This window comes from Eleutherodactylus coqui, chromosome 2 (genome assembly GCF_035609145.1).
Source record: "Eleutherodactylus coqui strain aEleCoq1 chromosome 2, aEleCoq1.hap1, whole genome shotgun sequence".
Classification (NCBI taxonomy): domain Eukaryota; kingdom Metazoa; phylum Chordata; class Amphibia; order Anura; family Eleutherodactylidae; genus Eleutherodactylus; species Eleutherodactylus coqui.
The window spans coordinates 286,390,377-286,525,158 of record NC_089838.1 but is presented as its reverse complement, the minus strand read 5'-3'; the positions used below and the strand labels follow the sequence as shown (position 1 = coordinate 286,525,158).

At 44.5% G+C, this 134,782-nt stretch overlaps 3 protein-coding genes across 3 annotated transcripts; 1 reads left to right on the top strand and 2 right to left on the bottom strand.

The window, feature by feature from the left end:
* The first annotated feature begins 35,978 nt into the window (after positions 1-35,978).
* AEBP1 (AE binding protein 1) lies at positions 35,979-87,553 on the top strand. Its single transcript, XM_066593162.1, has 22 exons — positions 35,979-36,377; positions 40,373-40,695; positions 43,475-44,104; positions 45,122-45,181; positions 46,035-46,100; positions 47,846-47,929; positions 61,172-61,246; positions 68,674-68,745; positions 69,961-70,017; positions 71,346-71,411; positions 71,520-71,629; positions 71,848-71,987; positions 73,832-73,916; positions 76,593-76,737; positions 77,135-77,223; positions 79,482-79,605; positions 79,723-79,919; positions 81,557-81,736; positions 81,817-82,210; positions 82,399-82,538; positions 83,553-83,652; positions 86,254-87,553. Exons 2-22 carry the CDS (start codon positions 40,419-40,421, stop codon positions 86,796-86,798), a joined length of 3,636 nt encoding a protein of 1,211 aa, XP_066449259.1. The 5' UTR covers positions 35,979-36,377; positions 40,373-40,418; the 3' UTR covers positions 86,799-87,553.
* A 43-nt stretch (positions 87,554-87,596) lies between these two features.
* On the bottom strand, positions 87,597-117,424 carry POLD2 (DNA polymerase delta 2, accessory subunit). The gene is made up of 11 exons (XM_066593163.1): positions 117,351-117,424; positions 114,274-114,502; positions 113,031-113,152; positions 107,388-107,511; positions 106,568-106,682; positions 100,555-100,753; positions 99,090-99,170; positions 94,362-94,519; positions 94,161-94,288; positions 91,620-91,721; positions 87,597-90,924 (listed from the first exon to the last, which is right to left on the bottom strand). Exons 2-11 carry the CDS (start codon positions 114,491-114,493, stop codon positions 90,782-90,784), a joined length of 1,392 nt encoding a protein of 463 aa, XP_066449260.1. The 5' UTR covers positions 114,494-114,502; positions 117,351-117,424; the 3' UTR covers positions 87,597-90,781.
* A 7,117-nt stretch (positions 117,425-124,541) lies between these two features.
* MYL7 (myosin light chain 7) lies at positions 124,542-130,734 on the bottom strand. Its single transcript, XM_066590016.1, has 6 exons — positions 130,624-130,734; positions 128,416-128,491; positions 127,675-127,779; positions 125,593-125,671; positions 125,280-125,328; positions 124,542-124,732 (listed from the first exon to the last, which is right to left on the bottom strand). Exons 1-6 carry the CDS (start codon positions 130,657-130,659, stop codon positions 124,628-124,630), a joined length of 450 nt encoding a protein of 149 aa, XP_066446113.1. The 5' UTR covers positions 130,660-130,734; the 3' UTR covers positions 124,542-124,627.
* Positions 130,735-134,782: the final 4,048 nt, after the last annotated feature.

Sequence of the window (134,782 nt, the reverse complement as noted above, 5' to 3'; positions counted from 1 at the left end):
GAAAATAACCGATTCACTTCAATGGGTTCATTCACACTTGCAACTTTGCACTTAGTCCGAGTTTGAAAATTGCTACATGTCCCATTCTGCTCTGGTTCCCAAATGAGAGTAGGACATGTAATGTGCAGTGCCTTGCAAATGGATGCGGTGGCCTGCTCATGAATGGGATATCCTGCACATGGACGGGGTGCCCTGCACATGGATGCGGTGCCCTGCACATGGATGGGCGTCCTGCACATGGATGGGGCGCCCTGCACATGGATGGGGCGCCCTGCACATGGATGGGGTGCCCTGCACATGGATGCGGTGCCCTGCACATGGATGGGGTGTCCTGCACATGGACGGGGTGCCCTGCACATGGATGCGGTGCCCTGCACATGGATGGGCATCCTGCACATGGATGGGGTGCCCTGCACATGGATGGGGTGTCCTGCACATGGATGGGGTGCCCTGCACATGGATGGGGCGCCCTGCACATGGATGGGGCGCCCTGCACATGGATGGGATGCCCGGCACATGGACGGGGTGTCCTGCACATGGATGGGGTGCCCTCCACAAGCAATATAGGCATAAAGAGTTAAATTACAAGTTGAGCTCTTCTTCATCTAAACAACTAAGATGGAAGCATTCTTATACCAAATTGCGACTTTATTATAGACTCTGGACCTTTCACAACCAGAGCTTCCTGGGATGGAAATTAGCCCCGTGACCCCCGAGTGCACATAAAATCAAGTGACAAGCTTTCTGTGGATCAGTTTCAGTGTGAATCCATATTACAATGGAAAATCCAGCAACCTTAGCATCTTCCAAAGAGGCCTGACCATCTGTTCTACACTAGTCAGGGCCAGGATTTCATACGCTGTCAACTTGTGGGTTTTCTCGTGCAGTGGTGTAGAAAGTATGCAGAGAATGGCATGATCAAGGAAACCATCCAGCAAAAGGGGATCCTGTGGACATAGACAACTTGTCGATGAAAGGGGTCAGAGGAGGAGGTCAAGAATTGTGCCGATGAACAACAGTGCACTGTCAAGGGATTTGCTCCAACTAACAAGTCTGGACGCATGGATGGGCTATAACAGCGGACCACCAATTCGAGCACGATTACTGTGAAAGAGAAACAGTAGGCAAAGGAGTGCAAAATTTGGATCACTGAGCATCGCCTGATTAGAGGAATCCAGATTTCTGTTGTACATGCTAAGGGGAGGTCAGAATGTGGCGCAAACAGCATGAAGCGATGGACCCTTCCTGTCGGGTGTCAAAAATTCAGGCTGGTGGAGGTGGAGTAATGGGGAGGGAAGGTTTTCTTGCTTCACCCTGGGTCCTCTGATACACGTGGATTTGAAGGCAAATGGAAATCCAACGTGCTACTCTATGGGGTCTCAAAGGAAGTGGCCATTCAGTGCAGATAACTTTGCTCCATTACTAATTTACTGTTATACTAGTATCGTGAATAGATAAATCCCAGATACTCTCTACAGACCATCCTTATATTACACACTTATATGGTCACGTCCTAAAAGAGAGCTTTATCATAAATGTATTCCATTTGTAGTCGCTGATTAGGTGAAGTGGAATCATCTGACCAGCGCCTCGCACTAACTGCAGGCCGCCAGGATACACTGATAGCACCAAGATTTTGGAGGTGAGGAGGGCCACTGTTCTCTTCTGAAGTCAGCTGCAGATACCGATGGTGCGGATTTTGAATATGCAAAAGCTATGGAATTTTCCCGTCCCCATGGAATGTATTCTCAAGCCCCAATCTGCCCGCTACTTTAGGATGTGCTACCAGGTCTACCAGGCTTCACTACTTGCAAATATGATGTTGCTTGTCATTTTCTTCGGTTGACTTTCTTTTGACCAGAGGTGCACAACATGCGGCCCAGGGGCCATATACAGCCCACAATGCAATTCTGTGCAGGCCTAATTATCTGGACACAGAAACATCTATGTGTGGCTGCTCACATGTAGTTTCCATGTTGGGGTGAAGAGGAGTGGCGCAGAGCAACAGGAATGAACAAGTACTGTGTAGCCATGTCTGAGTCCCCTATATATTAGGACAAGTACTAAGGGTGTACTGTGTAGCCATGTCTGAGTCCCCTATATATCAGGGCAAGTACTAAGGGTGCCCTGTGTAGCCATGTCTGAGTCCCCTATATATCAGGGCAAGTATTCAGGGTGCACTGTGTAGCCATGTCTGGGTCCCCTATATATTAGGACAAGTACTAAGGGTGCACTGTGTAGCCATGTCTGGGTCCCCTATATATTAGGACAAGTACTAAGGGTGCACTGTGTAGCCATGTCTGGTCCCCTATATATTAGGACAAGTACTAAGGGTGCACTGTGTAGCCATGTCTGGGTCCCCTATATCAGTGATGGCAAACCTTTTAGAGACTGCGTGCCCAAACTGCAACCCAAAACCCACTCATTTATCGCAAAGTGCCAACACGTCAGGGGGCGGGGCTTATCACGACGTATGATTTTACCTCCGTCGTTCTAAAAAGGTCAGGACTGTTTCAAAATAGACAGCGTGCAGACTTTGACTGCTTTTTGGATGTGAAAATGCAGCAGAATTTGCCACGGATATTTCCGCTGAGGACATTCTGCAGCATTTCCACCAAATAAAAACATACCCCAGCGGTAATAGTGACACCCCCCCCCCCACACACACAGCGGTAACAGTAACCCCCACACAGTGGCCCCAGCGGTAATAGTGACCCTCCCCAGTGGTAATAATGACCCTCCACCGCCGTAATAGTGATCCCCCACAGCGGTAATCGTGACCCCCCCACAGTGGCCCCAGTGGTAATAGTGACCCCCCCACAGTGGCCCCAGCGGTAATAACGACCCCCCCACAATGGCCCCAGTGGTAATAGGGACATCCCACAGCGGCCCCCAGTAGTAATAGTGACCTCCCACAGCGGCCCCAGTGGTAATAGTGACCCCCCCACAGTGGCCCCAGCGGTAATAATGACCCCCCACAATGGCCCCAGCGGTAATAACGACCCCCCCACAATGGCCCCAGTGGTAATAGGGACATCCCACAGCGGCCCCCAGTAGTAATAGTGACCTCCCACAGCGGCCCCAGTGGTAATAGTGACATCCCACAGCGGCCCCCAGTAGTAATAGTGACCTCCCACAGCGGCCCCAGTAGTAATAGTGACACCCCACAGTGGCCCCCAGTAGTAATAGTGACACCCCACAGTGGCCCCCAGTAGTAATAGTGACACCCCTCAGACCCATATACTTACCCCTTTCTCCTCCTTGTGGAAGCGTCGCTGCTCCTCTGCTTGGAGCTACTAGCTGATCCCAGGTGCACACTGTGCCGTCAGTGTGCTGCCGGACGCCTCCTCCCCCGCTCTTGCGGAACCTAAGAGGAGACATCAGGGGAGGGGGAGGAGGGTCCCGGCTGCACATTGACGTCATAGTATGCGCCGAAATCAGCGCCGCTAGCAGCGCATTGAGTGAATACCGGTAGGGGAGCTGCAGCCCCTGACGGCATTCACCAACATGGTAAGTGGCCGACGGCAGCGTGTGCCAGCAGGGAGAGCTCTACGTGCCGCCTCTGGCACGCTTGCCATAGGTTCGCCACCACTGCCCTATATATTAGGACAAGTACTAAGGGTGCACTGTGTAGTCATGTCTGGATCTCCTATGTATTAGGACAAGTACTAAGGGTGCACTGTGTAGCCGATGAGGGAAAAGGTGACCAGGGGCGTAACTATAGATGATGCAGGTAATGTGGTTACACCCGGGCCCAGGAGCCTTGGGAGGCCCATAAGGCTTCTCTTCTCCATATAGGGAGCCCAGTACTATGAATAAAGCATTATACCGTAGTTGGGGGCCCCGTTCCAGATTTTGCATTGGGGCCCAGGAGCTTCAAGTTACGCCTCTGAAGGTGACCCTCATTCTTCCAATAGAAAGAATGTAATGTTTATAAAAGAGGGAGCGCTCACTGTTCAAAAGACCATAGATGGTATTGCATTAGAGACAAATGCAATAATAGTTGAAAGTGTAGATCTTGAAGTCCAGGAGGTAGGTACCCAATTCATGCAGATATGAAATAGCTGCAGAGCGACTTGAGATGACCCCCAAACATATACATGATGGGGAGGATGTATATAGAAGAAAAGAAAAAAAGAATTCTCAGCGCTCAAGAAAAGGGTGCCAGTTAATGCAATTACTTGATGAAGGCCTGATGTATTAACTGGCCGAAACGTGTCTACTTATACCTCCAATAAATACGTGGAACCGATTGCCTAGACTGCAGAATTTTGCTCTATGTTTGCTGGGATTGGAGGCGTCTGTGCACAGACGCCTCCGTGAAGTAAGTTCAATAATCATTGCCATTTCTCATAATTGCATTAACTGGCACCCTTTTCTTGAGCGCTGAGAATTCTTTTTTTCTTTTCTTCTAAATAGAAAAAATGTGAAACTTGCTTTTATTTATTATGGCATATATTTAGGATATCCAATAAATGTCTCAGACGGGAATATTCTAGTGGCCCTTGGAAGTGGTTCAGTATGGCAATGTGGCCCTCAGACCACAAACTGTTGTGCACCCCTGCTTTAGACAAACTAAGTCTAGAAAACAACAAGTTACAGTAGATGGAGCCGGGCCTTTCCTCTGTATGTGGTTGGCACGCTGGTGAGACATTACCTCTAGGTTCTACGCTGCAGGGCGGGCGAGTAAATAGGATCTTTTATTAAATTCTTGAATAGCAGGAAGCGTCAGCATGTAGAGCGGCCAGACGCTGGCACCAGTCTGGTATCACGGCACAGCTTAATCCTATTACCATTATTGGCCTTTGTGAACAACATAGGAATGTCATTTCCAAGGGATCTGCAATGATGAACATCACAACTGTGCCTGACACTGGCATTAGTAGGAAACTCCAGAATCCACTGATTGACCTTACAGAAGAGTGTGGAGATACAATGGAACAGACCAGCTGAATGGTGCCTTGGCTGCAAATCAAACCTGAATCCTCAAAAGGAATCCTGGTAAACCGAAGACCAACAGGGCTCCAATTTGGCAGGTATCCATTCAGTTCCGGCATTCTGTGCCGGAGAGAAAAGCACAGTCTACCACAGAATACTGGAGATGAGTGGAAACCTGCCAAAATGGAAAGCTGCTGGTCTCTGTTTCAGCAGTTTTAAAATAATGGCTGAGATAGGCTACATTCAGGGGTTCCGTTATCAGGGACTTAAGCAAACACCTTGACGGGACCTATGGACTGAGACAGAAACGTGATGTAAATGGAACACAATAGTCCAGAGCTGCAATCATAATTCTGCTGGTTGATGCTGGAAACAGTCGACAAGTTTGTCATTAGATACACCCATAGCATCTGATCAGAGGAGCTCCTATAATACAGTAGTCAAGTTAAAAGGGTTTTCCAGATATTTACTATTTATGACCTATCCTCTGGGTAAGTCATCAACATTTAATCGGTGGAGGTCAGCTGCTCGGGATCCCCCCAATCAGCTGATCCTCTGGCCACTGTCAGTCATCGTAGCAGTGGTCAGAGACAGAAGTGTAATACAAAGAAGGGTGATCTCCCTGAGGAGAAAGGACAGCGTTTCTGACCCCGTCCCAGGCCTCTCACTAGCAAGGCCAGACTCCTACTGTACACTGATGAAGGGCAAATACCCTGAAACAGCTGTCTGTGCATGGAGTCTGGCTTTGCTTTTAATTCCCAGTCATTGCTACAAGACTTGTATAAAGAGTCTAACTTGGCTTGAAGGAATGCTGCCTTCCAATAGGTGGCGCTGTGGAGGTATTATTCCATCTCCCTTATTTAAAGAAAGAATTCGCTCACATTGAAACAATGGGAGGGATGCCTTCTATTACACTTCCTGCACTGAGGAACCAGAAGTGTAATGGAAGGCATCGCTCCCTTTGATTTCAATGGGAGTGAAGACTTTGTACTACACTTCCGTCTCTGACCACCGATGAGGGCATCCGGCTCCACTACACTGACAGCGAGTGGAGAATCAGTTTAGTGGCAGGGATCATGAACAGAGGACTCATGGTGATCAACTATTGATGACCTATCCTGAACATAGGTCATTGATGCCAGGAATATCCCTTTAAGTGTCCCTGCATCAGATCACTGTTGGAGCATCTTTTACCATAGCAGAACTTTGCATTTTGCTTATTCCTCTGTTGTTCCTCCTGGAAATGTGTGATAACTACGTATTACCATTCCCCTAGCCCACAGGCTGTTTCCCTTCATAGTATGACACTGGCAGTACCGTATCAGACTGTATAGGGATATATATAGTAAAATAGTCACAAATATAGTTTTTACCTGAAGCTTGTCCAAATACTGATATACAATGCAAACTAATACTTCCACACAATGCAAGCACGATACAGACATTAAGCATACACATATAGGGACAAACACTGAATTTAAAGCGGACGGTTCCAAGCGCATTGGTACACACAATGCGAGAGTTAAAGGATGCGGTTTAAGGCAGGAAAATATACCTATAAGTTAAAGGGGTGTCCAGGGTTAGACAGACATGCCTGCTTTCTTTAAAAAACAGCATCACCCTTGTTCCTAGGTTGTCTGTGGTATTGCAGCTCAGCTCTATTGAAGTGAATGAGACTAACATGCAATACCACACCTAACCTATGGACAGGCATGGTGCTGTTTTTGGAAGAAAGCAGCTATGTTTTTCTAATCCTGGACAATCCCTTTAACTCTAGTTGCTTTCTATAGATCCAAAATTGTATACAGGGGTCTGGTTCCAATTCCTCTATTTCCCTCTGCAAAGCCATACAGTTACATGATAAAAGTATTTTTGTCTGCAGCCACCACTAGGGGGCGATGACTGCATTGGAAAATGTACAGCACCCATTGAACTCAATAAATTCATATGCAGTGAGGGCTCGCTAGTGGTAGCAGAAAGAATATATTTAAATATTTTATTTAAAGGGAAGACGGGTGATGTATTTTTTATACTCCCCTACTCCCGCGATCCAGTGATATCTCCCTCTGAAGTCAGAAAATCGGATTTTCTCCTATACAGTCTATAGGGGAGCGCAGTCACGGGACTCTGAAAAGAGACAGATTTTTGTGCCGTGCGCTGAATTCAGAGGAGGACACCGCTGGATCATCCGAGCAGGCAAGTATTAAAACAACACATCACCCAACTCCCTGTCACGTCCCTTAATAATTTATAACGTGACAGGTTCCCTTTAAAGAGTAACTGCACTTTTTAAAAATATACAGAATGGGTTATTCAACGTATTTTTGCAATAGGTTTCATTTCAGATTTGCAGCTAGGTGTGTGCATCTGTGCTGCAGATGGCTTCTCTCTTTCACAGTGCATGTTCCTTGCTAGACCGGATGGACTGTCAGGGCCTCAGTGCATTGGGTTGTGACATACAATACTGTACATCTGATGCATTGAGCGCCTGATAGTGCATCGGGTCTGGAAGGGAACAGGCACTGTGAAGGGGAAAAGTCATCTACAGCACAGAACAGCTTCTCCTTACACAGCGCCAAGGTAAGGTGGCAGGAGTGGACAGGACAGTAATAAAACCAGCCTAAGGGACAGACAGATCATAGTGGCACAGGAGGATTAAAAATACAAAGTAGACATTTATCAATACCCTGTTGTATAAAAATAGCCAAGCCTACACTAGAGAGAACAGTGCAGGCACAGCTGGAGCTCCCTGTTCCACTATGCAGTTAGTTGCCAGTGTATTTCTCAGCCCCATCTTCACCTAGCTATATAATTGAAGAGGGGTTTTCGAAGAAAAATGTACAGAATAGACTGATAAAATATAGTGCAGAAAATGCTTAGAATCGCTTATTCTGTACATTTAAAAAGTGCAGTTACTATTTAAAATGTTCAGAGGGGGTTTCCAGGTTCTTGGAGCCCCCTCTAAGTGTATCTTTGAAATAATACCACCATACATTGCGTAAATAATATGAAGGGTTGGTCTAATGCAGTGAAGGGGTCAGTAGTACATTTAGTCTATTCCCTGGTGGTCTAGGGCATTAAAGGGGTCAGTAGTAAATTTGGTATATTCCCTGGTGGTCGAGGGCATTGAAGGGGGCAGCAGTAAATTTGGTATATTCCCTGGTGGTCTAGGGGAGTGGAGTTGAAACTGAATGAGGTTAGGCTTTGTCGGGCTGATCATCCTCTCTTGCACTAATGGTATAGACAGGTACAGAGCAGGAGACAGAGGACTTTGCCACAATGATGTAACAATCATACAGTTATGGGCTTGCTCTTTTCTCGTTTTTGTTCTCCATTCTGCTGTTCCATCAGAGGGGCAGCAAAATGAAAAAAATGTTCCAATTTACTTCCCATTGATTATAATATGATTTCCATGCGATTCTGTTTGTGTTGTCCGTTTAATGGATCGAGCAAGGAAGTCAGAACTGATCGGCTAAAGACTGATATAAACGGAACAAGATGGAAATAAACTGATAGAAGTGATCCGTTCATGACAGATCTATCTACTGGATCCGTAAAAAACCCAGGTAAAGTATGGTTTCTCACTGGTGTGAATGAGCCCTATGTCTGCTATCAGTCAGCATTTGCTCTGCCTGGAACTAAGAGTAGATAGGAATGGTTTTCTGCTCCATTCTCAGGGCGCTCCTGGGGGTCTTGTCCAGCAGGTCCCCCTAAAGGACCAGGGCAGCTGCCCAATTTGCAGCATCCTAAGGACGCCAGTGGTTGCTCCGCCATGCTCCTACGGCTGGCTTCGTGCGATGCACATGATTACCAGTTATGTAATCTTGTCGGTTCATGAAGATTTCACTCCAGGATTGTTTGTGACTTTTCAGTCTTCCAGGAACATGACTGCGTTGCGCTTCCATCTGGCTCCAGAACAATTGCCTGTGATGAGGCCTCATCCTTGTGCCTGTTCTGGTGGCAGTGCTGTTTCCAGTCCATTAGGCTCTCCGGGTGAGTCTGGGGCTCAGACGCTGCCCCGGGACCCTGCGTGTAGTAATCGCCCCCCTCCTCTCCAGCTCCGAGCAGAGCCGCTGACTCAGGCTTGGCACCAGCACCCCATCAGGAAACGAGCGGAGGAGACGGGGAGAGGGAGAGAGCAACAAAGGGGAAGTGAGGGAGGAGAGAGGGCGATGGAGAGACCCCACAGATCCCAAAATCACAAGGATGAGACGCTGCTGAAGCCGAGGGTGGGAAGGTGTGAAATTAGACCCTAAAAGGAAATTTCTCAATTTACGGGTTTATATAGGGTGAGCAGCGGATGCCGTTCTAAGGGTGCTTCTATATGGAACCATTACCGTTCCAAAAACCGTTCAAACGAGCGCAAGTGAATGATAATCGTTCAGTCTAAACGCGAACCACGACCAAACAATAATCTTTATGCAGGCAAAAAAATCTATAATTCGCTCATTCACTTATCGTTCAGTTTAAACAAAATCTCATCTTTTTTCATGTGATTTTTGAGCGTCAGCGCTGCTTTTTCCCGCAAAAACATCGCGATTTTCTTGCGCGTTTTTTTTGCATGATTTTCTTGCGAAAAAGACAATCGTATTTTGTACTGTTAAAAACACATCGCACAAAAATTGCAATAAAACGAAGGTCCATAGGGAAATACGGGCGATCAAAAAGAGCAAAACGTGGAAAAATAGGATATGCCGCGATTGTTTTTTCACGCAACATCGTGTAAGTGAAAACATCTTTAATGTGAAGCAAACCATTGAAAAGCATGGGTTTCAGAATTCTGCGTTTTCATGCGCTCTCGCATCACGCAATTTTATCGCCCGAGGGAAACCGGCCTTATACAGCGAATGTGAAAGACTGAATCATTCTGAACGATTCTTGTTTGAACGAGCCAACGATGTATCTGCTGTATAAACAGGCCGCACGAGAGTCAATGAGTTAGCGGTGATGTCATTCGCTCGCTCAAACGATAAATCGGCCCATCTAAAAGGACCCCAACACACTGCTGGTACCACTAATGAATGGCTTCCAATGAGAACTGAATACATTTAGCTCTGCTTTCCTTCACCCGGTGCAATGAATCAGTTTGCTGTGCTGATCCTAATAAATGGCAGCGCTGAGGGCAGTGACTGGCTGTAGTAGTCCATGTAAATGATGACCGCTTCATGACCGCTGTAGGGGTTTTCGGGGACCAAAGCAGGGTCAGGACTGGCATGGCCGAAGCGTCTGAACACTTCTAGGGTGAGTATAATTTGTTTTTTCTTTGTTTTACACCATTATCTGGCTTTTTTTTTATCCCCGTTTATTGCAAATGTGTAAATGCTTATAATGAATGAAATACTAACGACTGTGGGTTTCCCCTTATAGAGGCCCATTGCCTTAAGTATTCAGTATGTGCTTAGTGTGCACACATTATGCCATTGCTGTAATGGAAAACAGCTCTTCATGCACAGACTTACAGCTGAGCTTGTGCTGTGCCATACAATGGAGGGGCAAGATCAACCAGTGCCACTCTTTGACTTCCATACTGCTTAACAGGGCATATTCAACAGGGGCAGTGCCAGCCTTAAGTTAAATGGCACCCTATAAGGAATTTTCTTATGCCACCCCACCATTACTATATATATATATATATATATATATATATGTATATATATATATATATATATATATATTGCACTGATAGACAGTCTCCTTGTATTCTACTTGTGCATAAAACAGAAAGTAAGCAGCTCTGTGAATAAATACTGTACCAGAACCAAGCTGATAACATAAATACAACACCATAACCAAGCTCAGTACATAAATACAGCACCAGAACCAAGCTCAGTACATAAATACAGCACCAGAACCAAGCTCAGTACATAAATACAGCACCTAACCAAGCTGATAACATAAATACAGCACCAGAACCAAGCTCAGTACATAAATACAGCACCATAACCAAGCTCTGTACATAAATACAGCAAAAACCATTGTCAGTACATAGATACTGTATTTATGTTATCAGCTTGGTTCTGGTATTGTATCTATGCACTGAGAATGATTTGTGCTGCATTTATGTTATGAGCTTGGTTCTGGTATTGTATCAGAACTAAGCAAATGTGTTACTGGGACACGGATGAGCTGACAACTGCACCTCAGAACATCAGTGGGGAGGAGACAAAGCCAGGAGGAGGAGGATTCATGTAGCTCCATGAGATGCTGCCAAACATAGGAAGATCATCTGGCTGGGCGGTGCTAAGAGTGGTGATTGACCCCAGCCAACTTCTGTCAGGTGCCCCCCCTCCACAAACTGGTGGCCGGTGTATGGGTCACACGTAGCTAAAGCCGGCCATGCTTATAAGTGACTGCTGCAAATGTAGCAGATCAGAAATGTAACTGACTTGTAGCAAAGATGGCATCTTATGGCAGTGCGTTGTTCAAAGTCACCGAGCATTTCAGCAAGACCCATACTAATGCCAATGTCTGTCTATGCAGATTACATGGCTGTGTGCCTGATTTTATGCACCCGCTTGCAGTGGGAGTGGCAGAAAGACCTGCACTCAATAATTAGTAGGGGGCTGACATATTTTTGGACTAAATACATAATTTACTGATATATTTTTAATTCTAGGTAGAAAACCTCAGCGTGTGTTAAAGGGGCCTGCGTGACTGTGCTGAATACAATTTCCCAACAGCCAAGAGGAGAATGATGTCAATGGGCGTTTTATGGTCTGGGGTTACATTAGCATGAAGCAGATACTATTGTGATTAATATGTGTTTACCAAAATCCTCATTTCTTTCAGCATTCCACGAGTCGAATTGTAAATCCAGTTCCACATTCCACAAGTCTAATGACTAAATATAACAAAATGTAACCTTGCAAAAGCTTGTGCAAAATTCTCTCAACACGTGTCATTTGTAGTACTGCTGGCCGAGTCGTAGAACTTGAAGCTCTTCGGCCCCATTGCAACATCTGTAAACACCCCCCCCCCCCCAATTTACTATGTGGCATTTATAAAACAGGTATCTTCTTATGCAGAAAAGGGGCTTTTGGACCCCCTCAGGACCAGAACCTGGGTGCAACTGCTACCGGGGTTTCCCCAAAAATAAGCCCTACCCTGTTGGTTTTTGGGGGGGGGTGCTTAAAACATAAGCCCTCCCCCGAAAATAAGTCCTAACTACACTACATGTAAAAAAAAAAAAAGAAAAAATACTCACCTAGCAGCAGGCATTCGGGTCCCTCGCGCTGGGCTGTGGCGCTGCTACAGGTTTCCGTGTCCTCCTGCATGCCGACAGAGCAGTTCTTCCTAGTATCGGGGCCTGAATACCCTGCTTCCAGCAAGCTAATGCTCTAATTGGTTAATCGAGTGCCCCGTCGGGGACTAACCACTACATAACCATTGGTGGGGACTAACCACTACATACCAGGAACACCCCACAAGACCTGCAGATTGGAGATGCTCTGACTCAATCGTCTAGTCACCACAACTGGTCCTTGTCAAAGTTACTCAGATACTTACAGTTGACCAATTTTCCTGCTTCCAAAACATCAACTTCAAGAACTTCAAAAACTATCTGACAGTGAGTGTGATCAATGAGTGGAACAAGTTACCACGGGAGGTGGTCAGTTCTCCTTCAATGGAAGTGTTCAAACAAAGGCTGGACAGACATCTGTCTGGGATGATTTAGTGAATCCTGCACTGAGCAGGGGGTTAGACCTGATGACCCTGGAGGTTCCTTTCAACTCTACCATTCTATGAACTGACCGATCACTTGTTGCCTAATATATCCACCCCTGATAGGAGCCATTGTATTTAGATAATTAGTATTATTCACTTTACCTGTTAATGTTATGGCTGATCAGTGTAGGTTGTCAAAAAAGTTGCCAGAGCTAAAACATATAAGATCTATGAATCTCTGGAATTCTATGCTGTATACCCATACTACCTGAATATGTTCCAGCTATATGTCTGGTTTAAAGTGGCTCACTCAGTTGTCTTGATATATGGTCCATATTGACTCGTGATCCTTCATGAAAGTGGCCTGCTGAAAAGATAAAAGACACTGAGATGTAAAGCTTCGCCTCCGTTAATAAATTTGCGCTATTTAATAAGATTAATATTTTTTTTAAATCCAGGCTGAAATCTTCCAGGCGTAAAGATGATGTCAAAATATCCAAGTGTACGATGAGGTTTTACATCTGCTGGATGTGGGGGAGGGGATGGTATAGACTGCATAGTGCAGTAAAAAGCCTATGGAGCTGAACACCAGTGTAACTCCCCCCGTGTTACAATAAGAGGGGTCCTAGAAACGAGGCATGAGAAGTTATTTGGCAGGTCCTCCCGCAGGGGAGCTGCTGTTCTATGGTGATTTTAGTCCCAGAATAGTATTTTTACAGGCTCACACGACCTGAGAGTTTAGCGCACGAGCGTGCGGCGAGTACGCCATGACATGAGTACTTACTGTGTGCTGACAATCCCCATGCACTATCTTGGTGTGTATATGTAATACGCGCCAAGGTAGAGCATGCTATGATTTTTCTTTTGTGCGAGTAATACGTGCGTGAAAAAAACACTGGTGTGAGTGACCAAATACAAATCAGTGGGCTATTGGCATTGCTACGCGCAATAATAATATGCCCGTGTGAGAAAGACTTTAATATCTCAAAAATATATGTACGCAGCGTCCCATAGGGAGACCCCTATGACAAGGCAGTTCAAACGTAGTAAAGATTATTTTCTTGCAGTACCTCCACCCCGACTTTGAGATGCCACCCCGATCTGACTATTAAAGGGGTTGTCCCGCGCCGAAACGTTTTTTTTTTTTTTAACCCCCCCCCCCCCCCCGTTCGGCGCGAGACAACCCCGATGCAGGGGTTAAAAAAACAAACCGCTCAGCGCTTACCTGAATCCCGGCGGTCCGGCGTCTTCATACTTACCTGCTGAAGATGGCCGCTGGGGTCTGCTCCCTCCGTGGACCGCAGCTCTTCTGTGCGGTCCATTGCCGATTCCAGCCTCCTGATTGGCTGGAATCGGCACGTGACGGGGCGGAGCTACACGGAGTCGGCATTCTGCACGAGCGGCTCCATTGAAGAGAGCAGAAGACCCGGACTGCGCAAGCGCGGCTAATTTGGCCATCGGAGGGCGAAAATTAGTCGGCTCCATGGGAACGAGGACGCCAGCAACGGAGCAGGTAAGTATAAAACTTTTTATAACTTCTGTATGGCTCATAATTAATGCACAATGTACATTACAAAGTGCATTATTATGGCCATACAGAAGTGTATAACCCCCCTTGCTGCCGCGGGACAACGCCTTTAAGGGTGTACCTCCACGCTGTGATCCTGGCTCTGGAGTTACGCGTAGGAAACTTAGACAGAGAGGTGGTGACTCTGCACTGGCCTTGTCAGAAGAAGTAGTTACTAACAACTGCTCTCTCACTATTGGGAGCTCACTCCACTCACATCCAGAATACAGACATCATGGGAAATCTCTCCACTTCTTCCCGCTTCACCACAAGTAGGCTGAAGGTGCCTCCATATGGCTCTGTGCTTTAGACTCTCTCAACTCCAGAAGATGGACTCATTTTCTTCTCTCAATCACTCTTATTTATACCTTCTCTCATACCACATGACATGTCAAACTGATACATTTACATGCAGCCTTGGATTTTATTGAAGTTAGCCCTTCTAGCGCTGCAGCTGTGCAACACACACCGCAAAACCTGTCTTGTCATTTCCACAGTGCATCAACAAAGGACAAACATGTAGGACATTTATGGAGGGGGCCAGGATGATGTACTGGGCCGCTATATATATATATATATATATTTTTTTTTGTTTGTTTGTTTGTTTTTTTCCTTTCATTGCCATGTATCCTGTTTCCCTGAAAATAAGACCTACCCCAAAAATCAGCCCTAGCATGATTTTTCAGGATTTTTGGTAGCTATTTGTTTTAACCCCTTCTCACAGCATGCCTTACCTTTACGGTAAAAGAAGGAAGCACTTCCCCACAGGCTTAGGAGCTGTGGCATTATCCTCATGCATCAGCTGTAGCTTACAGATAACCCCAGCTATCCTCAGATGTTGCTGTAGTACAACAAACATACATGATGTGATATATTACTTAGGCCGCCTGCAGACGAGCGGGTCGGATCCGGCAGCGAGAAATCTCGCCGCGCGATCCGACCCCAGAGCCTGCAGGGACGAGCGCGTACTCACCCGCGCCTGGCGGCCCCGGCTCTTTGATGTGCTGGCTGCCGCGCAGCCGGAGCCGGCGGCCAGGTGAGTGCGTGCCCCGCAGAAAATTAGAACATGCCGCGGTTTGTTTGCCGCGCGAGATTTCGCGCGGCCAAACCGCGGCCGTCTGCATAGGAGTGCGTATTGTAATGCACTCCTATGCAGACTTTCAGCGGCGGAAATCCCGCGGCGGGATTTCCGCTCGTCTGCAGGCGGCCATACTGTATCCTTGTGCATGGAATAGAGTAGTCTGCAGTGCTATTCCATACTGACACCTACTAGCCTGTCTAAACGGACACTCTCTTGGCATATGCCTGTGGGGGACCCATTGTGCAGGAGTATTAAGAGATGAACCACATGTTGCTGCAAGTTATCATAATCCTTGCTTGGCAGCTGAAAAGCGATACAGGCAATTAAACTTGTCTCCATCTTTTCCAGATTCCTCTGAGAGCAGCACAAGATAGGGACAGTCCCACTGATTACAGCGATATATCTGCTGTGTAGCTGTGCAGTATGAGTAGCAGCCAGACACAGAGGACTACAGGAAGTAGTCCTTGATATTCATGAGCTGAAGCTAGCCTTGCCCACCCCACTCTCCAGTCACTGATTGACAGCTCTCTATGTACAGCAATTGGCAGACAGTAGTCAATGGCTAACAGGAGGACAGGGTGGGTGTGGCTACCTGCAGCTCATAAATATCAAGGACTACTTCCTGTAGTCCTCTATGCATGTGATGCTACTGATAAAATGTAAGTTTCTACCAACATAATAGATCTGAAGAAGCATATATACACATACACAAAGGCACAGACATGGTGTGATTAATTTGCACTTAAAACAATACCTGAACAGGATAAGTAGAGGAATAATTAGTCCACTGATAAGGATGTGAAAGTTTTATGGTCTCTAAGGCCGCCTGCACACGAGGTCGGATTCCACATGCCCGGCCTGTGACCCCTGCATACCTGTCCGGATCCTTCCTATCTGTACTGTGGATGTGCTGGCCAGTGCACATGCACAGTACAGATAATGCCGCGCATTGCTAGGAGATGACGCAGATGATGATTGGAGAGGGCCGCAGGTCAGACGGCTTCTACTGACTTCATTGGAGGACGTCCACACGGAATCTGCCTTCAAATAGCGCATGCTGTAATTTTTTTCCGGAAGATTGATTTCTGCTCATGGGCAGGAAAAACCACTTTGCATGCTCTCCGGCCATGTGCAGGCGGCATAAATTGGTGTTAGGGGGTCACCATGCCTGTGTGTTATCTCTGCTCCAGATTTCTCATATTCTCCTTTCTAGCATGAAGCCTTTTGAAATGTTATGCCTGGGTTGAGATTGTCAAAGACAGTTAGTAACATGTTTTCATCAAACGGATGAGTTTACTAAAGGTTTCATGGTAGGGCTACATACAGCTGGTTGGTCTTTGCATCATATATAGTGTTAGAAACTCAACTGGATGCCATAACTGTGGGTCAAATCTGGAGACAAAAAATGTGCATCGCTATAGTGGGACTGGAGAGTGAGACGAACATCACAACGCACACAATCCGCAGCTGGCGACATTCTATCGAATGTAGGGACAGATTTGGATGCTCCAATATCGATGATAAAAATTTCTCCGATTGTCTGCGGCAGGTTTGTGTTCAATCCATTTGTTGTGAAGACTGCCCCTCACACCGCACCATTGTTGTGAACGCTTGTAGTGGTGTCACTCCAGAGCTACCCAGCATGGTGAATGTCAAAGTGTAGTGTCCAATGACATGGAGATTCTGTCTTGGCAAAGGCGATGGCTGAGTGAGGGTCTTAAGGTGACGGGACAGTCAAAGCTGATCCTTCTGCCTTTTTGGCGCTACACACAGCTCTTCAATGTGTAGCCATGCTTCTGGGTGCCAGCAGCGTGAGCAGCCAATCACCTCTCATACACATCAGGGAAACACTGACTGAATGCCATTATATTGATGAGTTGCTGCAACCCATTGCACTACCATATCTTCAGGGCGCGCCCAATGCCATTTTGCAGCAGGGTAATGCACGGCCCCATACAGCAAACATAAACAGGAATGCTTTGTAGCGTGTCCAGGTGATTGCTTGGCCCAGATATCTATCCAATCCAGAATCTGTGGGACATGATTGGACATCAATTGAACGCTCTCCAAGATGCCCTTAACGAAGATGAAATGTGGACTATGGTCAATACCACATGGTCAGCACTATCCCAGGACGGTATTCCAGCACTCATTGAATAGATACAGCGGGTTCACAAAGTCTTCAGACCTTTTCAATTTCTATTATGCTGTGGCCTTGGGCAAATTTTAAAAAAATCACATTTCTCCATCATTCTGCACTCAACACCCCATAATGACAAAGGGAAAACAAAATTTAGAAATCTTTGTAAATTTTTTAAAATTAAAATTCAACAATTTCCATTGACATAAACATTCACACCCTGTATTCAGTACTTAGTTGAACCACCTTTAGCAGCAATTATAGCCTCCAGTCTTCTTGGGTCTGATGCCGGAAGGTTTACACACCTGGATTTGGGGATTTTCTGCCATGCTTCTCTGTTTATTCTCTCAAGCTCTGTCAGGTTGGATGGGGGCCGTCTGTAGACAGCCAGTTTCAGGTTTCCCTAGAGAAGTTTTATTGGGTTCCAGTCAGGGCTCTGGCTGGGCCACTCAAGGACATTCACAGAGTTGTCCCTAAGCCCCTCCTGTGTTGATTGGCTGTGTGCTTAGGGTCATTGTCTTGTTGGAAGCTGAACCTTCTGCCCAGTCTGAGGTCCATTGCGCTCTGGATCAGGTCTTCATTAAGAATATCTCTGTACTTTGCTCCATTCAGCTTTTCATCAACCCTGACCGGTCTCCCTGTCCCAGCCGCTGAAAAACACCCCACAGCATGATGTTGCCACCAACATGCTTCACTGTAGAGATGGTGTTGGGCAGGTGATAAGCAGTGCCTGGTTTCCGCCAGACATAACACTTTTTGAGGTCAAAAAGTTCAACCTTGGTTTCATCAGACCCGAGAATCTTGTTTCTCTGAGAGGTGTTTTTTCTGCAGACTCCAGGTAGGCTTTCATGTGTCTTTTACTGAGGACAGTTTTCTTTATGGCCACTCTGCTATAAAGCCCAGATTGGTGGAGCTCGGCAGTGATGGTTGACCTTCTGAAGGTTTCTTCCATCTGCACACAGAATCTTTGGAGCTCAGCCAGAGACCATTGGTTTCCTGGTTACCCCTTTTACCAAGGACCTTCACCCCCAATTACTTAGTTTGGTGGGTCAACTAGCTCTAGGAAGAGTCCTGGTTGCTCCAAACTTCTTCCTTTTAAGAATTATGGAGACCACTGTACTCTTGGGAATTTTGAATGCAGCAAGAATTTTTTGTAGCTTTCTCCAGATCTGTACCTCCACACAATCCTGTCTGTGAGCTCTACAAGCAGTCCTTTCCACTTCATGACTTGGTTTTGGCTCTGATATGCATTGTGAGCTGTGAGACCTTATGTACATAGGGATTAGAGATGAGCGAGCGTACTCGGATAAGCGGTACTCGCTCGAGTAATTGGCTTTATCCGAGTACCGCTGTGCTCGGGCTAAAGATTCGGGTGCCGGCACGGAGCGGGGAGCTGCAGGGGAGAGCGGGGAGGAACGGAGGTAAGATCTTTCTCTCCCTCTCTCCCGCCCGCTCTCCCCTGCTCCCCGCTGCGACTCACCTGTCAGCCGCAGCGGCACCCGAATCTTTAGCCCCGAGCACAGCGATACTCGGATAAAGCCAATTACTCGAGCGAGTACCACTTATCCGAGTACGCTCGCTCATCTCTAATAGGGATGTGTCTTTTAAAATTATGTCCAATCAGCTGAATTTACCACAGGTGACTCAAATCAAGATGTAGAAACATCTCAAAGATAATCAAGAGAAATGGAAGGGCCCCCAAAGCTACATTTCAAGTGTCACACCAAAGGGTCTGAATGCAAAATGTTTGTTTTTCATTTTTACAAAATGTACAAAGATTTCTAACATTCTGTTGTCACTTTGTCATTATGGGGTATTGAGAGCAGAATAATGGAGAAAACATGATTTTTTAAAAATTTGCACAAGGCTGCAACATAACAAAATGTAAAAAATGGGAAAGGGTCTGGAGACTTTCCGGACTCACTGTAGATAAAGTATCCAGTTTTAGTTGTTATAGTGCTCTTTTTTTTCTTCTTTACTACTTTATATATGTTGAGGATTGACCTCTATCTGAGCTTTGCTATAACTCCCCAATGTGGCACAGAGTGCTTAGGCAGCAAAAATGCAGTCCTAAGCTCTCGCTCACGACCTGAAGGTTGTGAGTTCAATCCCCACATTGGTTCAGGTAGCCGGCTCAAGGTTGACTCAGCCTTCCATCCTTTCAAGGCCGGTAAAATGAGTACCCAGCTTGGTAGGGGGGTAATACATAAAAAGTACTTGAAAGTGCTGAATAAGGTGGTGTGGGAGATATCCTATATGTATTTTCTGTATTTTTGTCAACTGTGAATATACTGTATTTTGTCTATAATGGTTTAAACCTCTAAGGGAAGAAACATCACCCCCCCCCCCCCTTCCACAAGAATTTAAGGAGCAGTGCCTATTGTCCCAAGAACTGGTAAAACCAGTTCTAACTGGCCAAACCTTTTTAGGTGTTCTTGGACAGCAGAGAGGAGAAACACAGGATGTTCTTCTCACGAGGACATATTCAAGAATGAACTGAGCGTGCTCACTGAAGTTCCTCCCAGATGGATGACACCACAAGCTACCTCACAAATACCTCCCTCTTAGAAGAACCAATCAGCACGCTAAATAATTGTAACTGTATACTTCCTGGGTGGAAACTTATTTAAGTTTCAACGCGCGCAGAATAAAGACAGACTCTTTTGGGAACACATGATGTAGGCCGTGTGGTCTTTGAAAGGCTCTCCAGGCCTGTACACATATTATCTTAATTTGTTAGCGCACACATGATGTAGGCCGTGTGGTCTTTGAAAGGCTCTCCAGGCCTGTACACATATTATCTTAATTTGGAAACGCACAGTATATCGAGATAGCGAAATTTGCGCTAACAAATTTGGAGGCACTGCTGAGATAATGAAGATACAGAGATATGAAGATATTTCATCGTTATCCGGACACAAGGGGACTTCGAAGCAGAGACGGACAGATAATGAGCTCAAACAAGGTAATAAGTTATTCTTGTACCTGTCCCATCTCTCCCTCTCTGCTATGATCCGCCCCGGGCCGGGTGAGTTGAAATATGATAAGTCTGTATCAAAAGAACAATCAAGTAGATATACTGTGTGGTTTTTATGTTGTCTGTGAAGAAAATGTCCTGAGTGAAAGAAGGTGTGAGCTATGGGGGTTTATATTCTCTGTAGAAGTGAATGGTGTGAACAGACTGTGCAGGTTAATAAGGAACAAAGAAAGTGCAGTATAACTTGTTAAAAGAAAGCAAAAAGGAAAGTTGATATAAGCAAAATTAGCTCAAGGGTTAAAAACAGTAGAGTGTCCATGCGGTCAGAGTTTCCATTGTGCAACATGTGGCTGAAGAGGTCTCCCTTTGTTATGTGGGGGGAGGGGTGCACATGGAATGCTTGCATTTGCCATGTCTGCATACATCAACTCAAGGGAATTTGGGCTTGGAGTAAAGATGTGGGCTAGCCAGAGATTCTGCTCCGATTATGGTAGGCCAAGCAGGCTGTTGAGGTTCCACAATGTGGTGCCAAAAGTGCAGATCTGTGCCATGAGGTGCTGGAGTAGAGAATCTCAATTAATTAAGGATTTTTCCAATTACGACAAGATGGGCAGGGGTGAAATTGTAAGTGCTTATTAAAAGATAAGCCAGACCTGTGTCGTGAGTTGTGGGAAAAATCGAAATATGACTCGCAAGCAAATTCAGTGAGATGATGTTTGTAAACATAACTGGACACACAAAAATGGGTGAAGGAAAAAGCAAGTCAATGAGTTAAGGAAAAGGGAGAAGGTTTAACAATGAACGGTGAAAATGGCTGCTATCTGGAGTGGTGAATATAAGCATGCGGGTGGAAATGGGCATAAGTTGTATTATGTTTGTCATTGGATAGCCTATTCTGAACAAAATATGTAAAAACCGCGGTACATAAGAGTTTTTCTTATATATATACTTTGTTCAATATGGGAAGTTCTATGTACAGTAAATACAATCCCAGTTTCTACTTCACATGAGATACTTAGTCTGTGTACGAGTGAAAACCCCAGTGAGTGTGAATTTGTGTGTATAAATGAAGGGCCCGTATGAGAGTTAGATTGTGTTATATGGTATATACTGTTCGGAGGCTAGAAATGAAATGAGGCAAGAAAGACCAAACGCTGAGCCAGACCACAGGGGGTGGAGCTAGGTGATGTAAGGAGATGGGAGGGAAGAACAATAGAAAGAGGTCTTGCTCCACCCTCAACACAGACCAGCCTAGGAGAGAAGTGTGTCCCCATTTAAGTGGATGTTGGTATATATATGTATATTTTGGTAATGTATAGAGGGGAGGTCACTCTTAGACTCCATGTAAGTCTCTCACTTGAACAAATGTAGGTGACCAAAGGAGGGGCATCTAATTTATTCCTGAGGGTAGTTGTGTGAGATAATAGTCCAGGGTTACCACAGTATATTATATATATATATATATATATATATATATATATATATATATATATATATATATATATATAGGTTCTTGGAGTATGTGGAGAATTTAAAAATATTGAGTCGTGTTATTTTGAATATCATTGAATTAAGATACTAAAATGAGATAATTGTGTACTTGAAACACCTGATAAGTACTTTAGTCAAATTAATAACAAAAGTTCTATTTTAGAGTGTATCTCATTTTCAATTAACAACAGTATTTAACATGAAGATAGTTACATTTGAAAAATAAGAAAATTTTGAATGACAGAATTTGAGTATATCCCAAATGGTATCAGGGATACTAGTCCCTTAGTAAACCAGTAGTTAACCATCATTGGTGCAGTTGTCATGGTTGCAGATTGTAATAACAATATTTCCTCTCCTGTTTGCAGTATGTTTTAGTGCAGGTACCGGAGATGGTGTGGGGCCCCTTAACGTGATGCTCCCTCAAGGGATAATAAAATACTGTATAGAGTGCAAAATAAACATCTTTCAGCTTCCAGACTATCTATGTATGAGACTGCCCTGCTAGCACCCTCACATATTCCAATCCAGTGGGGTATAGTTCCAAATGCCGTTTCATGTCTTTTACTGAATTCAGAAGGTTGAGAGGAGGGGCAGCAGGTGCAGACCATGACATTAAATAGCAGGCACATGATAATGATTGTCGGAAGATTAATGAAAAGAGAAACTAGGGGTCCTAACAATAATGTTGTAACTGCCATGATTAATGTAAATCTTGAGTTTTACCCATAGATGATTCCAAATATCGGTGAAATGGACAAGTAAAACAGGCTATGCAGTGGTAACCGACAGAAAGAGGTAATTATACAAAAACCACTCTTTCCCTCCTGAGAGACTCAGTTACTCAGGAAATAGAGGTGATGGCGCTCACTGAAATATGTAAGCTGGCTGCAGGTAAGGCTGTTTGTGTCTGCACCGACTTAAGGTACACATTGGGAATCGTACACGATTTCACATCTTATGGGGCACAGTGGAAGTTTCATGGGGTCCTCGAGTAAGCCAATCCAGAACGCAGAAGCAGTGTCTTTTGTTCTACAAGGTTTTAGCTCTTTCCGCACAGGTGACTTATCATCAGAGTCCAGGCTTATGCCACAGAGACAACCACTGAGGCTGGAAAGAACCAGAGAGCAGGCACCGCAGCAGCCTGACTTCCATAGAATGAGGTAACGGCTGGTAACCTGCTTGCACCTGAAATAGGTGTAGATATTTCTCTGTTGCTTGAATTACAGGAACAGGCCTCAAAAGAAGAAAAAGGAGGAGTGGAAAAGCGAACGGAATGCTACTGGGGTCTGGCAGAAAGGTAAATGCCTGTGCCTCCCCTGCACGCTGTACTCCATGATGTCACATCTGATCCCTGAGCTAACCCATTCATCCAAGGAGGTAATGTGTGGTATGGTGTCTTCTGCTTGGCTTACCCCAGGGTTCAACACTGCTGCAATAGGGTTTGTACAGGGATGCATAATATGCGCCCGTTACAATCCAGGCCAATTGGTCAAGGTACCTTCTCGGTGCGAGCCAGACTATCTGTATCAGTGACTGCAGGATGATAGCATACAGCTACCACAGGTAGGTGTTTAGAGTTGTTGGTTTGCATAGACCTCTTTTCATGTTATTTGGAGGCATGGCTTGATTGAAAAAATAAAAAAAAAAAAAAAAATAATAATTTTTAACACGCCAAAAATATGACCTAAAAATATGTTTTATGAAAGTAATTTTGAATATTTAGGTACACCAGAAGTCATAGTAAATAATAAAGGTAAACATTTTATTAGTCATCTACTTGGTTAGAACCACGCCTAAATATAAGACTAAGTTGAGGCCCTCTGAAGGTTTTGTTTGGTAATGCTGCTGTAATAGGCCTACGCTTATTCCAGGCCAAAAAGGAGGGTCTCACCTCCCATGTGAGTGCCTTATATCAGGAGTTATATCATCTGTCACTCATAAATGTGTATTCTCCGTGTTTCCAGATCAAAATGCAAAGAATTCTTTCAAGTGCTGTTAACCACTACGATCACAGTGAAACTTGAAAAAAGCTAATTTGGGTTCATGTCAGACATTGAATAAAGATTATCAAGGAAGGAGACAAATGTGGCCCATAATCCTTTGTTATATGTAGGACCCCTGCGGTCATTGGGCTGTCATTTCTCTTCTTCCTCATAAGGGATGTGGTAAATACATAACTACTGATGAAGAGGATTATGACAAATCTAGGAATATTGCGTTGTGGTGCAAATATAATTGCCTATTTGTAGCCCTCCATTTTGTCCTTCATCCTCCATTTTGTATTTTCTTTTATTCTCCATTTTGTATCTTACATACGAATAGCTATGAACATTCATGTGGCCTTCAACCCTGTTTGGTGTAGGAAGCTTTGATGTAACTGTGAAATGTGACAGAACAATGCTAACTTCATTAACTACAGTTCCATTTGTATAGGTTTGTTTGAACTCTGTCCATATACATTGTATGGCCACGAATCTATTGTCTTGTTAATCCTGTGATACCATCAGCATTGTCTAGGGAATTGAGTTGTTGATTCTGAACCTTTGATCAATGAAACTGGCTCCTTCAGATGGTGGGGGTCTCAGACTGATAACATCTTGGTTTACAAAGCTTGGGTATGACTAAGCAAGTTTTAGTGTATAAAATAGTACAAAAATGTTAACAGATACAATAAGGTAGCAGTAAGTGTACCAATGTTTCAGCCATATTGTGTAATCAGACCAATGTTAACATGTAACAAACAATATAACCTGAGATCACATTTGGAAAGCCAGTCACATTCAACATGTTGTATGTCATTTAAACTATGAACAAGGTGGCTTATGCAGAAAACGTGAAATAAAGATCAATCTTTCAGGAGCCATCTACCTAGAATACCGTTGGGAAACTGTAACGTGTTGTGAGGTATTTTCCTTATCCTGGATATCACCCAGCAGTAGGCAGGAAAAAGGAAGGTGACAGCTAGGGTCCCCTGTAGGCGGTAGGGAAAGGCCCGAGAACACAAATAGGAAGGAAAAACCATCCAGGAGAATGAAAATACGCACAACAAAGGAGGGAATTGTGGGAGATATCCTATATGTATTTTCTGTATTTTTGTCAACTGTGAATATACTGTATTTTGTCTATAATGGTTTAAACCTCTAAGGGAAGAAACATCACCCCCCCCCCCCCTTCCACAAGAATTTAAGGAGCAGTGCCTATTGTCCCAAGAACTGGTAAAACCAGTTCTAACTGGCCAAACCTTTTTAGGTGTTCTTGGACAGCAGAGAGGAGAAACACAGGATGTTCTTCTCACGAGGACATATTCAAGAATGAACTGAGCGTGCTCACTGAAGTTCCTCCCAGATGGATGACACCACAAGCTACCTCACAAATACCTCCCTCTTAGAAGAACCAATCAGCACGCTAAATAATTGTAACTGTATACTTCCTGGGTGGAAACTTATTTAAGTTTCAACGCGCGCAGAATAAAGACAGACTCTTTTGGGAACACATGATGTAGGCCGTGTGGTCTTTGAAAGGCTCTCCAGGCCTGTACACATATTATCTTAATTTGGAAACGCACAGTATATCGAGATAGCGAAATTTGCGCTAACAGTGGCACTATAAAAAAAACAAGATTTTTTTTAATGTACTCCTCCACCGCAGTCATACCTGAATGTGCATCTGAGTTAACAAATGGATTTATGCCGTATAGACCATTACACATATAAAGGTCTGTAGGAATAGTGGTATTTGAGAGCCATAGGCTGATGATTTATTTCACGGCTAGGATGTGTCATGGAAATACCACATGGCTTTAGTTAAACATGTGTATCCTATTTTTCCACTGAAGTCACCTGGTACTGTGTTTATGTCCTGAACATTCAGGATTTTTCTCAAGAACTTTGTCAAGAGATCACAGGAATGTCTGCCTTGACATCACTGGCTGCGGAATCTGGGTGGGAGAGGGGCTCTGCCTGGATATCTACAGCATGTCAGTGAAATAATATACGGGGCTGTTATACTGTATATTTAGTGGTATAAGGTATTACTTGTACAATACATCCACCATGGTTGCAAAATGGATATAAAATATGTATTGTGAAAGGTAGACATTGCATACAGTGGGCTGAGCTGAGAAGGTGTAATGGTGACTATTAACAGAAGTACTATATTACTGGTATGCATTAATGCCATGTACAATCTGAGATATGTCAGAATGGTGGCCATTAGTGGTGCACCCAATGATTACCAGCTGTATTCAGCTAACCAAACCATACAGAAAAGAAGCCATGGGCGTACCTATCAGTGGGGAGACCAAAACTATTGTTTTCGCTGACCTGGTAGAAGGGTCCTTGGCAGTGGTATACATAGAAAAAAGGGGGCCTCATAGAAAAGATCAAAAAAGGGCCCTCCATTATTGTGCCAGGGTTTGCCGCCCAGAATACGAGTTCTGGATCCTTCTTTCCACCTCCTCTGATCAAGCTAATTACTCACCCCTTGTTTTGTAGGAACGCACTTCCTCCAGTGACGAAATGAGGTCAACCAGGATTGATCAGTGGCCCTATAGCAGCTGTATGGTCTATCTCCTTGATACACTCTCTTGGTTATTGGGCCTCCTGTCTTGGATGTGACTATAACCTCTGCATCGTCTATAGCTATACCACTGGTCAGGCTATTTAGCTGCCACGGAGTCCATAAAAAGGGAAACCAGCTCAAAAAGGCTTTACTCTATCAAAATGGTCTGTATAAACCTGTGCTAGAAGCCAAATACTTGTTTTGGTCTCTTCCATGAAACTTTAAAAAGTGTTTTTTGCCTTCTTGAGTGCCATTATTATTAGATAGCATTACCACTGATGAGAATACTGTACTGGATCCACAGCATGGATACCAAATGTGGGGTCAGCGTTCAACAAATCAGTCTTCCCTTACAGCCCTAGTTTCACTGAAATTAAAGGTGTTTTCCATGGCCTCTTCTCAGGCCAGTGACATTACATTCATTTGTCATGTTGTCTATGTGCATTACTTTTCAAGAAAATGCAAGTAAAGACGCCACAAAAAAAGTAGCATTTTTCCTAAAAACACTTGTGTGTCAAAACACACTTAAGGGGTTTTTCACTTTCTGTTAGAATTTTCTTCAATCATTAGCTGATCATAGGATGTGCCGCTGCTAGGACTGCCAGGAATCAGTGGGAAAATTGTCAGCATGTGCTTAATTTTTCTGCAACACAACCACAGGGGAGAGGGAGCGATGGGCTTTCATTGCCGAATGTGCTGGGTCCTCTAAAGTGAACCAGTCTCTGTAGCCACTCTCCACTCTTAGTAAGAGATAAGAGTCCTAAATGAGAGACCCCCTCTATAAATTTAGAATTCTCCTTTACTACATATCATCTATTGGTTCTCTTTCAAGATCAAATACAGTAATGGGGTAGAGATATATCAGAAATTCATAAAACATAACCTTTAATAGGAATGCGTTAAAATAAAAGATCCATACAGTACATCGATTGGCTAAATCAAACTACCATAAAGCAAATCGAAGTCAAGATCCACAAAATCCAGTCCCATAAACATATGCTAATGAATCACCAACCTGAAAAGGTGACTCCATTTGAGGTTTGACTCTAGATAAATTACCCTGGGGAACCCTTACCAAAATACTAAAGAAAAAGTGCATATACTAAAGTACACTCCGAAGTATTACACCCACCTAAATAGATGGGCTTATCAGGGGACAGTCATTTATGGTAATGAGAAAGTACCTGTGGGCATCAGACATGGGCATAAATAACCCTGGAGCATCTTCAGTTTGGCAGTGCTGTCAGAGTGGTTACCCCATAGCCTGACAATAGGGTCTTCTAGTATTTAGGGTATGATAGAGTCAGTGTACCACTTTTTCTATCATTGGTTACATATCCCTTTAATTTATAGCCCTATACTAACTTCCTACAGCTATTTATGGATGGATGTGAATATCGGAACCAACATGACTACTATGGTGGTATGCGGCTTACCATGAGACCACTTACTGTACAGTAAGATCATTCCATTCACTTCTTTTCCCTAGTGACATGTGCCATGACTAGAAGCCGTTTCATCTTTCCACATATTATGTACTATTATGGTGATTCATCAGCATATGTTTCTGGGATTACTTTTTGAAGGTCTTGACTTCAATTTGTTTTACGGCAATTTAATTTATCCAGTTGATGTACTATATGGGTATTTTATTGTAATGCATTCCTATTAAAGCTTATATTTTATGTTAAAGTAATCCCTTAATTTAAGTGATACTGAAGGGGTATTGTAGCCTTATCAATCAAGTATGTCTAATTATATATAGACGATACATCGGAGAAAAGTGCCAGAAAAACACTTAAGTGATGTTTCCAAGCTCTACTGTTGTGTCAAAGCAAGAGGTTTTATATTGTGGCATCCCCCACAGTCAACAATTCAAAGTTCACAGCATGTGTGATACTTCTCTCTTAGTAAAACATTACAAAGGTCAATTATGACAAAGCTGCATGCTCAGTGTCTAGGACCTTGTTAGTAAAATTAAACTACAATACATCTTTTACGCACATACTTCTTGCTATGCACGTGGCACAAATATTATGCACATGACACTACTGCATAAAATATAATTCAGTACGTTTGCAATAGAATTCAATACTTTCAGATTTCACATATCTATAAAAGATCTTTACCACATTACTATATTTGATCGTATTACATGGTGAAATCCATAATAGAGGCTGCATCTTATCTAGAATGGCCACTTCCATGTCTTGAGGAGCTAAAAATTTGATTTCACATTCTAAACTTTTGCTAATGGTGTAAACATAGAGCATTGTGCAATTCAGCAAAAGATAGTCATGTATGAAATATCTCTGTCCTGCTCCCGGGGCCTTTGGCCTTCTCTGTTCCATCACGAGGTCTCATCTCGTTCCAATGTGTTTATCATTTTGTGCTCAGCCAAGATAAATCTCCTCATGTTGTCCATATTGTAGCTGATAGGCTTCAGAAGATGTTTTTAAGCAGTGGCCAGATGGGTATGACAAAATCTTCAAGATGTCCTACAGCGTTTAACTCTATCATCTCCACTTCTGATATTTCTGATGAATGCAATGGATGGTACACTTCCTATTTCTGAGCTGAAAGATAGGGTTAATAGCAAGATACAGTGCAGACCTGGTAGAAGACATTAACAGCAAAATGCTGTAAGGAGGGTAATCTGCAGACTTGAGAAGAAGGGGTTAGAAAAGAATTGTTCTGCTGTGTTATAATAGTTAGGGCCAATTCACACTTCCATGCATGCGTTTTGCCCAAGAGTGGGTCAAGAGGGGTGTCTTCTCTCCTTAGGGAGAGCACCCAGAAAGTATGTGGAGACACCTAGGTGGTGAGTGGGTTGGAGATTCTCACACGTCCATGTGCCGCCTGAGCCCCATGAGCAGTAGACTTGCATTTCCTACTCTCGTTCACAATATACAAGCAAGAATGGGACTGTGGGTCCATGAAAAAAAAAATTGCATGTGTGAAAAAACTCATTGTGTAGCCAACTGCAAACATGGACTGCACACAGTCAATATGCGCCCTTAGTGCCTAGACTAGAAAGGATTAACGGCAAGTTGCTCTGCAGATATGTAGGAATTGATAATATTGAAGTGATCTGTAGACAGACACTGCTAAAGATCAAATGTTGTCAAAAAGCATGAGATCGTCTTCAGAGCTGGAAGACAGGGCAAATGGCAAGATATTATGCAGAGTAAAGCTGGCCATATACATTAGATCAAAGTGAGCTGAACCTGCTGATTTCGGCGGGATTGGCTCACAATTAGAGATGAGCGAACTTACTCTTTTAGGGCTATTTCGCAATCGAGCATTGCTTTTTTCCGAGTAACTGCCTACTCGGGCGAAAAGATTTGGGGGGTGCCAGGGGTGAGTGGGGGGTTGCAGAGGGGAGTGGGGGGGGGGGGGGGAGAGAGAGAGCTCCCCCCTGTTACCCCCCGCTCCACCACGCCGCCCCCCGAATCTTTTCCCCCCAGTAGGCAGTTACTCGAAAAAAGCGATGCTCGATTGCGAAATAGCCCTAAACGAGTACGTTCGCTCATCTCTACTCACAATCTGATGTGCTTGTGGGTCTACCAACAGCTGCACATGCTGGGAGAGATAAGCATTGGGTATGTTGGATTATGACTTGCCCAGAGGGACACAGGTTCTTCTAGGAGGCAAAATGTATAAGAGCAGCTCCCACTCTGGTGGACTCAAGCGACCTATTTAATACACAGACAGCCATTTAATGTCTGGCCCCAGCAAAATCAGCTGATCATGCACATTATATCAATTTTGGTCGATATTGCCAATCTCAGCAGGACCAGCCAACCATTTAATGTGTTTGGAATGTCCTGACTAGTGACGAATGAACATTTCAAAAGTTCAGTTTGGCCGGTTCACTGAATTTGGGCAAAAAGTTTGGCCCAGTCCAAATTAGTTTGAACCGAAATGGAACTTTACTAGAGATGAGCGAGCATACTCGCTAAGGGCAATTGCTCGAGCGAGCATTGCCCTTAGTGAGTACCTGCCCGCTCGAGAGAAAAGGTTCGAGTGCCGGCGCGGGTGACAGGTGAGTTGCGGCAGTGACCAGGGGGGGCAGAGAAGGGGGGGGGGGGGGAGAGGGAGAGAGAGAGATCTCCCCTCCATTCCTCCCCGCTCTCCCCCGCCGCTCCCTGCCCGCCGCCGGCAGCCGAACCTTTTCTCTCGAGCGAGCAGGTACTCGCTAAGGGCAATGCTCGCTCGGGCAATTGCCCTTAGCGAGTATGCTTGCTCATCACTAAACTTTACCTATAACCATAAAACTGGTGTATGACACTGTCTAAGAGCCATAAAAGCCTTGAATAATACTCCTCGGTCACAAAGGAGTGTTTCTAAGTACTTGTGTTTCCTTCTTCTCCTTTTTAAAAGAAGGAAGAAGAAGATTTTTACTGGGTTTGCCTGAGATGAACCCCCTAAGGTTCAGGGTTTGCTCTAATCTGAACTTTTAGTAAAGTTCAACCCAAAGCAGAGTTTGACTGTTTCCATTTGTTCAACACTAGTCCAAACTTTTCCCCCGATGGCAGATGTCTGGGGAAAGAAGAGTCAGGACTGCTGCATTTCACCCTGCCCAATCCTTTTGTTTCCAAGAGCGATAAACTGCTGTCAGAGGTATCTGATAGAACCTTATTCCCATCTTCCCATTGAGAATATAGGTGGTCGAACAAAAGAGTGTTTTTACTGAAAGTTATCTGAAGGGAATGGCCAGCACTAGAGCCAGTGAAGAAGAGCTGTGATGAAGACATACTATGCAGAGCTAGCACAAAGGGTTAATGACACGATCCTCAATGAAGAATGTGCAGTTGTGAAAGACATCAGAAGTCATTTACCATAATGGCTTTCAACACGGATGAAGAATTACTGTCTTGATATGTGACTGGAGTAATAATCTGCAGACCTTTAGGAAATGTCGCAACATGAATTAGGCTGAAGCGTCCTATTGGATAGTAATAAAGCATCGCCAGGTGCCGCCGTGTACTCTACAATATGACTGACTGAAGGTTATGCTTTCCTATTATTAGGCTGCTTTCACACCTGCGTTGGGGTCCATTCAGGGTTTCCATCTCTCTGCTCCGTTTTTGGAGACGAGAAACTGAAATAAAACGGAAAAAAATTTGTTCTGTTTTTTCACCATTGATTTCCATGGGGTTTCAAAGAAACAGAAAGCAAACAGAAAGGCTTCCATATGCGTCCATTTCATCAGATTTCCGTCTTTTTTTTACATGGAAAAGTAACGCTACAGACTGCGGTATGTACCCATCCAAAAAAATGGAATCCTAACAGAATCGAAAGCAAACGAAAGTCTTTCCGTTTTTTTTTTTAAAGCTCATTAAAATCAATGTCGAAACGTTTTTGTTCCATTTTATTTCAGTGTCTCGCGTTCAAAAATGGAGCAGAAAGACGGAAACGCGGGTGTGAAAGCTGCCTGTTCTCTGTGGACGGCTCCGGCTTACTCTGGGCTCTCAAGAGTCCTTCTGTTTGCTGTTTACAGGACTGTGCCTAATTAAAATTACAAGAGCTTATATCCAGTGCCAGCAAAATAATGCCCCCAACAGCACATTTCCTGTCTCCTGACCCTCTGCCTGTGGAATGGAGGCCTCCCACACTGCTTGCACACACTTGGTTATTATAATACAGCCTCAGCAGACATATGGAAGATCACACAATGTTCTGCCTGACAGGGGAGAACATCAAAGCTGTGGAGCGTCAGCTTGTGGCTCCTGCTTCTCACTTACCGCTGGGAAGTCCGGGCCCCTGCTGCTGTGTGAAGCAAGTGCATCTGTAAATAGTAGTGGATGACAATGTAGCAACCTCCATTCTACAGGATACAAGATGTGATACGGGAACGCATGGAGGCTCTAGTACCCTGTTGGGATGCCTCTAGCTTGGATACAAGATGTGATATGGGTGGGCATGGAGGCTCTAGTACCCTGTTGTACCGCCTCTAGCTTGGATACAAGATGTGATACGGGTGGGCATGGAGGCTCTAGTGCCCTGTTGTACCGCCTCTAGCTTGGATACAAGATGTGATATGGGTGGGCATGGAGGCTCTAGTACCCTGTTGGGATGCCTCTAGCTTGGATACAAGATGTGATACCGGTGGGCATGGAGGCTCTAGTGCCCTGTTGGGATACCTCTAGCTTGGATACAAGATGTGATACGGGTGGGCATGGAGGCTCTAGTGCCCTGTTGGGATACCTCTAGCTTGGATACAAGATGTGATACGGGTGGGCATGGAGGCTCTAGTGCCCTGTTGGGATACCTCTAGCTTGGATACAAGATGTGATACGGGTGGGCATGGAGGCTCTAGTACCCTATTGGGCCGCCTCTAGCTTGGATGTAAGATGTGATATGGGAAGGCATGGAGGCTCTAGTACCCTGTTGGGCTGCCTCTAGCTTGGATACAAGATGTGATATGGACAGGCATGGAGGCATACAGATTCCCTTCGGTATCCTGCGGCATATCTGTCCACATTTGCTATAACTGAGCCTCTAAATAGAGTATGAACCCCACAACAAAAAAATCAACAAAGGACCTCCCCTCTCCTCTGGTACATACTGCAACCCCCCTACCAGCAGCAGTATGGAACGACACATTTTACATGACTCCTATCCTTTTCATTACTTGGAGAGAAGGATGTCATCAGGAGCGTAGACGATGCAGAGGTAGACGTCACATCTGGACCCTGATGCTTGAAGAGGCCCAAAAGAAGAAATTAGTATTATAAATGGTACATAGTAGGTAATTGCCCTGATACAGATTTGCATTGCAGCCCAAATTATGCCTTGGGACACCATGAACCTAATTTGCTCTTGTAGAGAGGGAGCAAGTTCAAAGTTCTGATGGGAGTTCCTCCTAAACTCCCCATACACATGCAGGCTTGGTGCAGCCGAGTGTACATGTGGTCTTAATAGGGAGAGCAGAAAAAGCCGCTGCCAGACACCTCTGGAATTCGTTACATAGTAGCAGAATTTGTAAGACTGAAAAGTGACATATGTCCATCTAGTTCAGCCTATTATCCTGCAACATTCATCCAGAGGAAGGCAAAAACCCCAATGAGGTAGAAGCCACTTTTCCTCATATCAGGTAAAAAAAAAATCAATTTTTTAGTGAGTTCACCATCAACTCTTTAGGCAGACAGTTCCATAGCCTCACTGCTCTTACAGTAAGGAACCCCCTTCTATGTCAGTATAGAAACCTTCCTTCCTCTAGACGTAGAGGGCGCCCCCTTGTTACTGTCGCAGTCCTGGGTATAAATAGATGATGGGAGAGATCTCTGTATTGTCCCCTGATATAGTTATACATAGTTATTAGGTCGCCACTCAGACGTCTTTCTTCTAAACGAAACAATCCCAATTTTAATAACCTCTCTGGGTATTGTAGTCCGCCCAATCCATTTATTACTTAAGTTTCCCTCCTTTATACCCGCTCAAGCTCTGATATGAGTACCGGTGCCCAAAACTGTCCACAATATTCCATGTGTGGTCTGAAGAAGCCACCAGTTCCGACAGTGAAACGTGTTACCTGTGCCAATACTCAAAAAGCTGGTATACTTACCTCCTTGTCTTCCAAGGTTCCAATGTAGTGTGCATTGCAATCCTCCTGGAGAGTTGTGGATCAGTGTTAATTGCTTCATTAATACAGTTCACAGCCTCATCGGGTGAGCAGCATTTTACATAAGTTCCACCACAGGACAGAAATACACATGAGGCTCTTTTCCTTGTTTTTTCTATTAGTAAATTCAGTATAATACTACTTTACATCAGGAACTACCCTGACACAATCAGCTGTTTGCCAGGAGTCTCACAGCAACCAGCTTTTATATTAAAGGGGATGTCCAAGATGAGACAACCCCTTTAAATGCTAAAATTCTGCTTGATGGCAACCACCGAGGAGCCATACGACATATGGGTGTATTTCATTAAATTCAATCGTAAATCTATATGCAGTGCTCCCCTTAGTGGTGGCAACCAGGATTTTATCCTTTTAAGTAATGCTCAAGTCGGGGGATCAATTTTCACAAATAGCTATTTGCAATTCGGATATTTTATTTCTAGGAAAATCAGAAATCATAGTATTCTGGCCTAATTTATGGGACATAGAGGGAAGCAGCAGTTTTAAGTCAACAAATGGGCTTTCATCCCATACTCAGACCACTAAAGTGGGAGCTACACTTTGCAACAGCTCATTGGTTCATAGAATGGGTCCCAAATGAAGGACTTTCTACCCGCACTCTATGATATTGGACATGAATCGAAATGTCTCCTTTGGATTGAATGCTATAACCTTATGAAATATGACATGGAAAAGGACTTGGGCAATGGGCATATTAGTGGATTGCAAGCTCAACCGTAGAGTGCTAACACTCTAATACAGTCTATTAAACTGGACAATCACTCACAATGTTTCTTTTGTGTAAACTCGGATCCCTGCATCACTATCTCAGTCCATCACCAGTGGCACAAGCACTAGAAGTTCGCCAAACAGTACAAGTCCCTTCAGCATAGCGCCTTTCTATGCAACAGGCCTGTTGATCACTAATTGCGCTCGTAATGGTGTGCACATCTACTTTTCGGTTTAAGGCTAGCCTCACTAACAGTTTGTCGTGTGGAAGTCATACCTTCTACTAGTTCAGGATTGCCTGGAGTCAGGAGCATGGCTCTACCACAGTTCTTCTTGGTCCTTGTCATAGTCCAGCTGCCTCCTCCAGCTTGGAGGTATGTAGCATAGCTACTCCTCTCTTGTGGCTCCAGACAGTGAGTGCATCAGGTTTCTCTCTGTCTCATGCCCTGTTATCCTGGTGCACCTCCCCTCATCAGCAGTTTCTTCTCTTCTTCCCAGTGCCCACACACAGCTCTCCAGAAGCGGCTCAGGTCACTGACATAGTCCATAAGTTGTGTTTTGCCAAAGTTTGGTGCAACTTTTTCGTGCATGCGGGGAATTTGGCGCGATTTATGGCGCATTTTACAGTCCATCACCATAGCAGCATTTTAACCCTTTAGGGTGAGTCCTTTAGAATGAACCACTGGGCACTAATGATTTCAGGACCAAACCACTGGAGGAATGAGCAGATTTTGCCAGGTCTGAATTATTATGCAAAACATCTCATCTTACTACTGATTTAATCAATTCCGTACATGCGAGTGTAAATGAACAGCAGAAAGTTAAAAATGGCTAAAGTAACAAAGTAATGCACACAGTAATACACAGTAATTGCCAACTTTCTGCTTATTTGATTTTGCCAGGTTCAGATTTCACTTTTGATGATTTTATGTGAATCATTAGGTGAATTGATTCTCATATCCAAATCAATAGGCTAGAAGATATGCAAATTTGTGAATAGGCAAGTTCATCTCTTGCTTGCCAATCTATATATATATTAAGAAAGCCACTTTTAGAAGGAGGAGCTAATACATATCCTAATTTCATTCTCAGCAAATGTAACCGTATGTCTCGCACTCTTCTAACTTTCTCCGTCACTTCTTCCTGTCCATTCCACTTTTCATGCTTCTTATTTTCCTTCTCTGTCTTGCAGGAGCATTGATTTGTGGTGCTGGGAGGGTTAAGGATTTTTCAAGGGAAGGCAGGGTGGAGAGGGGCTGGATTCAATTTCCTACCAGCAGATGTCAGGTACAGACGGAGAGGGTCAGAGGAATTGGAATAACAGCACAAAGAATTTGGATAAAAGAACATTCTTTGAACATTGTCTTCTAAAGCCACCAGCAGAGTCCATCATGTCTTCTTGTCCCTGAACTCCGATGGGTCTGGATAACCTCTTTGCCTTTCATCATCAGACTCTGTTGGTCATATAGTACCTAGAAGCCCTAGTGCAGAGGAATAGTATAATACTCCTTCTAACGGTGGTGGTACCTGAAGTGGGGCTTCTGGCCAGAGATCATCTCCTCCTTCACATCCTGAGGGATCACGAGATCCTCAATAGAGGTAGGTGGAGCATTCAGTCAACAGGTAACCCAACTGAGGTGCTACATGGTGATCATGGAGTGTAAGTGAGACTTATATCTTCTAAGTGTCACTTTTCTGAGGAGTAGTCCCTACTTTTGTCCCAAACCCTCTTTGCTCCTGAAATGCCCTGATCAATGGATTTGCATTAGTAGGTTCATTAAACCTCATATTGACTCCCAACCTGTATACTTTCTCAGGGTTTAATGATGTTTTATTCTGGTAAGTTTTGGATATTAAGCTCATTTCTACGGTTATATGTGTAAACTAAGGACTGATTGAAGTGCAAAGACCTGCATGAAAATGGTGACTATTTGAAAATGAACCTTAAAGAGGTTGCCTGATTTAGAAAGACTCATTTTCAACTATCCTATTCAGAAGTTTTAGATACTAAACCAAGACCCGGACATATTAGCTAGAGTAGAAAGTGGTTGCAAAGAGCATCTCTCATACTGGAGTAGCCAACATGTTTATACATTACACTGACATCCCATTAATTTCAGTTGTCGCTGTGCAATACTTCATTTCTCCTCTGGTGGAGCTGCAGGGAAACTGAACACTTGTTGATCCCTCATAGATTACAACTGATCATTATGATCAGCTTATTCTCTAAGATTTCTCATAATAAAAAGTGATTGCCCAAAGTTAACAATCTTTTTATGTTTAATATGTTTTTATTAAGACTTTTGTAGAAATTCTTTACATAATAAACAATCTTTTTAATTCTTACCACATGTGTAAAACAGTTTCTGCTTTTTTTGTATAAAAAGTAGGAATGGACCACAAAAGTAGAAAAAAAGATGAACCATTGTTTTTTCTCCTTTCAGACTTTGAGGTCCATTTTGAGCTTAAAAACAAAATCCTGGTTTGGGTCGAACTTTGCTAAAAGTTTAGTTCAGCATGAAAATGAACCTCAAGCAGTTCGTCTCAACCGAATCCACTAAAATTATTATTCCTTCTTCTCCTCCTCCTTTTTCATTTTTATATAAAGGTGATTATTAATATGAAGAGGAAACTCACACAAACTAAACTGCTTGGTCAGATTTGAACTTAGGACTCCGGCACTGCAGAGCAACAGTGGTAACCACTGAGTCACAGTGCTTCTTCTTCCTCCTCCTCCTCCTGAAGGAAGAAGAGGAGGAAAGGAAGGCGGAGGACTGCTTTTATGGCTCATACCCGACAGTGTTCTACACCACTTTTGGGGGTATTGATTAAGTTCTGGTTTGGTTTGAATTAACCTTTTACAGGCTTTTTTTTTTCTTTTTACAGAAAGTGGTCCAATTTTTTTTTTTCAAAAGTGGTAAAATTTAGGCCACTAAAAAAATGGAAAAGTAATGATTCCATTTGGGAACATTGGCATGTTGAAGGACTGAACTGAACCTTTTACTGAATTTTGGCAAACCGGTTGAACCAAACTTTTCAAAAGTTCTCTCAACACTACCAGTGAATCTGGACTAAGGGTCCCTTTTTGACCATCCAAAAATGTTGGAGGCTATGTGTACACAGGCAGTTCTAGTGTATTCATTATACACAGTAGCATCTAACTCTAAAGCCAGAGAAATAATTGTAAGACTACATACCTGACACTTAATTATCAACTGTGATCATGTAGTGACAGACCAATCCAAAGACTGGACAGTGTTTTTGGGCTCCCAAAAAGTAGTACTCTTCTCTCCGTAAGAGAAACCAAGTAATCTTGTAGATATGATACTCTTCAATGCCTATTTGATGTTATAGCCTTAAGAAGAACCCTGCGTAGGTTGGAAAGCTCGCTGTAACATCATGTATTAAAAGGTATCATACCTACAAGATTACTTGGTTTCTCTTACTGAGAACAATCTCATTTTGCTCTACTGGCTAACATGGTACCAAACCTTTTTCGTTTTACTCTTCTCTTCTTCATCCCCCTTGTGCATACCTGACTATAGAATGAAGCAAGAGGGCAGACATTTGTTAGTGACGTCACCAGATGCTCTCACCACTTAGTTCATTTAAAGGGGTTTTCCGTAGAAATGCTATTGATGACCTATCCTCAGGTTAGGTCATCAATAGTTGATCGGCCGTGGTCCACTGTTTGGGACCCCAACCGATCAGCTGTACGGGCGAATGCTGTCAGTGCCTCAATAACAGAGATCGGAGCTGAAGCAGCGAAATCCTCTGCTGAGGTCATATGAAATTCTGCCATGTATTCGTCTATGCAGCCCTCTTCAAGGAGCAGATGGTGTGATAATGACTTTACATGCTGCTATTAGGCAGCAGAATAATCTGTGTTATTCACATTATCTAGTGGTTTTCCATCACTCTGGTTTGCTCAGAGATCTCAACCCATAGTGGAAAGTTAAATTGTCTCTCCATAAGTAACAAATACAGTTTATTGAAGTGACCGTGTTGTGCATTCATAATCTGAAAAGTATTATAGCACCAAGAGCAGAACTCGGGGGCCATAGCAACAGGCGCTAGGGTCCTCCTTAAATGCCCAGTATTACGTGCCATAGTGCTTTTTAATAAGACTTGAGCTCTGTTGCAGTACCAGACTTAGCATATTGGTCAGGTGTGGTGCTATATAGAAGATAAAGTTTCAGGTACTGCTGCTGTATAACTATAGCCGGTCTTAGCTATGTACAAACCAGTGTTTTAGAGTGCTGGCCATCTGTTTGTAAGGGATCACCAGGTCGATGTAGACTGGAGGTAATTGCAGGTCCGCCTGGCCAGATGATCTTCTTCCTCCATGCAGCAGCAATTTATACAGCTACAAAAGTAACCCCTGCAACCCAAACACTATTCTGCTACTGCATTTATATTATGATCTTGGTTCTGGGTCTGTATTTATGCTATGAGCTTGGTTCTGGTATTGTATCTATGTACAGAGGATGGTTTCTGCTGTGTTTATGTTATGAGCTTGTTTTTGGTGCTGTTTTTATGTACTGAGCTGGGTTCCGGTGTTGTATTTATGATCTTGGTTCTGGGTCTGTATTTATGCTATGAGCTTGGTTCTGGTATTGTATCTATGTACAGAGGATGGTTTCTGCTGTGTTTATGTTATGAGCTTGTTTTTGGTGCTGTTTTTATGTACTGAGCTGGGTTCCGGTGTTGTATTTATGTTCAGAGCTTGGTTTTGGTGCTTGTATATTTGTAATGAGCTCAGTTTTAGTGCTGTATTTATGTTATCAGCTTGGTTCTGGTACAGTATTTATTCACTGAGTTGTTCTGGTGTAGATATTCTGCTATCCTGCTGCTTTCTGTAGAAGTAGAATACAAGTAAAGTGTCTATCAATGCAATATATATAGTATTTTCTTATGACAAGGGGGGAGTGTAAAAAAAATTCCGCATGGTGCCATCTATCCTTATGTCAGCACTGCGTATAGCTAGCACTAAAGCCTCTTTATTTCAAGTATTGGAAGATTGACCTTCAGTCAGATCCCAATGTTGAGACCTTGATGCCATATTTTAGTGATATGCCATTAATGTCAGTGATGGAAAATCTGTTTAGATTTCAATTGCTGGAGAGGAAATGATACAATACTTGACACCCACAGAAGTCGATGGATATCCATGCAAAACATATACGACAGGTTCCCCAGAGCAGAGCATGGGCTGAAAATACTCTGCAGGCTTTACTTTAGTTGACATTAATGCACACCAGCCAACAAGATGTTTTTATGGAGGTCTTGGCATTTTAACCCTTTCCAATCCAATTTTGGATTCTGGGTTTTTCTCTAGGCTTTCTCTTTTTCCTGTTACACAAAGGTGCCATCTACTGGCTAAAGCCAGTGTATGGGGGCCAGAGAGATTCCGACAGCGAAGTCGCTGGCAAGAGATGGTAAGAATACCCTGTCGAGCGTCTTCTGACATTGGAGCTGTACAAGCTTCAATCAGAATGTAGGAAGACGTCAGGCAGTGGATTGGAAAGGGTTAGGTTGATCACAACTCAAGACATCACAATTCAAAAATCTAATTTAACTTTTTTCTTTTTTAGGATTCCTTCCTGTTTTCATACTGTTGTTGTCTCCTGGAAGAGAGGGATGTGGAAAAGCGGAGCAACCTTAGTGTTTCTGTCACTGCTCCTACCACTACTGCCCTCTTCAGGCCAGGCACAGACAGTTCTCACCGATGATGAAATTGAAGAGTTCCTGGAAGGATTCCTCAAAGAGCTGGTCCCTGAGGAAGATGACGAAGAAAACGCAGAACCAAGAAGAGAGGAAGATGAGGGTGGGGTAGGAACCAGTAGAGGTGGAGAGTTCGAGGAAGAAGAACAGACTCACATAGGAAAAAAGTCAAAAGCACCCAAAGAAAATGGAGGTGAGGGGCAAGAGTTCATGGAACACTTACACATCTATTTGTACATTAACCCATGAAATGTCTTGCTCATGACATATGCCTGAATATATTAGGGACCTTACTGTGTAGAAGTGGCTGCGTGACCAAGGCTTAAAATATTAGGAAGAGATGAACTATTAATAAAATCACCAAAAAATTCTTGGACAGTTCCTTCTCTTCGTGAAGATATGAATGAGCCTGCAACTAATTATCTACATGTGGGCTTACAGAGCTGGAAGCATACAATCTCCTACAGATGGGGATTATTAGTTTTATCCTATTCTCCTTCAATCTATGTGTTGTCTAATACTCTTTCATTAAAAAACGTCTTATAGAGGTAATACAATTACAATTTTATGGTTATGCAATAGTTGTAAGATATGGGCCTCCAACTGTGTTAGATAGAGGTTCTAGATCCATCAACTTTATGTAGGTGCTCAGTACTAATTACATTGGATTGCAATTTCTGTTGAAGCATTCAGATATTTGTTGGGTTCAATGTTATGGGATTAATCTCGTTTTACTGTACTACACCAATGAAGAGAAGACATTGCTTACAACTTGAGAGTAATCCTGCATCTGGGATAAAGCTCCATACCAAGCCACCAATGGGCACATTCAGTATACCTCATGTACATGGCTGGACTGTAGCTCAGTTCTACATGAAGCTGTACCAGGACTTCCATAGAAGTCCAAGTAACTGTCTGTGCTTTCAATTTTATATGTTGGCATAGGGAGTTTTTTTCTGTATCTACTGTACACTACCTATCAATTGGACACCGGAGCAAGAAACAAAAGTAATATTTATTACATATGTTAAGACTTAGTGGGGCTACTTTAGCCCTAATAACATCGGATATTCTCCGTGGCATACTTTCTACTAATGTCTGATACACTTCAGCTGGTATTTCCCTCCATTCATCCTGCAAAGGTCTGGCAAGTTCTCTCAAAGAAGATGGAGGCAGGTCATATTTCCCTTCCTGATGTTTCAGTTCATCCCAAAGATGTTCAGTAGGGTTTATGTTGGGACTCTGTGCAGCCAATCCAATCATGGAATATCCATATCCTCACACTAACGTTGCATTTGAGACAAGGCGCGGTGTCCTGTTGAAGTATTGTGGACCATTTATGAGTCAATGGATCATTTTATGTCATTTATGACATTTTGAGTATTGTCACATTGTCGGCAGCACATTGTCTAGAATGTCAAGATACACCTCCGTGTTCATGGTTCTTGCCACTACAACCAACTGTCTGAGACCATGCCACATTACCCATCCCCAGGCCATAATGGAACCTCCACCGTACTTAACTATACACTCATGCAAAAAGTGTTCCCCAGGCATCATTCACACACAGGTATTCCATCTGATTTATAGATGGAGCAGCATGATTCGTCACTCCATAGAACGTTCTAACATTGCTCAACTATCCAGTGACGACACTCCTTGCACCACTGAAGATGGACTGATGCATCTTCTTTGACAAAATGAGCCAGACATTTGCTGCATGAATGGAGGGTAATACCAGCTGAAGTGTATCAGATGTTAGTAGAAAGTATACCATGGAGAGTATCCAATGTCATTAGAGCCAAAGGAGCTCCACTAAGTATTAACATATGGAAATAACTACTACTTTTGAATCCTGCTTTTGGTAAAATAGTGTATGTCTCCTCTACAGGCATTGCTTCTAACATAGAATATCTCCATGCATATGGTACCCATCTTAGGCAGCTGTTCAGCCTCTGACCACTGCCATACAGGTTCTGTGCACATGGCTCTGCTGTGTGCATGATATATAGTGGAGGAAGTGACAGGCATCTAAAAGATGTTTCCTATTATTGTAAGGCTAGAACAAGATGATCACTTCTTTGATGTGAAGCCCAATGTGAAAGTTCATCTCAGCTTCTTGTATGATGTTATTTTATGCTATATTTGGAATGCCTGGTGGCGTTTTCTACTTTCTCTCTGTACTGTATTGATGTTTAATATGATGAATTACAATTTTTATGTAAATTGTATTTAAATGATTTGTCCTACTAAAAGAAGTTATCCCCTATCCACAGCATAGAGGATAACTAGCTAATTGGTGGTGCTCTGACCTCTGGGACCCCATCAATCACAAGAATGGGAGTTCCAAAGGTCCCCAACTAATGGAACAGAGGTTTAAGCATGGGCGCTGACACTCCATTCATTTCAGTGGGACTTCCAGAGATAGCTCATTTCAAGCACTTGGCTATCTCAGGCATTAATGGAGCAGTGGTGTTCATACCGAGTTGGTGCTCCATTCATTCGGTGATCTTCAAGATTGTCCTTTCTCATGATCGGTGGGGATCCCAGTGGTCAGAACCTCTTGGTAGGGCAACCTCACTGATCAGCTGACCATCCCTCATCCTGTGGCAGGAAAACCCCTTTATTTCAAATGGTACACACTTTTATGACAGTCAAAATTATTTTTTAGTACACAGAGGTGGTGGAAGCACATCATATATGCAATGCTATCATGTATTTGTGGCCTATACCTTAAATTACACACTTGGTAGACATTGGGGTCATAAACACAATCAACATGCTCCACGCTCTACACACATTAGAGTTCCAAGGATGGCTCACTATAACTCTGATATAGCACATCCAAATCTCCATTTTTCTAAGAAATTATCAATAGTCCTCCTGTTACAAGCTGATCAAGACTATGAACATTTGGAGTGCTCTCTATAATCATTCCAGAATTTGATTATATATTTTTTTTCTTACCACAGAATCAGCTGGGAAGGCTAAAGAAAAAACAAAGAAAGAAAAGAAATCCCCGGCCCCAAAACCCACGAAAAAACCCAAAGAGAAGGCATCTAAAAAGGAAAAACTTCCAAAACCAACCAAGAAGCCTAAAGAACCTAAAGAAAACAAGCCAAAACCAACCAAAAAACCCAAGCCACCCAAACCCACAAAGAAGGCACCAAGTAAGAAACAAGACCGACGTCCAGATGAAGAAGAGGACAGGAACAAGAAAGTCAAAGAAGAAGAGAGATACACAAAACCCAAAGTTCCTGAAGAAGAAGAAAGCTATAGAACGCCGATTACAGGAGAGGAAGAACGATACAGAAGACCGCAAAATCCTGATGAAGATATATATGGCAATAGAAGACCTCATATTACAGATCGAGAAGAAGAGAAATATAAACGACCTAAAGTCACTGGGGATTATAATGAGGAAATACACAGAAGACCCTACATCATAGAGGGAGAAGAGGAAGGGAGGTTAAACAGACCTGTAGGCCCAGAGGACTATGATGAGGAGAGATTCAAAGAACCAGACGTTACAATAGAAAGGGACAGGTATAGAAGACCACAAGTGACAAAAGAAGTAGAAGATCCTTATAGGACACCTGACGGTACTTCTCATTATTCTTGTCCATTTTACATGATGCTTTTATGATCTTTCTAGATAAAAGAAAAAAATGCAAAAACATAACAATTACCAAACAAGGGACTGATAGAGGCATACATTCAACTTCCTGAGGCACAATACAAAATCTGTAAAAGGGTCCATGCCTTTCAATTGCCATTCATAATATTGCTATATCCTAATGTGGCAGATGACCCTTTGAGTTACCCTCCAGTTTCAGCACATAATTCTGTACAGGGATCAGAAGGGGTATATTGCCTATTGATGATCTTCTCGGCAGTCTCTCTGTTACGCCGTTCCAGGTGGCCAAGATTGCACATTATGCATTGGCAGTGTTTGAAGTACCAATGCTCTATACCTGCTCAGTGATTGGCCACTACTGCTCACGTGATCAGCGGTGGCCAATAAAAAAGTGGTGCAGTAGATAGAAAATGGTGGTGGCCATCCTGGACCCCAAAACAACACCTTGAACCGGGGGAATAGAGGGACAACTGATAATATCATCTTATATATTCCCTTCCAATCCAGGAACAAAATTTTGTCCCGAAACCATAGGGTTGCTCTCATTCAAGTAGAGGCTTGTCCAGCTCAACTTCACATATGTGAATTATTAATCAGGATGGTAATCAACAAGCCAGTCAGGGAGTTCTATCCAACCATATCATGCAGAGGATTATGGTTGTTGCATAGGCCACGTGGCTGCAGAAAAACTAGAGATGCCTGGATTAAATGTTGGAGAACAGGCAGGAAATGTCTCATTTCTCAGCTGCAATGAACATTCAAAACTATAGGCCTTGTGCGCCAAGTGCTGTATTACTAGTATATATGATTTACTGCCAGGATATTATGTAGAAAATATAGACTGCTCGTTTCCTTAGATACATACTTACCAAAAAAATTTATACAAACAGACAACATACCATATACCATAAGGTGCAGATACAACTTTGTAGATATGATGGAAGATATGATGCTTTCGACTATATGACATTTTGTATCCCAGGAGAATATGGAGAACACCATCCTGAACCTGAGGAGCCTGATAGAAGAAGACCGAGGCCTGGTGAGTGACACGTTCTCTTACCTCCATCATATACTCTACTGGTCTTGATTTATTCTTAGAATACATTTTATGTTTATGTTGCAGGACAGGAGCCTATAGACAGACAGCTGATGCATTAAAGGGGTTTTCCAGGATTAAACTATTGATGACCTATCCCCAAGATAGGTCATCAATAGTTGATTGACAGGGGTCTCAAGCGGCCGATCCCCACCAATCAAGCTCAGTTCCATTCAAGTGAATGGGACTGGGCTGCAATACCAGGTACAGCCACTGTACAATGTACAGTGCTGTACTTAGTATGAATAGAAATGACAGAGGCACTCACCTGAGCGCTGCTGTCACTTTAGTCAGCTGATCAGCGGGGATCCCATGCGGTGGAACCCCACTACTCAACTATTGATGACCTGAGGATAGGTCATCAATAGTTTAGTGCCGAAAAAACCCTTTAATATATCTCTCAGCAATTAGCTGAAAAATGACACCTCAACATAAGATTTTGGAGGAGGAGTGTCTTATGGTGCCACATCTACATTTGTTACCCAGTACCCACTGTAATCAGCTATCTTCAGCAGTCCCATACAGATTAATAGGGTGGTAGTCTACATGGATGACTGCAATTCCATTCAAACAGGGGGCTCAATACCCCTGGTCTTGTGATTGTTGAAGGTCCCAGTGGTGGGACCCCAGCGATCAGACACTTATTACCTATCCTGTGGATTGGTAAAAAATTGCTACGCTGGTATGACCCCTTTTAAAGCCCTAATGTTCACCATCATGTTACCCATCAAAATGGAGACAGTTATGTAAATGCAATCATTTAAAATACATATTTGATCTCTTATATTCCTATCAGGTGTGGAAGAAGAGCCTCCAACTGAAGACTACAATGAGCACCTGGAGAGGGAGGACTATGATGACTGTATGGCACCATCATTTTACCCTTTTTGTGCTTTGTTCTTTCATTCTGTCCATCATCTTTCCATTATGCCTGTCCCCATCCTCAGCTTTCTTAAGACCCTTTTAGACACAACGATTTTCGCTCAAAAATCGTTCAAAGCCATCATTGTGTCTAACTGCACTGGCATCCTGCAGTTTTTGTTAAGCCGTCGCTGAACTTTCAGCATGCTGAAAGATCAGCGATCAGTTATCAGGAATTTACAGCAGGATACAGCTAATACTATTGTTTCAGCTGTATCCCGCTCCCTGAAGACAGGTGGGGTATGAAGAACACAGCGGTCCAGCTGTGTTCTTCATCCCCCGCTCGGCTGTATAATAGCCGGGCAATCAGAGCAGGGAACAGCTGGATACAGAAGACAAGCGGGGCCACCCTGCTTATCTTCTGCATCCTCCGCTCGTAGCGCTCGGCTGAATAACAGTCGGGCGCTCCGAGCAGAGAACAGCTGGATACAGAAGACAAGCAGGGCCACCCTGCTTATCTTCTGCATCCTCCACTCGTAGCGCTTGGCTGTATAGCAGCCGGGCGCTCCAAGCAGAGAACAGCTGGGTGCAGAAGACAAGCGGCCCCGCTTGTCTTCTGCATCCCCCGCTCGGAGCGCAAGGTGATCGCTCAACGTTTGAGTGATCACCTTGCGCTGTAAAAAGAAAACCACAACGATTATCGCTCAAAACTCGTTTAAAAGATTTTTTGAGCGATAATTGTTGTGTCTAAGCCGGGCTTTACAGTTGCAATCAATTTTTTTTTCAGCCCTCATTGCAAATTAGGTTTAGTGACTTTGCTATCTTTCTGCGTCCTTTTCCTTGTTTGTACAAGACAATGATCTATTCTCTGATCTTTTTTGACCACAGGATGACTGTCAGGTGCAGATGCCCAACAGGTCCTGCTAGCGATGATTGCTCCTGTACTTATACACAGGAACGATCATCACTAGTGAATGGAGGCTGAATGGGCTTCTTCCGGCCACCAGCCTCCATTCACAGTAAACAGGCAGTCAATGAACAAGATGAACAACTACCTGGTTACAACGGGCGATCGTCATTCAGTTTTTACGCATGCAGAAACTGAACAACAGACGAATTTATCATTCCTCGTTCAGTCGTGTATGTATTTAGACTGAACAATAAAAGATCAGATTCTCGCTGATCACAGGAATCTGAATGATTTCTCGTCTTGTGTAAAAGGGCCCTTAGCCACATTTCTTTCCTACAGTCAAACGTCACAGTCAACAAAGCCCTAGCTGGTCCAGGTATTTGATGTGTTTTATCTCAAGCACATCTGATGCAAGTATTAAAACCCTTGATTAGTTGCACCAGGTGTGCTCCAGACAACACCTGTTTGCAAATAGGTGCTTTTATGGGTGATTCTCTTCTGGGAGTTGTGTAAAAGGGAATTTAAAAGAGATATCCAGACATCTAACTAATTCTAAGACTGTGGTAGGCATTTAAAGTGGCATCTTGTATTGTATTATATTAGTTGTGTTGAGCTATTTACATTGTTGTTTGATTTGGAATTTTTTTGCAAACAGCTGAAAGTTAGTAAATTTGGCAAATAAACTGAAGTTGCAATTGGGGACTGAATAATTATGATTGCAGCTGTATGTTTGTCTATGTGTATCTATTTCTAGAGTTTTTTTTCATGTGTTAAATTATTTTTGAATACTTGTTTTTTGCTTCCTTCACAAAGAAATATCTTTTATTCCCATGTAGATGGGCATAGCAGACGTAATGGGAAGTCTCCAAAAGTACCACAGCGCCCAGAGCGCCCAGTAGTCTACGAGAAGCCTGCACCAAGTAAGAATCTTTAAATGATGTTGTAAGAAAAACCTAGCAGAGTTGTTCATTCTCTTCACTCATGTACCACAGATATCTGATATAACTGAATGTTTACACCAATGGAGACCCCACTCTAGCACAACACATGATAAGGCAATATTTACCTATTGTTTCATATGCAACTCAGTGACTTAACATAAAGGCTGACGTTCCAGAATATTGACTTTAGCCATCTATGGTAATCCTAAAGTGAGACCAGTAGAGATGAGCGAGCGTACTCGTCCGAGCTTGATACTCGTTCGAGTATTAGGGTGTTCGAAATGCTCGTTACTCGAGACGAGTACCACGCGATGTTCGAGTTACTTTCATTTTCTTCCCTGAGAAATTTGTGCGCTTTTCTGGACAATAGAAAGACAGGGAAGGCATTACAACTTCCTCCTGTGATGTTCCAGCCCTATACCACCCCCCTGCAGTGAGTGGCTGGCGAGATCAGGTGTCACCCGAGTATTAAAATCTGCCCGCCCGCGGCTCGCCACAGATGCATTCTGACAGAGATCAGGGACAGTGCTGCTGATGCCGGAGCTGCTATAGGGAGAGCGTTAGGAGTTATTTTAGGCTTCAAGAACCCCAACGGTCCTTCTTAGGCCATAGTCAGAAATCGCAGATCGCACCTATCTGCGATCTGCGATTCCTGTTCTCTTCTCTATATGCGCTCAATGGGGCCGGCAGCAGCAGCGCCGACCCCATTGAGAACATATAGAAGACAAATCATTCTTCTCTGCCACAGCTGTAACAGCTGTGGCAGAGAAGAACGATGTTTGCCCATTGAATTCAATGGAGCCGGCAATACAGCAGGTTCCACTGAAAGCAATGGGCTGCCGGCGTGCGCGGGATGAATTGTCGGGAAGGGCTTAAATATAGAAGCCCTTCCCTGCAATTCATCTAGAAATGTGTTAAAATAAAAAAAATATATATACTTACCTTGTCCCGGCAGACGGAGTTCAGCGCGGCCGGCAGTGGGTGTGAAGGGGGTGTGAGTCAGACCTGCCCCTGATTGGCTCAGGCTGAGCCGCGCACGTCGGCAGCCCATTGCTTTCAGTGGAACCGGCTATAAGCATGTAACCCAGGAGAAGTGGCAGCGGAGTGTCATGCAGGCAGTGATTGTGCTTTGTTGGAGGTAGTGTGGTGCTTAGCTAAGGTATGCATTGCTAATGAGGGTTTTTTCGAAGTAAAAATTGTTGGGAGGGGGGGGCCCACTCTTGCCGCTATTGTGGCTTAATAGTGGGACCTGGGAACTTGAGATGCAGCCCAACATGTAGCCCCTCGCCTGCCCTATCCGTTGCTGTGTCGTTCCCATCACTTTCTTGAATTGCCCAGATTTTCACAAATGAAAACCTTAGCGAGCATCGGCGATATACAAAAATGCTCGGGTTGCCCATTGACTTCAATGGGGTTCGTTACTCGAAACAAACCCTCGAGCATTGCGATAATTTCGTCCCGAGTAACGAGCACCCGAGCATTTTGGAGCTCGCTCATCTCTAGAGACCAGTCATCTCCTAAAAATCAATTTAGTCGAAGTCAGTCCTAGACATCCCATTTTTTGGACCATATGGGAAGGAGATTGGAGATACTGTGATGATCAGGACACTCATTACTATATAAGGAGCGTTTTGAAATCTTGTTAATCTTTTTAGAAGGTTTATTGCTGATCCTAAACTTGTGGTGAATCCATATTATAACTTATGGTGCCAGGGTCTCAATCTATAGGAAGAGGAGAACTACTACCCATTTTTAAAAAATGGAGTCCCTCTTTTCTGTATTTGGTATTGCAGCACTTTTCCCCCATCTCACCCAACCCCACTACTAGACTTATCAATCATAGTTAATGGCTCCATAGGTTCCCCAGTCCCACAAGTGGCTCCTGTCCTGCACTCTTACGCCCCTATAATCTACCCTCAACTTTGCTGCTGAGCTAATCTACCTCTCCCCTCATTACACTTCTGTCTCTACCCTTTGCCTATCCCTTCATTGACTACACATCACACAGAGAATCCAGTAGGACATTTAAGAAGGCTTAAGCCAGTTTTGCCAGTGGGACTAAGACAGCACACAGACCAGCATACAGACCACACAGACCAGTGTCCGTGTGCTGTCTGATATAAGCTGCACCCAAGAATCTCAGGCACAATTTACATACATCTGTGTAAATAAACCCTAACCCTGCTACCAAGCACACTAACATATGAGCACCTTTCATCCTCACCTATCATCTTGTTTCCCCTTTCCAGGATCCTCTCTTCCTCTGTATCAATTTGTCACTCATTTAGCTTATATGTATTGTATTTGTCTCTTATTTTATGTAGCATACTTTAACCCATTTTCACATATGTACAAATGGATCAGAGCTGCAATACCAGACACAGCCCATGGAAAAGAGTGGCGCGGTTCCTAAAGTAATACACCCTTTCTCCTAATATCATAACCCTATTAAGGTAGTAGTGCCAATGTACTTAGTTAGAAGGGAATTTAAAAGGGTTATGCAGAAAGTGGCCTACAGTATATGCTGGGGTCAAGGTGGAACAGCTGCTCCGCCCCCTGTGCAATGACCGATACTCGTAATTGCAAGCATAGCTCTCATTGAAATCAATGAGAGTTGCACTTGTAATTGCAGGCTGGGGTCCCATTGATTTCAATGAGAGCTGCAGTGGAATTATGAGCGCCGGCGACTACACAGGGGTTGGAGCAGCGCTTTCGCTCCGACTTAGAAGTATCCCGGTGGGCGCTGCCTGGGAAACCACTTTGATACTTAATCTTTTATAATATAATAGAGGAACTTTTCATTCTGCAGATGCTCCTGGGAATTTGAACATGCCAAAGGAAGCATTGTGTTAGTCCCCTTTTATACGGAACGATTATCGTTCAAAAAATGGTTGGATTGTGTAAATTCGAATGATAACACAGGTCTGCAAAAAACATTTTTTTAAAAGCTGTTTTGGTTATTCCACCTAATCTTTATATTTTTCGGTACGCTGAATCCGAAAATCACCTTCGTTTTGTCATAGGACATCATGTTTCCTGACAATTCAGTTATCTATGTTAAATAAGGCAATACCTCAAAATGAATGAAATTAGACTTAGAAAATTAATTTTTAATGACAAATTTTACATGAAAATCATTTTTGAACTGAACTGAGCCACTAAAACGCACTAAAATAGTTTCTTCTTCCCTGTGAGGCTCCTCTTGGTACATTTATGCTTGTGAGTAGCATCTGGCATGTCTCTCTGAAGCATCCAGCAGTAGTCTGCCATCATTGTGATGCTCCATTTTCCCTGATATCTTCTCCCCATCTCTTTAATGTCCCGGTGGAATCGTTCACCTTGTTCTTCACTCACAAATTATCAGGGAAGTTGTCAAGGGGGGATTGGAGGAAATGCACTTTCAAACTCATCAGACAACCTAAAGCTTGAAATGCTTTCAGCATTCGGCCGCCGATCTTTTTCAAGTCCGGAGCTTTCTTATTGCCTAAAATTTTATCTACGACCTCTTTAAATGGATGCCACCCTTCATTTTGAGAATCTGTCATGGTATTGACAAACCCTTGATCAGCTATAAGCCTACTAATGTCTGGTCTGACGAACACTCCTTCCTTCAATTTTGCCTCTGAGAGGCCTGGAAACTTGGTGACCAAATATTTAAAGCAGCAGCAGCAGCAGAGAGCCGGCGTCACTGGCAGCGGCGGCAGACACTGAGCGGGGCAGGCACTGAGCGAAACTGAGTGAGCTGTCAGCGGGCACAGCAGCAGAGAGCCGGCGTCACTAGCAGCGGCAGCAGACACTGAGCGGGAGAGCGAGCTGTCAGCGGCCACAGCAGCAGAGAGCCGGCGTCACTGGCAGTGGCAGCAGACACTGAGCGGGGCAGTCACTGAGCGAAACTGAGTGAGCTGTCAGCGGCCACAGCAGCAGAGAGCCGGCGTCACTAGCAGTGGCAGCAGACACTAAGCGGGGCAGGCACTGAGCTGGAGAGCGAGCTGTCAGCGGCCACAGCAGCAGAGAGCCGGCGTCACTGGCAGTGGCAGCAGACACTGAGTGGGAGAGTGAGCTGTCTGTGGCCACAGCCGCAGAGAGCCGGCATCACTGGCAGTGGTGGCAGACACTGAGTGGGGGAGCGAGCTGTCAGCAGCCACAGCAGCAGAGAGCCAGCGTCTGGGAAAGAGCTGAGAGGTGGCACAGACATGTCTGCGGAGGGAGCTGTGAGGGAGCAGATGGCCAGGGGAGATGCTCTGCGGCTTCGGAAGTCACAGCACAAGGGCTTCGCCAGGGGAGATAGGAGGGCACATCCTCACAGTAAAGGGATTCCAAGAGCGGCTGCAGCATCACACTGTCAGCGCAGGTGCTGCCTAGCGGTTCGCAATGGGGAGAAGGAAGGAGGATGGCTGCTCTGGGGAGAGTGATTGCTGCGGCGTACAAGGACCTTGCTCATGGCAGCCAATCAGCTCCTGGGGGCTTCACCACCCTGTCAAGCACCCTGTATCTCGTCTCCACCCGTACTTCTGGTGGCATCAAGATACAATAATACCACAGGTGAGAACCAAGAAAAAAAACTGAATCAAGCCCGTGCATGTCAGAGCCTGTGCAGTCAGCTTGCAGCATGTTGATACTGGTTTCCATTAGGTCACTCTGGAAGTTCTTTTCTCTGAAAGTTATGTTTTTTTGGCATTGTATATCTTAAATGCACTGATGTGAATTAATTAATAGTAATTTAGACATTAAATTTAGTTAAAAACCCTAAGATAAAAAAAATACCAAAAATTGAGAAAAATTTGCTAAATTTGAAGAGAATTTTGCATTTTGTGGTAAATCGTCTAGGATTTTTTTCAATTTTTTTTGTTTTCAGCACACCAAAATACATGGAAATTAGTTGAAAATAATCAAACAGCTTTTTAGTCGCAGATCTGTGTAATCGTTCAGTGTAAGCAGGGCCAACAATTGAACGAAAAACAAGAATCAGTTCCCTTTTCTCGGTCGTGTGAAGCCCAAAGGCTGACTAGTTACAGCTATAGATAAGGTATTTGAAGGACGTTACAGAACATTGAGCAAGCAGCGGAGAAGCAGCTAAATATCTCCAGCTCTACCAGCGTGCCAGACTAATGGGGATGTAATCTCAGTAATAAACGAGAGTTTCGCCGATGACCGGAGTATTCCATCCTCAGTGCCAAAAAAATCCTCCAGCTTGTAATGAGCAAAGATTTTTCCAATGCAAAACTGCAGCATCAACAGCAATGTAATCAACGCTGCAGTGGGGAAGAGACTGGAGATATGTGACTGTGTGAGCACGCAAAGTTTAAGAAGACCCACCAGCATTTCTGTTTTACAGAAATGGGGGCGCTCCGGACTACACAACCAGACTGCTGTTATAGGGGGCGCTGCAGACTACACAACCAGACTGCTATTATAGGGGGCGCTCCAGACTACACAACCAGACTGCTGTTATAGGGGGCGCTGCAGACTACACAACCAGACTGCTGTTATAGGGGGCGCTCCAGACTGCACAACCAGACTGCTGTTATAGGGGGAACTCCAGACTACGCAACCAGACTGCTGTTATAGGGGGAGGGCCAGGCTATAGAACCAGACTGCTGTTATAGAAGAGGTCCAAACTACACAACCAGACTGCTGTTATATGGGGAGGCTCTAGACTACACAACGAGACTGCTGTTATAGGGGGCTCTGCAGACTACACAATCAGACTGCTGTTATATCGGATGCTACAGACTACACATCCAGACTGCTGTTATAGGGGGCGCTCCAGACTACACAACCAGACTGCTGTTATAGGGGAAGCTCCAGACTACACAACCAGACTACTGTTATAGGGGAGGTTCAGACTACTCAACCAGACTGCTCTTATAGGGGGCGCTCCAGACTACACATCCAGACTGCTGTTATAGGGGGCGCTCCAGACTACACAACCAGACTGCTGTTATAGGGGAAGCTCCAGACTACACAACCAGACTACTGTTATAGGGGAGGTTCAGACTACTCAACCAGACTGCTCTTATAGGGGGGTGCTCCAGACTACACAACCAGACTGCTATTATAGGGGACTCTCCAGACTACACACCCAGACTGCTGTTATAGGGGGCTCTCCAGACTACACACCCAGACTGCTATTACAGGGGGCGCTCCTGACTACATAACCAGACTGCTGTTATAGGGGGCACTCCAGACTACACACCCAGACTGCTGTTATAGGGGGCGCTGCAGACTACACAACCAGACTGCTGTTATAGGGGGCACTCCAGACTACACACCCAGACTGCTGTTACAGGGAGCACTCCTGACTACATAACCAGCCAACAATTATAGGAGAGATCCAGACTAAACAAACTGTTGTTATAGGGGGCACTCCAGACTACACACCGAGACTGCTCTTATAGGGGCCACTGCAGACTACACAACCAGACTCCTGTTGTAGGGGGCGCTCCTGACTACACAACCAGACAACAGTTATAGGAGAGATCCAGACTAAACAACCAAAACGTTGTTATAGGGGGCACTCCAGACTTCATAACCAAAGTACTGCTATGGGGTGGGGGGGGGGGGGGGGACGCTGATGACTACACAGCCAGACTGCTGTTATAGGGGAGGTCCAGACTACACAACTAGACTGCTGTCATAGGGGGCGCTCCAGACTACACACCGAGACTTCTCTTATAGGGGCCGCTGCAGACTACACAACCAGACTCCTGTTGTAGGGGGCACTCCAGACTACTCATCCAGACTGCTGTTATAGGGGGCGCTCCTGACTACACAACCAGACAACAGTTATAGGAGAGATCCAGACTAAACAACCAAAACGTTGTTATAGGGGGCACTCCAGACTTCAAAACCAAAGTACTGCTATAGGGGGCGCTGCTGACTACACAGCCAGACTGCTGTTATAGGGAGCGCTGCTGACTACACAGCCAGACTGCTGTTATAGGGGAGGTCCAGACTACACAACAAGACGTCTGTTATTGGGGAAGTCCAGACTACACAACCAGACGGCTGTTATACGAGGAGCTCCAGACTACACAACCAGACTGCTGTTATAGGGGGCGCTCCAGACTACACAACCAAAGTACTGCTATAGGGGGCGCTCCAGACTACACAGCCAGACTGCTGTTATAGGAGACGTCCAGACTACTGTTATAGGGCGCGCTCCAGACTACACAACCAGACTGCTGTTATAGGGGGCGTTCCAGACTACACAACCAGACTGCTGTTATAGGGGGCGCTCCAGACTACACAGCCAGACTGCTGTAATAGGGGGTGCTTCACACTACACAACCAGACAACAGTTATAGGGGGCGCTCCAGACTACACAACCAGACTGCTGTTATAGGAGAGATCCAGACTAAACAACCAAAACGTTGTTATAGGGGGCACTCCAGACTACACAACCAAAGTACTGCTATAGGGTGTGCTGCTAACTACACAGCCAGACTGCTGTTATAGAGAGGGTCCAGACTACACAGCCAGACTGCTGTTATAGGGGAGCTCCAGACTACACAACTAGACTGCTGTCATAGGGGGCGCCCCAGACAACACATGCAACCTGCTGTTATAGGGGGGGGGGCAAACTACACAACCAGACTGCTCTTATAGGGTCGCTCCAGACTACACACCCAGACTGCTGTTATAGGGAATGGCCAGACTACACAACCAGAATGCTGTTGTAGGGGTCTCTCCAGACTAAACACCCAGACTGCTGTTACAGGGGGCGCTCCAGACTACACAACCAGACTGCTGTTATAGGGGGCGCTCCAGACTACACAACCAGACTGCTGTTATAGGGGGCGCTCCAGACTACACAACCAGACTGCTGTTATAGGGGGCGCTCCAGACTACACAATCAGACTGCTCTTATAGGGGACGCTCCAGACTAAACACCCAGACTGCTCTTATAGGGGGCGCTGCAGACTACACACACAGACTGCTTTTATAGGGGGCGCTCCAGACTACACAATGAGACTGCTACTATAGGGGGCGCCCCAGACTACACAACCAGACTGCTCTTATAGGGGGCACTGCAGACAACACACCCAGACTGCTGTTATTGGGAATGGTCAGACTACACAACCAGACTGTTGTTATAGGGGGCTCTCCAGACTACACAACCAAACTGCTCTTATAGGGGGCGCTGCAGACTACACACACAGACTGCTTTTATAGGGGGCGCTACAGACTACACAATGAGACTGCTCTTATAGGGGGCGCTCCAGACTACACAACCAAACTGCTCTTATAGGGGGCGCTGCAGACTACACACCCAGACTGCTCTTATAGGGGGCACTGCAGACTACACACCCAGACTGCTCCTATAGGGAATGGCCAGACCACACAACCACAATGCTGTTGTAGGGGGCTCTCCAGACTACACACCCAGACTGCTCCTATAGTGGGTGCTGCAGACTACACAACCAGACTGCTCTTATAGGGGGCGCTCCAGACTTCACAATAAGACTGCTATTATAGGGGGCACTGCAGACTACACACCCAGACTGCTCTTATAGGGGGCACTGCAGACTATACACCCAGACTGCTGTTATAGGGAATGGCCAGACTACACACCCAGACTGCTCTTATAGGGGGCGCTCCAGCCTACACAATCAGACTGCTCTTATAGGGGGCGCTGCAGACTACACACCCAGACTGCTCTTATAGGGGGCGCTCCAGCCAAACAATCAGACTGCTCTTATAGGGGGCGCTGCAGACTACACACCCAGACTGCTCTTATAGGGGGCGCTCCAGACTACACAACCAGACTGCTGTTATAGGGGGCGCTGCAGACTACACACCCAGACTGCTGTTATAGGGAATGGCCAGAGTACACAACCAGAATGCTGTTGTAGGGGGCTCTCCAGACTACACACCCAGACTGCTCTTATAGGGTGCGCTCCAGACTACACACCCAGACTGCTGTTATAGGGGGCGCTCCAGACTACACAACCAGACTGCTGTTATAGGGGGCGCTCCAGACTACACACCCAGACTGCTCTTATAGGGTGCGCTCCAGACTACACACCCAGACTGCTATTATAGGGGGCTCTCCAGACTACACAATCAGACTGCTCTTATAGGGGGTGCTGCAGACTACACACCCAGACTGCTCTTATAGGGGGCGCTCCAGACTACACAACCAGACTTCTGTTATAGGGAATGGCCAGACTACACAACCAGAATGTTGTTGTGGGGGGCTCTCCAGACTACACACCCAGACTGCTCTTATAGGGGGCGCTCCAGACTACACACCCAGACTGCTGTTATAGGGAATGGCCAGACTACACAACCAGAATGCTGTTGTAGGGGGCTTTCCAGACTACACACCCAGACTGCTCTTATAGGGGGCGCTGCAGACTACACAACCAGACTGCTGTTATAGGGGGCGCTCCAGACTACACACCCAGACTGCTCTTATAGGGGGCGCTCCAGACTACACACCCAGACTGCTCTTCTAGGGGGCGCTCCAGACTATACAACCAGACTGCTCTTATAGTGGGTGCTGCAGACTACACACACAGACTGCTTTTATAGGGGGCGCTCCAGACTACACAATGAGACTGCTATTATAGGGGGCGCTGCAGACTACACACCCAGACTGCTCTTGTAGGGGGCACTGCAGACTATACACCCAGACTGCTGTTATAGGGAATGGCCAGACTACACACCCAGACTGCTTTTATAGGGGGCGCTCCAGACTACACAATCAGACTGCTCTTATAGGGGGTGCTGCAGACTACACACCCAGACTGCTCTTATAGGGGGCGCTGCAGACTACACACCCAGACTGTTGTTATAGGGGGCGCTTCAGACTACACAACCAGACTGCTCTTATAGGGGCCGCTGCAGACTACACACCCAGACTGCTCTTATAGGGGGCGCTCCTGACTACACAACCAGACTGCTGTTATAGGGGGCGCTCTAGACTACACACCCAGACTGCTGTTATAGGGGGGTGCTCCAGACTACACACCCAGACTGCTGTTATAGGGAATGGCCAGACTACACACCCAGACTGCTCTTATAGGGGGCGCTCCAGACTACACAATCAGACTGCTCTTATAGGGGGCGCTGCAGACTACACAACTAGACTGCTGTTATAGGGGGCGCTCCAGACTACACAACCAGACTGCTATTATAGGGGGCTCTCCAGACTACACAACCAGACTGCTGTTATAGGGGGCGCTCCAGACTACACAACCAGACTGCTATTATAGGGGGCTCTCCAGACTACACAATCAGACTGCTCTTATAGGGGGTGCTGCAGACTACACAACCAGACTGCTCTTATAGGGGGCACTGCAGACTACACACCCGGACTGCTCTTATAGGGGGCACTGCAGACTACACACCCAGACTGCTCTTATAGGGGGCACTGCAGACTATACACCCAGACTGCTGTTATAGGGAATGGCCAGACTGCACAACCAGACTGCTATTATAGGGGGCTCTCCAGACTACACAACCAAACTGCTCTTATAGGGGGCGCTGCAGACTACACAACCAGACTGCTGTTATAGGGGGCACTCCAGACTACACAACCAGACTGCTCTTATAGGGGGCGCTGCAGACTACACAACCAGACTACTCTTATAGGGGGCGCTCCAGACTACACACCCAGACTGCTGTTATAGGGAATGGCCAGACTACACAACCAGAATGCTGTTGTAGGGGGCTCTCCAGACTACACAACCAGACTGCTCCTATAGTGGGTGCTGCAGACTACACACACAGACTGCTCTTATAGGGGGCGCTGCAGACTACACAACCAGACTACTCTTATAGGGGGCTCTCCAGACTACACAATCAGACTGCTCTTATAGGGGGTGCTGCAGACTACACAACCAGACTGCTCTTATAGGGGGCACTGCAGACTACACACCCGGACTGCTCTTATAGGGGGCACTGCAGACTACACACCCAGACTGCTCTTATAGGGGGCGCTCCAGACTACACAACCAGACTGCTGTTATAGGGAATGGCCAGACTACACAACCAGACTGCTATTATAGGGGGCTCTCCAGACTACACAACCAAACTGCTCTTATAGGGGGCGCTGCAGACTACACAACCAGACTGCTGTTATAGGGGGCACTCCAGACTACACAACCAGACTGCTCTTATAGGGGGCGCTGCAGACTACACAACCAGACTACTCTTATAGGGGGCGCTCCAGACTACACACCCAGACTGCTGTTATATGGAATGGCCAGACTACACAACCAGAATGCTGTTGTAGGGGGCTCTCCAGACTACACAACCAGACTGCTCCTATAGTGGGTGCTGCAGACTACACAACCAGACTGCTCTTATAGGGGGCGCTCCAGACTACACACCCAGACTGTTGTTATAGGGGGCGCTACAGACTACACACCCAGACTGCTCCTATAGGGGGCACTGCAGACTACACACCCGGACTGCTCTTATAGGGGGCACTGCAGACTACACACCCAGACTGCTCTTATAGGGGGCGCTCCAGACTACACAACCAGACTGCTCCTATAGTGGGTGCTGCAGACTACACACACAGACTGCTCTTATAGGGGGCACTGCAGACTACACACCCAGACTGCTCCTATAGGGGGCACTGCAGACTACACACCCGGACTGCTCTTATAGGGGGCACTGCAGACTACACACCCAGACTGCTCTTATAGGGGGCGCTCCAGACTACACAACCAGACTGCTCCTATAGTGGGTGCTGCAGACTACACAACCAGACTGCTCTTATAGGGGGCGCTCCAGACTTCACAATAAGACTGCTATTATAGGGGGCACTGCAGACTACACACCCAGACTGCTCTTGTAGGGGGCACTGCAGACTATACACCCAGACTGCTGTTATAGGGAATGGCCAGACTACACACCCAGACTGCTCTTATAGGGGGCGCTCCAGACTACACAATCAGACTGCTCTTATAGGGGGCGCTGCAGACTACACACCCAGACTGCTCTTATAGGCGGCGCTGCAGACTACACACCCAGACTGCTGTTATAGGGGGCGCTTCAGACTACACAACCAGACTGCTCTTATAGGGGCCGCTGCAGACTACACACCCAGACTGCTGTTATAGGGGGCGCTCCAGACTACACAACCAGACTGCTGTTATAGGGAAGGGCCAGACCACACAATCAGACTGTTGTTATAGGGGCGCTCCAGACTACACTACCAGAATGCTGTTGTAGGGGGCGCTCCAGAGTAAACAACTAAACAGTTGTTATAAGGGGCGCTGCAGACTACACAACCAGAGTACTGCTATAGGGGGCGCTGCTGACGACACAACCAGACTCCAGGAGCATAACAAAATAATATTATTTTTTGCTAATTCCAGACAACCCATATAACCTCTAAATTTGCCCTTCCATTTTTCATTCAGTCCTTACATTGTGCAATGTTTATATCTACCATCACTATTGCGTAATATGCTACAATTATCATGAATCACTTTATCTGGAACTTGCTTTGGTTTCTCCTCGGTCAGAACTTACTAAGACCATGTGAGCATATATGTGGTTGATGTGTGAAGATACGTGGGAGTCACAACTGCGGTGTTACATACCATTCGAATAACGCAGCATTTCTGTTACTGATCCAAAGCAAACTCGGCAGAACTCATTATGGGCTTACGAATTGTTATTTTTAGGCCTTCGCTTGATATCTGCATTCTGAGTGTGTAATGAAAGCCAAGCTTGGCCGGGATGCATGGAAATCAGTGTTGCCTTTATTTTATATGGAACCAATTTACTATAAGTGAATAGGAGGGGGTATTTTTTTGGACTCTTATCTCTAAACCAAACCAGAACCAGGTATAGAGATCTGGAGGACCAGGCCCATCCATGCATTGCATGTGTAATGCTTCATGTTTCCTGTTGGCTATGGGGTTCCCATGTAGATTACACCTGACCACTGAGGGTCCGAGCAGTGGGACAACTTGTGGTCAATTTATCATCGGGGAACCCTTGTATGACATTGAGACTGTTCAAACCAGGGAACCCCTTCAATCTCTAAGTGGTATTAATAAGATTTGCAGATTGTTCTCATGATCTGCTAGGATTTGGAGACATCTTGTCCCGATCACACTTTATTGCTTCCATTAAAACAACATGTTGGAACGATTTTTGGGAGCACCTGACTATTCTGGAGCTAAAACTTGTTGGAGAAACACACGTTACACAAAAAGAGGAATTATTTCAATCTGTGTTTTTTTGTCTCCTTAGAGAAGCCAGTAGTCGTAACTGTCCCACCTCTTCCAGAATACCCGGACCCAAAACCAGGAATTAATTATGACGACTGTGAGTACTCTATGACATTGACTAAGGGCTCACTCACACGGGCGTATGGTGCCCACGTAGTATGTGGTGCTAAAAAGTCATTGATTTCTATTGTGGCACTCACGCCTGTGTTTTTACATGCATGAAAAAAAACAGAGTCTGTCTTATTTTGGTGAATATTACGGGTCAAATACGCACCAATAGGGATGAGCGAGCACGCTCGTTTAAGGCCTCATGTCCACTAGGAAATTTGGGCCCACGCGGATTCTCCATGCAGAATCCCGTAGCGGGTCCCTCCTTTCCTGCAGACATGAGGCCTGAAAATTGATAGATAGAGCTCTCTCACTCTTCCCTCCACCGCTTCCCCCACATGGTGCTCGGACGAGTAATCAGTTACTCGAAAAGACCGATCCTCGCTCGAGCATCAGCCTTCAACGAGCGTGCTCGCTCATCTCTATGCACCAATATTGGCTATGGAGATTTAACATATGCAGCAAATGCGCATGTACATCCGTATGTGCTGTGTGTAGAGATGAGCGAGTATACTCGCTCATCCTTAGCTGTGTACTGTGTATTTTACGCATATGGAAAATATACGGGACTCATAAGCCTGTCTGAATGAGCCCTGTTGTAGTGTATATTTGTACAACTGTTTCTAAAATGTGCCTTAAATAATATATACAGATTTTTTTGCTGAAATGCACATAAAATATAAATACTGTATAGGTAATTTCACAAGACGCCGCTTGTGACAACGTTAGCCTGTCCCATGCAACTGCGGCATTGACGCCTGCACCCTTTCATTCCACGCTTGCCACTGATATGTTAACACCCTTCTGCCTGTGTTGGCTTTGATTGGTCAGCAGGTAGATTGTTTCCCCAGCCAGCCAATCAACCTTTATTGTGGCATATAAATTCTGGCCCCTCCTTTCAGAGGGTGCCGATTATTCCTCCGTTTGATGGAATTCTAGTTCAGCCCACATTCGTCTGGTGCCGTCTCTCAAGTAACTGGTGTCCGCACTTATTATTCTGCTTCCTTACTTTAATCATTGTTATTAACATCTGACAATTGATAACCCTTTTTCCATCTAGGGACAGTTTAGATAGCTCCCAGGTTCTGGACACGGGGTCACCCTTGTTAGGGCGATTGACCTGTTTTTAGCAGGGTCTTCCTTTATTAAACAGTGAGATTTCCTTTTCCCCATTATTTAGTTTTGTTATTGTCATTCGTTTTCTGAATTTTTACTTAGCGTGTATATTCGTCTGTTCAGACAACTATTACGTCTGATTTGGGTGAGGTGTGTTGGCGTCCGGCTACAACTTGCTAAATAAAATTAAATGAAGCAATATTCAAAATAGTTTTAAAGGGGTTGTCTCGCGGCAGCATGTGGGGTTATACACTTCTGTATGGCCATATTAATGCACTTTGTAATGTACATCGTGCATTAAATATGAGCCATACAGAAGTTATTCACTTACCTGCTCCGTTGCTAGCGTCCCTGTTGCCATGGATCCGTCTAATTCTGATGTCTTCTTGCTTTTTTAGACGCGCTTGCGCTGTGCGGTCTTCTCCCCTTCTGCTCGGTCCAGGCACGAGCGGCGTTCTGGCTCCGCCCCCTTCTACTTGTCATCGCGTAGCTCCGCCCCGTCACGTGTGCCAATTCCAGCCAATCAGGAGGCTGGAATCGGCAATGGAATGCACAGAGCCCATGGTGCACCATGGGAGAAGACCCGCGGTGCACCATGGGAGAAAACCGCAGTGCATCCCTGGGAAAGGACCGGCGGCCATCTTGGGAGAAGATTTTTTAAAGTCCTTATTTCATCGGATCGGTAAGTAGCAAGCGGCTTAAAAACCGCTTTACTTTGCTATTTTATGCCAGGGGGGTGACAGGGGGAATGGGGTAAGGTAAAATTTTGAGGTTTGCCGCGAGACAACCCCTTTAATGATCTTACTAGCTTCTAGCTGATCTAGGTTTGCCTAATAGAAAATAATACCAATATGGAGACAAAAACAGACTAAAATGGGTCACTATGCATTTTTTTTATAACAGCCATGAAAAATAAGGCCATGTAAATAGATACACAGGTTTATATTATCTCCATATTAACCCTTTCCAATCCACTGTCTGACCTCTGAAGACATTATGATTTAAGGCTGTACAGCTCTGATGTTGGAAGACGTCCGTCGGGGTTCTCTTACTGTATATTGCCAGCCTCTCTGCTGTCGGAGCCTATCCAACGTGTCATCTCATGCAGTACTGGCTTTAGCCAGCATATAGCGCTGTTGTATAATGGCAGAAAAAGAGTAAGTCCCCTAGGAAAACCAGGATACAAATTGGATTGGAAAGGGTTAAGGTCTGGAAAACACAGACCATATACAGGGCTAAAATATGCTTGTCTGAAAGCAGCCTTTTGCACATGCACCTATGCAGTCGCTATGTCTCCATACGCTTACAGACTACTAACAAACTCTATGTAGTCTGATCCAGGATTTAGAGCAACCCTTTCACGCTGGAAGGACAATTATATAAGAAAGTGACTAAAGGTGTATTTATATGGTACAGTTAAAACTGAATCAACAACCGCATACATAGTGCACTGAAAGCGCACTCGTTTTTCCGGGCGCAGTATCAATACAGTTTTAACCCCTTAGTGACAGAGCTTTTTTGCTTTTTTCCATTTTTGTTTTTTCCTACTCCCTTTTAAAAAATCATAGCTCCTTAATTTATCCATCGACGTCGCTGTATGAGGGCTTGTTTTTTGCGTGATGAGTTGTATTTTTCAATGGCACTATTTATTATACTATATAATTTACTGAAAAACTTTGAAAAAATTCTTAGCGGAGAGAAATGGAAAAAAACGACATTCCACCATCTTTCGGTGCGTCCTGTTTGTACAGCACACAAATTGCAACAAAAACGACCTGATATTTTTATTCTATGGGTCAGTACGATTGCTACGATACCAAACTAGTATAGTATTTTTTTTGCTGTAGTACTTTTATTTATTTTTTTAAGATATTTAATTTTTTTCAATTATTTTCTGCGGTCATTTTGTGCGCGCAATACCTTTTTTATTTTTTCGTCGACGTAGTTGAGCAAGGGCTCATTTTTTGCGGGATGTCCTGTAGTTTCCGATAGTATCAATTTGGAATACATACGACTTTTTGATCGCTTTTTATTGCGTTTTTTCTGGGAGACAGGGTAACTAAAAAGTGTATTTCTGGCGTTCTTTTTTTTTTTTTTCAGACGACGTTCACCGTGCAGGAAAAATAATGCGCTACTGTGATAGATCGGACTTTTACGGATGCGGCGATATCAAATACATATTTTTATTTTATAATTTGGATTTTTTAATAATGGATATGGCAAAAGGGGAGTGATTTAAACTTTTATAACTTCTTTTTTTTTAACAATTAAAAAAACTTTATTGATTTTTTTTTTACATTACTTTGAAGTCCCCCTGGGGGACTTTAACATGCGATGCTTTGATCGCTCCTGCAGTATGACATAATGCTATAGCATTACGTCATACTGCTTTTTTACAGGCAATCTTTCAAGCCACCCTCTGTGGATGGCTTGATAGGCAGTCTGCTAAGGCAGCCCTGGGGCCATTCATTAGGCCCCCGGCTGCCATGACACCTGCACGGCTCCCCCGATCTCACTGCGGGGGGGGGGGGGGGGCCGTGCGGGACCCCCGAACAGCGTTCGGGGCATTTATAGGGTTAATAGCCGCGATCGGCCAAACGGCCGAGCGCAGCTATTGCCCGCGGGTGTCAGCTGTAATAAACAGCTGATGCCCGCGCTGTATGGAGGGAGATAGCGGCACCTCCCTCCATACACGTCCTGCAACAGCAGGATGTAGTTTTACGATAGGGCTGTCACTAAGGGGTTAAACAACACCAATCTGAATACAGCCCAATTCTGATTACTTTTTTCAACTACAACAGGGACCTCATGTGGCACAACATTTTAAGGCAGCAGCATGCAGTCCTAAGCTCCTGCTCATGACCTGAAAGTTGTGAGTTCAATCACCGTCTGGTTTAGGTAGCCAGCGCAAGGTTGACTCAGCCCTCCGAGGTCGGTAAAATGAGGACCCAGGTTGCTGGGGGTAATAAATGTAAAAAAAATTACCTCAAAGCGCTGCGGAATAAGTTGGCGCTATATAAATAACAAAATCCTTTCCCACCATTTCAACTAAAGTTCATGATATATTTTGTTTTCTTGCTCAACATCCAAATATTTCTCATGACTTCTTCCACATTCTTCTGTCGTCATCAATCCCTTAACGAGGAACCTTGGAACGAGGACAAATGATGGGCATGTTTAGGCTATAGTTATATCTCATTGATACTGCATTGTAATTTGTTACAGATCAGGAGTTTAAAGAGGATCTGTTACAAGGACACATGAATTGGCAACAGGGGCGTACCTAAAGGCTCAGGGGCCCGGGTGCAAAAGTTCAGCTCGGGTCCCCCCTGGGCCTCCACCCCACACTCCCCCGTACCCATACCTAGATTGTGCTGCATACATGATCTGCCCCTTGGCGTAATCTTTCCAAACATGACGCATTTCCTGAACATGAAAATTTGTTTGTAGCCCCGCAGGCCACTCTCACACACACACCTCTTTTTACCGCTATTAGCGCAGTGTCCCGAGCGCCATACTAACTGCGGTACAACACTCCCAGAGATTTTAATGAGCTTACTCAAATTTGCGCTCGAACGCGGTGCCCCTAACGCTGTGATTTTCGAGAGCTGTCTGCTCTATTTTTGCGTTTTCGTGGTTTTTACCACACCTCATCACCCATCACAATGATGGGGTGCATTAAAAGCGCTGTCAAACGCTGTAACCTGTGTTCGAAAAGGCTGCTCGAAATTCCGGTAAAAATGCCGCGATTTTAAGCTGCGTTTTCTGAACACGTGTGAGAGCGGCCTTAGGGGGGTCATGTTTATGTTGTACTTTAGAACCACAATTAAGACACATAAAAAACCTGCATGCAATATTTAAAGACCGCGTACGGTATTAGGGTGACTGCCCACTAGAGGTTTTTTTCACGGCGAAATTCGCAGTGTTTTTTTTTCTGCAGGGGTCTATTGGACTTGTAATGTCAAAATCGTGATCGCGCAAAATCGCAATTTACCGCAAAATCGCGATTTTGCGCGATTGTGATTTTAAACATTACAAGTCCCATAGACCCCTGCAGGAAAAAAAACACTGCGAATTTCGCTGTGAAAAAAAACTGTAGTGAGCGGTCACCCTAAAGGAGCTGCAGACACTAGTAATAACCCCATGCCGTTTGGATGCGTATTTTAATTGTGTGAAAAGAGTGCAAATAAATACAGTAAATCCAGGGAGATGTGTAACTTATACCAGAGAGAGGGAGGGAGATGTGATAGATAGATAGATAGATATGAGATAGATAGATAGATAGATAGATAGATAGATAGATAGATAGATAGATAGATAGATAGATATGAGATAGATAGATAGATAGATAGATAGATAGATAGATAGATAGATAGATAGATAGATAGATAGATAGATATGAGATAGATAGATAGATAGATAGATAGATAGATTGATTGAGAGATAGATAGATAGATATGAGATAGATAGATATGAGAGATAGATATGAGAGATAGATAGATAGATAGATAGATAGATAGATAGATAGATAGATAGATAGATAGATAGATAGATAGATAGATAGATAGGATAGATAGATAGATATGAGAGATAGAGAGAGAGGGGGGGAGAGAGATAGATAGATAGGAGAGAGATAGATAGGAGAGAGATAGATAGATAGATAGATAGATAGATAGATAGATAGATAGATAGATATGAGGCAGATAGATATGAGATAGATAGATAGATAGATATGAGATAGATAGATAGATAGATAGAAAGCTATGAGATAGATAGATAGATAGATATGAGATAGATAGATAGATAGATAGATAGATAGATAGGACAGAGATAGATAGATAGATAGATAGAAGAGAGATAGATAGATAGATAGATAGATAGATAGATAGATAGATAGATAGATAGATAGATAGATAGATAGATACACACATATATACACTTACCCCAGGGCTCGGTCCACTTCTCCTCCATGTGACAGCAGCAGCAGGAGAGGTAAACTCAGAGGCTTCCGTGCAACAGGAAGCAGGGGGCAGCACATGATCACATGATCATTGTGCCCTGCCGTCCCATGTGACCTCCTCCCCTGCCGTCCCATGTGACCTCCTCCCCTGCCGTCCCATGTGAGTACCTCCCTGCTTTGCCTCTCAGGCTGGCCGTTCAGGCTGCCGCATCATGCGCATGTGGGTATGACGGAGGGCGGCCCCGGGGCCCCCTAAGCGCAGGGGCCGGGTCGCCATGGCAACCCCAGCACCCCCTGACGCTACACCTATGATTGGCAATGAAGCGTGCCTCTTAGGGGTTTCTACTAGCCACCATTAGCATTTGAAGTTTGAAGACATCAACTGTGGAACTTTTAGCACACAGTATTGGGGTGTATTAGGGCCAAGAACTAGTACTATTATAAGGCTGTGACAACTACTAAAAAGTTCACAAAAGTTTCAAGAAACTATAACCGGAGGAGTTGGTCATTACAGCAGTATGCCATGCTGATTCAGATCTGTGATTTTAGAGGAGTCATGTATCCTGTGCTCGTTCTATATGTTACAGAGAATTTTGTTCATTCACTTAGAGTGTAACCATCCCAGAGTTGGCTACCAGATTCAAAGGTTCGGCTATTAATGCAAGTTGAGTTAAGTCAACTTTACTGGATACTTATCAATTTTGCGATTGGTGCCTAGTAGAGATGAGCGAGTATACTCGCTAAGGCACATTACTTGAGCGAGTAGTGCCTTAGCCGAGTATCTCCCCGCTTGTCTCTAAAGATTCGGGGGCTGGCGCGGGTGACAGGTGAGTTGCGGGGGGAGCGGATGCTAGAGAGGGAGAAAAAGATCTCCCCTCCGTTCCTCCCCACTCTCCCCCGCCGCTCCCCGAATCTTTAGAGACGAGCGGGGAGATACTCGGCTAAGGCACTACTTGCTCATCTCTAGTGCCTACAAGTCATCTCCCCCTAATCCAGTTATTCCAAACGTTCTCCGGTCATGTTTAATGCACTACGGTACATTTTCGTTTCTCTTAGTTGACTTTCATCTATTTTATAACTAAGAGGGTGGCAGCCTAAGGCAAAACAGAAGTAATGTGATAATGAGTACCCAAGTTGTGTAGGTTACACTCATTGGTCAGCATATACAGCAAGTACAGAGGGTGACGATAATTAACGAGGCTTTCCATCGTTGACTTGATTAAAGAGTACAGTATGTTTCATGCTTATGAGAAATGCTCAGATTTCTATGTCCTTGCTAAGTGAGTCCTCCGACTTGTTGACACTTGAAAAATGTAAGTCATCTCTGTTTATCTGTGCAGATGATTATACGGTGTATCTCAAACCACCAGACACAAAGGAGGGAGAGTGGACAGAGGAAGACAAATACCCAAGTAATTCTTTTATGTACATATGTTTGTTGTAATTAACACTATGGATATAGAGGCACAATGACTAATTGCCATACAGTTTCTGGCTAATACACATGGCCTATTACAGCGTCATACAACCTTTTCTGTATAGAAGTGTAATACGGCAGCCATAGCAGTGTTCAAAGATATATTACAAGGATGGTACATTCTACATTTGCTGATCATATAGTCAATGATACCCAATGGTGGAGCCTACAGTGGCTTTAAAGGCTATGGAAACCTTTATGTATGAAAAGTCAATACACACATATCTTACCAAGTACCTGCAGAAAGCAATGATGTGCTTATATGTTGTTTTTTGCATTGTTTTTCTTATTAGGCATTTAGAAAGCCTTATACTTAGTTTGTTCTCAGCACTGATCAGCTGATCTCTCTCTCATGAATGCACACAATCTCAGCTCTCACTCTCCTCTTTCAGAGGCTGTGTAGCAGAACCACGCCCACTGAATATTACACAGCTATCTCGCATCCTCTGTCTGAGTAGCTGCTGGTCCGTTTCCCCTCACTACTGATAAGAGCAGAAAATTTTCCTGGAGTGAATTAGTCTTATGTAATAGTAGCTTTCTCTTCTCTGTCTGATCTCACCCACCATCTCTCAGCACTGTTATACAGCCCTCTGTAATAGCTCAGTCCTCCTGATCTCATCCACCATTCCCCGCACTGTCATACAGCCCTCTGTAACAGTAGCTTTCGCTGCTCTCTGTCCTGCCAGTTCTCTTCCACCATTCCCTAGCACTGTTATACAGCCCTCTGTAATAGCTCAGTGAAAAAGCAGTGAATGTACATTCACAACAGGGTAGCAGGCTAGCGGAATAGCTGTCAGTTTATTTAGACTGACAGAATTTGCTAAGATTTCAGTCCTCCAGTCTGCAGTGCCTTGAGAAACAACAAAACCATAGAAATCAAACATTTTTTAATAAAAATCAATTACAAAAAGTCATTTTCAAAAACACATTGGTTAAAAAAAAAAAAAGAGTGCAAAGGTGTACATAGCCTTTAAAGTTGACTCTTTTCTCCACAAATGTGAGTTTGACTAATATGCCTACATTAGTAATTGCATAAACGTATCTATTCTTTACTGTCACTTTAATGATTATTACTAACATATAGGTTGTAGATATATAAGACTATATGAATGTATGATATATGTATATTTACCACATTTTATGTCTACAGAGAAAACAACTAGTAAAGAGGAACGCGAGAGGGAGGAGGAAGAGAAAAAACAGAAAGGTAAGGAGGACATGGATTTCATGTAACCCTACTTTGATTGCTTTAGTCCATGGATTTGAGGTACATTGGAAAGGGTTAGTTAGAGGGTGCATACTTTGGTTTAGACCCATTCCCTTTATAGATGGTGTAAACCTGTACAGCACTTCTCATCATTACAACCAAGGCAGGTAAAAGTTAGTTGAGGGTCTTGGCAGCCTTCTCTCATACGAGGTATTGGCTGTTAAGAGATAAGGATTATATGGTGCTGTGAACAAGCACTAAAAAGGGGGCCATTTTGATTTTTGCTATAGGGCTCTATGTACAGCACTATTTTGGTTACATGTAGGGGCAGCATTGCAGTTTACATAACCAGATGCATCAATTACCAATTAACAGCAATTTTGTTTAATCTAGGGTCTGTTTCCTAGATGTTATCAGTATATTTTAGACTCTGGTCCTCAATTCAGTCCACCTGCCACTGCTCAACTACATACATGGCTTTGATAAATAGCTCTTGGTTGATTTTTTTCCCACACTTTTAACCCTTTCCATTCCACTGTCTGACCTCTGAAGTCATTATGATTTAAGGCTGTACAGCTCCGGTGTTGGAAGACGTCCGTCGGGTTTCTCTTACTGTATATTGCCAGCCTCTCTGATGTCGGAGTCTATCCAATGTGTCACCTCATGCAGTACTGGCTTCAGCCAGCAGATATATCGCTGTTGTATAACAGCAGAAAAAGAGTAAGCCCCCCTAGGAAAACCAGGATACAAATTGGATTGGAAAGGGTTAAACCAGTTCAAAGGCTATAATTAGGCTGAAAACTAGAATTTCAACAATTTTCAATCTCTTCTCGTTTTTTTTTCTTTTGCTGCTAAAATAGTTAAAAATACCAAAACACGCTTTTTTAACATAAGGGAATCACATGCATAGCAATTCTGTAACATATACTGATTGATTTGAGGCAATTTGTATGAGTACTTATCAAGGAATTGCTGTGTATGTGCATAAAGGAATGAGGTATGAACTTTCGTTATACACACATGAAGGGGTTCCTCAACCTGCAGTCATCCCAGTCCCCATGTACTATGCACACAACCCATCATAGCTTCCATATACTGTCCTCTCCTTCCTCATCACAACCTCCATGTACTGTCCTCCTCCCAATTATCACATCCCACATCCCACAGCCTATTAGCCCCACCCTCTGTGGGTGTGGCTAATCTCAATTTCACTATTCTCAAAAAAGTTATAACTATCTCAGTAGAATGACTAGTCATCCAATTAATTGCTCAGCCTTAGCTGTAACTCGTATCATAATTTGTTTAATAATATCCGTTTCCTGTGGTAGAAAAAAAGAAGCCCCCAGAAACCTGGGATTCAGAAGAAGTGGAAGAACCTCCAAAAGAGAAGAAAAGTATGTGGAACTTTTTATGTAAAATGTAATCTTGTAAAATCTAAAATGCTCCTGTGTTGATTAAGTAAGTTGTGTAATTCCAAAGGTAACTGTTCGCTCTTAACACAGAGTGCCCCCCCCTGGGGTTGGAGTCCCATCGGATAGAAGATGAACAGATGCTTGCTTCCTCCATGTTGCGCCATGGGCTACACGCTCAAAGAGGTCGTCTTAACATGCAAGTATGTACATGACTAGGGTTAGGTCCTCCAACGAATGTCTATCCAATGACCTAGGAAAAAATCTTTAGTTGTGAAGTATTAAAATATATTAGTGTATGTTATAGTAGCAAGAGGTCAATTATTGAGTGGAAGAGACCATTAGTATTTTCAGTATAGCTGGTTGAATAGTATTTACTACAGTCCCTACATAACAGAACTACAACATATCCCTTCTGCAGGCAGGCACTAATGAAGATGACTTCTTTGATGGTGCTTGGTGTGCCGAGGATGATGGCAGATCACAGTGGTTGGAGGTGGACACTAGAAGAAGCACGTTATTCACTGGTGTGATAACCCAAGGACGGGACTCCATCATTCTGTGAGTACTGCCCAAAATTACACAATCCATATTTGGCTCTCAAAAGAGGTAGACCATGGACACAATAAGTGACATTCGCAACTTTCTCACGTTGCTAAATAAAAAAAGAATGTAATTGCATCTATATATAAATCACATCATAGGACTCAAAATGCCCAGCCACATGCATGGTGCATATCATCCTGCATGCTTGAGGCCTTAGTCTAGAAAATCAGGGGAAACTACCCCCGCGAGTGTGGTAGTTGGGGCCATATGGTTTTCTGAAAGGTAGATATAACCAACAACTTACTAAATAGAACTGATAACAAGATGGCGACTAAGAGTGGCTTTACATGGTACAACTATCATCTGAATAGTCACTTCAAATAGTTGCTAAAGTGTATAAACAACTGTTTGGGTGTTTTTTCACAGAGCGAATGTTGTTCACTTGCTTTTCAGTTTCATTACATGGGCAAAAATATCGTTCATTAGGAGGCATGAGGTTCTTTGGGGGATGTTTTTTCGAAATTTTGACCCCTCACCAATGCAGACTCATTGGTTGCCGAGTCCCCCGAATACACATAAATACGTGCAAGCGGTCTTTGAGCAAACACTCACTGTAAGAGGCTGCAACACCGAGTGCTCTGTTGAAGGCCAAATCTGTAAGAGACCGTTGAAGCCAGTGAATGAATCTTTGAAGACCAAAGCCAGCTGGAGACCATAACAACGAGTGTTCTTTCAAAGACCAGCAGGACTGTTTAGTTGAGGATCACTTGCACATAATTCTATGTGATTGGGAACGAATGAGCATTAAGCTGGAGGGCAAAATATTCAAAAAAGGCAATCAGCATTTGGTGGGAGGCGCATCTAAACAAGCGCACACCTCCCTCAAGAGTTGTTGTCTGGTCATTGATTACCTGTATACATCATGTAATAATCAACCTACTATTGAAGAGACTAGTGGCCGAATTCTTGCTCGTCACACAGTTGGTGGCCATGTTTACAACTATTCGGACGACAGTTGTCCCATGTAGAGCCACCTTAAAAGTTGTATTCCGGGACTTTAAAAAATTTTTTTCTACTGATGACCAATAGGTCATCAACAGATGATCGGTGGGGACCTGTCGCTCGGATCTCCACTGCTTGGCTGATTCTTGTTAAATTCATTGGAAGCTGCTGTGCTGCAGCAGTGCCAACCTGGGCCACTGACCACAGTGGCAGTGGCCCCAGGAATCAGCTGATCGTCTGGGATTCCAGCCAATCATCTGTTAATGACCCTTTGGTCATCAATAGTAAGAATTTTAAAAAGCACTGGAATATTCCTTTATATTTCACACATTGCTTTTAAGGGAAAATACTAATTAACAGAAGACTATAATGGTTTTCTATACCAATTAGCCCATCTGCCATTTAAAGGGATTGACTGCAATTAAGGTAATCTGCTAAACCAGGAAATAATAAACTTTATAATCCCCGCCCCCGTCGCTGGTCTCCGTTGCTCCAAAGGTCTTCTGTGGTTCTTATAGCTTCATCCATGTGTCATCGTGTAGCCGGGTCCTCCAATGGCAGGGATGTTTTCGTTCAGATGGACAAAACATGTATGGCTGCTGTTGGAGGATATGGCAACATAATGTGACATCCATGGCAGAGGCCAAAGGAGCGCCCTGGGAATAACGGAGACCAGTGATGGAGAAGAAAGGAGGATTCAGGAGGGCAAATACTGTTTACTGTAAAGTTTATCTTTCTTCCTTCTTAGCAGAATTATCCATTTTTATGCATAAGTCAGACAATCTCTTGAGAAAGCAAAATTCTGTCTCCCTTTGCCTTTTCTTCGTAACGGCAACCTACATTTTCCTCCCCAATAGTGATGATTTTGTCACCTCGTTCTATGTGGGCTTCAGTAATGACAGTCAGAAATGGACCATGTTCAGCAATGGGTACGAGGAGATGGTGAGTAGGTGTTATCTCTGCATTTTACCAGAAGATTATTACATTCTTTCTTAGAACTCTGAGATATGTTGTTCCTCTAATATTCCTCCTGGAAATGTATAGACAGACAATTGGGTGCTATCATTTCCCTTCTCTATTGATTGTATTCCTGCTGACAGTCCCAGACTGTGTTGGAACATGTTCATTTGACAAATGGAATGGGAATGCCCTGTTTTCAATGTATTCATGCTTTTTTTCCAGGAAGAATAGCAGAGGACTGTTGCGTAAGGCTGGATTCACACGGGGCGGAATTGCCGCAGACTTACCGCCTGCAATCATTAGCCTGAGACTAAGCAGCAAAGTGAATGAGATTTGCAAAAATCTCATTCACACGCTGCGGCCAAGCCACGCTGAAACTTACTTGCTGTGCGGAATTTAAAGCCGCGGCATGTCAATTGTATCGCCGTTTCTGCTGCGGGCTCTCTTCTCTCTATGGGGAGAGAATCCTACAGCGGAATACAGGTGGACAAGCCACTTCGAACCCACGTCGAAAAGCGTGGATTTTGAAGCTGCCTTTCCACTGCGGAAATCTCACGCAATTTCTGTGCGGACATTCGGTGAGATTTCCTCCCCATGTGAACCCAGCCTTCGGCTCCACTAACACAACATTAGTATTTGTAAGCCAAAACAATGAGTAGATCCAAAATACAGAAGATGTGCAAATCTTTTCATTATACTTTCTCTCTAGAAATTCCATTTCTGATTTTGGCTTAACTAAGAGGGGCCAGAGAGAGATTCACTACAACTAAGCGGGGTCATTATAACTAAGAGGGGCCACTATTACTTTGTGGAGCCACAGAGGGAGCACTATTTACTGAGAGGGGCATTGGGTGTAGTGGCAAGATGAGAAGAGTATGCAGAGATGAACTGTGGCTGAAATCAGTCTTCATGGTGGCATGGGCCGAGAGAGAAGAAAAAACAAAAATGGATATCAACTGTGATCACTGGAGGTACCTGCACTGTAATCACTACCACTGCATAGAGCTGGTGTCTGACCATTATTTAGAGATATTCTAGTATTGTGAGGAGGTCACTGAGGGGCAGTGTTACTATGAGATGAAAATTAATGGGCACTGTGACTGTGCGTGGTCATGGAGGAAGAGCATTACTGTGAGGGCACATAGAGGGGCATGTCCTAATGCAAAAAATATGCTGTTCAAAACTATCAGACATGCTAGTGCGCCGTGGATACAATATACGATGGAAGACAGTTCCTGTACTGTGGCGTACATTTCTTTTTTAACAATCTTTTTTTTAACGACCCACATTCATGGTAGGGCAGTGGCCACAGAGCTACACATCTCAAATGGGTATAGTTATAGGGCGATCATAGGTAGCAGTTGCACTCAGACCCTGCATAAGAGTAACAGAAAACCCGTCACTTGTGAATATGTACAAATAAGTGATGTATTATAAGCCCGCGATAGCAAACCTATGACACGCGTAGCCATAGTTGCTGACACGTAGCTGCTGTCGGCCATTCACCCCGTTACCAGCTGCGGCTCCCCTGCTGGTATTCACTAAGCAGCGCTACTAGCAGCGCTGATCCCGGCGCACACTGTGATGTCAGTGTGCAGCCGGGATCCTCCTCCCCCCTCCCCAACGTCTACTACTTGGTTCCGCGAGAGCAGGGGAGGAGGCGTCCGGTAGCACACTGACATCACAGTGTGCGCCGGAAATTATCGCTGCTAGCGGTGAGGAGGGCAGAGGAAGTGCGGAGCTTCCATGAGGTGGAGGGGGTAAGTGTATGGGTCTTGGGGGGCACTGTCACTGCTGGGGGGCGCTGTGTGGGACCACTGTCACTGCTGGGTGCCGCTGTAGGGGGCCACTGTCACTGCTGGGGGCTGCTGTAGAGGGGGGCACTGTCACTGCTGGGGGCCGCTGTGGGGGGCACCTTCACTGCTGGGGGCCGCTATGGGGGGTACTGTCACTGCTGGGGGCCGCTGTGGTGGGCGCTGTCACTGCTGGGGGCTGCTGTAGGGGGCACTGTCACTGCTGGAGGTTGCTGTGGGGGGCGCTGTCAATGCTGGAGGCCGCTGTGGGAGGCGCTGCTGGGGGCTCATCATTACTGAGATAAATGAGGGGGAGGCTGGGAGAGGCGAGGGCCTGTGCTATGGGTGTTTTGGGTTTATTAAATACAGTTATATATATTACAATTATACATTTTTGTTATTTAAACTATAAATATCTCGAATTTATGTTTTTTTTTCTTGAAGTGACACACAACCTGAGTTATGCTTGTTTTTTTGGCGAATTTTGACACACCGAGCTCAAAAGGTTGCCCATCACTGTTATAAGCAATCAGGAAGGGATTTGCATTGGAGTACAGCATCTTCAAGTGACGCCTCTGCTCCCAAAGATACCTCCGATCTTGGTCATTCAATCTTAAACGTTGGGATTATTAATAATTTGTGCAGAACGCAAATTAAAACAAAACTTTTATGCAAAGCGGGACAACTGGCTTTGCCGCTCATTACAACCAATCAGAGAGCAGCTTTCATTTTTCAAAACTGTACTGGAATAATAAAAGCTGTGCTGTGATTGGTTGCTTTAAGTTTTTGTGTTAAATATTTGATAAATGAGGTTCTATAATGTCTGCTTTTACAGCTTGAAAAATAAAAATCTGTCTCTTTATAGATGTTCTACGGAAACGTGGACAAGGATACACCGGTGCAGACGGATTTCCCAGAACCCGTCGTAGCAAGATTCATCCGTATTTACCCCCAGACCTGGAATGGCAGCCTGTGCATGCGCATGGAGGTCTTAGGATGTCCAATATCCAGTAAGAAACCTCCATTTTTTTTGTGCTACATCCTACTAATGTGTATTGCAGAGAGAAATGTACAGTATATAGCGTTAGGTCCAGCTCTTTAATGATTCAACATTGAACAGCGGTGTGCCCGGAGATGTGGAAAATTAGGAACAATACATCCAAAAATATATCCAGCGCTGCAGAGTCCAAAATATAAAGGTTTACTAAATACACTTGAAATCACAGCGTATTTCCGACGCCTTTCAAGCTCTTATTTGTAGCTTGCTCACTGTCATTTTTTATGCTAATTAGACTAAATTATGCTGGAAATGCGTCAGTTCATACTGCGATTTTAATCGTATTTAATAAAGCTTCATTTATGTTTCAGTCTTGCATCAGTACATCATCTGTAATCTTTTCTTCCTAGATGTGGTCAGTTATTACAGCCAGAATGACGTATTAACATCTGCAGATAACCTGGACTTTAAGCATCACAATTACAAAGATATGAGGCAGGTGAGTATTTCTTCACTTTTGTCACCTGCAGCTCCACCCATTTATTTTTTTTTTTTTTTAACGGGACATTCATTAAATCAGAACAAAAAGAAACAAACTAGAAAACTGACGTCCTCGGAGCCGTAACATATCAATACAATGCTTGAAGGTTATTATTATATAGTGTTTATGTCATTCAAAACTAAAAGGAAAGACCCCTAATCGGGGAGTCTGGGGGTAACAAGGGAAGAACAGAAGAAACCCTCACAGAATGACTTCTTGAAAGAGTCAAAGGAGTAGGATTGCAGCAAGCAGATATCTCTATCACTGTTGGGGGACATTTCATCCAATGACTTTTGTCAAACTTTGCAGGGCGACCCCTGACCAAATAGGTAGGTTTATACAGGGGTACTATGCTACTAACCACTGAGATCCAGGCAGCTCTAGTCGGCCTCTTAGGGTGCTTCCAATTCAGTAGAATTACCTTCTTAGCGTAAAAGAACAAAAACTTGTATAAGGTGTGGGTCACCACAGTCACCAGGATATCCCCCACAAGCCCAAGGAGACAGACCATGGGGTGCATGATTCTTGGGGCTCCCAAGTGGGATTCCATTAATACAAGAACCCCACGCCAGTAATCCTATAGAGTACTACATTCCCAAAGATATGCATAATCATACCCTCATTGGTCAAACAGCCTGAGGGAGACAAACCCATGGCATGTAAATGAGAAAAAGTATAGTAGCTTATATGTACAAATTTGACCTGCACCAGTGTCTCTCAAACACTGACCAGAGAGGATCAAGAGCCAGCCAACATGTCCCCAACTCCAAATCTGGAATATCAGATACTCCTTCTGAAGGGCCTCCTCCGTTAATGGAGCAAGGTTTTGCACTAAACGACTGTAAAACTAGAGAGGGATTTCAATATTTTAGATACTTCTGCCATGACCTCCAGGTGCGTTAAGGAAAGATATATTGCCAGGCCAATGATCTGGGCTCTAACAGCGTGCCGAAGCAGACAGTACCGGAAGTAGGAATTCTCTGGTATAAGTTAGCTGTAACTACAAAAATGTACAGAAAGTGCCTTCACTTACTATATTGGAGGGAACAGTTATACCACGGTGCCTCCAGAATGCAGATTCTGTAAAACTTTATAAATGAGACAGATGCGGGTTGCACCATAGAGGAGTACATAGAGACCACTCAGCCTTGTCTTCAGGGGAGAAATGAAGTACAGTATGCCACACCTCAAGTGTCACTATCATAGCAGTAGCTAGAGAGATAAAGGGAGAAGCGGACCTTGTAACAACAGTGCTGCAGACTTTGGTCAGGACCCTCCACTCTACGCTCCAAGCCCACTACAAGATTATAGTCAGACTTGGGTAACCACCAGCCAGCTTACACCAATTAACTAGCTAACTAGTAATAATAAAAATGGGGCAAGGCCAACCCTCCCCATTTCAGTGGAAGAAAGGATCTCCAATTGAATTCTAGGAGGGAAAGCCTCTGCATAATATACGGAGTACAATTTTACAGAGCGCTGAAAAACCTTCTTAGGGACCAAAACGGGAGAGTTATGGAGGACGTATAGAAACTTAGGCAGTAATTACATTTTCAACGGTTTAGCTCTACCTACCAGAGTTAAAGGAAGAGAGACCCAGAGTGTTGCCAGCTTCCCGGGGGAGCCAGAGAGGTGTCAGAAAAAGTAAAGACCTATCTATACACTTGTATACCAAGATAGATTGTCTGGTCTATCTAGCTCAACAGAACGGGCAGTGTAAGCAGGGCCGCTGCAGAGTACAGAAGTAAGAGAGGACTCCGCATCTTGCAAGAAAAGATGAGCGTCATCAGTATATAATGCAATGCGCTCTTCAGAATTACACAGTTTAATCCCAATCACTGCTGGAGACGCACGCACTTGAATCGCAATAAGCTCAATAGCTAGGGCAAATAAGGCAGAGAACAGGGTGCAACCCTGTCACGTGCCCCTACCCAGGGGGAACCGCCCAGGGATATGGATATTAGTTTTGAAGTTGGCTATCGGGGAAGAATACATTTGCACCAGTTTAATAAAAACTGGCCCAAACCTGGCCATCGCCGCCCACAAGTACCTTCATTCTACAGAGTCAAAAGTTTCAGCCTGGTCAATGAATACAAGCATTAGTTTGCCACAATTAGAATGTTAATATGTAAGATGGGTGAAAAGTCACCTAAGGTTCCATCCAGTTTTAACTTCCCAATATCTCTTTTTTGTCCAATATGCTACTCCACGTCTAGCTCATGAAAGTTGTGAACGAAGAATGTCCAACCATCACTCGAATATATAACATAGGAAAGACAGCTAAAGGATTGAAAATATACGCTATGGAGATTTCAGATAATCCAGGAGAACACGAAGTAGGTAAGGAAGACGAAGAATGTGTAACCAGATGCCCTTGAAATAAAAATGATGGAGATGGAAGGATTAACAGTTGTGTTCTGTGACTATAAGCCATCCGTTTTGCACTTTACTTAACAGGGGAGCCAGAATTTCGGTACACAGCTGGACTTCATGGTAATGAGGTTTTAGGTCGCGAGTTGCTTCTTCTTCTCATGCAATTTATGTGCAAGGAATATCGAGATGGCAACCCACGTATAACAACTCTAGTCCACGAGACTAGGATCCACCTTGTGCCCTCACTAAACCCTGATGGGTATGAGATTGCAAGTCCCATGGTGAGTATACTTTGGAAGAAGCAACCCCTTTCATGACCAAGGGTCATTGATGCTCTTATATCCAGATCCCATTCTGCAGTTCTGCTATCCCCACTTTCAGAAAAATCATACCTTCTTTCCATACACATAGCTACACAAGGGTTTTTTTATGGGACAAGTTGCATTTTTCAATGGTTCCATTTAGCGTACCATATAATGTATTCGAAAACTTTTTAAAACTTCTAAGTAGGGCAAAACAGAAAAAAATGCAATTGCACCATTTTGGGAGGGTGGGGGATGTTTTAACTTATGGTGTTCACAATGCAGTAAAAATGATGTTACCTTTATTCTGAGAGTCAGTACAATTATAGCCATACCAAATGTATAGAGTTTTTTTAAAATATAGTACAACTAAAAAAAATACTTTTTGTTTTTAACTAGAAAACTTAGTTGCCATTTTGGACCTCCATAACTTTATTTTTCCGTCAACACAGCTGTGTGAGAGCTTGATTTTTGCAGGCAACCTGTAGTTTTTCTTGGTACCATTTTGAGTTACATAAGGCCCTGTGATTGCTTTTTATTCTAGTTTTTCTTGGAGATGGGGTATTCAAAAAAAACACAAATCTGGCATTTTTTTTCCTGACAGTGTTCACCGTCCAGGATTAATAATGTGATATTTTAATAAATTGGACTTTTTACAGACTCCGTGATACCAACTTTTACATTTGTGAACTTTTTATTTTTTGCTACAAGGATTGGGAAAGGGGTGTTTTTTTAACTTTTAATATTTAGTTTTTGCAATAATTAAATAAAAAGTTTTATTTTACTTCGTTACTTTTCTTTAGTCCCTACAGAGGACTTGAACTTGATTGTTTGATTGCTTTTACAGTATATTATTGCATTATACTGTGTTTTAACAGACATCCTATTAGTAGGCAAACAATCATAGTAGCCCTAGGCTGCCATGACAGTTGGACGGCACCCCAATTGAGGGCATAAATCCTTATCGATTGGGACATTTACATTCCGCTGTCAGAATGGACAGTGGAATTTAAACGGTTAACAACTGCAATTGTGGCTGTTGCTGGCAGGTGTTGGCTGTCAAAGATAGCCAAATACTTGCTGTGTATGAAGCGGGCTCAGTTCCATAGGCAGTTAGGATTACAGATGAGCGAACCCACTCGTTTCGAGTAATTACTCGATCGAGCACCGCGATTTTCGAGTACTTCCGTACTCGGGTGAAAAGATTCGGGGGGCGCCGGGGGAGGCGTGGCGGAGCGGGGGGTAGCAGCGGGGAACAGGGGGGAGCCCTCTCTCTCTCCCTCTCCCCCCCCCCCTCCCCGCTGCAACCCCCCACTCACCCACGGCGCCCCCCGAATCTTTTCGCCCGAGTACGGAAGTACTCGAAAATCGCGGCGCTCGGGTGAAAAAGGGGCGTGGCCGAGTACGCTCGCTCATCTCTAGTTAGGATGTATATAACCCTGTGGCTAACGGGAAGCGGTTAAGGGTTGTGTCTGGTCTTGCAGCTCAGCCCTATTGAGCAATGCTTGCAATACGAGACCCAGAATACCAATAAGAAAGGTGCTGTTTTGGTGGTAGGGGGAACAGCAACGAAAAAACATCACCACAAGTGTTGACCTCAGATTTTTCTACCGCAGGGGTCAGAACTCGGAAATTGGGCGCTGGGTCACTGGACAGAAGAAGGCTATGATATTTTCACCAACTTCCCAGACCTTAACACAGCACTGTGGGCAGCAGAGGACAGGAAACTGGTCCCTCACCGGTATCCCAACAATAACCTACCTATTCCAGAAAGCTTTATGGCAGACGATGCCACAGTAAGTCTTGAATGGCCGCACAATTATAGATAAAGTGTATGGTGTGATGAAGACAATACTTTTTTGCATTTCTTGTCTAGGTGGCAATGGAGACCAAAGCGATCATTGCTTGGATGGATAAGATTCCTTTTGTTCTGGGAGCTAACCTACAGGGTGGGGAAAGATTGGTTTCTTATCCATATGATATGGCAAGGGCGGCAAAGAATACTGAGGAACAACCTCCACCCCGGTATCGGCATCAATTTCTTGAAGAAGAGGAAGAAGAAGAAGAGCAGGAGTCTGTTGCTGGAGTTGCAGAAGATGATGAAGGAGTGTCCAGGACACCTGACCATGCTATTTTCCGGTGGCTTGCCATCTCTTATGCCTCAGCCCATCTAACCATGGGAGAGACCACTCGTGGTACCTGCCATGCAGATGACTTCACCAAGGGTATGGGCATTGTCAATGGAGCAAAATGGAGGCCTGTCTCTGGCAGTAAGTAATTCACTGATAGCAGTTTCCATGATATACAAAAAATGGAATCTAGAGCCTAAATAATGCTTGAAGGACCACTATACAGCTTCAGTTTAGTTATTAGTGGTCCGTCATTGCTAACATTGCATGTATAACTTATGGAATAAGCTACGTTGTGGAATCATGCGGCTTCCTCTTCTCCCTACCAGGTATGAACGACTTCAGTTACCTACACAATAACTGTATGGAACTCTCTATATACCTGGGCTGTGACAAGTTCCCACATGAAAATGAGCTGGCCGAAGAATGGGAGAACAACAAGGAATCTTTGCTTACCTTTATGGAGCAGGTGAGTCAACATTGTGACATTTTTAGATTGAGATGTGTGTTGCAAAAATAGCCCAGACCGTATAAAGGGTATGTCACATGAAGGATGCTATCATCATAAAGGGACATAAAAAGGGGTCCTATCATGACCACAGCCCCTGTCCATACATCCTATTAGTATACAAGCACATTATAGAAGGGTCTCTCCTGTTTGAGACGCGTGTCTACCATCCTGGTGGATTTGAGCCATCCTTATACCACTTGGACAACTATGCATCTGGTTAGTCACGGCTTCCCCTGGAAAAATAAGCTTGCTTGGCAGGAGCAAGACCTGATCGTCCTGGCAGCTGTATACTGAATGGCATTGTTTCGGATGAGATGACCCCTTTAGAGCAGCTCAGGTATTTCCATGTTAAATGCCAAATGACTTAAAACTTACCTTTGAACTGCGCTGTACATATTAAAAAGGGGTTGTCCAACTCTTAAACAGTGATGACCAATCTTCGGGATAGCTGATCGGCAGGGCTGCACCACCTGGGACCTCACCGATTAGCTGTTAGTCGATTCGCTGTCACAGTGTATAAGGCAAGAAGCAGATAGCTCCATACATTGTGCAATGGCCTGGCATGGTATTGCAAGTACAGCATCCTATGAAGTGAACAATCCCTACTTATTCCTGGCCCGTACTTCAAAGAAATTCATTGTGAGGGCAGAGAAAATTATTTCAGAACAGTCGGCCATTTGTACACGACTTGGTCTATCCCTATGTCCTAGTGTATTTCTAATACAAATTAACACTAGTTGGGAGGGCCCCGTCTCTGTGAAGTCACAGTCCCTATACGTGTGATAACTCCAGCTACCCCATCTTCTGCACGCTGACACGGTTACAATGAACTTCAGAGATAAATCAATGTATGGCATAAATGACTTCAAATTTTGCATAACATATTAATATTGCCCTTGTAGGGTCCATTCCCCGTCTGTAACATGTTCTGTATGTTCTCTCAACTCACTTAATATCCCTACATTCTGACAGGTTCATCGGGGTATTAAAGGCATTGTGACAGATCGCCATGGGGAACCGATAGCTAATGCATCTATCGCTGTAGCAGAAATACCGCATGATGTTCAAACAGGTAACATTTTTTTAATATGAAGCCGTATGAGAAAACTCCCTTTTACCAAAACACAAGACGCATTACTTTATGTACAGTTTTGGACCCTAAAATATGTTAATGTACAGAAGTAGCGAATTATATAGTAGATGAATGGTGGTCACAGGAAATCAAGTGGTTGCTACAAAACATGAAATATTGCAAATTGTAGAATTTGTAAACTTAAGGTACCCTCCAGTTTGGGACAGGTGGGGAAGTGGAGTATATTGACTGCAGTGCACACTGTGCACTGTTCTCCGATTGGCCAGTGCTTATCACATGAGCAGCATTGGCCAATCAAAGCAAATATAGTGCATCGGTAGTCTAAAACTTACAATACACTGTGGGGATTAGTCTGAAGATTGTGTCGGCCATCTTGGCCAGCAACAAACAGAACTCAGAATCGGTGGATTGGAGAGAAGGCAAGAAAAAAAAAAAAAAAAAATACAGGCAATACACAACTCTCCTCCTCCAGTCCAAGGTCAGAATCATGTGCCAAAACCCAAGGGTCACTTTAAAGGGGTTGTCCCGCGGCAGCAAGTGGGTCTATACACTTCTGTATGGCCATATTAATGCACTTTGTAATGTACATTGTGCATTAATTATGAGCCATACAGAAGTTATCAAAAGTTTTTCACTTACCTGCTCCGTTGCTGGCGTCCTCGTCTCCATGGTTGCCGTCTAATTTTCGCCGTCTAATGGCCAAATTAGACGCGCTTGCGCAGTCCGGGTCTTCTTATCTTCTCAATGGGGCTCCGTGTAGCTCCGCCCCGTCACGTGCCGATTCCAGCCAATCAGGAGGCTGGAATCGGCAATGGACCGCACAGAAGCCCTGCGGTCCACGGAGGGAGAAGATGCCGGCGGCCATCTTCACCGGGTAAGTAAGAAGTCACCGGAGCGCGGGGATTCAGGTAAGCGCTGTCCGGTGTTCTTTTTTAACCCCTGCATCGGGGTTGTCTCGCGCCGAATGGGGGGGGGGGGGGGGGGGTTGAAAAAAAAAAAACCCCGTTTCGGCGCGGGACAACCCCTTTAAGGGATGTTGGGTTCAAGAAAATATACACCGAATGGTGACTTTATTGGAGACACCGACCCTTTCATGATTGGAGCTTCCCTGTACGTAAATTAGACCTGTAACCCTGGAGTGCAGCATAGAATGAACTGATCAAGTTTTCAGTGTGAAAACACATTAGATGGGAAAATCCAGTGTTCTGAGCGACTTCTATGGTGGATTTTATTTAGTGGGTAATTAGGATTGGTGTTCCTTTTTAGTTTGGACGCTCTTGGGCACGATTTGTAGTAGTGAGGTGCTGAATAGCACATGGAGTCAGATATTTTGCATAACTTCTTGTAAACCCGATGTTATTATCCAATCAGACAGGGAGGAGGTAATTCTCTTCACACATACAGTGAATAATAAAGGATATACAATTTGCAACAATGAAGATACTTGTGTAGAACACGTTTATATCTGGGAACTTACTCTGAATTTCTTTTCTCCATCCCTCTTCATATTTACATCTCTTTAATATTTAATATCTTTTCTCTACTCACTGTCACAGCTGACTCTCCTTCTCCGTTACTCACGGTTTCTCTGATTTCTCGCTTTCTTGTCCTGTCTGTTTTTCTCCTTCCCTCCATTCTTCTCCTGTTTCTGCTCTCTCTGCCTCTTCTTTCTCATCTGCTACTCTGCCACTTCTGCCTCCTGCGACCGTTGTCCAGCTCTATATCACCTGTCCAGTCTGTCTGCAGCCAATCACAACCTAACTGGTTGCTAGGTTACCTGCATTCCTTGTGCAAAATGACTCAGATGAAACCCCTAGGGCCGGTTATTATATTACCGGTTCCACAGCTAAACAGCGCTATGTAGTGCCTTTTATTCAGGCCACTACACTTTCAACGAGAGCGGGTCAGTGCTAAACTAGCTGGAGCCAGGTTTGCATACACTTCCAACCTTGTGGGGTTTTCTTGTGCATCAGTGTGTAGAGAGTTTACTGAGAATGGTGCGAGTGAGAAAACATCCAGCAAAAGGGATCCTATGGATGGAAACAACTTGTCGATGAAAGGGGTTAGAAGAGGAGGTCAAGAATCGGTCTAACAAACAGAATCAAGGAAATTGCAGCTGAATACAACCTGGGTGCTGCAAGTGGCCAAATGCACAACTTGTCGTTCCTTAGTACGAATGGGCTATAATAGCAGGCGTTGGTAAAAGAGTGCAAAACATGAATCACTAAGCAGTGAAAAATCACTTGGTCAGATGAATCCAGCTTTCGGTTGCACCATGCTGACGAGAGGCAGCATAAATCGATGAACCCTTCCTGTCAGGTATCAACAGTTCAGGGTGGTGGAGGTTGAGTAATGGTGTTGGGAAGGTCTTCTTGGCACACCTTGGGTTCTCTGATACACGTAGATGGAGGCCACAAAGCCTTGTTGAGGGTCTCAAAGGCAAGGGATTTCCAACACTGTGCTAGATGGGTTTCTAATAAAGTGGCCATTCGTTGTATATCATCAAGATAAAGTATCTCGTTGCAGCACTAAATATTAAAATTTCCCAAATCCCCCAATAACCTCTTGTATTTTTGACAGGGAGCGGTGGTGACTACTATCGTATTCTCAACCCAGGGGAGTATCGAGTGACCGTACGGGCTGAAGGTTTCACACAGAGCTCCAAGACATGTCTTGTTGGCTATGAAATGGGGGCAACTCACTGTAACTTTGTTCTGGCACGTTCCAACTGGCAAAGGATCAAGGAAATAATTGCAATGAAAGGGAAGGGACGTCTTCGCCTGGCTCCACCCGGAGGCCGTCGCCTTACTCCAGCTGCAAGGCTGCGCATGCAGAGACGGCAAATGTGGTTGAATCGGCAGCGCAATCTCACCACCACTCTTCCACCCACAACTACTCCTTTTGTTCCAACCACCACCTTACCCCCCACATACACTCCCACCACTATGCGTCCCCGCAGGCTTGAGCCCCCCACTCCATCTGAATCGCTGTGGGACACAGAGACTGAGACCTACACAGAAATAATCACGGAAGTGGAGACAGAAACCTGGGAAGAGGAGGGCACTACACGCGTTGCTCCATTCACCACAGCAGAGACTTACACCGTAAACTTTGGGGACTTCTGAGAGGGCCACCTCAACGGAGAAGGGTTACAAATTGATGTTTGAGCGTCATAAAGGTTAAAGTTTCTACCCCAGAGGGGTCAACTCTACATGTGTATATATATATAGCTCTGATCACCTGTAAACCGGGCCCACACTAAAACTGCAATTAAAGCGACCCTCCGGTCCTAGATAAACAAAGATGGCCGCACTACTTCTCGGACTACCAGATGCACCCTGTGTATTAATATGCATCATTAGTCTAAATCACTAAAGACTACTTTGATAGACCAGCGCTGGCCAGTCATAGCAGTACGTAGTGTCTTAGACTACCGATGCATACTAGTGCACAGTGTACATCACGTAGACAGAGAAGTGGTGCGGCCATCTTTGTTTGCCCAGACACGGAGAGTCACTTTAACCAATGCGGCCTTATTTTTACATTTACACCTTTTTCTATCAGAAATCTTGCATTTAGCAGGACTTATAATACATTTTCTGGCTTGGGAGTTAAAGGAATTGTCCAGGATTAGAAGCTCAGCCCAGTTCACTTCAATGGAGATGCAATACCAGGCACAGCCATTAGACGCGAGTGGCACTATTTTTGGAAGAAAAAAAAAAAAAGCAGATCTGTTTTCTAATTCTGGACAACCCCTTCAAAATATTTCATAGGTAAGTGTTCTGTGGATTACAGTAGGCTGCAGGACATTCTGGTAACGAAGCACACAAATGTATTGTCTCATTGATTTTCAATAAAGTTTCTACACATTTTCATAAAACACCTGTAAAATATTTAGCAATTATTGATCCGTTCAGCCAGACTTTAAGAGAGAGAACGATTTATTATCTCACAAGTATATAAAAAAATACAATATAAACAGTGAACAATGCACAAAGCCTAAGTTCTACATTATCGTACACCCAAGATGGGAGCCTATTCCCGTCTCAGAGCTTATTAGGGTGCGGTAGTGGCAGCTGCAGGCAGCCGACATGGGCAGTGTTTTCAAAAAGATTAATGGCCGCATAATTTTACCAGTAAAGCCCCATTTACACGCACCAACTATCTTTTTTAGCGATAATCGTTGTGTGTAAATGCTACCATCATTTGCTTTTTGGGCGATGATTTTTAGTTCAGTTTAAAATCCATCAACTGTCCGGAGTGCTGATAGCAGGAACCGCATGCTGTGATTCGCCATGGGAGGGCTGATAACATTGTATTCAACTGCAGTCCCAAAAGAGAACAATGGAGCTGTATGCAGATAACAGACCACCTGCATTTATCTCCATACAACAAAATGAGGCTCATTTACATGCAAATTAAGCTAATAAGCTACTAATGGGCATTAGTGCCCATTAGCAGCTTATGCAAAATGATTGTTCTAACTGTCAATCATCCTATCTTTTGAACAAACTTTGAATAATCATCATTGCGTGTAAATGGGGCTTAGGACTGCAGTTTTACCCATGATTGCTAATGGCTGCATGGTTCGGCGGGTACTCCTGCAGTGCTACCAGCAAAATCATGCAGCCAATTCACAATTTCTTTGAAAATCCTTCCCAAGTGGTTCACCGACCGGCGCTACGTGGGAGCTAACAGTCTCTAGATAGAACAGATTTGACTAAGTTCATATTTATGTTGTAGCACCGTTTTTATGGGAAAAACAAAACGGAATACTAGCCAGCGATGGCTCCGTCCTAGGACAGAAGCAAACAGACCTGATAAACCCTACTGACCCTAGTGGGGTCTGTTGCGCTTCACGTCATGCAGCTTGATCTGTTCCTGGGTCAAACAATACAGCATGCTGTGCCGTTTCATTCAGGATTGTGTGCCAGATCCGTGCCGTTTGGAGCATTTACAGCCGATGTGAATAGAGCCTTTACGTTGAGTTTATATGGGGCGCAATTGCCACGGAATTCCCGTGCAGACATTCCGAACGGAAATTCCATAGGCATTTTTAATCTGAGACTAAGCAGCAAAGTAGACGAGGTTTGCAAAAATCTCGTTCACACGCTGTAGACAGTCTTCTGCGAACAAGCAGCGAGGAAACTGGCATGCAGCGCACAATTCAAATATGTGGCATGTGAATTGCATCGCCGTTTCTGCTGCGGGCTCTTCTCTCTATGGGGAGGGATTTCCACAGCGGAATATAGGCGGAATAGCCGCTTCCAACCTGCGCCGAATGGTGTGGGTTTTGAAGCAGCCTTTCTACCGCAGAAATCTTGTGGAATTTCCATGCGGTCCCGCTGCAGACATTCCGCGAGGTATCCGCCCGTGTGTACCCAGCCTAAAAGGTGTTGTCCAACTTTTTAAAAAATAATTTGAATTAGCCCCGACCCGTGGCTAACACGTGATCTGGGATGCCACCGCCAGTGATGTCCCATGTATGGTATCATGGGCTAAGAGCTGATACTCCTCGCTATGTATAGCGGAGGTCACCAGCATTTAGCAGCGGTTACACGAGTATACAAGCCAGTCACCGCTGCGGCCAGTGTAAATAAAGACCGTCACGGAGGAAAGAGCAGTGGAGGTGGAGCAGTGGGCACTTAGGAGGGTTTTTTCATTTCCCAATACTCTCACCCTAAATCAAATGTTCATTTAGTTGGAAAACCCTTTAAGGCCGTATTCACACAGGCAATTTGTATGTCCGAGTCCTGTCTAGTGCTAATTTCACATGGGCGAGTGCGAGATCAGACTGTGAAACTTGGCCTGATATCGCGCTTGCCAACATGTGATGTCATCGCGGATGTGAGGCGTTTTTATGTTAAACATGCCTTGCATCACTTCAGGGAAGTAGTGATCCTAAAAGCCACGGCGGAGTGTTTCCCAATGGGAAACCTTGCATCGTGTCGCATAGCACTTGCGATGCTTTGCCGGTCCCATTGAAAACAACGGGCAATGCGAGGATAGAACAAGCTGGGATTTTTTTCCCCGCACCTCGATGTGATGTAGGAGAAAAATAAAATAAAATGTGATTCCAATTCATAAATTACCCAATATTTTCTAGACCACATGAAAAAAAAAAAGAAACAGGAAGCGCAGAGCAGTGAAAAACTGATCAAAATCATGCAAGACAACAAAAACAAAAAAAAATAAATCAAAAAAAAATCAAAAAAAAAAATCGGAGAGCATATGTGTGAAAATTGCACAGAAAAGTCATTTTTCACAGACCAAAAATTGAGTTCCCTGTTGTGAATAAAGCCTTAAAAACTGTATTCACACGGGTGATTGCGATTTGTAAAAAAATGGCTGATTTTTATACGATTTTCATGCGCAATTTCCATCCATTTTTCATGTATGTAAGAAAAAAAAATTGCATAAATATACTGGCTCCGCACTTTCTGGTTCTCTTAATTTTTTTATGGTCCCCATGGCGTCCTGCAAGTGCAATCCACTTTTCTTAACGTGACTATTAGCTTGAATGGGTGATTTGCATTAAAAAATTGGACAAAAATAGGAAATGCTATGTTTTTTTTTTTACTCGGACTGACCGTCTGAGGGGGAAAAAAACATCCATGTGAATACCCCCCACCCCCATCCCAGTTCCATTTTATTTAGGTCTCATTTTTTCTGTCTGAATATTGCAAAAAAAAAAACAAACAAAAAAACAAACCACCCCTGTGAATACAACCTAAGGGCTTATGTGTGATGGTACAAACATCAGGACTGTCCCATGTCTGATGGACCGTATAGAGAGCTGCAGAGTCAAGAGAAACGGACTCAAAAATCCCCGCTGCTGCACAGCGCTCAGGATCGGTCCTGTGATTCGCTACTCACTGATCACCCGTGTATCATGATGATGACAGGACTAATACATGCTTGCTCCCTCCAGGATTCACAAAGACAAATGGGCGTCCCACAAACAGCAGGAATGGTGTTTGGATGTAACAGTAATCAGTGGAAATTTATGGATGTGTTTTTTTTCTTCCTCCTACATCAATATCATCTTAAGTCGTTAAGGCTCAGTGAAGATTTGGTAACCTCAGTCCTCGGTAGATGCAACGCCAAGTCAGTCAGAGCACTCGTCATCTGCGCTGAACCCGGAGAAGCATAGCGGCTGGCACTGCAGGGTCCGGAGGTTTACCAGGCAGGCGGTCTGTGTGCTGCTGAAGTCCGGCACGGTGAGGAGAAGAACCCTCTGCCCCTCGGGTCCTGTGATGAACATGGAAGACCGTGTTACTGCGCCCACCATCACACTCATTACCACAAGACATGGATGTGCATCATATGGTATGGTCACTGCAGACAAGTGTCACACACTAAACCAAGCACAGCGGTAGATTAGCTACATCTGTTTAGAAAACTTATTTTCCCATAGTCCTTATAAATGCGTACCTGCAGAATCAATGTTAAAAAAGTTCCCACACAGCATGTAAATTAGGCAGAGCAGTCCGGCAGGCGGCCAGACTGTCCCTCTTCGCGGTAGGCTTTCTCCGTAACTCCGCGTTCTCTTCTCCTATGACCGTATGTCATCCACGCAGCGCTGCAACACCTTGCACCGGCACAAGCACCGATCACCTGTCCATCTTGTGGGCAGAAGCGCCGTGCTCACCTGTGCATGCGTTGGTCAGTGAACCCATGGCGGCACAAGAGTTTGCAGCGCTGTGTGGATGAGGTCTAGTTTATCATTCACGTCATAGGAGATGAGAATAGTGAACCAAGGAGAAAGTCCGTGCCGCCCACCGGACCGCTCTGCCTAATTTACATACCGCACGGGAACTTTTTAAACCTTGATACTGCAGGTACGGATTTATAAAGATCCATTAAACAATACACCTTGTGAACGGATGGAGGTAATAATCATACGGCTGTGCTTCCATTCTGTACAGTCCCTTCAACTTACATACCTGTGACTTCTTTGCAGCTAAACCTAGGGGCGCTTCCACAAAAATACACATGGGGGCAGGTGTGCAGAATGAATGGGTCCGACTTGTAGAAGGGGTAGCACCCTGCAAAGAGGATACAGACATATGAATCAACTTATTGTCATGTGACTGATGCGCTGTTTTACAGGACTGTGTTGTTAGACAGGCTGCATTCATACAGGCGATTTCTTCGTGCGAGTTTTGTGCGTTGCGAGAAACAGGAAAACACAGTAAAACTCATTATTTGAAACAGTGATGCTTTGAGATAGAAAAACTGCAGTATGTTCCATTTTTCAGCGATTCTGCAGAAAACAACCAATATTTCCTACGGGGTTATTAAAAAAAAAAAAAACGCATTGCGCTCGCATGTACACGCGAGTTTCATGTGAGTGCAATGCAGCTTTTAAACTTACCTCTTGAAACATGAGATTTTCACACGCGTGAAGTACGATGAGTGTTTCTTGCAAAACACGTCACTCGCAGGCAAAAATCGCAGGTTTAATTGTGTGATTCCAGTTTCTCAGACCGATATCGCACTCGCCCATGTAAATATAACCTAACAAAGGAGGGCGTCGGTACCGTATCTCCTGGGCTATAGGGTTCGCTGGAACTTTTTATCAACACTTCTCTGGGCATCAATCTGGCCCGGCCGCCTCCATTCACAGTCAACGGGCAGTTACAGATGAACAGCGGTCTGTTTAAACTGGCCCTAAATGGGTTAAACCCATCACCCAAACTCCCCATCACCAGCAAAGAAGGATCCCTTGGAGCTACCTATCCCATTGGATGCTGCCTTTCGTGGCCGAGCCCTCAATGTACCCTCTGATCCTCCTCCCTGGGCTTGTCAACAGGCCATGTAAGGGTGTGGCTGCTGGCACCACCTGCTCCGAATTCTCCTTGAGCAGGAGCAAGCGGACAACCCAAGGATTCAAATAGTTTCAAATAGTTGCCCCCTAAGTAAGCCTCCTTGACATTTCTAGTCCACCCTCAATGCCTAAATCTTAACCACATGGTGACTGCCCTGATCAGGGTGACCCTGTAGATTGAATGCCCCTACAAAAGGATAACCTGTTATCTGAATACCCTGCAGAGTATGGTGCTGTCATACACAAAGTATCTGAAAACATAACGCATGCAACAGATAATGCCTAACACAAGAGGTTACTGACTCACCACCCACTGGTACGGATCTCTGTAGTCTACCCCGATTAGTCCAGTGTCGTTCCTGGGTGAAACACATAGGAACTGCAGTGTTTTTTTGGCTTATATTCCTACAAGGTACTCAATAGATCAGCCTTTTGCTGGGGTATTCTCTGAACAGGGTTATTGCCCTTAGCAGGGAGGTAACCCCCGGATGAGGCATTCAGGGTGGACTAGAATTGTCAGGGGCTGATAAGGAGTCTTCTTCTCCTGGCTTTTTCGTACCTGACTATATTGAACCCCCCTGATCGCCATGATCTTCAGGACTTTCTTGTACGATCTGACTCTGCAAGCATTGTACTCTATTGTTATTACAGTGGTACTATGTTGCCGTAGACTCTATTGTGGTATTTTTCGTGGCTGCCATGTTGTGGAAATGTTGTATTTTGGCTATTCTATTAAGTTATTTTTTTTTTACTCAAGAAAGTTAGCAGCCTCTAGCGACCAACCAGGCTTCAGCTCACTATTCAGAGGCCATTTTGAAAATGATGAAAAAAATTGACAAGTGCTCCACTTTTCTTTTGTAGTAATTTTGTCAAATCTCATCCACTAACTCTTCACATAAATATCAAACATGTAGTAGCGTGCAATATATTTAGATGAAGGGGTTAAATCCCTTCTTTAAATGAAGCCGACCAGGCTGATACTCAGTGGCTCTCTGCTCTGCCCCATATGGAAAAGAGATTTTTTAAAGGTAGACCAGCCATTACTTTAAGGGGTTGTCTGTTCACCGAACAACATCTGTTTAATAGGGCTGACTGTAGTAAAATAAACTGAGCATTACTACCCCTCCACTAGCGCTGGCATCCAGCACTGCAACCCCACCTGTAGTGTTTGTTGTGACAGCGGATGTCATTGAAAGTCAGGTGACTGCTGCAGTCAATCAGAAGCTGCAGCGGTCACCTGACTTCTGGCGAGGTCAGCTGTCACAACAAATGCCGGGACCACAGCGGGTCTGCAGCGCTGGATCCCAGCACCGGTGGAGGGGTAAGTAATGCTCAATTAAAGAGATACTGTCCAGTGACCAGGAACCACCTTAACTACAGCTAAATGTAGGGCCCAACTCTATTACGTGGCACATGTATAAATACACATCAAGGATAGGCTAGAATCAACATTTCAGTGCACTCTGCTAATCACAATATTTGTATAAAAGTTATAAAATGTACATTTCTACACATGAATTACAGTGTATATGTAAATTATTAATATTCTATGTGTCAGAGTATTAAAAAAACTAGATTATTGGGCACGATGGTGCTAACATTGTCATGTTCTATGGATATTGCCAGTGTGAAACGTATTACATAGACTTCCCCTCACCCAAAGTATCTGGCGCCGTAGGACACATGTGCCCGACTTGTAAAGTCCATTCCAGGATCTCCAGATAGTCCTGCATACTGGAGTACCTGTATATATCAGTGATGTTCTGACCAGCTGAGCCCAGGAACCTATGAAAATACCAGACTGTCAGAACAGGGTATAGAAGTTAATCATCACGTCTTATAGTGGTAAAAGGAGTACCTGACGCCATCGATTTCTGCTTCATAGGGGTTTGTTACCAGTTGAAGGGTGGAGAACGGTGCGGACTGAGGGAACATGCATCGGTGCAGGGGCTGCTGAGGGAGGATGTAATTTGTAGGATCAAAGGCGCCGGGCATGACATCCACAGAGACAGAGGCCTAGATACAAAGAAGAGACACCATAACCACACGGGCCACTGACACGGATGTTCTTCACGATTGTGAATACGTAAATTTGTGTGATCCACAAAGATTCAAGGATGTGAACATTTGATAAATGCCTTTAGTAAATACTTGGCAAGAAAACAAAGGGGAGTTCTGCTGCTTCTGGTAATGGAGTTGGCAGGAAAAAACGGGAAGCTTTGGGCACTGCTGGTAATGGAGTTGGCAGGAAAAAACGGGAAGCTTTGGGCACTGCTGGTAATGGAGTTGGCAGAAAAAATTAGGAGGCCTTCAATGCTGCTGGTGATGGAACGGCAAAGTGTTAATATAAAAGGGTATTTATTGGACAAGTAAACACAAGCTACACGTTTCAGCACAGCATCAGTGACCTCATCAGGCCATCTAGTCAGGTGCAGATGCTGAAACGTGTAGCCTTTAGGCCCAATGTCCACGGGCAAAATGGAATTCCTAAAACCGCGCTGGTCTCCTGCATGTGTGTTCCGCGCCCATAGAGAATCATTGGACACTCTCAGGTAATTAAATACCTGCAGATGTCATTTTTTCCTGGCGTGTGGATTGCACATGCGGAAAAGCACCCACAACATGCTCCATTTTGTGCAGTTTTCCCACATGGAAGCTCCCGCTGCTTCCATTGAGGCCTATGGAAGCCGTCCGGTCCTGTGGCACAGACACAGCTGTCACTGCGTCCGTGCTGCAGACCACGGGAAAGCAGGAGTTAAAAAAAACAAAACGTGTGCACGGTGCATGCGCGCAGCACACTGCAGGCGTGTCGAGCACATCCGCCGGGCTGAAGAAAGAAGATCCAGCAGCGAAGGAGGGGAGACCCGCAGCGTCCAGAGAGGTAAGTATAATTTATTTTTTTTGGCCTCATGTCTGCGGGAAAGGAGGAACCCACTGCAGGATTCTGTAGGATGAATCCGTGCGGGCCCGAATTTCCCTGTGGACATGAGGCCTTACTGCTTTACTATTCCAGGAAACATCCTTTTACATCTACACCTTTTGACTCTATTACCCGCAATACCGACACCTCCTGCTTTCTCCTGCATAAACCACGGAGCCTCCAATGGTGGTGATGTGATCCAACTGGCGCAGAAGTTGGCTGCAGCTGGAATATCTACCACAAGCCTTTCTCAGAATTGTGTCTGTTCTAATACAACTCTACCAGGTGAGCGTAACAGCGACCAAATCATTTCTTTATGTATCTCACTTTGTTTACAGGGGCATTGCCATGCCAAGAAAGGGGGTCTCCGAGCTACTGCAGCAAGCTAGAACATCCAAATCTTAACTGTGCAACATATTAGGATGGAGATCTACCACTGAAACGAAATGGGGACTTTCCGCACCAAATGCAGTAGTTAGCGCACTACATTTGGGCAGAATATTTCTCACTGAAAAAGGCCCGAAAATAAAATATAATCTTTATTAATTTAAAGGATAAAAAACCCCTCTAGATTCCGGGGGTAATTGAGACCCGAAACAGACACAAAGAGACAAACACACAAAAAACCTATGGGAATTTAAGCAATTGGCTTAGATACATCAATTCATACCGACCTCATTGGTTTTAGAGGTAGGTAATACTGTGAGGGCGTAAAATGAATTAGTGAAAGCGGTGGCCGTTTACTATAAAAGGGGGCCAAAAAGGTGGTCACTAAATAATTAGCTTGTGGTTATTATCCACTGGTGGAAACGTGCGCGTTATGTTAGAGGGCCTCGTTCACACCAGGATATATTGCCACTCCACAGTATTAAGTAAGGGGTGCTGATACTCAGCAATCCATTACACAAAAAAATATTATTATATTCATATCCAATTGTGACAACAATGCCCTGTGTCCATATGTCAATTGCTACAATTGCTATTCCGATAGGGGCAACGGTCCGTCAAGACCCAAAAATGTGATATAATCCCAACCTATGTTGGGTCTGACAGCGATCTAAATGTTTTAATAAAAAGCTGGACTAAAGTGGTGTTGACAATTCCTTATGCCAATTATATCAGAAGGAGTCAACAACGTTTATAGTATAAATAGTACACGACAGACATACACTTGATTCATGTGTGTGTCAAACGCTGTAGTCTAATAACGACTAAAGCCAACAGAAGTCGTCCGTAATCGTCGACGCGTTTCTGCAGCACGGGTAAAATAAATTTACCGCTGCTTCATCAGGACGAAATTGAGACAATTTATTAGATTATACTAGATTTGTTGTTGTTGATCAATCTGTGTAGTGAGCATCAAAACTGCACAGATCTGATTTTGTATGCTGATGCCTGATAGCTGATGCTCAATACACTTAAGACGCTGCTGCGAGGACTAGTTTAGTGTAGTATTGATGGACACACGGGCAAGCACATTATAATGCCGTCCAGGTAATAGCCGCTAAACTGAGTTGATATAGCTGAACAAATTCTGGCCTGCGACACTTATATTGAATGAGTGCGTTATTTGATAATTATATAACGAACTTTTTTCAAAGTGTCGGCTGGTTAATTGTATAGGAGTCTGATGATTGACTTCCAGACACAATAAAGAGCCAAAAAGAGTCAGTTTAGAATTGTGTTAGTAAACACCCAACCACAGCTAAACTGCACAGATCTGATTTTATATGCTGATGCCTGACAGCTGATGCTCAATACACTTAAGACGCTGCTGCAAGGACTAGTTTAGTGTAGTATTGATGGACACACGGGCAAGCACATTATAATGCCGTCCGGGTAATAGCCGCTGAACTGAGTTGATATAGCTGAAAAAATTCTGGCCTGCGACACTTATATTGAATGAGTGCGTTATTGAATGATTATATAACAAACTTTTTTCAAAGTGTCGGCTGGTTAATTGTATAGGAGTCTGATGATTGACTTCCAGACACAGTAAAGAGCCAAAAAGAGTCAGTTTAGAATTGTGTTAGTAAACACCCAACCACAGCTAAACTACAGTGCGGTCCAAGGTAGTGACCGCTGGCTAAACTACACAACTAGCCCCTGTGAGACAGCACTTCAGTTTGACGTGTAGCCTTTAGTCCCAATGTCCACGGGCAAAATGGAATTCCTAAAACCGCGCTGGTCTCCCGCACGTGTGTTCCGCGCCCATAGAGAATCATTGGACACTCGCAGGTAATTAAATACCTGCGGATGTCATTTTTCCCTGCGCGTGGATCGCACATGCGGGAAAGCACCCGCAGCATGCTCCATTTCATGCAGTTTTCCCACATGGAAGCTCCCGCAGCTTCCATTGAGGCCTATGGAAGCCGTCCGGTCCTGTGGCACAGACACAGCTGTCACTGCGTCCGTGCTGCAGACCGCGGGAAAGCAGGAGTTAAAAAAAACAAAACGTGCACGGTGCATGCGCGCAGCACACTGCAGGCGGGTCGAGCACATCCGCCGGGCTGAAGAAAGAAGATCCAGCAGCGAAGGAGGGGAGACCCGCAGCATCCAGAGAGGTAAGTATAATTTATTTTTTTTTGCCTCATGTCTGCGGGAAAGGAGGAACCCACTGCAGGATTCTGTATGATGAATCCGTGCGGGCCCGAATTTCCCTGTGGACATGAGGCCTTACTGCTTTACTATTCCAGGAAACATCCTTTTACATCTACACCTTTTGACTCTATTACCCGCAATACCGACACCTCCTGCTTTCTCCTGCATAAACCACGGAGCCTCCAATGGTGGTGATGTGATCCAACTGGCGCAGAAGTTGGCTGCAGCTGGAATATCTACCACAAGCCTTTCTCAGAATTGTGTCTGTTCTAATACAACTCTACCAGGTGAGCGTAACAGCGACCAAATCATTTCTTTATGTATCTCACTTTGTTTACAGGGGCATTGCCATGCCAAGAAAGGGGGTCTCCGAGCTACTGCAGCAAGCTAGAACATCCAAATCTTAACTGTGCAACATATTAGGATGGAGATCTACCACTGAAACGAAATGGGGACTTTCCGCACCAAATGCAGTAGTTAGCGCACTACATTTGGGCAGAAAGTGGTTTTTGGGTATTAGCCAAATCCAGTTTGTCAGATAATGGCATGTGACTAGTCATTGCATAAAGCACCATAATGGCACCACTATAACACTGGTCAGTTCTTGTGTGTGCGGTTGCGGCTATGGAAGTCCAATTGGTGAAGTTGCAGTGGTTGTACCTTTAGGTCCTTAGTATTATTTCAGTCCTGTAGTATATATAGTTTTAGCATTAAGTTCCATTCATAGAAAAGAGAACTACTAGAATAAGATACAATGTCCATGGGCAGATTTGATTTGTGGAATATCCACAGTTCAAGCCACCTATAGGGAAGCATGGGTGTCTGCACCTCAATTATCACATGCGGATCCGTTTCCTAGATTCCGCGTGCGGAAAACACATTGCAGCATGCTCCATTTTAGCCCGGATTAACATTGAGGACGGGCTGGGGATTCCACTGGAAAAGCAGGAGATTTTGGAAAAAAAAACCTGTACTTCGCATTTCCAATGGCAAGCCGCAGTACAGAAAATGTGAGGTACACGCCGACGCCACTGCTGGCAGGATCGCATCCGCGACAAGACTTACACTGAGCTGCAGAAGGATTTCATCCAGCATCTTCACGGCCTCTACGCTCGCCGCCTGAGTCTTCTTACTCAGATATTTGGCCTGCACAGTACAGAAGAGTACAAGTTTAGAGAACGTCTTCAATACCCAAAAGCTGTACTTTCCCCCTCCTCAGGATGGACGTTCCTGCCGACAAGGAGCATTTTGTTTATATGTGTCATTGTCAATGAATGTCTCTTCACAAATAGTAGTGGTGGCCTCTAGTAACAGAACTACTGCTGCCCGTCATCTGCTGGCAAGAAAGCTATACATTACAAGAACGGGCCATGCCAGGGATGAGGAGATGGTACGCCAAAACGTCTGACTTCTCTTTTTCCACACTTTGATTCCAACTCCTTCATAAATAACTCATGTATAATAACCAATAACAAATTCACTGCAGAAAAATGGTAACATCAGACTTAATATCCGTTACACATTAATACATAATATTGTGAAGCAGGATTTGGACTCAATACATTTCTACTGACTCGACAACCCTGGAATATACACTGAATTACCACTTTATTAGAGACCTGAGCCCCTTCACGATTGGCACTTCCCTGTATAGAAAATTAGATCAGTATAAAATCACACGGAAAGTTTTCCCAAGGATCGGTTTCAATGTGAATCCACATTAAATAGTTCCATTGAGTGAATCGAGTGACTTCCAGTGAGGCCTGGCCATTGGTACTAGACCGGCCGGGGCCAGGATTTTACTGCCAACCTTATGGGGTTTTCTTGTGCAGCGGTGTTGTTGAGAGTATACTGAGACTAGAGGAAAACATTCAGCAGAAGGGGATCCTGTGGATGTAAACAACTTGTTGACTGAAAGGATCAGAGGAGGATGTCAAAAATCATTCTCATGAACAGTTATGGAAACTACAGCCGAATACAACACTGGTGCTCCAACTAACATGTCCGAACACACAACGTCTTGTTCCTTAGCACGGATGGGCTATAACAGCGGACGACCCATTTCAGCACCATTGCTAAGAAAACAGAAAGACAAGATTCCAGTACGTAAAAGAATGCAAAAATTGGATCACTGACCAGTGAAAAAGCATCACCTGGTCAGATGAATCCAGATCTCTGTTGCTCCATGCTGATGGGAAGGGCAGAATTTGGCACAAGTGGCATGAATTGATGAACCATTCCTGTCCTATCAGCACCTCCATCTAATTTTGGCCAACTACAAGAAGCTTCCTGTCCACATGGGCCTATATTCCTACAGAACGATTTCAGCACCTAATGGAATCTATACCACAACGAATTACTGCCTTTATTAAGAGCAAAGAAGGTCCAATGTGCTACTAAATGGGCAACTTCTTGCAGATGACTTGGGTGTCCAGCCCTGCGCACACAGGTTTTAATAAGGTGCATATTCCAGTCTGTCAATATAGCATTTGGAGAATTAATTTATATTGCTAGTGCTGATATCTTGTACCTTATTTAGCGAGTCCTTGCCCTGAGTGTTCTGGCTGAGCAGGTTTCCAGCCAGGATGACACGTGATATGCGAGCTGCGTAGCCCTGCTCCTCTTCTGCGCCAGCCTGCCCGGTCACCAAGTCAAGAAGTAGCTGCAACTCCAGCAGGCTCTCCCCGCTGCCGCCTCCGAGCCCCAATCCTGAGGTCAGCAGCACATACCTGGAACAAATAGCCAAACAGGTCCTCAATAAAAAAACTGATCCATTACACAGAAGAGGAAGCAGCCAGCAACACCCATGTGGCCCTACATTGGGCATAACACAGTACCGTTCTACTTAGAGAGTTCTCTTAAAGTGTAACTATACTTTCAACAATCTTTTGATCAGTGAGGACCAGGTGCGAGACCCCCACCAATTTCTAGAATGAGGCAACAGAAGTTTGCATCCAAGAGTTTTCTCGCTGAGATGGACTTAAAGATTTTCCCTGGTTTCAGCTAGTAAGCATAGACTGCACCCGACTGAGCACTTCTGTTGCTCTGTTCTAGCAATCGGGGGTATTTCATCACTCAGACCCCCCACTGATCAAAACTATTGATAGGCTATAATGTTTATATTTGTACCCTACAAGACCAAAAGCGTCACAGAAGACAATATATAGGGTGGCCCAAAATCATCTATGTGCTGCTATGTACTGTACATACCAAAGTAGATTTCCTAAAATTGCACAAAGTTCTCGTACAAAACACAAGGAAGGTTTTGTTTTTTTAATAAAGGGAACCATGATCACTTTGAGCCGCACAAACTGAGTATCAATGAGGATTCGTTTCATACTCACCGGGCACTCTGATCCAGCTTTGTGCCCATGCGAAGATGGCACGTGCCAGCAGCTTAACTCTTTCCCATTCTCCCATGGAGATGAATGGTAGACATGTACGCAGAAAGCGTTAACCTGTGTGTTTGCACCAATTTTTACGGAGACACAGCGCTGGAACGGGGTGTTCGGTGAAAATGAAACATGGTTCCCCAGACTCCCCGCTCCCTCACCTTTGAGCACCATACGGTAGTTTATGGGGGTCAAATGTGATAACAGGTTCCACTTAAATCAGGTTATAACTCTGCAACTAGATGTTCCATTTTCAATAACACATAGAACGTACAAACTAAGGCAAAGAATACAGAAATGAACCTCAGTAGCAACAGAAAAATTGTCTTACAACGCAAGTGCGTGGCAAGAATTTGTAGACCTACGTACAGAGTCGCAACCATTTCTGCGCAGTGTGTGATGGGAACGGACGAGAGGTTTGGGGCTTTTGTACAACACAAGAGCATAAAGGGCAACTCATAGACAAGCTTAGGGTGAAGGGGCAAGCCGGGGCTCGTTCACATCAGGCTTCTGCTTTCCACTATGAATGGATGTTTTCACAGAAGCAAAACGGATGGAAAAAGTATTTAAAACTGAACCAAGTGGAAACCATATTTTCCATTTTTTTTAAAGGATGTGTTAAATGGATGTCAAAAAAAGAGCATTTCTATCAGTTTCCTTTTATTTGTATCCAATTCGTATTGTTTTATCTTTCTCCCATAATGTAAAAAAAATAAAACTGAAATCTCCTTTGTTTGATTTAGTTTTTTTTTCACAAAAACAAGAGTGCGGCAGTCTGCGCTATTATTTACGTAAAAAAGATGGAAAGTAAAAGAGGAACGGAACTAAACTGTGCAAAACTGAAGCTCAGAAAACCCCACTGAAATTAGTGGCATTTAAAGACAACCTTTTTTTCTGTTTGGAGCTCCTCTGACGGAAACGGAAAACAAAAACGCGGTGCCTTAACATGTTTTCAAAAGCGTTTGAAAGCATTTGATAGCGGTTTTTAACGCACCCCATCATTACAATGGGTAATGAGATGCGTTCAAACGCACTAAAATAGAGCGGACGGCGTTCCAAAATCACAGCGTTAAAAAAGACGCTGCGTTTGAGCGCTGGTGTGCGAAGCCCATTTAAATCAATGGAGCGGTTTTGCCGTGTTTAGTGCAGTGTTTGAATCGCCGTGGTAAACGCTGTAAAAGCGTAGCGTGTGAGAGCGGTCCTCGAGGCAAGGCTTTACGTTAAGAAATGACACGGCAATGACGAGCGCCGCTTGGCGAAGTCAGGGCTCATACTGTACGCCGGCTTTCACACGGCCTGAATCAGTGTTACAGGATGACCGAAGATGGTTCATACAATTGGTCGCCCCCCCCCATAAGTCATCGCTGTTGGCAGCACCTCGCCCATTCACACAGGAAGGGTTTGCTTGCAGGCCACTTGTGTATCTCTCGCGCACGTGTGCAATGATATGCCAATAACCATACGCTATCTTGGCGTGTATGGACACATAATATGCGCCAAGGTAGAACACGGTGCAATGTGCGCATAGTGTGAGCGGCACAATGGACAGTCGAGTGGTTATTGCCCTCATAATTGGCAGTTGCACACGCTGGTATAAGACCGGCCTGAAGGGATACAGTAGAGGATAAACAGCCGTGGCTTGCCCTACATACAGACGTGGCCCCTTGTGATCTCTTACATGCACTGTGACAGCAGATCACAGAGCAGCCGGCATGTGTGTTCAATTACACGGCTGTTCATTTGCAAATCCCCCATGCGAACGCTTTTCTTTGTGTTTTCCCCAAACTAAAGTCATATGATTAGAAGTTCACTGCCCACAAATCAGGCAGGAAGCCAAACCTTTCAAGACACATCACAGTCTTGTGTTTATCCCCGAGGAGGACAAAATGATAGTTTACCTACTCAGCGCCCATTGTTCTTTACCAAGGGCCTCATCCGGTTTAGGCTGGAAGGACGCACGGTACTTTGCAGGGTTTGTCAGAAACACTGCGGTTGTATATAACTTTAAAGTCTATAGCAAATTATTGAAAAGTCTATTTACACAGCATTTATTTGTGGAGTGCCTTTTCAAAAGACATACAAATTGGAGAGGTTATATCTGGTACCACGACTAAGGATAGAAGACAAAGCAGCATCTCTTCCATAAGGAAAAGATACCCATCTGCAGACAGCTAGTTCTTGTCTGATATCAGTGCACAGTAAGCCGAGGCCTTTGACGTTGATAAAAGTGCCACTTACGCGTTACGACTGTAAGCCTTAGACTGACTATGATTAAAGGGTTGTCCGAGTTGTAAAATCTGTGGACAACCCCTTTCCTATGCATTAAAGTAACAAATTGTGATATACTCGCTTCTCCCCGCACCACTGCTCGGTCCTCCACTCAGGTCTCTGTTGAGAGCTCCAGTCCCGCCTGGTTTAAGGGACGTCGCAGAGGCTGCAGCCACTAACAGGGCAGCACCTCTTGATCACTGAGCTCTGTTATTGGCTTCAGCCTCTGCAATTTCTGGTAATCTGGACGGGACTGCAGCTGTCAACAAAGACCGGAGCGGAGGACCGAGCAGTGGCATGGGACACAGTGGGTGCTGGGTGAGCCGATAATATCATGATTTGTTATTTTAGTTTCAACAGATTTTATTGAGATATTTTCAAAAACGGAATAGATGCATAACAGTCTTAAGTCCCCATGCAGGCCTCTAAATTTAAACCTAGGCGGGCGATCCCCTGAAAAGGAAAACAAAGGGTGATTTAGGTATCGGACCCACAAATAACCGGTTTTAGCAAGTGATGAACTTGTGTCCACAATTTCTCCACTTCCGCACAGGTCCACCAGGTGTGAAGCATACTCCCCAGAGCCCGACAGCCTCGGAAACAGAGCGAGGATGGGAACAAGTGGTGCACTCTCTGTGGGACTAAGTATGTTCTATGTAGGATTTTGACCAAGGTTTCCATGACGGAAACCTGATAGCGGCCCTTAAGTGATCGTGGAACCACAGTGCTGCCATCTTTCTAGGGTCATCTCCTTTCTCAGGTCCTCCTCCTATCTCTTCAAGAATACCTCCGCTTCAGGTTTGTTCAACATACTGTATACAAGAAGGTTTCTCTCTGGGAGGGGTCATCTGCACATAACTTTTCGAATGGAGTGGGTAGGGGAGGTGTGGGGGGCAAAGATAAGGAATGGACAAAGTGAAATACCCGATTGATTCGAAGATATTCCTGAGTAAGTGGTTTACATGTGGCTATGAATTGCTGTAAAGTAAAGAGTTTTGACCTATTGCATAAGTGGCGTAGTGCAGTTATATGGTTGCTTCTCCACCATGTGAAAAGGGATAGGTCCAGACTTGGGTGGAACTGTGGGTTAGGAATTATTGGTAGCATTGGTGAGATCTTAGATGACAGGTTGTATTTGAATCGGGGGCTTCTCCACAGTAAGGCTTCTTTCACACAGGCGTTCGCAGTAACGCAGCATTTACTGCAGATTCAGCCTGGTTTAAGCAGCGCTGGTATTCTTTATGCTAGCGTTTTGGCTGAAAACGCAGCCAAGGATGCTGAAAGAAAAAAAAAAAATCAATACTCACCTAGCCGTTGCCATCCAGGTCGCGGCCGCTGATCTCTGCCGCTGCTCCGGGCTTCCTCTGCACTGACAAATCAATTGCCGTAAGCCAGGTTTGAGAACCCCACCTCCGGCAATAGATTGCTGGATTGGTTCTCGGCACAGGCTTGATGCCCAATCACAGCCCTTCATTGACTGCCTCAGCCAATCAGAGTGTAGCTAGGACTGATTTTCGGGGTAGGGCTTATATTGCAAGCCCCCCCCCCCCCCAAAAAAAATCGGTGTGCGGTTAACGCTGCCAAAAACGTGGCAACAAGTTTTGCCGCGTTTTCAGCAGTGCTGAAACCGCTGCGCCTTCATTTCAATGGACGAAGCAGGGCTAAAAACACCCAAAGATAGAACATGCATCGCTGTCAAAGCGCAGGGTTGAAGGACGCTGCGTTTGCAGCCTTGTGTGAGCAGTCCCATTAAATTGAATGGGTGCATTGTACAGCGCTCAGCGCAGTGCTGAAAACGCAGCGCTAAATGCTGTACAAAAATGCCTGTATGAGGGAGGCCTAAGAGGGAATAATATGAGAGAGGCCTCATCTGTAGCAGTACTAGGGAAAGGGGGTCCGAGGACCAGGTCGGAATTGATATGTTGTACGGGTTAATGCGTTTTTTCTCAATGTCCACCCAGAGCGGGCCATTTACATTACCCAATGAATTGTTATTTTACTGCATAGGGAAGGGGCTGTCCAGTTGTAAACTATTGAATATATATCCTTAGGACAGGCCATCAATGGTAGATCAGCAGGGATCTGCCCCACCGTACCCCCACTGAACAGCAGTTTCAGGGGACGGCATGCTCGCGCACGGAGACGATTTCTACAGGCGCACCAGAGCGGAGAACAGCTGACCAGTGGTGGTCCAGGGCCATCAATAGTTTACAACTGGACAACCCCTTTAAGGCTTACAGCCGAAAGCTTGTGCTCTGTTTGGAGGTCTTATCCCTCATCTAACTACATCCGATGCTGGAACCATTTTTTTTATATCTGCTATTTGCCTAGCTTACTTCCCAGGGGAATATTGCGTGGCCTATAAATCTCCTTATGTCTACTGGGCAGTTTTCAAAACGCAGCACGCTCTGAGTATGGCGTATCTCCCATAGGCCTTCAAAGACACAGGGAGAAAAAACACATTTTAAATGTTACAAAATAAAACCACAAGTCCTTGTAAAAAACTCCCCCCCCCCCTTTTTTAAACAAAGATGAAAAATAATGACTAAACGGTGTGTGAAGGAGCCCTTATATAGTTTCAAGTTTTATGTAACTTTATTCTCTAGTCACTCCTCATATTCTTCTACCTTGACGGATTCCAATAATACACCAATAAAGAACTATGGAGGCGGCCAGAGGAAACTGCTCAGTGTGCTTCTACAACACATTCCAAGCACCGGGGCTTGGCAGCAGAAGGATTGTGGTTTTGCACGGTCTGTTTTTAGAAGGAATAAGAGTTTTATGAAAAATAACACTCATCTGTCAGCAGAAAGCCTCTGGGTAAGAGAGAACAGACGCCTGGATGCTACCTAGATGAATAGCATGCAGAGAGGGGAGACCCACCTGTCTTCCTGCAACTCCGGAAGAGGAGATTGTGAGGGAAGAGATGCCAAGCAGAAATCTTCTACCGTGAACTTTCCAGCATCGACTTCTACACCAAGGACAGCTATCACAGCACCTAGAGGGGCCGAGGAAGAGAAGGGTTATGAAGAGGAAGGATAAAATGTGTTCAGCGGTCCGTTTTTGCATGCATAAAACCTGAACGATGAATCAGCTCGTGTCAACTAAGAACAGAGGCAGGCGGGCTGGAACGATCCCCGGCCCACTCCGGCTCCATTCACTAGCAATGAGCGTTTCTGTGCAAAACCACAGGAACGATCATCGCTGGGACAAACTGCCGGGCATCAAAGTAGAGCTATGTAAAAGCAGGCCAACACTGGCCAGCACACGGCCACACCAGCCTTAGGACTGTCTGATCTTCATGGATACCGCACATTGCATGTGCTAGTCTCATCCATTTAAACTAAAGAGCCCCGTGTGGTGAAGAGTGTTATGGTAGCAAACTGTAGCAAAGAGTGTTATGGTAGCAAACCTGAAGGTTGTGAGTTCAATCCCTGTATAGTTCGGGTAGCCGGCTCACGGTTGGCTCAGCCTTCCTTCCTTTTAATAGCTAACAAAAATACATTATGTTATTGCGAGCTTTCAAACCTCTCAGGGTCCTTCCTCAGGCCCTGAGAGGTTGGAAAGCTCGCAATAACATCATGTATTTTTCTTCGCCATTAAAAGGTATCATATCTACAAGATAACTCAGAATGTATCGTAGCACCAATGTAGCATATTCCTTTGTTGCAGTGTTAAATATGCAGGAAGTAAGGACACTCACCGGTCACAAACATCCGCACATCAGTGGCGCCCTCCAACTTGATCCTCTGTAGCTCGTCCTCCAGTATCAGTTCATCAGACTCACTGATATATTTGGACCTTGCAGGTTGAGGCAGGAGATTGTGCTGGAGGCAAAAAACACCAGAATGACAGACGGATACAATGTGCAAACAGCAAAGACTTGTCATAGGCTCTACACAATGAAGTACTGTATAAAGCCTGCAAAGGGTGCTGGCCGCTAACATGACATCTGTATATGTGAATTAGAGCTTGCAGTGTATATACGGCTATTTTAGTAAATCTTGATCCAATTACAGTAAAATGCCTGAAAGTATGAATCAGTCTAAACAAGGCCAAGCTGTCAGTCATGCTTTTATTGTTTAGTTAGGGAGGAACGTCGCCCCCTCCTATGATAACAATCTGCTCTGGAGGAGGCAAGTATATTCAGGTCCACAGAAATACTTCAGTCCTCTCCTGGAAATTACTGAGCTGTTCGCATTATGTGGCTTTACATGGGACCACTAGAGTCCGAATAGTCGCTTTATAGATCAAATAGGAGCGACGGTTGCTCCGTGTAAACATGGCCGTCAGCGGGTGATGATCAAAAACTCATTCACTAGTCACTAAGTTTCAGTTCACCTAAAAATAGTTGCTAGATGACTGATTATCATCTGGTGTAAACAGGTAATCAGCTTTGCAGGGAGGTGTGTGCTTGTTTGGGGCGAGCGTCTCCCACGGAATGCGGATTGGCTTTTTAATAGAGATGAGCGAGCGTACTCGGAAAAGCACTACTCGCTCGAGTAATTTGCTTTATCCGAGTATCGCTGTGCTCGTCCCTGAAGATTCGGGTGCCGCTGCGGCTGACAGGTGAGTCGCAGCAGGGAGCAGGGGAGAGCGGGCGGGAGAGAGGGAGAGAAAGATCTCCCCTCCGTTCCTACCCGCTCTCCCCTGCAGCTCCCCGCTCCGTGCCGGCACCCGAATCTTCAGGGACGAGCACAGCAATACTCGGATTAAGCAAATTACTCGAGCGAGTAGTGCTTTTCCGAGTACGCTCGCTCATCTCTACTTTTTAACCTTTTGTTGAACATTTTGTCCTTCGACTTAACGCCGATTGGTTCCTGAAAACACACAAATACGTGCGAGTGATCCTTGACTGAACAGTCCCTGCTGGTCTTTAAAAGAACACTTCTGCGGTCCCTGCTGGTTTGGCCTTCAATGCAACATCCAGTGCTGCGAGTTTTCACTCGAAGACCGCTCACACGTATTTATGAGCATTCAGCGGACTCGGCAACCAACGGGCGTACGTTGGATATGAGTCAAACTTTCAAATACGCACCAGCCAAAGAACCTCCCGCCCCTTACTTGTCAACAACAATATTTTGGCACATGTTAATGTTTCCAACAATTCGTTCAACAACAGCCGTTTGTACCCGGCAGTGACTATTTCGAAAGTTTGTTCAGATGAGAATTGTCCTGTGTAAAGCCACCTTTAGAGCCATCTGCCTAACGTATCTCTCCAATGGAGACATATGCCAATGTACAGGCATACAGACGCCCATGCAAAAACCTAACTTACATGTAAACTCCTCCGCACAGAAAAATGAAGGAGACTATGATTTTCTATACAATTAAAGAAAAAAGTATACCAACAGAAGAAAAGGGACACTTTTGGCCTTTGTCTGGTGAACGGAGCACTATGGATACATTTGGAAACATAGGCTTACAATGTGATGTGAACATAAGGTAATGTATCAACGGGGAGGTGACCCTGATCTGGATCTTAAATACTCCCGGGGGCTGCCTTGGGCTCCGCCCCCCTTTGTCTCCCCCCAACCAACTATCTACCCCCCTCCTTCCTAATATTTATAATTATTATTTATTTTCCCTCTCTCTCTCCCCATCTTCCTTCTCACTCTTCTATTTCTCATTCTTTTTCATTTATGGCCAGAGGATATAGCCACGGGCTACTACCCGATTACCAAGGACTACAAACACTTTACTACTCAGGACCCCTGTTCTCATGATCAGTGGAGTCCCAGCAGTTGGTCTCCTTTGATCGTAAAGTTCTCCCCAATAACTTTCTACCTTGGCACAAGCCCTTTAATGGGTGCTGACTGAGTGGCTCTACACTCAGAGATTCCTGCATACGAGAGCTAGGCGGTTCACTGCTCCACTGAACCCAATGACACCATCAAAGAGCCGTCCCTTTGGGAGATTTTCATGCCTCTAACCGGTGTTGATGACAATCTATATTACAGTGAGCTCAATGGAGGTGCAGTCAACAAAGCTTGTAGATATGGACATCTTGGAGCTAATAAGACAAAAGGAATCTGTCTAAGGTAGAACGTCTTGACCCCTTCATCCAAGCTGCTGCTGGGGGATCAAAACCGCCAATTGCTACGGATACCATCTTCTAATAGTGACGGTATAAGGCAGCTAAATAATACAGTAGGTACATTCCATAACTGGGGCAAATGCATGAAAAACAATGAGGCATATGTATTAAACATCTTGCACCTCAATTCCAAAAGAAAAAGTCGCCAAAACAGTAACTTGTTAAGGGGTTTTACGCCAAGTCCCGGCACTTTTTGAATAAGCGGGTGCTCCAGCATTAGGGTGCATAGCTGATTAATATATTTAATTTTGGCATGGACATGTAACTTGTGAGGCCTAAGTGTTACCATCGTCTGGTTGGTGAGACCCCAGCTGAAAAAGCCTGAGAAGCCCTGGTCTACTGTAGAGACACTCCAGCCACTGAATGATTTGTCTGCCACCTTCTGGAGGATCCTAGAAGTACATGACTGCAGGAAGAAGCAGCCAAGCAATGTCTCAGGATTCATGATTTAGTATTAACCCCTTAAGGACACGGCCCGTTTTTTCCTCCCCCCTTTAACCATCGATGTAGCCGTCTGCAGGCTTGTTTTAGGGGGACAAGCTGTATTTTTCAATGGGACTATATAATGTACTGAAAAGCTTTTTAAGAATTCTAGGTGGAGTGAAATACGAAAAAAACTAAATTCCGCCATCTTTGGGTGCGTCTTGTTTCTACGGCGTACACACTGCAACAAAAATGATCCGATAACTGTATTCTATGGGTCATTGAGATTACTACAATACCAAATTTATATAGTTTTTTTTGCTGTACTACTTTTTCTTAAGATATTTAATTTTTGTAAATTATTTTCTGCCGCCATCTTCTGACAGCCATAACTATTTTACTTTTCCGTTGACATAGTTGTGTGAGGGCTCATTTTTTGTGATACGTCCTGTAGTTTCTATCGGTAACATTTTGGAGTAAATGCGACTTTTTGATCGCTTTCTATTACATTTTTTCTTGGAGACAAAGTGACCAAAAAAACCGCAATTCTGACGTTGTTTTTCTGACGACATTCACCGCGTGGGGTAAATAATACGTTACTTTGATAAATCGGACTTTTACGGACGAAGCGATACTGAATATGTTTTTGTCTTATTATTTTGATTCTTCTATTAGAAATATGGCAAAAGAGTTTTTTGTTTCTTTTTTAACTTTTAATACTATTTTTTTTTTTTTAATAATAAAACTTCTAAACAAATTTTAACTTTTTTTGTAAGTCCCCTGGAGTATGATGTAATGCCATAGCATTACATTATACCGTGATCTGACAGGCAGCCTATCAAGCCATGCCATAGGCATAACTTGATAAACAATCTGCAATGACAGCCCTGGGGCTTTTGGCAACTGCACAGCAACCCACGATCTCATCACACACTGCAGTGCAGGACCCCCAAACATCAATCGGGGCATTTAAATTCCGCTGTCATGATTGAAGGCAGCATTTAAAAGGTTAACAACTCCGATGAGTGGCACAGCTTATCGGAACTGTTGAGGGTGGGTGTCGGCTGTCAACCCGCAATCCCCCTCCATACACACCCGAACCTGCAAGACGTAACTGTACGACCTGTAGCTTTAAGAGGTTAACGTGGTATTCCAGGCATTTACTAATGATGACCTATCCTCAGGATAGGTCATCCATAGTTGATCGTTTGGGGATCCGCCGCTCAGGATCTCAGCACACTGTCAGTTCAGTGGAGCCAGGCATAGTCATCATTGGTCAGGGCCAGTAGTGTAGCCGGCTTCACTCCAATTGAAATCAGTTAGGGCTCCCACACATTTCTGTTTTTTTAACGCTGCGATATCGCTGCGTTTTTTCTCTCGTAATTGTCAATGGGACTTTCTAATGTTAAAATCCCATCGCACAAAAATTGCAAAAGCACCAACCTGCGATGCGTTTTTAACACAAGAAAGTCCCATTGACATTCGCGTTTTAAAAAAACGCAGCGATATCGCAGCGTTAAAGAAAAAAGCAAGTGTGTAGGAGCCCTTAGAGCGATACCTTCTATTACACTTCTAGGTCCAACCGCAACAAGGACGTCCAGCTTCACTGCCCTGTAAGCAGGTAGTAGGATCAGCTGATCCCCATTGATCAACTACCTATCCTAAGTTCAAATCCTCAATAGCAAATGCCTGGAAAAACTCTTTAAGGCCTTATGTCCAGGGGCGGTTTGGATTTCTGCAGCGGAAGACCTGCGGAAACCATTTGCGGGAGATCGCAAATGTAATTGTTTTTCCGTGTGGATGTTCGTGGATGCACTGCGGATCATCCGCATTGAAAGAAATCCACAACCCCTCCTCCCAGCCTTTTCCCCACCTCCTTAATTGATTTTAACCTTCAAATTAGCAGTGCATCCACAATTGTACTTGCAGATGCACTGTAGATCGTCCGCACCCACTGACTTCTATTGAGCCTGTCTGTACAAATCTGCACTGAAATGGAGGTTGCAGCGATTTGTTTTCCGCACCAAACGGTTCGCAAATCAAATCCACATGCTGAAATCCAGTTGCGGATGCCAAGGCTTCCCTATGGGTACTTTGAATTGCGGATCTTTTGTGCGGGTGACCCTAATGTGGATATCTTAGAACCATTTATACTAGTTGGAAACCGTCATACAATTCTGCAAAGTTTAGAAATGTTACTGATACTCTGCAATCCAAGTCTTTGTACGAATTTCCTCCAGCACTCCAAAGACATAGGCTGTCTGCAGACGGCCGGGTCGGATCCGGCTGCGAGAATTCTCGCAGTGGGACCCGACCCGAGCATCTGCAGAGAGCAGTGCGGGCACTCACCTCTCCCGCAGCCCCGGCTCTTTCATGTGTCGGCTGCCGGCGCATGCGCAGAGTGGGGGTGGTGAGTGACGTTTCTGTGCGGGGCTCTGCAAGCCCCGCACAGAAATAGAGCATGCCGCGATTTGTTTGCCACGCGACATTTCGCGTGGCTGTCTGCATAGGATTGCGTTTGTTAACGCAATCCTATGGCAGCTTTCAGGGACGGAAATTCCGCGGGAAATCCCTCCCGTCTGCAGGCGGCCTTACTGGAGGGTGATTTGGCCCCACTGTGTGTCAACTAGTAAGAATGATCATCTGAGCCCATGCGGGACAGGGACTGATGTGAGCGGATCTGTCACTGTACTAGGCCATCTGACTAATAGGAGCGATTAATGAGACTCACAGTTATAACCAGAGCCTCAGACGATACAAGAAAGAATATACAGACTGTGAGAAATAAGAAAAGAGTCTGAAGACAGACAAGGAAGACGCTTGTACCTCTTCACTGATCTCCCGCAAAATGGAAGGTTGCAACTCCATGGATTTAAACAAAGTTCCGATCACACAGCACCTCTCTGCCGACTGGAGTTCACATAGTTTCCGCACAGCTATGTCATCACCTGTAAGACAGACACCAAGTATAAAGGTATGTTCACAGGCTGCGGATTTAATGCAGAGCTCACCCCTTATATTGCTTAGGGAGAAGAAAAAAAACCCCCACAAAATCTGCAACATAAATTGACATGCCACAGATTTAAAGGGCTAATCCGGTAAAGGGGCTTTTTTTTTTTTTTTTTAAAGACATCCACTGAATGGGTTAAAATTGATAGATCGGTGGAGTCCAACCACTTGGACCCCCACCAATCCTGAAACCACCAGTCCCATTTCCCCTGTTCTCCACACCTCCGGGTGCTTTCTCCCATGAGTAGTGACATCACTGAATGGAGCCGGTGCGCCATCCATTATAGGGGGCTGACGGAAATACGCAAGCACTTTCTACTTGCTGTCTCTGGCAGTCCTATTAAAAAGGAATGTAGCGACACTGCAGAAGTGCGACCTGCACTCCGTCTAGTGTGCTCCTTACTGCAGTGAGGACAATGTGGGAAACGGAACAGTCGTTTTCACTATCAGTAGGGGGCCAAAGACAGACCTCCATCGATCTAACAGTTTTTACCCATCCAGTGATGGGTAAAATCTTTAAAAACTTCCATAACGGGGATACCCCTTTAAAATGCATTGATGTGGTGCGGATCTTCTGCACAGCATGTATATCTACTCTGCAGCTACTGCAAATACTGCCGATTTCATGTACGTAAAATCCGCAGAGAATCCGCTCCATGTGACCGTGACCCACGGCAGACTTGTGCATACAGCGGAATCCATGTTGGTCAAATCTGGCACAGATCCACAGCCTAGTTGTCCATGGATTTGTACATCCAACCGTTTCAAAGAGGTAAATCCATGTGCCAATGTCTCAATGTGGAATCCCCATCAAGAAGCGACATGTCACTTTTTATTTTATTCACACCCAAGCCATATGAATTATGATATAGACTCCCACTGAATCTACCTATTACTCTACCTCTTCACACCAGCAGGTGGAGCTGCATTCTGCGGTGCAATGCAAAGTGTGTGGATACACTCTCCTCTTTACTATCATCAATCCTGCCTATCTAGTCTTATGCAGCCACATGGACGGGTCACATATACCGTTTTGTTGGGCTCTCTTACTTATACATACCCCATTTCTTCTTTGCACTCTCTATAAGAAGAGGCCTCATGTGTAGTAGTCGGGTGGCATAGATGTGGGCATACTGGCGAGTGAAGGTGCGTTCTCCTAGTTGATAGCTCTCTGAGCGATTGGCATACAGGCCATTGGACACTCTGGTGAACTTGGCAGAGGTTTCAGATGGGGGTGACAAGAGTCCAGGCCCTTGACCGACAGCCAGATCTGTGAACATGATGGTGACCTGTGAAAAAAAGGGAAGTTTGTGTGAGAAGTAATTTTATTCTTACTGTACAGTCAAAGTGCAGAATAGGGACTGTCGGCTCATTATGTGCGCTCTATGGCCATGCTCCTCAGTCCATCACCCTCCACTCCAACATATTACATAAAGTACCCCAAGGTGATGGTCTTCCACTGTGCTGCCCATTAAGGCTCATGTTGTGTACCCTCACATTACCCGTTACAGGAGCTAAGCTATCTGATGGCAAGTGTGCCTATTGTTCACGATGGCAACCAGCAGAATTGTGAACGCAGCTCTGGAGTTTGTCACCCTGAAGAACAGCCAGCCCTGAGCTACTACGGCAATGTGAAGAAACCTGCGGTTCAGCTTTTTATTCGGAAATAGCGCCACTCTCATCTACAGATGTATTAAGAGCCCAACAAATGTTTGCTGCGCCAGAGCCATTTGCTTAACACTGCAGTGTTCTTTTGCACCTTATGTTACGGTGTATTTACGTGGCCCATTTGCAGCGTATTGACTGGCGAGCTACGCAACTAGCGCACGTGTGGTACAATAACGACGTAGCACACAGCGACACTCAAGCTGAAGAAGAAGACACAAGGGCAAGTGCAACTTCCGTTCAGGGAAAAACCGTGATTCCACTAGCGAATCTACAGGCGTCTTCCACCAGTATCTGTTGCAATTTGAATGTGCGGACGCGATTCATTTTTCACGTGTGTAGCAGGAAGGTGGCTCAATTGGGGTTAATGGGGTGAAGTCAATGGGCACGTGAAAAAAACAGGGGGCACATACATGCCATGTTAAGGCATTCCTTTTTTTTCCCACGCACCAATTGACTTTAATGGGCGATTTTGGTCACATGCCATTCATGCAGATGCCCAGTGGTTGGTGACTACTGCAGGCACTCCGCTGATCGGATCAGTGGCACTGGACCAAGCAGGTCATCTTCTCTATTTTACGCCTTTAATTGCCCCTGTCTGAAGACCCTTAAACAACAGGACTTTCTTCTGGTATACGCAGTCGGCTCTATGAAGTTATTATTTTGCGGTCAGCAGGTACACAGCAAACATAAACCCGTTGCTTCGTTATTTTAACCCTTCACATCAATGGATCCTAACAGAAATTGCACGTTGCATCGTTGCGCTCTCCGTTGGCCTCATGTACACCTCCGCATGGAAGATACAATATGGCTCTGGGCGGTATTGTATATCACTCCGTAGGTGTTAATGGAGGAAAACACGCAAACTGTTCACGCTGTCGTCTGGAGGCGCTGGCGCCAATTCCATCACATTTGATAACAAGAATATGAAAGCGTGCGGCCCTATTCTTGCCGTCTTATGCCAGGGCCACATTGTGCCACATGACGCTTCAGCAAAGTCACGGGGCCTACAACATTTGCGTGACTTGTCGTCGTGTGATTACTACTCCATTTACACGGGGGGAAGGGGGTGGGAGCGTGTTAGGGAGCTTTGGCATGGGACGGAATTACGCCGCAGGACGCAGTTGCAAAATTCCACGTCCGCCACCCCCCCGCGCATTTGCTTGGACGAGTATGCAGATACTCGAGAGGAGCGATGCTCGCTTGAGTATCTGCCTTAACCCTCTAGTCACAATGCAACACCACAACCTCCATGCTGAGTGAGACGCCACTTAGCCCAATAGAACCGTGACGAACCCCATTGGAAGTCAGTGGGGTCAGTCAGGCTAAACTGGGATCCATCGTGCGAGACATCCGCCAGTGTCATGGCTTCCGTCATGAACACAGCCTTCTTTCTATAAGGGCGCTTTCACAATGGCATTGCGATATTGCCGTGAGAAAAATCCCAGCTAAATCGCAGTTTTGGTCACGCAAGGTTTTTTTCCTGAAAGTCTCGCATCGTTGCCGTCCGCGATTGTCCTCCCTCGATAAACGACAAGGAGTTGGTAATGTTAAAACCACATCGCGCAAAAATTGCAAGCTCATGCGTTGCGATAAATCGGAGGCTCCTTAGGGAAACACGGGATATAAAAAAGCAAAGTGCTGCAAGATAGGGCGGGTAGCGATTTACAAATCTCGCAGGCCAGAAAACATCGCGAATGGGAATGAAACCATTGATGAGCACGGGATTCGTAATTCTGCACTTTCTTGCATCACGCGATTTTCTCGTCAGCGTGAAGGCAGCCCAAGGTGAAATAAAATGCAGCACGACTATTCTGGCGAGTATTACGCACCGTAACAGGCCATTGCAGCAAATTCACAGTGAATTTGCGCTCCATTTCAATCGGCCTGTCTGTGCGCATTTTTGCGTAAGCAGATTTAGTGAAATACGTGGCGAAAACTGCAGGAGTAAGCGATTCTCTACCACATAATTACGTAATGCATTTGCACGGCAGTAATGCGCTTACGCTTGTGCCCTAATAGTGTCCCCTACGTCGGTCCCAGTATTAATTAGTGTCCCCTATATTAGTCCCAGCAGTAACAGCCACCCCCTCTATCGGTCTCTTCCATCCCTACAAGTTTCTTCACTCCCCCAGCCTGCAGCGGTCTGTTGCCCATAGCAACCAATCACTGTGCAGCTTTAATTGCGTAAGAGCAGAACACAATATGAAAGCTGCACAGTGATTGGTTGCCAGGGGCAGCACACAGCTGTTCTTTTAGGTTCAGAAACCTGCCCCATAGTGCATAATATGACTGCATGGCATGCAACACTACAAGTCCCAGCATGCACTCTACAACGCAGCTTGGGACGACGGCTTCCACAAGACCAACAGGCCTGCTGAGGAGAAGGACGGGCACATTATAAGAGTGCATATAATCATACATGATCGGCACCATCCTCAGCAGTAAATACAACTACTCTCATGTGCTCACCTTCCGCCAGCTCCCGCCACTACAGCTCTTCTTTCAGCTCTCGGACCGTGACGTAATCACTAGGCGACGACGTCTGAAGTCGGCCATGTTGGGAAGGTCGTAAATATCCATTGCACAAGGTTGAAATGGGGAGAAAACGCGTCTCTATACCGCCCCTTGTGGTAAAATTATGTAATGCACCTGCTTTATATTCGCAGAGAGGCGTCAGACTGCCTTATTACTGGGGTGTCAGGCAGTGTGCAGCCTGGAAAAGGAGTCAATATATTGGGGAACACTTAAAGCAAACCCACAGTGTATGTTGTACTGTAAGGTCTGAGGATGTCCTTGAGGGCCAGATCACACTTGTTCAGAGTACCGTAGAATTATAAGGGCCCTTTTACACTAAACGATTATCGTTTAAAAATCGTTAGATTGTGCGAATTTGAATGATAATCGTTCCGTGTAAACACGGCCAATGAGGGAACGCCGAATGACAATTCGCTTCTCATTCGTCGTTCATTTTATGCAGGCGTAAAATAATTGCGTGTGATCAGCGATCCTTCCGTCGTTCACATTCACGGATACAATAACAACGATTTGTGAACGCAACTGCGAACAATTTTTCTGCCCGTATGATCAAGCGCACTGTGTCATCGCTCATGCGAACAATCTATCGCTGCTTGTTAAAGGAGCCTAACCTCCATCCTTTAGGGTGCGTTCACACGAGCGTAGGCGTATTTACGTTCGCATGAGCGCAGCGTATAATCGCCGGAAAGAACGTTTTTCGCCGATCACGACCAGAGCTAGAAAGCGTATTTTCGTTTGTTCCTACTTTGCAAAGTATCTTTTCGGCCATCGAATATGCGTTGGCGCGTATTTTGGTCGCATATGTTCCGGTTTTTTTTCGGGTTGCCGTTTTTACGTGCCGTAAAATCACCCATGTGAACGAATACATTCGAAACCATTGCCTCAGATGGTCACGTATATACGTTTGGTCGCAAAAACGCGCCGTTTATGCGCTCGTGTGAACGCACCCTAAAGGCCAGATTCACACGACCATATGCGTATTTGCGTGCGCATGAGCGTAGCGGTTTTGCGGAACGAACAATGCCTTTTATCGGCGTACTTTACTGTACTTCTTGCGCCCACAAGGCATGTTTATTTGCACACGGCAAAAAGGCGTCGACTTAAATGGCTAATTAGTCTAACGAGTTCCAGATGTGTTCTTTTTCCGGTGGAATTATGGCTCCTTTAAATTGGCGATCGCGATATCGCCGCAAGAAAATCACGGTGAACTGGTGACTTTTCCCCCCACGATTCTGGAGCAGCTGCAGCGCTGCTTTTTCTCGCAAAAACATCGCTGCCACTGCCATTTTCTCGTGTGTTTCTTTTCACGCAATTTTGCCATGATTTTGCGCATTAGAAACACTTTGCTAAAACGCTTGTCTCAGCAGCCCCATTGAAGTGAATTGAGGCTCAGTACAGCACTGTAAAAGCTGCCCGTGTGAGAGCGGTCTTAAAGGGACACCACCATCACATTTGAGGCCCATAAACTAATTACAAGGCAAGAGTGAGCTGTAGAGATGAGCGAGCGTACTCAGTTCGGGTGTTTTTGCACTCGAGCACCGCTTTTTCCGAGTAACTGACTACTCGAACGAAAAGATTCGGGGGGTGGCGTGGTGGAGCGGGGGGTAGCAGTGGGGAACAGGGGGGAGCTCTCTCCCCCGCCCCCCCCCCACTCCCCTCTGCAACCCCCCCCCCCCCCCGCGCGCTCACCCCCGGCGCCCCCCGAATCTTTTCGTCCGAGTAGTCAGTTACTCGGAAAAAGCGGTGCTCGATTTCAAAAACACCCGAACCGAGTACGCTCGCTCATCTCTAGTGAGCTGTGTTTGATACTCACCAGAGACCCCGCTGCCGCTCCGTGTCCCGACAGTCTGACTCTTTCTGCGCGCTTCTCCCGTAGAGATAAAATGCTCTACGCTTAGGGCTACTTCACACTCATGTATCTGAGTGCGAATCTGTGCGCAAATAAGCAGAGAGTAGAACACACTGATTTAAATGTGTTTGTTGACATTTCCGTATTTTTTCATGAACATTTTGAATGCGGGAAAAAAAATAGAACATATTCTATTTTTCTGCGTATTTGCGCACAAAAGGTCCCCATAGAAGTCAATGGGGGTGTGCAAATGTGTGTACAATACACAAGGCGATGCGCGAAACACTGCGTAATTTTGCTGCAAAAAGAACACATCTGGAACTAATTAGGCCCAATGTACACGCGCAAAATAGAATGAGTAAAACCGCAGGGATGTCATTTTTCGCTGTCGCGCGGATCGCACCCGCAGCATGCTCCATTTTGTGCAGTTTTCCTGCACGGACGGGAAAGTACGCCAGCACATGTGCGAAACAGCCTAAGGCTAAAAAGTTGCGTTAAGGCATGTGCAAACACCCACATGAAGCCTAAGGCGCCTTTCACACGGGCGACAGCAATACGCTGCGAGAAAATCACAGCGATATCGCATCTCTGTTCTGTGTGATATCGCAATTTGTGTCGCTACAGAGTCGTGTGACTTTGTAGCGCTCTTTTTCGTGCGAAGCATCGCTAATGTGAATGAACCCATTGGAAACCATGCGATTTATAGCACTGTCGCATGTCGAGAAAATCGTGGAATTTTGTCGCCCGTGTGAAAGTGGACAAAAGATAGGACTGGACTATAATATACACCAGCTCTGATATGAACCCCCCTGCCTAATATTGTGCAGGTTCTCTTCGTGTTGCAAAACAGCTCTGACCCATTAGGACATGGACTCCACAAGGAGTCCTGTGGGATCCGGCAGCAAGACGGTAGCAGCAGATCCTTATGTTGTGACATGTGGCCACCATGGATCATACCTAGTTTGCAAGCACATCCCATTGATCTGGGGAATATGGAGGACAAGTCATCACTTGGAACTCTTTCCCATGTTCTTCAGACCATTCCTGAACAGTCTTCATAGTGTGACCGGGGGCATTATCCTGCTGAAAGAGGGCACTGCCATTAGGGAATACCGCTGCCATTAAGGGGGTACTAGCTATGTATAATGGTTAGGTAGGTGGTACATGACAAATCCACATGTATGCCAGGACCCAAGACTTCCCAGCAGAACATTGCCCAGAGCATCACACCGCCTCCATAGTGCTTCCTGGTGCCATCTCTTCTCCGGATGAATGCCGCACATGCAGTTGGTCATCCACATGATGTAAAGAAAGCGTGATTCATTGGCACTTTGACCAGTCTGCATAGCCCATATACAGCAAGCGGTGATGCCCTGTGCCATCTGACACCTTTCTATCACAGCCAGCAGCCAGGTCCCTTTTACATGGAAGGAGTATTGTTCAAAAAAATCTTTGGATCGTGCAAATGTGAACTAGAATCGTTCAGTGTAAACACGGCCAACGACTGAATGACGAACGAGAATTGGTTCACTTCTCCTTCATCGTTCACTCCATCATAAAAATAATGGTTCACATGTCGATGCACGTGAATAGTGTCCGTTTAGTCGTTCACATTCACTGTTATAGTGATGAATGAACGAAATTGCGAACAATTTATCTGCCTGTATGAACAGGCTGCACAACCAAGCTCTGCTATTCTTTACTTGTGGAAATGATTGATCACTCCATGTAACAGAGCCTAACCTTATCTGTAATTTGTGTTACAGTGGAATTGGACCAGGCGGGCTAGTCTTTGCTTTCCACAGCATCAATGAGCTCTGGGCACCCACCACCCTGTTGCCAGTTCACGGTTCTCCTTCCTTCGACCACTTGTGCTGGTTACACCCCACAAGAGCTGCCATCTAGGAGCTGCTCTGGCGCAGTCACTTGGCCATCACAATTGCCCCTTGTCAAGGTCATTACATCCTTACCGTTGCCCATTTTTCCAATATATCAACTTCAAGAACAGACTTGCTGGGTCGGGTTCACATGTGCGCCAGAACCTCCGTTCGGAGATTCTGTCGTAGATCTGGCACAAAATACCAGAAGAGATAGCGCTTTTTTTCCAGTCAAATGCCAGGCAGCCGAACGGAACCCGAATGTACTGCGTTATAGTCACTGGGCGCTGTTCGGTTCCGTCATGAGATGCACCCGTTTGGCCAGGGGATTCCCCTTTCCTTCTCCCCAAATGGAGCAGGAAAACAGAACCCCCACTGCAAATATGAAAGCAGTATAATGAATGTTATTCACCCCACCTGTCAGTGGTAACAATGTTATATCTGATGGGGAAGTGGATCTTACTGGATTGCAACAAAGTTGCAAACTGCTGAGGTACATTTATACACTGTCCCTCCCACTCACCAGCTCTCTGCTTCTCTCCTCCCCTCTGAGCAGTTAGCAATGGAGTGGGCGGGACAGGGCGTGGCTAAGCCCCGCCCCTTGCCCATAGCCAGCAATGAGGTGGGCGGGACAGAGCGGAGCTTAGCTCCGCCCCCATTTTAACCATTACAAACACAGGAGTGAAGGAGAAAAACAGAGAGCTGGTGAGGGGGAGGCAAGGAGGGACTGCTTAGATGGAAGCGTATATCGGCCGGCCGTGAAAACGCCGTCCAATATACGCTCATGGGAATAAGCTCTTACTCTTACAGGTCTGTGTGAACCCAATATCTATCATACATGAGCTTAGTCTTATGGCAGCAGTATGCAGTCCTAAGCTCTCGCTCACAACCTGAAGGTTGCAGGTTCAATCCCTGCATGTTTCGGGTAGCCGGCTCAAGGTTGACTCAGCCATCTATCCTTCTGATGGAAGGCTGAGGGGGTGGGTAATGAACAAATTACTTGAAAGTGCTGTGGAATAGGTTGGCGCTATACAAAATACAAGTCCCTTCCCCTTCCCTACTTGCTGGAGTATTTCTATGTCAAATTTTAGAGCACATGTAATAAAATTTGATCCAAGTTTGTGGAAAAAATATATAAATGTGTACCATGTGCCAAGATTTTATTCCAACGGTGTTACCCATGTGTTAGAGTAGCTTTACACGGGACGACTGTTGTCCAAATAGTCATTCCATGTAAACACAACCACCAACATGGAGATAAGCTATAATTCGCTCTCTAGTTGTTTTGCATCCGCTCACCTAAAAAATAATCACTGGTTGATCGAAAGTCACTTGGTGTAAAGTCACAGCCATTCCTACTTGAACGGCATGTGAACGGACTTGAATGCAGATCCCCTCTATGAATGATATCTCGGCACACAACTAAGGAACAATCATCGCACCGTCCAAGTGCAAACAACTTTTTCATACGCTTCAACGACTTTACAGAGCGACTAGCTGAACAATAGTTGTTTCGTGTAATGGTACCTTTCGGGAGACATATTTATACAGGCAACACGGCATCGCCGCGAGAAAATCATAGCGATATCAAATCGTGGTCTGTGAGATAGCACTGTGGTTTCTCACAGTGATACTTCGACTTTGTAGCGCTACAAAGACACATGTGGTGCTACAAAGTCGCGCAACTTTGTAGCACCATATGCAAGGATTTTTTTTTGGGTGGGAAGGGGCGCTTGAAGTATAAGCCCTACCCCAAAAATAAGCCGTAACTGAAGAAAAAAAATTTAAAAAAAAGGAAACATCACCTAGAAGCGCTGTCCGTGGCTCCACTGCAGCTTCCTAACTTCCCCGGCACTGGTCGTCTTCTTCTCTTCTGGCTGGGGAATGAAAAATCCTCGCCTCTTGGAAGCGCTGGTTGTGATTGGTTCATCAAGCGCTGGCTGTGATTGGCTAAGCATCAGCCAATCACAGCCAGAGCTTCCAGGAGGTGGCAATTTTTCAATCCCCAGCCAGAAGATGTTGAAGAGACACAGTCCGAAAAAAGTAAATCATCTTCGGAGGTAAGGAGGTAAGAAAAAAACTTTTGCCTTTATTAGTCGTGTCACAGCATAATTGATAAAAACCATTTCAGTCGGCGTCCGACCTTGGTCACCCTAATAATTTTATCAATTATGCTGTGACACGACTAATAAAGGCAAAAGTTTTTTTCTTACCTCCGAAGATGATTTACTTTTTTTCGGATTGCTTCATATGAATGTCATATGAATACATGATTCATCACGGAGGTCTGATAAACAGCCGAACTGTTAAGATCGAGTGTGTAAGAAGAAGGTGGTGAGCACATATATTTTTTTTGCCTTTAGTGAAGAGAAACAGTGTTGGGACCCAAGGAGACGACATGGCCGGGCAGACAGCGCTTCTAAAGTGATGTATGTGTTTTTTATTTTTTTTTCCTGCAGCTAGGGCTTAGTTTATGGCTTTGGCAGTAGGATTTCCTACTGTCAAAGTTGCATCACACCGCACGAAAATCGCTTTTTCGTGCGATGCGATGCAACAGAGAGGAAGGCTCCATAGGGAAACATGGGCTACAAAGTTGTGGGCATATCGCCGGACCTGTGAGGTTTTTGTGTCGGGTTGTTGCATGCTACAAAACATCGCATGTGTGAAGCAACCCATAGGAGAGCATGGGCTTCACATACATGCGATTTGTAGCATTGTAGCAACGCGACTTTGTCGCCCGTGTGAGCGAGGCCTTAATTGCACTTTTGTAAATTTGACAAGTCCGAGAATTGTCATTGTGTAATATGAGCAACAAGTGTTTAAATGGAACTTATGAACTCAACTTCTTTTTACTAATTAGAACCAGACACTAAAGCAAATAGTTTTTATTTTTAATCCATTATTTTATTTTTCATTGTAGCTCTCACTCATGACCTGAAGGTTGTGGGTTCAATCTCTACGTGGTTCAGGTAGCCAGCTCAAGGTTGACTTATTGCTCAGTTTAAACAGTAGTGAACGGCTACTGTGTTATGCCTGCTCCGACGAGAATGCAGTTACTCGAGAAGAGCGATGCTCGCTCGAGTAACTGCCTTCTCCGAGCGTGCTCGCTCATCTCTAATGAGCAACAATGGAACTTATGAACTCACCTTTTTTTTACTAATAGAACCAGATACGAAAGCAAATAGTTTTTATTTCCATTTCAAACTATTTTTTTATTTTTCATTGTAAGTGAAACTCAGTCTTTAGATCCGAGGAGATCAAATTTGATCTTGCAACACCGCTGATATCCACAATCTAGCAGAATACTGTTTATACTCACAGTCTCAGGCTATGCAGCCATTAGTCATAGCAGTAGTGTGGAATCTGATTGGCATCTATGGTACTTAAAATACTGTAAGATAGCACTGAACCCAACAGTTCGAGACAAGTAAGAAGTCTGATGTAGAAAATAGTGCATTTAATTCACATAGGATAACATTAGAAGCTCATGATTCTTCCTTCTCGTCTCCGTGCGTGATGATGTAACACAGAGACTTGTAGTCAATGTTCCCAGCCACATCAATTGGGGTCACAGCAAACATTTGGTCCACCTGGAAAATAGGAATGATTAGAGACCCTGCGGCTATGGTGTCTGCATGACTAGTAAAACCCTTAAAAGGGGTTGTCCAGATTAAGAAAAAGGCATGTCAATTTTAGCAGCAGATTTGGGGCAGAAAATGAGTAGATTTCTGTCATAGACTTCAAGGGAGGTGCTAAAATTCACACCGCTTTAAGATTGCTTGGACATGTTTATTCATGGTTTTCAAAATGATTGTTAAGGGCCATGCATTTTTTTTCTGTTTACCTACAGGTACAGTTTTTGGCCACATCATGACTGTACCATGCCCACTACATAAGGACCCATTGAATACATTTGCGTCTTGAACCCAACACCTCTACATATTCTGAATTCAGAAAATCAGACATTTGGCACTAGCATTTGCCCAATGCAATCAATAATGCACCTTCAAGTACACATTGCTACATGTAACCAGCAGAGTATTGAGTAATATTGATCATTTATAAAGTAGGGTAGAAGCATGGTATGTGTTGGGACACTGCATGATGGGTAAAAATGATCAAAATTGTGAACCCCACCTCTTCTGCGGTGAATTTGTCGGCCTGTGTCATCAGTAGCTGTTTTAACCTGAAGATTGAAAAATACAGATTAGTTTATTTGTTGACTGTTCACATGATGAAGAAATCCCCTACGTAAGATGTCAGCTGGTCTACGGTTGCCATAGACAATACAGTATAATGTCTGTGGGGCTGCCAAATAATTCCCTGGTGTCTGCTGTGACATTTCAACCAACTCAAAAAGGTGACTGCCAAAGTAGGGGCTGCTGTTTGGGTTGTGTGGATGTGTGCTCTCAAGGCCCTAAACTTCCCCCAGTTAGGCAATGGCACATACTCATCTTTCTGGACATTTCCAGTGCTGTTGGGGTCCAAGAGTTTGAAAGCGGCGAGTATAGAATCCTCTGGGTCTGTCCCTGGGAAGAAAATATATTGAGTCAATTGGAATCCAGTGTCCAGATATTGCGGTTACATATTTGTCATGGTGCCTCCTGTTGTTTTTTTTTATTCTCTCTTGGAAGCTCCACCTAATGCGTCCAGTGTCGGTGGTCGCACATGCTCAGAAGCTTTTAACAGATTTTTCCTTCTTAGAACATTTATGGGTTATCCACAGAATTAAGCCTGCTTGGTGAATTCCATAACTCATGTAGACCTCAGTAGAGAGAGTCAAGTCCTTAAGTGGTCATTTCTGTCTTCAGTCTCTGTCCGGTTATTGCCACCATGTTGGATAGAACGTAGGTCAGGAGACTCCTGTTCTCTTAATAGTCACAGAAGTAATGGCCAAACTTTTTTTAGATATTTACAGTATATCTTATGGATATGCCATGAGTATTTTTAATGGGTAAACCTCTTAAATTGATGCATCAGACATAGAACATGGCAGTAAAGGGCAACAGTTACTTATACAACCTTCACATAAGTAAGACAAGTGCGACTGAAGAATTCTTGTGTCCACAATAGTTTTCATGTATGGAGCCTACAGTTTTATATCATCCTGGCTTCAGATGGTGGCTGTAAGGGTACTTTTACATGAGACTACTGTTGGGCCCTTAAGCACCCGACAGCCGTCCCAACAATATCGCTCCTGTGCTTTTACACTATAGAAGACGTTTTCCCCTATAACTGGTGCACCTATAGATGCCCCAGTTATAGTAGGAAATTGTAAAACAAGATAAAAAAATGAGTGTGAGTTTCCCCCAGAGGTCTAGTAATGAGACATCATGGGGGACGTAGATGTTAAAAAATATATACACAAAAATCAGTAAATAAATAGAATAAAATACAAATATATATAAAAAAAAAAAGAAAAAACAGGCCTCTTCCCACACCAACCTATACCGTCACCATAACCGCTGAGACTATACAAATTACCGTATATACTTAAGTATTAGTCGACCCGAGTGTAAAAATTGGTAAAACTTATTGAGTCGAGTATAAGCCTAGCTATACTCGAGTATATAGTAGGTAAAAAAAAACCTCAATGCTCACCTATCAGTCGGCATCTGTGTCCCCGGCACGATGCTGTCCCCGGCGGTGCGGCCAGCTGCTGCAGTCTTCTCCCCGGCTTGCTTTTGAAATCCCCGCCGTCAGCGCTATGATTGGATCGAGCGCCGGCCAATCACAGCCGACACTCGATAAACCAATCACAGCTATTCAGTGATGTCCTTCTGAATGGCTGTGATTGGTTTATTTAATGCCAGCTCTGAATAGCCGGCGCTCGATCCAATCACAGCGCTGACGGCAGGGATTCTAAAAGCAGGCCAGGGAGAACATAGCAGGGAGAAGACTGCAGCAGCTGGCTGCACCGCCGGGGACAGCATCGCGCTGGGGACAGAGACGCTGGCTGATAGGTGACTATTAAGGTTTTTTTTTACCTCACTCGAGTATAAGCCAAGGGGGGCTTTTCAGCACATTTTTTTGTGCTGAAAAACTCAGCTTATACTCGAGTATATTCGGTATATATCAAAACATCCAAAGCAGAATGGAGAACCCAGTATTATACTTTATTTCAGCTTTAGTATACGAATTAATATAAATTAACAAAATTGTTTTAACTTTTTGGACACATTATCTCTAATGAAACAAAAAAGGCAAAAAAATTTAAGTGAAAAAGGTATAAAAAAAAACAGCCCTATATGCCCCAAAAAATAAACTGCAGCAAAAATTATTTTGACAGCCACCACGTATACAAAATTGCTGAAGTGTCTGGTCCTTTAGGCCCAGAACACTGTGGTCTTTAAGGGGTTCAAAACCAACATGCCCGTCCTTTCTTTCAACCAACATCCGCTGTACAGACCCATACAAAATAGATGGTTGGCCAGTCCTGATGAAACCCACAGGTTCCACCAATGCTCATCTGATGTGTGTGAGCATCAGGAAGAAAGATAAGGGATGTCCTGAACGTTACTGTAGGACTCACCATTAAGCTTCTCTCCAAACAGTGTCAAGAAGACTGTGAAATTGATTGGCCCCTTTCCTTCCTTCAACATTCCCTCAAGCTCCTCATCACTTACATTCATTTTGCCTGCACAGATAAGAATATATGGTTTTGTAATTAGAAAATCACTTTCAATTATCCCTTTTTCTAGATATGTTAATATTAACAAGGTGTATGTTAAGAAAATAAGTATAGTTTGTACATACAAATGCATAGGAGAGCTATAACGGCCGTCACAGTGGTTGTCACCCAGTTTTCCAGCAAACAGATATAGCGTGATACAGAACTACACAGAAGAGCATGGCCCAAGGGCTTAACTCAAGAAAGCACAATCCTACTTCATCTCCAGCTGCCTCCGCTTGGCTTTTTCCAGATGACTGCATGGTTGTCTATTGGCTACAAGGCGATGACCATGCAGCCTCCAAAGAAAGCCGAGTTCAGCCAACAGGAAACCAAATGTCACTGCCACTTTGCTGTAGCAGTTGGTGGGGTCACATCATTTGTACCGCCACCAATGTCTATCCTTAGAGGACCCCATTAATATGGCCATATACATTACATTATTAATATGTCCACTGTATGGCCTACAATCTAATATGTGCAAGAGGAAGTGAGACTGTCCCTCAACATCTGTCATATGAGAGCTTTTTAACTTTAGGATTAATTATTTTTAATTATAAACTTTTAGGTTATTGTAAACTTTAGGCAAAAACAATTACTCACCGAGCTGCACATATGTCTCTTTGAGATCAGACTTGCTGATAATACCATCACGGTTCTGGTCTATACAGCTGAAGGCCTAGAAATAGAGAAAAACATAAATGGAATGGCATTCTCATATAGCACAGTACAAGATATAAACAATTAAAGGGGCTTCAGGGCAGAGACATAACTTGAAGCTTCTGGGCCCCAATGCAAAACCTGTAATGGGGCCCACAACTATAATGCTTTATTCATAGTACTGGGCTCCCTATATGGAGAAGAGAGGCCTTATGGGCCCCCTAAGGGTCCTGGACCCCGGGTGCAACCGCATCCCCTGCATCCTCTTTAGTTACGCCCCTGCTTCAGGGACTCTAAAATTGATTACCTCTCCTCATGATAGGTCATCAATCTGATCTTGGGGGTCCACCGCTTGGGACTCCTGTTAATCTGCTGTTTGAATAGACCATGGCACTCAGATAAGCGCCACAGCCTCTTCTCAGACCAGTAACGTCACGTTCATCAGTCGCATGGCCTCAGAGTAGCTCAGTCCATTCAAGTGAATGGCACTGAGCTGCTATACCAGGCACAACTGCTATACAATGTATAACACTGTGTATGTAGTGAAGAGGCCACGGAGCTCACTTGAGCATTGCAACCTCTTCAAAGAGCTGATCACCAAGGATCCCGAGTGGCGGACCCCCATCGTTCATATATTGATGACCTATCCATAGAATAGCTCATCAATATTAGAGTCCTGGAAAACCCCTTTAATTATTTAAGGTTTTATATTGAAACCTTTACTGGGGGGAATTTATTAAAGGTTTTATACCAACTCTTTGGTATAGTAAAATCACAAATTATGGTGTAGGGCAGATTTATGACTTTTCACACTTTTCAAAAGTGGTGAAAAACGTTGGCAAAATTTAGTGGAAGTGGTCGGGCCTCACATGGAACGACATATTTGCTATTCATTAGACCAAAAATTGGTGAAAATTACAGCACAAATCTATACCTGCTCAGAGCAAGTGTAGATTCCAGTTTCTGGTGCAAGGACAGATAAAGATGTGCCAAATATATTAAGTTGCATGCATCATTTAATACATTTTGCTCATTTTACTCCAAAAAAGTGTGGCTAAAGATTGGCGTATAAAACACCAGTGTTAATAACTTCTTCCCAATGACTCCTTAACCCTTTCCAATCCATGTCTGTCCTCTGAAGACATTATGATTTAAGGCTGTACAACTCTGATGTTGGAAGACGTCCATAGGGGTTCTCTTACTGTATATTGCCAGCCTCTCTGCTGTCAGAGCCTATCCAACGTGTCACCTCATGCAGTACTGGCTTTACCCAGCAAACAGCGCCATTATATAACAGCAGAAAAAGAGTAAGCCCCCTAGGAAAACCAGGATACAAATTGGATTGGAAAGGGTTAATATCAATCACCAGTGAAAGTCATACATTCTTCCTTTACTTTCACAAAAAGTTCTATCCTGTTACTTAGTGCTACCTGTCTAATTTTCACTCAACTTTAACGACTGCACTTAAGCTAAGGGGTCATTCAGACTAAAAGCATTTGTCACTTATCCATGGGATAGATGTTAAATCTTAGATCGGTGGGAGGAGGACTGCTGGGACCCCACCCATAGACTATTTATGTGACTTCCAAAGACTTTGAATGGAGTGGCAGGGGGCATACTTGACTATCTCTCCATATAACAGTGGGAGTACCAGCAATCAGACCCCACTAATCTAACATTTATCACATAGGTGTGCAAAAGCTTTTGGCTGTAATATCTCTTTAAGATAACTCAGTGATTTGGTGTGGTACAAAAGCCTATATAGATACCGGAACATATCATATTGAACTGGTGTGCGGGCACCATGGTAAAGAGCAGGAGGAGCTGAGCAGATTGATATATAGTTTTATGGGAAACGATTCAGTACAACTTGCATTATATTCATCTAAATCTCCACCTGTGCTATGCTTAGGAGTCCAGGGGGCGGTCCAGTCAGTGACTCACAGCTATCTCACACTGATATGGGAAAGACTGTTAATCACCGGTAGGACCGCCCACTGGACTCCTAAGCATAGCAGGAGTAGAGAGTTAAATTAATAAAATACAAGTTACGGGAGTCATTGCCTGATTTGTTGGCAATTTCATCCAAGTCTATAGATTATGTAAAGAAATTTGATGATGCTGTGGGTCTGATTTAAAAGTTTTCTTCACCTCTTTAAATTCCTGGATCTGTGATTGCTCAAACATGGAGAAGACATTGGAAGACCCCCTCTGGGCCTGTTTCGCTGCGGCTTTGCCACGTGTCACCGCTTTCCTGCTGGCCTACAAATTAATGCATAGTGGGAAGAGGAAGAAAAAAGAAAGGCTTAAACTGAGTACAATGGAGTTACAATAGAATGTGGCCAAAATAAGAAGACATTTAGGCTGCGGTCACACAGGACGCAGCAAATCCACCCTGTGTGAACCCCGCCTTAGACAGTGTGACTACTTGAGTATTTGAAACGGAAGACAAATTTACCATTGTGTAGTAGATAGTATGGAATATGAGATGAATAGCTACTGCAACTTAGGAGCCTTTTACACAGCCTCCCTGAAGAGGTGCGATTTTAGAGCACGCCTAAAGTTTTGTGAGTCAGGGAATCAGGGATTGTCCGGATAGTTTTGGGTAGCACGTACCAGAGGACTGGTGCAGCTCTGGAGAAGTCTTGGAGGTGGGAATGAGAGGTTTGAATTAAAGGGGCACTTAATCTGATTTCATTAGCAGAGCAGAGGGTGCAGGCTGGGTGGTGGATTGAGATGAGGGAGGCAATATAGGGGGGCGCTGCACTGTGGAGGGCTTTGTGGATGAGGGTAGTGAGTTTGAATTGAATTCTGTATTTGACGGGCAGCCAGTGCAGTGACTGGCACAGGGCAGAGGCGGTCACTTTTGCTGTATTCTGGTTTGTGGTGCTACTTGGAGTTTCTCCATCACTGCAGCCTACTGGCTCTAGTACTCACTCAGTACCATCCAAAGTTACGGGTACCTGTTTGACCACTACATATATTATATGCTTTACGTACTTATGCAAAATGTTTGTCATATTGCCCATCGCTAGACGATGACTTGGAATCTGCGACCTGTCCACAATATTAATTGTGGACGGGCCGCAGGTCGGACAGCTTCCATTGACTTCAATGAATGCCGTCCACGCGGAATCTGCGCAAAAATGGAGCATGCTGCAAATTTTTCCTCTGCAAGCGGAAACTGCAATTTATTTCCACTCATGTGCAGAAAAAAGCGATTTCCCATAGCATGCTATGAACAGTATTTGCTGTGGATCCACGTGGCGGACTCCTGCTGCGTATTCCATAGCAAAAATCCATTAGTGTGCAGACGGCCTAAGGGCTTGTTTTTTGCGGGATGTCTTCAAGTATCTCATTTTTGGAAACATATAGCATTTTATTTGCTTTTTATTCCATTTTTTTCCAGAGACAAGATTTACAAAATCTGCAATTCTGGCATGTTTTTTCTTTTACTTTTAATAGTGTTTACCATGCGGTATAAGTAATATGTTAAATTAATTCTGCAGGCCGGTATGATTATGTCAATACCAAATTTCCATAGGTTTGGGGTTTTTTTGCAACTTTTTCACACTTTTTTAAAAAAAGAATATTTTTTTGTTTATCACTACATTCAAACATTTTTCTTTTTTGTCAACGATGTTCTGTGATGTTTTTTTTTTTTTTGTGGGATGAGTTATACTTTTTAATGGTATCGTTTGTTGATCCATGCAATGTTTTGATCACTTTCTGATCTGTTTTTTTGTAAGGCGATATAGTCACTGTTAGCTATATTGGCCATGTTTTTTGTATTGTTTTTTTCATAGCGTGCACTGTATGGGTTAAACAATTCACTAACTTTTTTCTCTGGTTCATTATGGACGCAGGGATACCACATATGTGATTTATTTATTTTTACATAGTAAACGGGTAAGGCTGGCTGCACACGACTGGGTTTGAATTGCGGAATCGGCAATCGTCTTCCACGCGGACGATCTGCGGCATTCCGCATCAATTCAAACCAATAGAGCATCCACATGTCTGCTCACACGCTCGCAGTATGCTCTATTTTTGCATAGATTCTGCGCAGACAGCTTCCATTGAAGTCAATGGAAGCCGTCTGACCCCGGGCCCTTCCACAATTGACTATTTAAAGTTTTCTATTTTTGCCCCACTAGGGGACTTGATTAGCAGCGTCTTTTATCATTCTTCTAATACACTGCTAATAGACTTTAGTATAGTAGTGTATTAGAAAGCCTATGAGGTCAGTCAGGGGTTGAACCTGATAGGCCACTAGACCGGAGGCAATATCCAAGCCTCCAGGTGCCATTGCAACCCATCGGGACCCCGCGATCACAGAGGCGAAACACTGAGTAGAGAGCGTTTATACGTAACAAAAAGTGAGCGAACCGCTGATGATGATGTTTATACAGGCTGAATTTGAGCGACAAACAAAAAACGAACAAAAAGTGCACAATGGCTCGCGCTTAGACATAAGGATTATCGCACAGTTTTGTTTATTTTATGAATTTTGAACGCCAAATATTTCGTGTAAATGGGCGATTAGCTATACAAGGATGAGGCAGAGGACTCTATACATATGTAGAAGATCTAGACATGTCTCTTGCCCGGACAACATTCCTGCTGCAAGTGACGGCCACTTAGCTCCGTCAGGAGACCACAAGCTTTATACTTGTATTAAACTATGCAAAGTCTTTGAATAATGTTACTCAGTTTCAGTACTTTAGTATAAAGGATCTCTTATTGACCACTCATTTAGATTGTGTAACTGCAGTCATACATACATATCCTATAATGCTGTATAAGCAAGAAATGCTTCTTATGGACTCCAATCACAAGTCTGGGGGTACTGACTAGATAAGTGTTATTAGGAGTTCTATTAGATGCTCCAATTTAAAGGGTCTTTGCAACAGATCCCCCTTTAGACTTGCCACATAATACAGTTATCCATTGCTATAGGATTTACTAGACTTTTACAGTGTCAAGTTTAATACATCACTAGTAGAGATGAGCGAGTATACTCAGTAAGGCACATTACTCGAGCGAGTAGTGCCTTATCCGAGTATCTCCCCGCTTGTCTCTAAAGATTTGGGGGTCGGCGCAGGTGAAAGGTCAGTTGCGGCGGGGAGCGGGGGGGAGAGAGGAAGAGAGAGATCTCCCTCCGTTCCCCGCTGGCCCCCGAATCTTTAGAGACGAGCGGGGAGATACTCGGATAAGGCACTGCTTGCTCGAGTAATGTGCCTTACAAAGTATACTCGCTCATCTCTAATCACTAGTCATTGTTGATGCTTTCCATCTCCTTTCTAGTTCATTTTGAGCCACATGCGTGAAACATTGTGAAAACAAACACACAAATCAGCAGTAATTTGATGACACGGTCTCACAGTGGGACATTTGTAATCACTCGTTGCAGCGACATCCAGAACACCTTTATTTTAGTGCATTTGTTAATCAAAACCTAATACCCAGTAGTTTTTGGTCAAATCTCAAAATTTTCAGGGGACACATCTTGGAAACCTCAGACTTTTCTAGTAGGATAGGAGAAGTCAATTAAAAAATTACTTCTGCAGGGCTCAGTACATAATGCATTACTGGTGATATAGTTGTAAGAATATAGAATATATAAGTTATTATACATAGTATAATTGAATATACAATATACACACAGTGGTCACTTACCATTTCTTCTGTCTGCTTTTGTGCAATGCCCCTCTGTTCATGGACCCCCACTTTTTATACCGCTCTTTATCTGAACTACTGTTAAAATAGGACTACACCAGCAGCGGAGAACCAAAGATGGCCCTGTAGAGCTGCAAGAGATAAGGGCTTAAGTGTTCAAATTCCAATCCCTCCAGCTGATATCAGCCCATACTCATGTCCTACGTAGAAACCCCCTAGACACCTTATACCGATATCTTATAGCTAAACTGGTTCTCTTCCTCCGCATACAAGTTCCCTACAAACGTTGCATCAGTATTTCATAATTATCTTATATTTTCATCCCACCCAGAATCTCCCCCGACAGGTTATATCCATATCTCATAACTAATAAAGTTGGGTACTGACCAAGTGTTCCTGAAGAACAGGGACGGCCCCAGGCTTTGATGCATTGTACTCGTAGAGATACATTTCAGTTTCTCCTTGTGAACAAGTCAAGTACATTTCTAATAAGTTACCCTTTGAGTATGTATGACAAACTTATATAAAACCCCCCTAACAGAGTATGTTGGTAGTAACTATAATCAAACACCACCAAGCCTTTTATTATATGGCAATACTGCAAGATCTCAAGAAGGATGTTGCGTTACGA

What these genes read in the sequence shown, in the direction of transcription:
- AEBP1 (XM_066593162.1), top strand. Translation starts at nt 40,419, where the DNA reads ATGTGGAAAAGCGGAGCAACCTTAGTGTTTCTGTCACTGCTCCTACCA. An exon ending in TAGAAGAAGACCGAGGCCTG is followed by an intron (nt 45,182 to 46,034) that starts GTGAGTGACACG and finishes TATTCCTATCAG; the next exon opens with GTGTGGAAGAAGAGCCTCCA. An exon ending in AGAGGAAGACAAATACCCAA is followed by an intron (nt 68,746 to 69,960) that starts GTAATTCTTTTA and finishes TTATGTCTACAG; the next exon opens with AGAAAACAACTAGTAAAGAG.
- POLD2 (XM_066593163.1), bottom strand. Translation starts at nt 114,493, where the DNA reads ATGTTCACAGATCTGGCTGTCGGTCAAGGGCCTGGACTCTTGTCACCC. An exon ending in AAATCCTTCTGCAGCTCAGT is followed by an intron (nt 94,520 to 99,089) that starts GTAAGTCTTGTC and finishes CTTTGTATCTAG; the next exon opens with GCCTCTGTCTCTGTGGATGT. An exon ending in GCAGAAATCGATGGCGTCAG is followed by an intron (nt 94,289 to 94,361) that starts GTACTCCTTTTA and finishes GTATTTTCATAG; the next exon opens with GTTCCTGGGCTCAGCTGGTC.
- MYL7 (XM_066590016.1), bottom strand. Translation starts at nt 130,659, where the DNA reads ATGTTTGAGCAATCACAGATCCAGGAATTTAAAGAG. An exon ending in AGATCCAGGAATTTAAAGAG is followed by an intron (nt 128,492 to 130,623) that starts GTGAAGAAAACT and finishes CTCTATTTCTAG; the next exon opens with GCCTTCAGCTGTATAGACCA. An exon ending in GGAAATGTCCAGAAAGATGA is followed by an intron (nt 125,329 to 125,592) that starts GTATGTGCCATT and finishes TTCAATCTTCAG; the next exon opens with GTTAAAACAGCTACTGATGA.